Source organism: Phodopus roborovskii, unplaced genomic scaffold (assembly GCF_943737965.1).
Source record: "Phodopus roborovskii unplaced genomic scaffold, PHOROB, whole genome shotgun sequence".
NCBI classification, from domain to species: Eukaryota; Metazoa; Chordata; class Mammalia; order Rodentia; family Cricetidae; genus Phodopus; species Phodopus roborovskii.
Window position 1 is genome coordinate 21,073,677 of NW_026126459.1, and position 107,346 is coordinate 21,181,022.

Below are 107,346 nucleotides of genomic sequence, written 5' to 3' on the forward strand. Positions count from 1 at the left end.
CGACTTATAAGTTATCTTCCCTTAGAGAACACTGACTAATTCAACCCGCTAAAATAAGATCTGCAAATACAGCAGCAAGTATTTACTAAGAAATTCATTGTCGCTACCAAACGTTGACATAATGTGCTGCTATTTTCTAAAAGGCCAGCAGGCGGCAGTAATGCCCATGAAATGCCAATGGCCAGCCAGAGTGCTCCAGCTGCTGTCTCTGCATTCTCATGAAGGTCATTTTGTTACCCAGTGAAACAGAAGAAAGAACATACATATCTAAATCATAGTAGCCTCTGCTCGACCCCCAGGACAACCAGTCCCCCGTACCCTTTTCTGAGATGATACGCAAAGCCCCGTGTACAAGCCCCAGGTACAGAGCCTAACAGTTAGGGTCTGTATAATGCTGCCACTAAGCCAATTTGAAGTGCTATAACCCACAAAAGAGAGTTTGACTGAGAAACTAAATGCAAGTCCTGTTCTTTCTTACTGACTCAGCGTTCAAATCACGTGTGAGGGGAGCAGCTCTCTAAACACGGTCTTATAAAAGAGAATTGGACTAATATCCATTAATGATGAGAAGGGTCTTTAATGTTCAGAGAAGGGTTTTGAGTAAGTTCAAAGGCTCTCCACCTGGAGACCTCATTCTCATTCTGTAGCATTTGAATTCATTCGTTGTTCATTTATTTCACAAATAGCTAACTTTAGATGACAGCACCTTGCTCTATGGAGGCCACCTTTATATAACCACAGAGAGTAGCTTCACCCCAGTTCTCACTTGCCTTAGCTTGGGTTTGCTTTAAAATACATAAATAAACCACTTAAGAAGCAAACATTTCGTCCTGTTCTAGGAACTAGAAGAAAAGATCAGGATGCTGCAGGCCGTGCCTGATGAAGGTCTGGTTACAGATGCTGTGGTCCCTGTGCCTAGCAACGGTCCCTCTGGTTACAGATGCCATGGACCCTATGCCTGGTGAAGGTCTCTCTGATTACAGACAACCATCTCACTGCATCCCCACAGTGTAGAGGAGAGAGTGAACACAAGAATGAGAGGAAAGAGGAAGATGTCGCCTATCCTCGTGGCAGGTTGCCTCCCAAAGGCCCCATCTCCAAATGCCATGTTGGGGCTTTTTGGTTTCAACATACAGATCTGAGGTGTGTAAGGATTCAGGCATTATGCTGGCCTGCCCCTGTCACCTGGCAGAATGCACTCAGGCAGTACCCTCCCTGGTCAGCCCAGGTGCAAGGACTCCTTTAAAAGAAAGACACACCCACCCACACCCCCCAATCCCTACACCCTGGCCCTCCACATTCGGGGACCATGAGACTTGTCTAAGGAGCCTATGTAAGCCCATACATATGTTAGTTTGACTTGTCCGGTCACAGCCTGTCAAACACATTCTGGCAGGAGCCTAGAGGTTCTATATGGAGTGAGGAGTCAGTAGTAGCTGTGGTCCCAGTGACTGGCTCTGGGTAGACCCAGCAAAGAAGCTGGGCTGTGTGTCAAGGGCTCGTGGAGGAGGGTTGTTGACAGATGGGTGTGGAGATGGCCTCTAGGAACACACAGAAGAGGTGGCTGACAAGGACAGCTAGGATCTGGGTAGGTGGGGAAAGGGGCCCCTTCTGTCTTTCGTGATGAATCCTAACTGTGGTGAGGTCACATGGGTGGCAAAATGGGGGAATGAACATCACCCTAGCAGCAGTTTGCCAACGGCACATGCAAGGCTCAGGGATGTCCACTCAGGAGACATCTTGGGGAGAAAACTGTACTACTATAGTGGTCATTTGGTTTGTCTCCTGGAGGATTAAAAAAAAAATATTATGGCTATGTGTGCCTGCACAGTGTGTGTGTGTGTGTGTGTGTGTGTGTGTGTGTGTGTGTGTGTGTGTGTGTAAGGGGTTTTGAAGGTGCCACAGTGTGAGTGTGGCAGTCAGAGGATAACTTTGTGGATTTGACTCTCTCCTTCCACCTAAGTGTGGATTCTAGGGGTGGAACTCGGTGGCCAGGCTGGCCCGGGAAGTGTTTTTACTGAGTTACCTCACCAGCCCCGTTGGAGGATACTTCAGCATTTTAGCTTCCTGTTTTAGAAATAGCAAACAGAGGGGTTGGAGTGGGGGATTAAGGGAGAAGACACTTGTGCAGCTAAGATAGATAAAGGTTGTGATATGCATCGTCAGTTTTATGGTCTCTCTGGGAATGGGTGTGTGTACCTAAGTTCCAGGCCTGTTTTAGTCTGCTGCTTCTGTCTGTTCTGCTAACTGGCATTTAAAATCACCCAGGGCACAGAACATACTAATGAGTGATCACCCTGAGGCTGATGGAAAATGTTATTTTATGAAATTTGTGCCAATTCTTGGGCTGAGGAAGAAGATAAAATCAGGGGGAAAATTAGATTAATAATGGTTGGGTAAGGCTTTAAGAAAAATGGGAGAGCATGTGGAAATGTCATCAATAATAAAAGGTTCTCTGCTGTTACTGAAATATATTAAATGTGTCTCTAAGCCCTGGCCTGCCTGCCCTTTGTATGGAGTCTCACCTCTCCGCCTCAGCATGGAGCCTCAGCTGCCCAGGCTGAGCCATAGGGAGCTGTCTGACCTTGCTGACCAGTGAGAAATGCTTACCACAGCCATCACTGGGCTTTGGATCCTAAATTAGTTGGCACTTAATAGAAAGTAGAGTAAAACAAAACAAACAACTCCAATTCCCACCATTCTGTAGCCAGATGTAGAAGTCTCCATTGCTACTATGATCACGTAGAGGGAAATTACAAATTCCCCAGAATTTGTCCCAGAGAATCAGGCCACAGCACAAGAGTTTGGACTGCAGTCACACGCTGGTTGCTGGAGAGTGAGAACAGACAAACAGACAAACTCAGACTGTGGCACTGTATTTTATTAGCCTCTTGCAACTGTGCAGTGAAACACTGGCAAAAGTTGTCATTTGCACAGGAAACAGATCCAGCAAAGTTAAACTGTTGCTCGAAGTCACATAACTTTAGTTTCTGTTTCCATGCTTTGCAAATCTCCATCCTGTGGACTCCAAGAACATTGACATTACACACAATTAGAGCATGATAAGCACATACATAGGAAGTGAACATTTATTAAACACATTAACCACAGGCTTTTTTGAGGGGAGAGGGGCTTAGTTTTAACTGTTCTCACCAACTCTTAATTCTTAGAATATAAAGAAATGGGCTTTCACATAGATATATCATTTATGGTTACACTGTTCCCATCTGCCTCTACTGCCTGTCATCATGTCCTCCCCTCCACTTTCCGTTAGTCCCTTCCACACTCCTGATAGCTCTCTCTCCGCTTTCATTGCCCTCTCTTGTCCACTCCCTCTCCCTCCCTTTCAACCTCTTTCCCCTTCTCATAGCCCCTCCCTGACTTCTGTGTGTGAATTTAAATCTAGACTCAGTATGAGAGAAAACACACAGTATTTGTCTTTCTGAGTCTGGCTTATTTCACTTACAATAATGAACTACAGCTCTATGTGGTCACTGTGAATTCCACAACTTCATCCTTTACTGATGAATAAAATCCCCATCGTGCATGTGTACTGTAAGACCCTCAGAATGAGGAGTCTTCCAGGTTCGGTCGATACCCCAAGAACTCAATGTCCAGTCCAGTTGCTGCAAAAAACGCAAGAGGCTTTAATGAACAGGAAATGTTTGTGCAAATGGGCTCCTCCAGCACGCAGGCTAGGGAGAAGCCCCCTCCCCTGGGCCCAGGTATTTTTAAAGGCAAACCCACAAGCTTAGGGAGGGAGTGGGACCCTCTGTCCATTGAGTACCTACGTGACTCTTGGAGGCCCGATGGTCTGCTTTTAGGGTCAACAGACATTAGGGCCTCAGGGTGTGCTAATTAATCTTGTCTGGGCAAACCAGAGTTACAGCTATCTCTTTGTTTCCTAAGGACCCTATTCACCACCTGCTGACTCACAGGAAAGGAGGGGCAGTGTGAATTCTTGTCATCTCAGGGCCTGGTGAGAGGAAGCTAGCAAATTCCAATTCTGTATCTGTTCACCTGGTGAACACCTAAGCCGGTTCCATGTCTTGGCTATTGAAGACAGGGTTTAAATAAGTCCACAGACCCAAGATAAATAATAAACAGGTATTTATTAGGGAAGCACTTACACAAATAATAGTAAATAACCACCTCGGTCTTCCTGCTTCTGAAGATGCAGTCTCTGCCTTTCCGATGCTCTGACCACAACCCAAGAGAGTGAGCCAGCCCCTCTTCTTCCTTACAAGGGGTCACATCTGAACACCTGAAGCCACACCCCTAGGCTGTGGCCACCACCTCAAGTTCACTGGCAAAGCAAGATGCCTACAGGCTATGAGAATAGAGAAACAATGACGGTGGCTGGGCAGCCTCGCTGTGGTTTGAGAGTCCTTTAGTGTATTCTAGGGAGTGAAATAGCCGAATCACGACTGCTAGTTTCTTCACCTTGCTGAGCTCCATAGCAGCTGCACCCGTTTACACTCTACCAGCAGTGAACAGGGGTTTCTTCCTCCAAAGCCTCACCAACATTTGTTATCACGTGTTTCTTAATACTAGACATTTGGACCAGGACGATATGGGATCTCAAAGTAGTGTGAATATGAATTTCTGTGATGGCAAAGCATGTTGAGTGCTTTTTCAAATATTTGCTAGCTAAGTGTATGACTTGTTTTGGGAACTGTCTGTTTAATTTGTTATTCTCTTGGTGATTGGGGGGGTTGGGGCTTTTTGATTACAGATCTAATTATAGATTCTAGTATTGCTCCCCTGTTGGAGGTACAGTTGGTGGAGTTTATTCCATTCTGGAGACTGTCTCTCTAGAGTTGGTTTTCATGCAATCCCTCCTCTTAGGTGACTCTAGCTTGTGTCAAGCGGACATAAAACTCGCCAGTATAACTGACCCCTTGTCAAGTTGATACACAAATTCGTCACTGTTAAGCCACAACCCTCCCTTTCTTATTCCTCCTCTAAGTTTTAAAGTTTGTAAGTTTTAAAAACTTACAAAGTCCCACAGTCTATAAATCTTCATTTGTAAAGACTTTACATTTCAGTCTTTTTAACTTTCAAAGTCTCTTTTAAAATTCACTCTCTCCATTGTGGGCGCCTATAAAAACAACGTTAAATTAAATGCATCCTTACTTCAAGAGGGGAGAACCAGGGCCCAGTCACAATCTGAACAAAGCAAACCAAACTCCAAAAGTATACGTCACTCAATGTCTAATTATCTGGGATTCATTCGTGATCTTCTGGGCTCCTCCAAGGAGCTTGGGTCACTTCTCCAGCTCTGCCCTCTGCAGCACACACAGCTTCTCTTCTAGGCTCCTGCTGGCTCCACTCCATTGCTGCTGTTCCTGGTGGTCATCCCAGGGTACTGCCATCTCCAAAATGCTGGGGTCTTCTGCTGCAACCGGGCTGCACTTTCATCAATAGCCTCTCATAGGCTCTCCTCATGTCGTGCCAAGCCACAGCTTCTCTGCATGACCCCTTTAACTGCTACCAAGGCTGCATTTTCACCAATGGCCAGCCCTGGCCTCTCACAGAACCAAGCCTCGGCTGTTCTCCATGACCCCTTCGTGCCTTCAAAACCAGCACCACCTGGTGACCCTTAGGCATTACCAAGTCCTGCTGCCAGCACGAGGTACAACCATGGCGGCCTCTGGAACACAGCTTCTCTGTGCTGACTCTCAGGAAACACTTCCCAGCAGATTTCACCTCAGTGATGCTGGTCTCTTAATCATGGATAATTTTTTTATCCCGCCCATGAATGGACCAACATCCATTCATAGAAGGAAAACAAAGGTAGAGTCTTTGCTTCCCTTTGAAACTTCACAAGCCAGGCCTCCATCTTGTGTCCTGCTCTCCACATTCTTATCTTCCAACTTCCTACAGAACATCCCACTGAGCTATCAACACTCAATGGCTTTTTTAGCCTCAAGTTACAAAGTCCTTCCACAATCTGCCCCAAAACATGATCAGATCTGTCATAGTAATATCCTACTATGTTGGTACCAACTTAGGGTTTCTACTGCTGTGATGAAATACAATACCAAAAGCAAGCTGCAGAGGAAAGGGTTTATTTGGATTACACTTCTTCATCATAATCCATCATTGAAGGAAGCCAGGACATGAACTCAGACAGGGCTGGAACCCAGAGGCAGGAACTGATGCAGAGACCTTGAAGGAGTGTTCCTTACGGACTTGCTCCCCCATGACTTGCTCAACCTGCTTTCTTATAGAACCCAGGACCAAGAGCCCAGGGATGGCCTCACCCACAATGAGCTGGGCCCTCTCCCATCCATCACCAATTAAGAAAATGCCCTACAGCTGGATCTTATGAAGGCATTTTCTCAATTGAAGTTCCTTCCTCTCTGATGACTCTTGCTTGTGTGAAGTGTGCCCTACAGCCTGAGTGTGACCCTCATACCAGGGCTTCTCCATGTTCACTGACAGGGACCAGCCACAATGGGGTTCTGAACAGAGTCATGTGGGGAAGGGTGGGATAAAAAAGAGAGAGAGAGAGAGATAACAAAAGCAATGAGTCAAAAGCTAGGAGAGCTGAAGGGCTGATGACCCAGGCCAGCAAATGTGTTAATGCCACAGTTTTGTTTTGTTTTGTTTCTTTAGACTCCTCAAATGGGGAAGCTAAATACATGTCAGTAAAGAGTGTCAGATAGTAGGATTACAGAGGATTTAGACTATCCCAAGGTCCCCCTTAGCAAGGTGCATTATGGGAAGGCACCCAAAGCATTTCACATCACCTTGTCTGGAACATTTAACCACTTACATATGAGGAAAATGTCAAGTGCCAGTTCCCTGACTACTGCCTCCACCCTCCAGGCCCTAGCATCAGTACACAGCCTGCATCACTCTGGTTAGGCCAGGGGCAAGACACCCACATCCCATCACTGGGGCCTCTGGACAGTCTCCAATCTAGTCTAGCCTTCCCCACCATTTACCAGCCCTAGCTACTTTCCTAATATTCTGTCAGAAACAACTTAGAAAAGAAAGTTCTTCGCCTCACAGTTCAAGGTCAGACTACATCTGCTCCTTGAGTTCTCTTTCTCCATGCCTGCAGTCCAGGGAGGTGTAACCAACAGTGCCTGAGGCTTCCCACTTCAAATAATTTAATCAAGATAATCCCCCTTGGGCATGCTAAGAGGCCAGCCCATCTCCCAGATAATGCCAAGCTTCAAATTGAAAACTAAGAAGACCATGCAATCTTCAAAGATCATTATGAGGACCTGGCCAGTAAGACCAAGAAGATCTATGATTTCCTATTTTTTTTTTATTTTATGTTTCTTATTTTGTGTGTGTGTGTGTGTGTGTGTGTGTGTGTGTGTGTGTGTGTGTTTGTGTGTGTGTGTGTGTGTGTGTAGCATACATGTGGAGGTTATCCTGTTCTGGGCACTGAACTCAGGTCATCAGGCTTAGCAAGTACCTTTACCCACAGAGGCATCTTGCCAGCCCTTGTAACCTAGGTATTGCCTTGAAGAGACATGTGGATCCAGAACATTAAGGACTGAGGTCTGAGGTCTTCCCACCAACCAGTGGCTTGAAGCTCTTTTTGCTCTACTTGGAGAGATACTGTAGGCAGACAAGAAACTCTTCAAATATTCATTTCTAGCACCTATTGAGTCCACTGCTGTTTGACAACAGTGAGGGACAGCAGTGGGCAAGCAGATGTAGTAACAAGCAGTGACCTCTGATATAGCAGCCCCCATGAAGGCCTTCAGCATCAGGACCCGTGGACCTACATGTATTGTATTAAAGTCCCTATGCAGGACTCAGTGCCGGAACTCTTGGGTACTGGAAACCTGAAATAGACCTCAGTCTCAAAGATGTGCAGTTCTTTGGATTCTTCTGGCAAGAAGGGTTGTAGGTTCTCTGGCTCCTCAGTCTACTTTCTCTCTTGTAGTCTTCCATCTTCTCTTCATCCTTCCATGCTCTCTTCTCCATCCCTGGCCTCTCTTACAGTCTTCAAATACTGTCCAGTTGTCAATGGCCACTGCCAAGACTTACCAGTACTTGCCTCTGTGGAGACAGCATAGGAAAAGCAGGGTGGAGCTGGGGCATCTCCCTCTACTCAGGATCTGAGGCATCTAGAGGGCCATTCAGGAACTGGATGCTAGGTCTGGCTAGGATCAGCCAGGTATCCTCTGCCGCAATGAGCAGGAACCTAAGGGGCAGGTGGGGTTCTGGGGCAGAATCAGAGAGAGCAGTATGAGGCAGCAACAGCACACCGGTGCCATGGATGGATTTGAGCCCAGGGATATTTCTAGTGCTAAGGCTTCTGGTGGCAGATGCTTCCTCAGCTGTCCCACGGCACATGTCCACAGACCTCCAAGGATCACGTCCCACTGCACCTTCAGCACTTAAACAGCAGTCGTCAGTCCTTTGTGCTGGAGAGCCAGATCTGAGGCTCCTGAGCTGGGCAGCATCAAGTCCCAGTGCTGGGTAGTTATGGTTAACTCTGCACAATGTTCAGCTGTCAAGCTGTGAGCTGGTGCGTGTGATATCTATGCTGTTAGGGTCACAGTGGCACCTGCAGGACCCTCAGCTGTCGAGCCATGTCCCAAGGCAGGAGCTTTTCCAACCATCAAGCAGCTAGCTACCTGAAAGCAGTGCCAAGGCTGGCACTTAATCCTACTGTCAAATCATGCCTGCTGCCACCGTCTCCATGGCAGCCATCCTCTGCTGGCCCAACTATTTCTTTTTTGTTACCAGCTCTACCTGCACTCCCAAAAGTAAGCAAAGAAAGGCTACTCCAGAGAAGTCTTTATTAGACCTGATGTTGCAACATGAAGGGAGATGGTACAGGAGAGTCCTCAGACAACTCTGATAGAGCCTAAGCTGCCTACTGACATAGGCCAAGAAGGGGTGCCTAGACTAGTCACAGCCTTGACCCCATTGCCGTAGTCCCTCCCCCAGGGGAAGGGCTCCCTCTCTGGACAAGGCAAAGTAGTTATCTAGGCTGGTGATGGCAGAAAGTCTGGAGCATGCCAAGAGCTAACCGTCTTGGCAAATGCTGTGCCTTCAATAGCCAAGACAATTTGGTACATTGTAATCTTTTGCATAGTTGTGTCCAAGGACTATTCCAGATGGTCAGTGCTGGCATAAGGGGAGTCAGGTGACTTACAGTCCTTTTGTTCAAGCCATTTCAGGCTGCACAGGAGTACTAAAACTATTCATTAGACAGTCAAATTACCTCATTTCCAATGCTGGTGCTCATTTATAGGAAAACAAACCTAAGGAGAGCTTATAAACATCAATGAAAACTTAATACCAGTAGTGATGTTTTTAGATTTCAATTGTGATTTAACAGTGCTTTAGATGTGTTTGTTGAGTGTCCAGATAGGTCCCCAGTCTGTCTTAGCCAAACCTTGGGCAAGCACACCGCATGCAACTTAGCAACCACAGTTGACTGAGAAGTGGGGTTTCCATCTCCTATGGCACCATAGTCTTAGTCCCAAAGACCTGTCAGCAGGTGAGGGCCCTGCCCAGCTACAGCATGGCATGAATGAGAATGCTCCCCATAGGCTCTGATGTTTGAATACTTGGTCCCAGTAGGTGGCGCTGTTTGGGTAGGAGGTGTGTTACTAGGGAACGGTCAAAGACACTCATACTTTGGTTTATACTCAGCTTCCTGCTTGTGGTACCACATGCAAGCTCTCAGCTTCTGTTCCTACCACAGTTCCCTGGCATGGCATACTCTAACCCTCTGGAACTGCATGCCCAAATAAATGCCTCCTTCTTAAAGTTACCTGGTCATGGTGTTTTATCACAGCCACAGAAAAGTAACTACGACATTGCCTCATTAAGGAATTCTGCCACCAGCTAGGTGGAAGAGCCCAACTTCTGCCAGTTATGAGCCAGGTGTGTGGTGGGAGTGGCAGGCAAGTGAAAAGCATTGATAATATGAGCCATTAGTGACTGTAGCTTTGGCCCCTCCCTCTCCCGCTGTCTTCCCTGCTCCCTGGCCACCCCATTCTCCTCTTCCCCATGCTTGTCTCTGAAATTTGCCCTCTCAGTGAGGAAACACTGAGGTCCATGAAGTGGCATATGGCTCTACCTCGTTTAGACACACGGTGTTGGGCCTCTACGTGGACAATGCTGTTTACAGAAACCCACTCACACATTCACACGTGTACACGAGAAGCAGCAGTTCACACAAGCCTCTCCAGCTTTGTGAATGGATGAGTGGTCAGGGAATTATAGTTTTTGTATTGTCTTCCTTCTTCAGGGTTAAGAGTATTAAAATCAAGACTACCTCTCTGTAATATAGGAAAGGGGTCTATTATCTCCCATTCCTGCCTCTACCCCTGACGCCCAACTCCCTCCCTTGAAGCACAGACTTCACCTCCTCTCCACCCTTGCCTGAGGGTGAGGTGAGCAGGTTTTTGCTGCTCCCAGCAGTGTCTGATAAATCCTGGGAGTTGATTATCTTGGGATCTGTCTTTCAGGAGCTATTTATTCTGGTGCCAAAAAGAATTTGAAATGTTTTGCTTTCTATAAATAAAAATGTGCAATAAAAGGTCAATCAAATCCACAGAAAATGGCAAAATCAATGTGCAGTGAACCAGAGTTAACAATCAGTGAGGGTAAATGTAGAGATTATAGACAAATGAGATATGGGAGTCGGTAGGTGGTGATGAATACCTTTAGTCCCAGCACTTGGGAGAAGGCAGAGGCAGTTGGATCTCTACGAGTTCAAGGCCAGCCTGGTCTACAGAGCAAGTTCCAGGACAGTCAGAGCCATTACACAGAGAAACCCTGTCTAAAAAAACCAAAATGAAAGAAATGAAATGAATGGGAGAAGTAGAATGTTATGAAAGAGAAAAGAGCAAAGAGGTTAGGAAAACTTAAATTAGAAAACAAAACTCACAATGAGAACACTGGCAATCAGATAATCAGATAAACAAAGGGGAATAACAGGTCAAAACATAGAGCCTTTTAAAAAACAAGAACCAAACAAGATAGCCAAACCAATTCTAACCAGTTCTAAAAGCATTTAAAAAAAAAAAAAAAAAAAATGGAGAAATGGAAGGAAGAAATATAGGTTGGGGGACAATGGCTGCTCAACAATTTAAGTGTAAACTTGTCAAATGATGCATGAAGAGAAGTGAAAGATAAAAAGTACTTTTAACTCAGTAAGTAAAAACACTACCAAAAGTAGAGCTGTTTTCAAGGAACATATACACCAGCTAAAGTAACTGGAGACTGTCCATTCTGTTCATGAGAGGACCAGCTGAACCGTCGTCCCTGACTTATGTTGGTGCTGAGTCTGGGTCAGTGTCTCCTGTCTGCCCAGGCTGTCTTCATTTTAGGAGAGTCCCTTGCTGTGTATCAGGGACCCCTACTGGTAACACTAAGCTTTGTGTTGTGAGCTGAGCAGGCTCTTCTACTGGGGGGTGCCTTCCAAGTGTTAGAAGTGTGGGAAGCAAGCACATCACTAGAATAGTCACACTTGAACCCCAGAACCTCACACACGGAAAAGGTTTGCAAATAGGCAAGGGTTACAGAATGTAAGGGCTTGCTCTAGGACTCACTACCCTCATCTCTGCTCAACAGAATCAGATTCCACAGTGCTAGCTGAACTGGAACTGCCAAGTCTAGTAAGCCATGAGCATCACTGATAGCCTCTCCAAGGGGCTGAGGACCTGTCTTTGGCTCTACAGCTGGTTTTCACTTAGCTGTAAAGGAACAGAGGGAGACAATTCTGGTATCTCTTCAATACCCTCTCCACAGAAATCACTTTATTCACATGGTATAAAGTAGCTTTGTGTGTGGTTACAAACATTCATGAAACTACAAAAATGTTACAATTATGAGACACTGAGGAATGTAACTAAATATAACATCTCAAGTTATTTATAAAATAAAATACTGACCCTTACATTTTTATTTTCATAAAAACAGTTTATTTGAAGCATTTATCACTAGCTAGGTCACAGTACACTTTACATAAATTAACACCATTGAGACAAGAATTCTCTCAGGTATGATTTCATTTTCTTAAAAAGACAAACAAAACACTTGATTTCAATGAGAAAAATAATGTACATGTAGAAGACAAAATAACCTCATCAACCATGGTCAGCCACCATATCTTTTCTTGAGTTCTTCAACAGAATCCTCCTTCAATTCTGATTTTTCTAAGTGACTGAATAATATATTTGTGACTGAAAAAGAAAACAGATTGTATGTCACTCTCATTTTTAAAAACTATGCATGCCAAATATAAATTCAAGAAATTTGACCTGTCAAATAAAAGAAATAATTACCATTTTTCATAAATTGTAGTTTGTATATTTAAAAAGCAAACTTGAAAAGAAAAAAGTTACATAGTGATCCAGCAATATTGCTTTCCAGAGTATCTTTCTACTAGTATAAATTTCCCCTACATTCTCAATGACATTAATCTAAGCAGTCCACACTCAACACTTGGCAAACACTGTGACAGCTCATGCTCCTCAAGTCTAAACTGGAACAAACTGTCACTGACAGCGGCAATCAAGCATGTCACTAGAGCTAACATTCTGAATGCTTTGTTACAGAAGAATGACTCCACAGCTCCCATATTTCATGCAGGAGACAGTAGAGACCCTGCTGGTAGGGTAACTTGAAGAACCAGCTCATGTCCTCAGAGTATACCCTGGACTTAAGCTACTGGAGGAAGAGACACTCATTTGCTATGTACCAGCATTAAGGCCTTGGGAAGAAGGCAGAATTCCTGCTCTCATGGAACTTTCATTCTGTCTGAGAAAAAAAGTAAAAGTGCCATAACTGTGTATTAGAAAGAAAAATCAAAGCAGGAAAAAAATGACAGAGAAGGGGACAGATAGTCAGAGGCAGGAAGTTATTCTAACCAGAGTTGATGGCAATAAAGTGACAACAGAATGAAATGAAGATATGGTTAACATAAGGGAATAGGCGTTCAAGACTGGAGAAACAAAGGCTCTGAGGGAAAAGCAGTCTGGCAAGATAGCTCAGCAGATGAAGTAATTGCCATGCTAAACTGATGACCTGAGTTCAATTCCCAGGACCCACTTCAAGATGGAAGGCAAGAACATACTCCCAAAAGCTGTCTTCTGACACCACACACACACACACACACAAAGATGATAATTTTTAAAATGAAAAGCTATTGTGATTTTTTTTAAAATGACAGAGATGAAGTCATAATAATAATAATAATAATAGCAATACTGGTTAGGAGTTTGAGAGAAATGATTTGATGAGTGTTAAGGATGTGTTTCAGCTGGTAGAGGGCCCCATACTCATGAAGCCGTGGGTTCAACATCTAGATAAGAGATCCAACACTCCCAGATAGTGACAGGAGGATCAGAAGTTCAAGGTCATCCTTAGCTACTAGGGAATTAAAGGCCAGCCTGCAAAACAAAGGAAAAATAACAATAAAACCCAAAGCCAGCCAGTGCATGGTCCTTGGCTCCATGATGCATGGCTCTTTAGAGAATTTATGTCACTATTTACTAGGCAACATGAAGCTGTAAGGCCAGTTTGGTTTTGACAAACTTTCTCTTCACATAAATCCAGAATGACTGTTTATACCTAGGTGAGTTTTGAATTCCCCAAAGGTTGTTCTGTTTCCTACCCAAATATACATATGATAAAGCAGAGTCTGAGGAGACAGTTCAGTGGATAAAGCACTTGCCAGATCTGCCCGAGGACTGGATCCCTAGATCTCACCTAAAGCTGGATTCTGTAATGAACATGGGATGGCAGAGCAAGAGAATCCCCTGCAGTCCAAGGGCTGGCTAGTCTAGAGTATGCAGCATCAAACCAGAGAGCTCGCCTCAAGCGAGATGGAAGGTAAGAACTGATATCAGAGGTTGTCCTTAGACAACCCACATTCATACAAATATCAACGCACACACAGCACACACTCTTACACTAACATGAAAATATTTTTAATTATTTAAAATTCTTTTAAAAAGATAAAACAGAAACTTTTGTTTTTAAAGATTTTTTTTTTTTTAAGATTCATTTTATGTGCATCAGTGCTTTACCTATATGTACATATGTACACCATGTGTGTGCCTGGTATCCAGAGTCAGAAGAGGGCATCAAGCCTATTAACTGGAGTTACAGATGGTTGCGAGTCACCAAGTGGGTGCTGGGAACTGAAACCATGTCTTCAAGAGCAATAAGTGCCCTTAACCACTGAACCACCTCTCCAGCCCTAATTATTTTTTAAGCCCTGCTTGTCTACTTCCTCATGTCTTTCTCTTGCTGCTGTTTCGTATTTTATTTGGTTATTCAAAAACAAGGTTTCCGGCAGAGCAGTGGTGGTGCACGCCTTTAATCCCAGCACTTGGGAGGCAGAGGCAGGCGGATCTCTGTGAGTTTGAGGGCAGCCTGGTATCCTCAGTGAGTTCCAGGACAGCCAAGGCTACACAGAGAAATCCTGTCTTAAAAAAAAAAAAAAATGCATTCTTTTAATTGAATAATTTACTTTTGCCTAAAAGCAAGAGACCCCCAAACTCTGAAAAACTGAAATCTTTACAGCATTTGATTGTTATGCCACACTGCAGTATAAATAAGGGCTAGAATTCAGGCTCATCATGTGCCACACCTGACCCCAACCTAGAATCCAGCTGCGCAACTGGCAATGCACTCAACACCATGGTGTGAGTGTCCAGCACCTCCATCCAGCACATGCTGAGCTACAGTCTTCTGCCCCCACCCCCTTTGTCTAACTAACTTCGGCAGCACTTGAGAATTCAGCTCAAATTAAATACGCAGGGGGGAGCCCCTCAGAGGTCTGACACACCCTATACCCAGCTCTATGGCAGGAGCTGCTGCATGCTCCAGCACAGTGGGATTCAATCTGTATACCACTCAGTACTACATTCCAAGAAGGGCCCACACCACAACTGGACAGCCCAGGCTCAGAGCTCGAGTATGGTTTCCTAACCTGGTGACCCTCACCCTCCCCATGCCTTGGTTTCCTCCTGTTAGAGAATAACACTACCCACACTTGAAAATACTTCCAAGAGCTACTATACAATTTTAACTGTGTGCACATCAATTAACTTAACTAGAAGTGATTTATACTTGACAGTATGTAGTAACAAATCAGCAGAGGAAGATGAGGAGCTGTGAGAAAGCTTGCCTTCTCTCAGAACTTACTCTTTTTCTCAGGTCCTGACATGAACATCACTGCCATGTCAAACCTTCTCAGTTGAGAAAGCCTCTGTAAGATTTCAAAGATAAGAGCTGGCTTTTCTTTCCTGAAATAGTCCAAACATAAACACAAATGATCATTATTGGCAGCCACGTTTTTTTCCTAGTAACAAGTTCTCACTTTCCCCTGAGGTGCGTCTATATTTTAATAGAATAAAGAAATATGCCCAGTCAACTGAAGACATTACAGTGTCTTAAAGGGGGGCCCACTCTGGTGCTGTTGCTGTCTCTCACACAGGTACTTTATACACTACTTCTCTCTAAAAAGAGGTCTTTCCCCATGTAGACTGTCCCTTCTTCATGGTTTGTTCTTGCCACCATTTCATTTTGGTAACAGTAAATCTTACTAGGGACCGAATGTTGTTATGTACAAGATACATACACACACCAAGATATTATGATCAAAGAGAATGAATTTTCCAAATCACTGGACACAACATTACCAAAGTGAGAAGACAACTAAAAAATCCAACTTACTCAATGTAAAAGTCATGTAAAATTTTAATGATTTGATTGAATACATCTGGATCTAGGTTCTTCTGAAACAACTTCGGATACAAAGATGGTTCAATTTTCTTGGAAAGATAGAAAGTTGGATTGTGACAACATGCACATTACATGTATTATCTAATAACTGCTCAGGTAAAAATAATATGAATAATTACTAAATATTTAATGAGAAACAGTGAAAGAAGGATGGACATGATAGGGACATATAGTCCCGATTCTTAGCTGGAGAGACGCTCACAGTTAAGAGTGCTTCCTGCTCATACAGAGGACTTGGGTTCAATTCCCAGTATGGCATCTCACAACTGCCTATGAATCCAGCTCTAGGGGATCTGACACACACACCAAGTAATTTAAATAGTCAGAAAAATACATGAACAGAAAAGACAGACCCCCCTACAAGGAAGTTCCCAAACTACAACCACAAGTAGAAGTAAAGGCAAACTTGCTTAAGATATTACTTGAAGTACCCACTCACTATAAAAGTGTAAGGCGGTGTTTATTACACTAATTTATGATTTGCTAAATCCATGTGATCTAACTTATTTTCTTGAGGCACAGAAAAGCTCCCTTTCAGGAAAATAAGTGCCCAGATACTGCAAGCACTGCCTGGCACACAAAAGACACTCAAGGATTTCAGTTTCCTTCCTCCCTCTTGGAAGATGAACTATTAAATAAAGCTTAGGCTATAAAATATGAAATCAGACTTAAGTCATTTTAGGCCCTAGAATCTCACACACAGCTCATTTCCACGATTACAACATGTCCATCAGTCTGTCCAGGACAAAGCACACCAGGGAAGGGAGAAACATCTTCTGCAGTTTCATTACACAAAAGGCAAATGCAGCATTGCTATAGCAACCAGAAGACAGCCTCAGACCTACTTCTAGGGGCACTGCTGGGTCCCTCCTACTTACCTTTAAATACTCATACAACATATCTGGGCAACTTCTCAGCTGTCGGAAGTCAGACTCAAGCTGGAAGGAGTTGGCAGGGACTGGAGGCAGAACAGCAGTGGCAAACTGATCCGGCATCTGCTCCACCTTCACAGGGATCTTCTCACTGGAAGACTGGCCCATGTCCTGCTTTGAATCTACCTGTGGTCTAGAGTATTATAGAGCATTAGGCAACCAGCTTAAGCAGCAGCAGCCAAACTCCAATGAAGGAGAACAACAGGAAATTTCTAACTTCTGATTTTGTTAATATTATGCTTCCTATCTGCATTCTGACAGTGTTCAATTCTTTCAATGTGTGTTTGTGTGTATGAGTGTGCACGTTCGTGTGAGTGTGTGCCTATATACAACATGTATCTTTACAACGTGTGTGTCCGTGTGTGTGTGTGTCGTGTGTGAGTGTGTACCCTTGCAAATCTTCACATTCTGGCTATGCAATGGCTATAGTCCCTGCTGGGTGGTGAGCTAGGCCACTCTTTGAGAACATCATCTTTATCTAGTACAAGTCAGCCTTTCAGAAATTTGAGTTATCAAAGCTTCAAGACATTTCAAGGAAGAAATACTTCACTTTAAAGCCACCTAGTCAGCATTACACAACCTTAAATGAAACTACTAATAAAGTTCAATGTTTAAAGTACACAAACTTTGTGTGTTTACTGAGTGGCAGTATAAGATTAACCAGTAGCCCAAGCCAACCCAGTGATTTTTGTGTCTTTTCTATGATTGTAAGTAAGAAAATGCTGTGAAATTAATTTTAAGTTAGAATACAAATGGGACTACTTCATTACAACATTTTCATACACAGACATCATTAGACTGTGTTCTAATTCATCCCACTCCCATAATCACCCTGTCCCTGTTGATAAGGCCTCTCCTCCCTGAAACAGTCTCTTATTTGTTTTTGGCTCTCAATTCTAAACTATATTTAATATAACAATTTAAATATAACATTTAAAGTCTTTTTATGTTTTTTTCCAGACAGGGTTTCTCTGTGCAGCCCTGGCTGTGCTGGAACTCACAATGTTGACAAGACCAGCCTCAAACTCTGAGACCAACTCTTCATTTTTTAATGATGTTTACTTCTATCAAATATTCATTGTCAGTCTCTCAACAGTAAAATTGATATATATACTAAGTTCTACAGAAGAAAATAAGCAAAATCAAGAATCAAGTCAGGCAGTGGTAGTAAACGCCTTTATTCCCAGCACTCAGGAGGCAGAGGCAGGTGGGTATCTGTGAGGTTGAGGCCAGCCTGGTCTACATAGAACCTTTTTTGATAAAACACACATACACATTCACACACACACACACACACACACACACACACACACACACACACACACACAAATATGCTCTGTTCACCTCTAAATCACCTGTATTCCCTTTGGTAAAGGAATAATGATTATTTCCTAAGCAAAACCTCACAATGCAGACAGAAAAGCAAACTAGAGCCTGCTGACAGTCAGCTGCTCATCAGTGATGAGAACGAATGAGAACTCTTCTCTGGAATACCAACTGCTTGTGGAATTACTGCCATTACAGAGACTGTCACAACAGTAGCTACTCACTGTAGGGCCAAAGTGTCACTGACTTCTTCTATTTTCAACACTTTGGCTCTTGGAGTATCACCTGCGGGCAAGTTGTCCCCATGGCTTGAATTCTTCTTGCTTTCGGGGCCCTCAGCGGCTGTTGCCTTTGCTCGATGACTCTGGGGAGCATCGGCAGTGCCATCTGAAGCATCAACAGTCTCCACCAACTTGCCAGTTTCTTCAATAAAAATCTTCTTAAGTGCTTTCTAAAATAATTAATATCGATTCTTTAAATCAATATATTAAAAGCTTTCCCATCCTAAGGGCACAAGTCTAAAAAGCTAACATCCCAGTTAAAAGTAAATTCAATTTGTTGGCTAGACAGGTTTAGGAACATAATATGTCTGAGAATACAAACAATAAAAAGCTACTTGCCTACCCCAGGCACCTAAATGGGAAGCACGGGATGTACGTAATACCAGTTACAAAGGTGAAAGCTCAGGCTGCCAAGAGCAGGGATGGCAAAGTGGAAAGAAGGCTGCAAGGCAGTCCATGGGGAGGCAGGCGGAGCGGTGCAGACAGCTTGGGGAGGGTCCGAGGACAGCCAGGAACCTCTGCGCACACCAGAGTCTGGACTACCCAGGACCACACTAACAGCAATGCTGTGGGCTGAGGGAGTAGCACAGAACACACAGGAGCAGCACTGCGTATGAGAGTCTAACTCGAAACCCTAAGGACACTCCAGTGTGTGACAGCTGGGTAAACCCAGTCTGGGATACATATCTGCCAAACATTTGCAAGGTTGGTAGGGGTTATCCAAAATGACTTTCCAGTGTAATAATATTTACTATTGATCAAGAAAGAACCAAACAGGCAGAGTTGCTCTTGCTTCTGCTGCTACGCTGGACTCTCCAGACCAGCTGTCCAGGAGCTTCTGACCAATTTGTCAGAGTGCTAGGACCACAAGATGTGCATCCCCAAATCCAGCTTTTCATGTGGAGCCCAGGGACTAAACAGGGACTGAACCCGAGTCAATAAGCCTGCACAGATACTGCTTTTTCCTGCCTAGCCATCTCCTTGGTTCCTTTTTTGTTTGTTGTATTTTATATATATTATCTATTGGAGGAATCTTGTGGAGGTCAAAAGACAACTGAAAAGTCAGTTCTCCTTTCCCACTTTGTGAATCCCAAAGATCAAACTGAGGGTGTCAGGCTTGGTGACAAGTGCTCTACCCACTCGACCATCTCATTGGCGTTTTATTAGTTTTTAAAATTTTCCCCTTTTTTAGTATTTATAAATTTGTAATGTCAGTTGTGATGTATCTTGTGCCTCACTGGAAAAGGTATGTATGTCTGTCCTTGCTCTAACCCTAATAAACAGTATTTTCTCGACAGCTTTCCATACCTCCAACACTCCTCCTCCTCGTTCTTCATCCCTCTTTTCTTCTTTCTTACCCCCCTCACTCATTACTTAAATGCTGATACCCTTCACTCTGAAACAAAAATGTCATAAACTACATTTTCTCCAACCAATACCCTAGTGGTCTCTCTGACTCTAAACACAGTGAAATGCCAACTATGTCAACTTTCTCCTGAATGTAGCTTCAAGCAAAGACAATCCATCAGGACAAACAAAACCAACTGGGGGAAACTAAAACTGGAAGAAAACATACATCCCAAATAACACACAAACACAATAAAGAAATACCAAAAACCATGAAAGCATTCCACTATGGCATACCCTACCAAGCTGACACCTTCTGGATAAGAGAAACAAAGATAATGAGACGCCTTAAGTGCCAGGAAAAAACTTGAGTTCTACCACAAAAAAAGACCAATAACCATATAAGGGACCCAAATAAACAGATAAGGAAATCAATTCAGGACACTGACAAGAAGTTACCAAAGTGAATGAAATTATCCATAACTTAAAGAGAAAATTCGGCAAGGAAGCTGACGTTAAAAAAGAACCAAACAGAAATTTCAGAAATGGATCAATCATATCAGAAAGCATCATCACTGGTTGATACCAAACAAAATTTCAGAGACAAAGGACAAAGTTGAGCCAATAACAAAATATAAAACTGACTCAAATTCCTTTATATAAGAAAAATATATAGGGAGCTGGAGAGATGGCTCAGAGGTTAAGAGCACTGACTACTCTTCCACAGGTCTTGATTTCAATTCCCAGCAACCACATGATGGCTCACAACCATCTATAGTGAGATTTGGTGCCCTCTTCTGGACTGCAGGAATACATGGAGGCAAAATTTTGTACAAATAAATAAATACACCTTAAAAAAAAAAAAGAAAAACATGTTAAAAATGTATAAATGAAACATTAAGTTACTCTAGAATGAATGCTCCCTAATTCTGTCAATAAATTCTATGAGGCATTTATTAATTGAGTACTGATTAGGTACATCAAGAGTTTTCAATATTTAAGTTTACTAGTTCAAAGTTTGTCTCCAATTCTAATAACAGTGATATTCTAGAGCAGGGAGAAAAAAAGTACTTTACTTACAGGTGACCCACGATGAGGCGGATTATCTACAGGTTTTATCACGTTGTGTCTTTGTGTGGAGTCAAGAAAGACATCATCCCAATGTCCTTTCTCAATTAATTCCTTGAAAATAAATTTGTAATAGCTATCAAAACATTCTTAAGTTAATTATGTAACTAACAAACTTATGTAGCAGATGGTATGATGATATTCTGGTGAAGAAATGCATTACCTTTTTAATTTTGGAAAGCTCAGTAACTGCCTGCGTATTTCCAGGTTCCAGAAGTAACACAGTTTCAAAATCTAGTGAGAATTAAATAACAGCAAAATAGTGAAATTATTTTTATGACATTTAAGACATGACCTCTTTACTTACTCCCTTTATTTTATTTATTCATTTCTTTATTAATTTGGCTTTTTGCAACAGGCTCTTGTACAGCCCAGGTTGTCCTTGAACCAGCTACACAGTCAAAGATAACCTGAACCCCTAATCATCCTACCTCTACCACCCAAGTGCTGGGATTATACACATACCACCACAGTCAACAGAAATTTACTCAGTGAGCTCTACTTTGGACACTCAGAAACAGGTGAGCAATAGTAAGGCAAGTGTTTGTTAAGCTGTTCTAGCTGTTTCACATGGATTTTCAGGGAACTCTTATCACAATCCTGATTTATATACAGATGATACAGAGAGCACTGAATAGATGATAAAGCGACTCCCCTGACAGAGCACTGGATTTAACCACAGTTCATACTGAATAGATGATGGAGTAATTCCCCTAAGAGAATATCATACCCTAGTACATTACTCAGTGTTTAAAAGACAACGAAGCACACACCTGTAATCCCAGTACTTGGGAGGCAGAGGCAGGGGGACTGCTATGAGCTCACACCTATTCTGGTCTACAGATCAAATGCTAGGTCAGCCAAGGCTAACACAGCAATACTCTCTCTCAAACACTGAAGAAAAAGTTCAGTAAAATCCTGGGCAGGTAAAGGCACTTGCCACAAGCCTGGTTGGTCTGAGCTCTACCCCAGACCCCACATGACAGAGAAAAAGAAGTGACCCTCTGCAAGCTGGCCTCTGACTCCAAATGTGTGTCTGTGGTACATGCACATGTTCAATAAAATAAAATACGAAAAAGAAATTTTTGAAAAAACTTTAAAAAGGGGAATGAAATTCTGATGACACCTCAGCACATGCTAAACTTAGGAAAATGCTAAGTTAAACAGACCAGACATAACAATATGGCCATGAGCCCACCTATGTGGCATATCTAACATGATCAAATTTAAGTTCAATGTGGTAGCATATGCCTGTAATCTCAGCACTCAAAAGGCTGCAAAGTTCAAGTCCAACCTGGCTTTGAGACAGTAAGACCCTGTCTCAAAAAATAAATAAAAATAGTAATAACAGTAAAATAGTCAGGTTAATAAACACGGGAAAACAGTATTACTAGGGACTAGCAAAGGGAAGAGTAAAATGAACAATTAATATCTGACACACAAAGTTTAGAGTGAATGCAGACAGAAGGCTGTACAACACTGACAATGTAATTTTACTGAAAATATGCACCTCAAATAATAAAAATAGCAAATTAAGTGTTGTACAATCTTAATTCAACTTAATAAAACAGAAAGCAATGGGCTGCAGCTAAAGCCTGGCTTGAAAAGCAATTGCCAATTTAAATATACATATCAGAAAAGGCCTGAAAATTTGATTCTACAGTGACATCAAAAAGTTGGAAGAGCCAAGTGGTGGTGGCACACACCTTTAATCCCAGCTCTTGGGAGGCAGAGGCAGGCAGATATCTGTGAGTTTGAGGACAGCCTGGTCTACAAAGTGAGTTCCAGAGCAGCCAGGACTGTTACAGAGAAATCCTGTCTCAAAAAAAAAAAAAAAAAAAAAAAAAAATGGAAGAAACAATAGGACAGGATCTTGATTTAATGCCCAGGACTCTGTCTTAGAGTTTCTATTGCGTGATAAAACACCATGATCAGGGCTGGAGAGATGGCTCAAAGGTTAAGAGCACTGACTGCTCTTCCAGAGGTCTTAAGTTCAATTCCCAGCACCCACATGGTGGTCATAATCATCCGTAATGTCGGGATACATGTAGACAGAACACTGTATACATAATAAATAAATCTTTAAAAAAAAAACAACAATAACAAAAAGAAAACACCATGGTTAAATGCAAATTGGGGGAGAAAGGGCTTACTTCAGCTTAAAATTCTCAAGTCACACGCCATCAATGACAGAAGCCAGGGCAGAAATTCCAACAGGCTTAACCTGGAAGCAGGAGCTGATGCTGAGGCCATGGAGGAGTGCTGTTTATCGGCTTGCTCCCCATAGCTTGCTAAACTTGCTTTCTTATAGAACCCAGGACCAGCAGGGGTGGTATTGCCCACAGTAAGCTGGGCCCTCACACATCAATCAACAATCAAGAAAACGTACCACTGGTTTGCCTATTAGCCAATGTGGTAGAGGGCATTTTCTCAATTGGAGTTTCCTCTCCAAAAATGACTCTGGCTTGTGTCAAGTTGAGATAAAACTAGCCAGTACAGACTTCAAAGGAAACAAAAAGTGAGAAATAAGTGAAATCCAAAGACGAAGGAACAAAGGGCAAACAAAAGAAAACACAAGAGAACAAAGTTAGTGTTCTGAAGAAAGATGAAAAAAAATCCTCAGGGCAGGACCACAAAGGAAACAAGGAATGCTTGTAAGACTGAGAAAGGAGAGCACAGTATGGAGGCACACGTCTTTGATCCCAGCACTCAGGAAACAGAGGCAGGAGGGTATCTGTGGTTCCAGGACAGCCAGGGCTACATAAGAGACCCTGTCTCAAACAAAGCAAAACAAAGAGGAAGAAAGGATCACTATAGCCCTCCTGTTATTCTCTATAGCAACTACTGACTCCTTCTCCCTCATTTTTGACTATTTCTCACTTTTCCTGTTCATCTATAATTCACATTTTCCTTCCTTTCAGTTGGTGATTGACCAGAGTATGTTATAAATAATCAAACACACTATGGAAGATGCAGTTTTCAAACTCATCTTGGGTTTCGTGACATTCAGTATCCTTGACTGTGGGAAGCTACAGAAATCTAGGGGTCTTATCAGGGTGAGTGTGAGGTATTAGAGCCTTACCTTGCTTGGCCTCATTGATCTTTCCCAAAAATGTTCTTGCAGTTCCTCTCCTGGCAAAAGCCTTTGCATAGGAGCCGTCAAGTAAGATAGCTTGTGTGCAGTCCCTTTCAGCCTCTTCATATCTATTGAATACAATAAACATACTAACTGGAAAACGTACAGCTTATAGAAAACATAATACTGGGACTGGTGAGATGGCCCTGAGGGTAATGGTACTTGTTGCCAAGCCAGAGGACCCGAATTCATCATCTGGGGTCCACATGGTAGAAGGAATCAGCTTTCACAAGTTGTCCTCTGGTCTCCGTGCCACAACTCATGCACATACAGGCATGCATGCAGGCATACAATAGATAGATGACAGGTAGATTGATACATGAGAGGCAGATGAACAGATACAAAGAAAATCAAGAAAACAAAATACAAGCTAAGTTTTTGTTGTTTTGTTAGAGACTAAAGTCTTACTATGTATCCCAGGCTGCCTTAGAATTTGCTATCCTTCCTCCTCAGCCTAGCATGTATAATTTCAATTAACAATTCCCAAAACTCTGCATTTGAGGGGAAAGACTATTTTCAAAATTTCTCATTCCCACTAAATCTCTGAACCATCTGGAAAGGAAGAGTCTCAGACTAGGAAGTCAGGAAAGGATGGAGCCCACGACAGCAGAGCAGTCTAAAGAACAGCACTGGTGCACAGCTTTCCAGTCTCAGTGCACAATGGGCTACATGACTATCACAGTTGGCACCACCGGCTTCCTAATAAAGCATCAATCCTAGAGCAGCTAACTTGGGGGAAACCCATTCAAAATTAAAAGCTTGTTATGTATGTGAGTGATGGCACATAGCCTGATATCTGAATACTAGTCAGTCATGCAACCAACTAGTAGTCTAGGCTGGTAGGCAGTAGTCTACAATTAACAGAAGAACAGCTTCACACACACACACACACACACACACACACACACACACACACACACTCTTACACTCATTCATACACTGGAAAACCTTCAGGCCCTCCCATGACAAGAATAAATGACTGCTGATTTATTAGTATTATATCTATGTATGGAACATTCTTTTCTTTAGGAATGCAATGCTACAGAATCTATGAACTGTTTCATTAAAAATAAATAAATAAATAAATAAAAAGGACAGCTACCTAGACTTACTGTATTCTTTCCTGAGTTTGAAATCCTACAGAATTCTTTTTTCCAATATTCAGTGACTACATTTTCTCCAAACAACTGTCATCCAAAATCTCTGGCTTTTTTTTTTTTGTTGTTGTTTTTGTTGTTTTGTTTTGTTTTTCTTTCTTCTTCTTTTAAAGGCAGGCTCTCATGTAACCTAGAGTGACCTTGAACTTCTGAGCCTCCACCAAATGCTGGGATGACACCCACATTTTCTTATTTCCTTACTTCACTTTTAGTACAATGAGTATGTCTGTGCCAAAGCTCCCATCAACAGATTTTCTGTGTGTGACTTTAAGATGCTTGCACAGGCCCTACACTTTTGAGGATGCCAACCCTTTACAGAGCACACAGAGGGACTTTGGCCTTCTCTGTAAACTTTCCGTACAAACCATGGACTTTTCCACTCTTACCCATGTCTTTGACCCTGAACATCCCTTCAGGCCACAACCTCTAGCCCATGGGTTCTCAACCTTCCTAACGCTGCAACCCTTTAATATAGCTCTTTGTATTGTGACGGCCCCTTCACACCATAAAATTATTTCATTGCTGCTTTGTAAGTGTAATTGTGCTACTGTTATGAATCATAATGTAAATATCTGATGTGCAGGCTATCCAACATGTGACTGCTATGTAGGTCGTGACCTACAGATTGAGAACCTCTGCTCAGACTCATTCCATTTCACTTTACTGGCTCATGCTCCTTTACTGGCTGAACTCCTCAATCAGCTTTCCCTAAGTCCTCACACCTGTGCTCAGTCTCCACACGGCACTGTCTCCCCACTTGTGTGCCCTTATGCCTGCCCCTCAGCATCATCATTGTGTACTTTAACTATTATTGTCTTTGCTGTCTCTCCCTCCTTTAAGAAACTTCATGTTTATTAAAAGCAACTGTACATTTACTTACCTCCCATGGTGCCTACCAGGACACCTGACACACTTTAGCTTAATAAATGTTTGCTGGATATATAAACCAGAAAACCATATAATAATTCAAAGAAAATTCAGAAGATAGCTGTTTAGGAAGACAAAAAAACAAACAAACACCTAACAATCAGTCAAAAAATCTAAAATCTCTAAAGACAGATGGTTTTTGTTTGTCAATGGAAATGTTTAAAAACATTATATTTCATATGTACGACCAAGTATAAGCTGGATTTAGAAAAATTCAATTTATAAGACCTTTAAGGTGATGGGAAAGACCAACTAATAAAAAATAAAGACAGTTCAGAGAATGGCAAAGTCCCTGCCTAGCCCTCCAGACATCCTACAGCACAAGGGTCCAACCATCCTAGTCAGTATTACTGACCCCTTTGCTGAACAAATCACAGCTGGCTTCCGGTTCTAACAACCAAGAGTCTACCTTTTGTGGGCACCAAGTCTTAACTCTGTTTCCTATATCTACTGAGTTGCAGGGGTTTTTTTGTTTGGTTGGTTTGTTTTTCAAGACAGGGTTTCTCTGTGTAGCCCTGGCTGTCCTGGAACTTGCTCTGTAAACCAGGCTGGCCTCAAACTCACAGAGACCAGCCTAAAGCTGTATGCCAACCACACCTAGCATACTACCGAGTTCTTTTCGTGTCTTATCTCAATCTGGCACATCAAAAATAGGACCCAGACGAAGGTCTTCCTCAAATATCTGGCCTTATTTAGATCTCATACCTCAACAGCTGTTCTGAATTTAACTATTCACCAGCCTACTTCCAGAGTTTGCCTGCTTGCAGATTTCCTGTCACTGTAACTCAAGTTTGCCTTGCTCATCTCCCTGAAACAGGGAGATGATACAGACTGATATAGACTACCACTTCAAGGAACAGTGTTTCTTAATATACGTTAGCTAGCCTAACAACTTGAATTTCTTTTTTTCTTTCTCTTTCCTTCTGTGGTGGTATATGTGCTCCATTGTGCACATGTGGAAGCCGGTTGTCAGCATCAAGTGTCTTTGATGACTCTCCTTTGTGAACCTGGAGCTGACCAACTGACCAGACTACAGCCTGGCAAGCCCATGATCCTCCTGGAACTCACCAACTGACCAGACTGTAGCCTGGCAAATGAGAGCCTGGATTCTAGCTCTAGCACTAAGAAGAAAGAAGAAACTAGAAAGAGGGGGAGAAAGAATCAAAGACAGATGACAAAAATACTAAGTCAACTCAACTTTATTAATTGGTTAATTAAAAATGCACTCTATAGTAAATTTTTATCACGAAAGCAAAATCTAAGCAACACTTACTTCTGAATCTTAAGGTAGGCCATGGCTCTGTTAGCTGGAAGGAGGGCATTGGTACCATCGGCAGCTATCCCTCTAGTGTAACATTCAATTGCTCTCTCATATTTTCCCTCTTTGAAAAATCCATTCCCCTATTTTTGGAGAAAGATATGAAAACCAAAACATGTTGAAAAATTCAAATCTTAAGGAAACATACCAATACCAATATTAAATCAGTAATTATATTCTCATTGTTGATAATCTAGGGGGGAGACAGCCCCGTGAATAAGGTGCTTGCTGAATAGGCATGAGGACCTAAGCTCTGATCTCTAGATCCACAGACAAGTATGGCACAAGCTTACAGTCCCTACTATGGGACATCAAAAAGGAGCTCAGGGGGCTTTCCTACCCAGGCGGTCTAGTCAATTTAAGCTCCAAGTTCAGAAAAGACCAAGTCTCAAGAATAATAGTAAGATGAAGAGTGACAGAGAAAGATGACCTGTGGCCTGCACTACATAATCATACCCCTTCACACACATGTACACACACACACAATACAAAAATAAAAATCTAGTTCATGAGACATGTAGAATTTATTAACATGATTTTTTTAATGACACTATTCTCTTTTCAGCACAAAAAATCGTTATCTACTAATTAAAGAGTAAAGGCCCAAACATTACACTAAGTTTTTCCCTACATTAGGAACTGATCAAAAATGGGTTGAGGGTATGGCATAACGATGGAGAACTTGGCCCTGGTTTTGATTCCCAGCACTGAAAAGCCAGAGGGGAAAAGAGAAGAGGGCAGAGGAAAGAAAAAAGAGTAAGAAAGAAGCAAGGAACAGAGAAGAGAAGGGAAACTACAAAAGAAGTGCAAATGTTTGAGACACGATCTTTCAGAACTGGACCATCTCAAAACTCAGGTATCTGAAGATGGCCTTGAGCTCCTGATCCTCTAACCTCCACCTCCTAAGAGCTGAGAACTAACACTCCCAGCTCCTAAGTCAATGTTTGTGAACGAACACAGTACTAGAATTACACAGCCCGCTCTTAAATAATATTAATATATCGAAATATAAAGCAGATTTTTAATTCTTTGAATTTATTTTTATGTTATGCATACAGGTATTTTGCTGTGTGCTTGTCTACTCATCATGTATATGCCTCATGCCCAGAAGGCCAGAAAAGGGTGTCAGATCCCCTGGAACTGGAGCTACAAATGGCTGCCAGCCATAAGTAAGTGCTGGGAATTGAACCCAAGTCATCTAGAAAAGCAGTCAGTGCTCTTAACCAGTGAGCCACCTCCCTAGCCCCAATATAAGTTAAACTATACTGAAATAGAGTTCAAAGCAATGACAAGCACTGTCCATCAGTACTTTTTAGTACTGCATGGACCCACAGGTTATAAATCCATTCGATTAGGGGCTGGAGAGATGCTGCAGTTAAGCTGGCTGCTCTTGTGACTCACAACTATCTGTGACTCCACTTGTAAAAGTTATAATTTCTTCTTCTGAGTTCCGAGAGCACCACACGTATATGGTGCACATATATTCATGTAAACAAATGTGTACTTTATGTTTATGAACATATACATAAAATAAAAATACATCTTTAAACATTAAATTCTTTTTTTCTTTTCTCTTTTCCAAGACAGGGCTTCTCTGTGTAGCCCTAGCTGTCCTGAGCTCACTCAGTAAACCAGGGCTGGCCTCAGAGATCCAATCCCAGCCTCCAGAGTGCTGGTATTAAAGGTGTATGCCACCATGCCTGGCTATTAAATTAAATTTTAACTAAAATACAATTATATAGCTTTCTCCCTAAAAAATTCATTAAATCTTCTCAACAGAAGATAAATTTCAATAAGAAAGTTTTGTATGACTTATAAGCACAGTAAGAATGAACTGTAGATGGGTGGTGGTGGTGCATGCCTTTAATCCCAGCACACGGGAGGCAGAGGCAGGCAGATCTCTGTAGTTCAAGACCAGCATGGCTACAAGAGCAAGTTCCAGGACAGCCTCCAAAGCCACAGAGAAACCTTATTTCAAAAAAAAAAAAAAAAAAAAAAAAAAAAAATTAAATCTGTAACTGTCTACATATAAATATATGTAATTTGCTCCCTAAATCTAAATGCCCTTATTATTTTCATGGTTATTCTTATGTAAGTCATCAATAACTTAATTTTGATTTAGTAGCCACCAGAGGTTTTAGTGTATTTAATTTCAACTTCCTATTCACATCTTTTTTAATGTTAGAGAGAAATTTAACTGACATACAGGAACCTAGGAGTAACATCCTGCTAAGCACACTTGTTACATATCAGAACCCCACTGGATTACCAGATCTTTCTCTGAAATGGCCTTCTGCTTGTTCTGCTGTTCCTCGATTTGCTTTTTCTCCCCTTCAGTTGGTTTAATCACTGTAGCAACTTCTTTGGGATGTGAGTTTTCTTTGGATGTTAAAGCCTAGGAGACACAGCACTCAACTAAAATAAAACAAGTAATGCAAGATGCATCTGTATTAGACTCAAAATGCAAACTACTGAAATACAGTAAAATGTCTGCTACACTCAGATAACTGGCGTACTTTCTACTCTGATTCACTCTACTTACTAAAAAAAAAAAAGCAATATATGTGTAAATATGTAAAACAAATTGAATATGCAGCATGTTTTGGTTAAAATAAGCAATATCCAGCAAATAAGTTGGTCATTTACTTAAACTACAAATATTTGCCAGGCACTATTCTAGGTGCTGTGCTGTTTTTCAAACATAAAATAATTGAGAGCACATCACTAAATTTCCCAGATTTATTATTCAGTCTTTATTTGACCTTAATACATAAGAAAATATACTTTGCAACTATAATGAAAGTGATATATTTTGTGTGCAATAAATAATATTTAAAACCAGATTTCCTCAATGACTGTCACACTTTTCACAATGTGCCAAGAAAAAACTACAGCTTTAATTCAAAGGCACAGAGACAGGAGTTTGCAACTGCTCTCTGTCACCAGACCACCAATTTCACATTTAAATAATTACTACTTTTTTTTTTGAGGGGGAGGGTCTCATTTTGAGACTCAGTCTATGTCTAGCCTCAGACTCATTATGTAGCACAAGCTGGCCTCAAGCCTCAAATTTGGGCTCTCCCATCTCTTGTCCCAAATGCTAGGATTAATGGAGTGAGACACCACATCTATTCTCTACTGTTAGATTTTTACATTTATACAGCTTATGCAGCAGAGAATCATAATATGCAAACATTTATCACAGAAATATGAACACACAGAAATGATCAGTGAAGTAATTTTAAAACTGGGCTGATTAAAAGTGATTGCTGTCTTTGCAGAGAACCCACCACCCACATCAGGTGGCTTACAACCACCTATAACTCCAGCTCCAAAGAATCTAGTGTCCTCTTCTGGGCACACATGTGCTCATAATTAAAAAGAAATATTTGAAAATTATTTGTAAGTATTTTCAATTAAAAACTATGTTTTAAAAAAGAAAACATTTAAAAGCTGTTATGGGAGGGGGAAGAGGCAATAGTTCTAGAAATTTCAGCCAACTTTTTTCTTTAAACCATACTTTTTAAATACAGCAATACAACTTACATATAACGAAATGATTTGATGGAGTTTTAAACAGACTTCAAGAAAATGGAATTATTAAGAATCATTATTCCTAAGTGAGCCAATGTTAGGCAACTTATAAAAAAAAAAGCTTATCAGTTAGGGGTTACATCTCTATAGTACCTATGCCTTACCAGTTTGATTAAGCTGCAGAGTACAAGAAATAAAATTACAAAATTTCTGTGTAATTCCAGCACTTGGGAGGCTGAACTTTGTTTGGAATTTGAAGTTAGCCTGAGCTACATATTAAGATCCTGAAAAAGAATCTATTGGCCATGGGAGGCTGATGAAATAGTTCAGCAGTTAGAAGCACTGTCTATTCTTCCAAGTTCAAATGGCAGCTCATAAACATCTATAACTCTAGTTCTAGGAGATTCAATGCTCTTCTGACCACCACAGGCACCAGGCAAGCACATGGTAAATATATACATATAGGTAAAACTCTCAGACACATAAAAATAATAAATGTGCTTGTTTTTAAATCTACAGTATATATAAAACCTAAGAAAAAAGTTTCACCTTCATAATATAAAAGTCAAACCAAAGGCACTTAAATATTTATAATTTACCTTATCAATTTTCTTGAGTTCATTTGTTGCTTCAAAGTTACCTGGTTCCAGTTCTAATACTTTTTCATAATCTAAATAAAACAGAAGATAGAGAATTTTTTAAAAGGTGGATAGTTTTACAACTTGTACAAAACCACAGTCATTTGCTTCATGTGACACAGAAGCAATTATTCTATGGTAAAACCAACAACTATTAGGCTACCAAGCATTTTTATTCTCTACCAGGCAGACAGAACCCTGAGAAAACCCTTTAGCAAACCATCTCCCACCAGCTCCGGGTAGTGATATCATCATGAAGGGTACACCACCAAACCACACAGAGCAAAATCCACTAAACATCAGTTTTATTCATACTTCATAGTTATTACACAGGGCTTGTTATAGAACAGGACAGAATTTACTGATGAATAAAAACACTTTGTTCTTGCATCCTGCCTCAAAACACCAACATGATGTCACCTTTATTTTGCATTTGAGAACTAAAGGTCAGAAGACATGAGTCACACCTGCTGCTGCAGTGTTCAATTAGGTAGAGTCTGAAACAGTCTGATTCTGGCAAACAATGCATTCTTCCCAGAATAAAAGATACCTTTTAAACTACCCAAAGGAGTGGTAAGATGGGTCAGCAGGTACAGGCACCCACTGACAAGCCTGACAACTTGAGCTTGATCCCTGGTACCCTTCCACAGGTGGAAGAGAACTGACTCCCTCAGGTTATTCTCTGGCTTCTAGTCACACGCTGTGGCATGCACACACATCCAACCACACCTGTATTTTTTTACTAGTAAAACAAAAAATTTTCAATTGTCAAAAAGACAAGCTTTGTTCAAAATGTGACACAGAAAGGGCACCATACTTATTTAGTGTTCTCTGTTATACCATACTTAGTCAGGATTCTATGTATACTGTGTGTTAATGAATGGAGAAATACTTAGATGCCGATCTAAAAAGATGAATACCTTTTCTGGCCTCCTCTAATTTCCACAGAGCAAACCGAGCAGCACCTCGTCTGATGTAAGCCTTGGTGTAACTCCTGCTCAAGGCAATTGCCAAATTACAGTCAGACTCAGCAACGGCAAATCTACAATTCAAAAAAATAAAGTAAATGAAGTTATAAAAATCATTTAATAAACACAACTTCAAATTTATTTCTGAAATTCCTAAGAGATTTACTTCACAATCACAGGTATATCTCCCACCTTCTTTTATTTAATTAAATTTAAAAACAACCCTCTACCCTCACTCCATCCCAATACTGGGAATAAAAACCAGGACCCTGTACATATACTACACACCCAGTCTATAAAAGCAGCCTTTCTTTCTTTCTTTCTTTTTTTTTTTTTCTTTTTTTCTTTTTTTGAGACAAGGTCCTGCTGTGTAACCCTTGGTGGCCTGGCTTGGAACTCAACTTGTAGATGAGGCTTGCCTTGAACACCCAAACTCACAGAGATCTGCTAACTTCTGCATCCTGGGAATGCTGGGATGAAAGGCATATGTCACCATGCCAAGTTATTTCTGGTTTGTGTGGGATTTCAAGAGTTCATAAGGAAAGAAGAAACAAGCTAAGCTACAAAACTGTCAGAAGACAAATGCAAGCTAGTCAAGATAGCGCACAGTGCTCAGGAGGCAGGCAGGTCTCTGAGTTTGAGGCCAGCCTGGGCTGTTACACACACACACACACACACACACACACACACACACACACACACACACGTGTCTTAAAAAAAAAAAAAAAAACAAACAAACAAAAAAAAAAAAAAAACCCAAAGGAAAAGTAGAAAGAAAAATTCAGAGAGCAATATAATTTCTATTTCCAAATAACAGACTCAATGTCTTCCTTCTTAATAGCTGACTTTTAAAACTCCCATGTTACATCAGCCATGTGTATATAACATTCCCTAACATTAAATTTGTACTTAAGAGTCAACAGAATGTAAAGACAAGCAAATACTGGGATATAACTTAAGTTTACAATAAAAAGATCTGCATACTAAATAATAAACATATGGTGTTTCAAATACAAAGAAATTAGCTGCTAAAAACTTTTAATTGTGGGGGCGGGGAGAGGCGCAGTGGGGATGACTGAACCCAGGGGCCTCAAGCATGCCCGAGCAACCAACGTTTTTTTTCTAAATGAATTAAGAACATCATTACTTGACTTTCACAGGAGAAACTCCTTAGCACACCAACTTTGAGCACACAGTCTAAAACCCAAATGTTTACAATGAATTGAACAAATTATTCTATAAGGGAGTAGCCTATAGGGATTTGCAGAGTAAAAGAAATGCGGTGTGTTTTCAATCTCTGCTGAAATTTATTACAAAACTCCTTTGAAAACCAATCTCCAGGCAGGTGTGGTAGCACACACCTTTCATCCACAAAGTCAGGAGGCAGAGACAGGTGGACTCTGGACTACAGTGAGACCCTGTCTCAAAAAAAAAAAAAAAAAGAAAAAAAAAGAAAAAACACATAAACAAAACCAAACAAACAAATTAGAAACCCAATCTCCACACACACACGACCACTCACACATGTGTAGAAAGCCCTTACTTTTTCAATCTAAAGTAAGCTGATGCTCTGTTTGTTGGCAACACAGGATTATATGGGTCAGCATCCATGCCTTTTGTGTAGCATTCAATTGCTTCATCATATTTTCCTTGTTTGAAGTATTTATTGCCCTGAAAGAGAAGCAAGCAAAATGGGTTCAATACAAGAGCTCCGCCAGAAGAGTGAAAACAGTCAGTATGACAGTGCCAGACAAAAGGCAGCACTGTAAACCAACCTGAAAGAGAAACAGAGCCTTCCTTTCAAAGCCATCGAGGATACAGGGCTCAAAAAACATCCAATATTTTTGGACTCTGTTACCAGGTTGGCTCTGTTCTAGGGGGCTTGGGAACAACAGGACACCTCCACATGTCCTAAAGCTCCATACGTCACCTTTCCTCTTGGTCAGAGAGGTTACAAATTTCAGAGTTGGACCCTAAGCAGTTCATCCTACAAAGAGGGTCAACACCAAGAAAAACACCCTCAATGCTTCTAAGAGAAGTCATGCTGTTCACAAGACTTTGACTTATGCCAAAAGATGCCACAAGTGATAAAAAAAAGACTGAGAGTCAAGAGACCTAAGTTAAAGAAAAAAAGATTGATTTCTGGCCATCCATATGGTCTTAAACACCAAACAAGAAGTGTAGTTATAATGTAAAATGACTCGTAATAATTCAAAATAAACAACTTGACTAGACTTTTCAAAGGGACAGACAGTAATTCAGGCCTTATAGATGTCCCCATTAGTCCTAAATGTGGGCTGCTAGCATGGCAAGTAGGACATTCATGGCAACCCTAGCAGTAAAACAATTACACTCCATTTCTAATTCATTGGTGATGACAACCTTATTTTATGTTTTGCTTTGTTTCACTGTTTCTCTTCTAAGCAACAGTGATTATAAAATCTAGCTATTTTCCTTTTATTTCACTTCTTAAAACTGTTCTTATGTTTTGCTATAGTATTGATATGTAACTATCAGTATGTTCTTTTTACAGTCCATGGGCTCTCACACTTAAAAGTTAAGACGATAAAATGAGACGTACTATAAAATCTGATGGCTCTTAATATTCTAAAGAAAGCCTAAGCTATTATTAAAAGACTGTGGTGTGCAGTCACAAAAAGAGAAACACAGTATGTACTCACTCATATATGGATTTTAGAACTAGATCAAATGATCACCAGCCTATAATTCACATCACCAGAGGAACTAGGATACAAGTTGTATTCTAAGAGATTCATATAAAGTCCCTCACAGAACTGGGAAGGGACAAGTCCCCCAGACCTCAGGTAAAGTGGGGGAGGACAGCTAATGGAGAGAGAAGTAGGAGAAAATGAGAGGGAGGAGAGGAAGGCATGTGCGACCAGGAGGATTGAGCCTGGTTAGGAATGGAAAATAGGAAAGAGAGAGAGAGAGAGAGACAGAGAGAGAGAACATAAAAGAGGGAGCCAATATTGGTTTGAAGATAAAGTTGAACACAAAGAAAGGTCGAGGGAACTACAAGACTGACTGCTCCCAACTAACAATCTCAGCTTCCGTGGAAAGGCTATCATAAATGCCCTTCCTGGAGAGTGAGATCAACAACTAACTTCTCCATGGAGTCCTCAACTAATGCCTGTTGAAAACAGGAGCAAACACCCATACATAAACACTGAGTCGAACTAGAACCCAGAAGCAGATAGAGAGGACAAGACCATGCGGTAGAAGTACATAGAGACAGCTTACCTGAACAAGGAGGAGCTAAGGGCCACTAGACTGATAGCTGGGAAGCCAGCAGGGGACTGACTCGGACCCCCCGGAATATGGGTCTCAGCCAGAAGGTCTGAGCAGTCTAAGAGACCTCAGACAGTGGAGCCAGGATGTATCCCTGGTACACAAAAGGACTTTGCAAACACATCCCCCATGGAGGGATAACTGCCTTATTCTAGAGATAAGAGAGAAGCCCTAGTCCCTACTTCACAGGACCTGTCAGATCTACATGACCCCAACTGGATGGCATTCCCCTACATATGGTATTGTGGTGGGGGGGTTGGGAGGGGAGGGTGTTTAGAGTGCATGGGAGAGGGCAGAGAGGGCAAAAGGGAGGGAAGGAGGGAGGGAGGTCTGGAGGGGAGGGAGGGAGGGAGAAGGAACTGGGAGCGACATGTAAAATAATAAACTAAAAAAAAAAAAAAAAAAAAAAAAAAACAAAACGCTTTGACTCCAAAATTTAAGTTGAAGAACAAGTTACTGGGGAAAAGTATTTCTATTTTTGTTTCCACAGAAAATGAAAAGATGTGGATTCTTTCCAGACTAATGTGGTTTGATCACACCAGACCGCCTGAAACAGAGTACAAGCTGATCCTACATTCCAAACAGCTGGACAAAACAGCCCTACAGACTACAGCTAGGATATCTGAATCTTCTTCGAATCCCCCAAGACAGCGCCCCTTACCAGCAGGAAGTAGTTTGGAAAGAACGACGCCCAAATTCTCAAATATTGTGTATAAATGTTTGTTTTCATTTAATTGGACTTTGTTATATAAAATTAAAAAAAAAGCAATAAGGAAAAAAAAAAAAAAAAAAAAAAAAAGACTGTGGTGTGTTCACCACGTAACAACTGGGACAATATGTCCAAGTCCTCTAAGATTTGCATACCCTAATTAAATCTCTTCCAGATTCTGACATTATGCTTTAACAATTTACTAACATCACAGGCCCTGCTATTTTTAGTCCTAACCTTAGGAGCAGCAATCTCTATGTGTTTTATTAGTCATACATAGCTTAATATCTCAAGTAATGACATCCTCTCCTCCAGACTATCTTCAAATAATAACCCCACTAAGCTACATCCCAAGTCCTCCCATGTCCAACTCAGGACAGATTGAGACTTCTGATCCCTGGATGAGAAAGCTCCATTCCCCTGTACAGTATCAGAAACACTGAAGATTAAGGAATCAAAGTCTCACAGGGGCAAACTGAGGCAGAACAGGAAGATAAGGAAAATTACTGAGGCAAGGAAAGGAAAAGGAACCTTTTACTCCAGAGTCTCTCATTAAAGCCTCATGCTAGCTGAGAAGCAAAAATTCTAGACAATATTTGCTGTGAAAGTTACTAACATAAAAATAGTATTCTTTTATGTTAAAATAACAATGCCTGCAAATACAGCCTGTGTGTATGTCCTTGGGGAGGGCCTAATTCCTTCCCTAGACAATCCTGAGACTCTACTAGTAGTCAGGAAACTACTACAGAGTTAGGCAACTACTACTCTGTAGTGGAGATGCCCTACCTCCCAGCATCCCTGTGGTCCAGATTCTTCTACCTCACCAACAGTACTTCTGCCAGGTGCCTCTGGAACCACATTGTCATCTCACTTAAGTGTCTTAGCAATCCTTCAGAGACACCTTCAAAACTCACCCAACCTCACACCTGACTGCTAGCCCACACCCAAGCTATCTTTCCTTCTAAACACTTTCTTCCTTAACTCTTCTGCTTAAGTCTGTGTTAAAATATTTCTATTAAAATCATCCTCTCCAAAAGAGAAATGAGAGATAGTGAATGTTGCAAAAGTAACCAGATGGCCTACTATACACACTACTACCCAACAAGGATATAGCCAATAACAACTTAAAATGGGAAGAGCCACAGAACCATGCTAAGAATTTTAGAATTCACACAGTCTTACACACACCCTTCCTCTAAGGAATCCAAAACTAACCTAAAGTACCTTTTCTTTTAGAACAAGAGCCTTCTGGGAATCTACTCGAACACCATCGTCTTCTGACTCCGATTCCTGGGACACAGAATCGTGGGTGCTATCTTCTTTGTCAAGTTCATCAAGGATACTGTCCTGAAAACAGAAGCAGAGCAGTGCTCATATTACATGGAGTTAAGAAAGCCCTTCAACAGATACATAAATGAAAGCCAAATATCTCCTACAGTTAAGATTACAAGCAGAGGGAGCTGCAGCAACACTCAGCAGCTAAGAGACAGCTCACGAGCGCCTGGAACTGCAGCTCCAGGGGATCTGACACCTCTGGTCTCCAAGGGTACCTGTACTCATGTGCACATACACACTGTTAGTATTCAGGCATCTGTACTGGCCTGTCTTTGGGGTTCTGACAGGATACGCCCTCAGCTGCAACCACCAAGAGCACTACCTGTGCATATTCACTATGTTCCCTTTTAAAAGGGTCCTGTCCACCTCCCATCCTCCTCTCTTTCTTTCTCTCCCTCTCTGTCTGCTCCTCCCTGTTTTTCTTTTGATGCAACTAATGCCTATAAAACATAAACACAAGACTCAGCGCCCACGTGGAGTTTATTGAGAGAAGGGAGAGAAAGAAGGGGTAGCTGGTGGCCAACCGAAAGCAGGAGAGAGGGGGGGGGAGAGCAGGGGGGGGAAGAGCAAGAGGGAGAGCAAGAGAGAGAGGCGCGCTTGCTTAAAAAGGGGGGCTTGCACATGCTTAACTGAGTCCTCTGGCAGCCAGGTAAAGCTTGAGCCGCCAGGTAAGGCTGATAGCGATGACACGGCCATGAGCGTCCCGCCGCCCATCGTCGGGGGAGGGGGTCAGCTGGCTGCTAGTTCCTAACACTCCCCCTTTTCTTTCTCCCCCCACTCTCTCCTGTTGCTCCCACCCCCAGAAGCCAGTCTCCCTCCTCTCCTTTGCCCTTTTTATGATCCCTTTCCCTAATTGAAACAAAACAAAACAAAAACAAACAAAAAAACCTCTGCTTGAACCCTGTCTCATGGCATCCTTCTCTAGCTCACTGCTTTTCTTAAATTACAACACACACATGCAGACATATATACCTACACATATTAAAATAAACACACTCACACAACTCTTGAGCTTTGGTTTCATTAAAAAAAAAATAACAAAACAATTTACTGGGAAAACTGTGACCAGCAAGTCCCCTCTTAGGTGCTTATGTCTTTAAACCTGTGTGAGACTACTCTTAGCATGTTTATACATAATGGCTTCAAACTGGAATCCCATGTGTCTATCAACAAGAAAATGGATACATATTGTAATGAATCCACAAAACAGAATGAAAAACAACAAAAAGCACTGCTATACTGTACTGAAACAAATCAACAGCAAAAAAAGCTAACAAAAAATCAAACACAGGAATGTACACTGTATACTACATTTACATAAACTCTAGAACACAGAACTAAAATCCACAGTATGAGAGGTCAGATGAGCTGTGGCTCTGCGGGGTCATGTCAGGGCACAGGGAGGCTTCTGGGATACTGAAATGTTTTACAACTGGAAAATGATACAGTTTTTCTATGTGTATATAAGGGAAAAATTCAAGAAGCTATTCACTTAAGATTGGGAACTTATGTGTATTACATTTTAGTAAATACATTAAATGGAGAAATACAAAGACAATAAACATAAAATTAATAGCAGTTACTGTCACTACACATGAAATGAAATGGGGAATAGTGCCTCACAGCACTGGAAAAGACTCCTTTAGACTGTGAGCTCATATATTAATTTCATTATTGTACTCTAGGACATATATTCCCAGATACGTTTTTCAAAGGAATAAATATTATATAGTATGTGCTATTTACCCCAAGCTAGATTTGAACTCCTGGCAATCCACCTGCATCAGCCTTCCAAGTACTAGATACAGGTGTGCACCATCACATCTAGCTCTTACATAATACCATTTTTTAAAATTTATTTATTTTAGTATGTGTGTGTGTATACACGTACATATCACAAGTGTGCAGAGACCAACCCCTGGAATTGGAATTACAGGCAGCTGCGAGTCGGCAGTAAGTGCTAGGAACTGAACCCCAAGTCTTCTGCAAGAGCAGCAAGTATCCTTAATGGCTGAGCCATTCTCTAGCCCCACCCCTTAAGTTTTTAAAAGACCATGTTGTGAGTGACTGTCTGCCAAGCCAAGCAACCAACATTTTGGGGAACTGAGCTCCACCCCTGACACATAGAGGATCAACCAGCTTGAGGTTAGTTGATGATTTACACCCTATCATCTCCATTGACTACAGCAGACGATTCTCACCTCAGTGAGTCTGCCCATGGCCTGGGGAAGGAACAAGAGTATGTAGACGTAAGGAAAGACTACAGAGGGGCTCTATGTATATGTAGCTGGGGGGACACCCTCACCCTTGCTGGGTAGGGCTTCCCAGGTGCAGCTGGTTTGAAAAGGAGTATCTATAGTCCTGGAGGTAATTTTTCATCTAGGCTCTGTAAGAAAACCCACCCACTCATGGATCCCCCAGAGCAATCATTGACAGAATTGTCCCTCAGTTTGTCATTTGGACCATAGGAGGAAAAGCAGATATTATTTTATATCTCTTCCAGAGAAGGAATTTTAACAACAGATTAAATAAATCTTTTTAAAAATAAAGACCAAGCACAGTGGTATATGCCTTTAAACCCAGTACTTAGGAGAAAGCAGCAGGCTTTCCTGGTCTAAAAGTCCATTCTGGTCTAAAAGAAATGAAAGAAAAGAGAAAAAATAAAAGGCAAGCAAGAAAGAAAATAAATGGGGATAAAGAGATGGTTCATCCATTAATACATGACCATGTGTGTCATGTATGGAAAAAGGACGCACAGAGCACATAGTAGCTATCTAGGAAAGTAAACCCCAACAATGGCCTATTTGTGCTGGTCAGCTCTGTCAGGTTGATACAGGCTGGGGTCATCTAGACAGAAGGAACTTCATTTAAGAAAATGCCTCCATCAGAATGGACTGTAGGCAAGTCTGTGGGGTAATCTTTTTATAAACGTCAGAGGGCCCAGCCTACCATGGGCAGAACCACTCCTTGACAGGTGGTTCAGGGAGTGTAAGAAAGCAGGCTGAACAAGCTATGCAGTGTTCCTCTAGCTTCAGTTCCTGCCTCCAGGTTCCTGTTTGAGTTTCTGCCCTGGCATCCTTTGATGATGCACTCTAACCTGTAAGATGTAACAAGCCTGTTCCTCCTTGAATAGCTTTTGGTCAGTGTTTCATTAATGGAGAAGCAAATCAGGACACCTACCTGGAGCTGACATAGTAGTATGGACCTGTCTGTGATGTGACTAGGCAGTCCTGAGGCTAAGCCAAGAGAATCACAAGTTCAAAGCTAGCCTGAACTACATATGAACCCCTTTCCCACCACAAGAAAAAAGAGAAAAACATAGGTGATACAGACACTATTATTTTTCACATAATCTGTGACTAGCAGCTATGCCAAGAGATGTTTATCTAATTACTAAGAAGTATACAACTAGATAAACTCACCACATCAAGTTTGGCCCAGGCATCATAATCGAAAGATTTTATCCTGTTTTTTGTATTTTCTTCTTTGGTTTTTTTGGAAGAATCTTTAGCTTTGCCTTTCTTCTTTTTCCTAAAATTCCCATTTCGAATAGGAGGTAAATTCTAGACAGGAGAAAGAAAAAAGTTTTGAGAAAAAAAGCTTTGAGCACTTTTGACACTTCGCTCTGTTACTTTTGCATACTAACAACGTACAAAATTATCACTAAATGATATATTCTTTTTTCCTTTTTGTTTATTGAGACAGGGTTTCTCTGGCTATCATGTAACTCACTCTGTAGACCAGGCTGGCCTCCAACTCAGAGATCTGCCTGCCTCTGCCTCCTGAGTGCTAGCATTAAAGGTATGTATCACTATGCCTGGCACTAAATGATATTTTCAAATAAGAATTTTTTTTTCAATTTAATTTTCAAGTACTTCATTTTATAGTATTAATTATGGGAACTGGAGAAATGGCTCAATGGGTAAGAGCACTAGCCATGCAAGCAAAATGAATCTAAATCCCCAGCACCTAGGTAAGAGAGGTGTGGCCAGGCATGGCTGTAATCCCAGTAGTACAGAGAGACAAGCAGACTCCAGGAGCTCTCAGGCCAGTCAGCCTTGCCACTCTGGCACAGGGTATGTCGGGGTCACTGGAAGACCCTGTCTCCAATACAAAAGTATTAACTTGAAATCCAAATTATTTAAATTTACAAATCTAAACTCAAATGTCAAAAACTCACTGATTTTCAGTTAGTATAGATGATAAATGAGCACAAGTTCAAAAGCAACTGGACATGCCTCTAATTGCTACATACAACATGAAAACCTAGCCAGATTTAAACATATTGCCTTAATACAAATGGCTCAACCTAGCTGGGCTGTGGTGGTAAACACCTTTAGTCACTGCATTCAGGAGGCAGAGCCAGGTGAATCTCTGTGAGTTGGAGACCAGCTTGGCCTAGAGTGAGTGCCAGAACATCCACAGATACAGAGAAACCCTGTCTCTCGAAAAACCAAAATTAAAAAAAAAGAAAAAGAAAAAGAAAAACCAAATAGTTTAACCTAGCTAAATGTGTGTAGTACACACCTTTAGTCCCAGCACTCAGGAGGCAGAGGCAAGCAGGCCTCTGTGAGTTCAAGGCCAGTTTGGTCTATGCAATGAGTTCCAGAACAGCCAGGACAACATGCAATCTCTGCCTCAAAAATACCAAAATAACAACAAAAGTATCACATGACCATCCTTTCAATAAACACCAAGACTTAGAATATCTTATGATAGTTAACACATTATTCAAATTTAGTAAGAAGCCTCTGAAAATGTTAATGGTGACATAAATCCCCAGATCTCAGCATTTTTATGTTTTTGTTAGCAAGATCTCATGTAGCCCAGGCTAGACTCACTCTCTACATAGCCAAGGAGGACCTTGAACTCTTGAGCCTTCTAACTACTGAGTACTAGGATTACAGGCAATTTCAGGCTTTTCACAACACATTCTACAAAGTCACAATTTATTTTAAAATAACTTTCTAGATCAATAACATGTTCAGCAGGTAAAAGTGCTTGTTGTGAGCCTGACAACTCAAGTGATTCCTAAAACCAACAGAGAGAACCAGCTCCAGGGAACTATCCTTTGACTTCTACTCTGTGGCATGCTGACATATGTGCATGCATACATAAAGTGTACACACACTAACCACCAATTAACAGGAACCTTCACTTACCTCTTCAGGAACACCACTTTGTCTTCTCAGTTCCATGTCCTTTTGTTTAATATCATTTTCCCAGTGCTCTAAGTCCCTCATGAAGTCCTGCAATTCCTCTGCATTTTGCTTCACTTGTAGCTGTAATTCTATCGCCTTACTTGTTGAAGTCATTCTGACCTGCAAAATTTTGAGAACACAATCTCAGGTAAGAATTAGAATGACAGGTGCTTAAATTTACAATGGGGACACATTCCCATAAAGCCACCATAAACCATTAAATAGAAAACCCGAATTTAAACCTGATGTGGTGGTACATGCCTGTGAGGCCAACCCTCAGAAGACTGAAGCAGCAGTATCAAAGGTCCAAGGTCAGCCTGAGGTGCTCAGCAAGACCCTGGGAAGAATTAATCATGCCTACCCTTCTAAATGCAGTGCTGTTCACTATGACGATGGCGTGGCATAAATAAAAGTGACTAAGAGGGTAAAATAGGAGACTCAACCAAGTGTTCAAACCTCAGCTGGGCTTCAAAAAGTAGGCCAGCCAAATGAGTAACCAGATGGAAAAGGCAGCAGAGAATGAAGAGGTTAGACGTAGACATAAGACAGAGCCTCAAGTGCCAGGCCATGGGGTGTTACATATATTCTAAAGCCACATAAAGGCATTGATGGGTAAAATAAAAATGATCGATGACTGCTTAGGTTGAGAAGTTGGGAAGTAGAGAAAGATTTAAAATGATATTCTAGATTTCTGATTGGTAGAAAATGGTGATGCCATACTGAGTCAAGAAATGACATTGTGAAGGGACTGGCAAGGTGGCTCAGTGACTGAAATGCTTGCTCAAGCCTGACAACTTACGTCCAATTCCTAGTACCCACATAAAGGTGCAAGGAAAAAACTAACTCCAAAGTTGCGCTCTGACATACATACCATGGCACATGCACTCCCCATCACACACCAAATACACATATAGAAAAAAACAAAGCTTATGCTGAGGGGGAACAAATGAATAATAGAATGATTTTAGTTTGGAATACTGAGTATGAATGCTGAGGGACCATCGGATGATTAGTATGTAGAAAAGGACTAGAGATAAATGTGGGTGACACTAGCATTAGTTTTTATTTGTTTGCTTTTGGAGACTGGGTTTCTCTGTGTAACTGTTTTGGCTGTCCTGGAACTCATTTTGTAAGCCACGCTGGCCTCAAAGTCATGGAGATCCACCTGCGTCTGCCTACCAGTGCTGAGATTAAAGACATGTGCCACCATCCCTGGCAATGCTGGCATTAATAAAAGTAGAAATTCATCATGTGTTTGAACATGCTTAGCTACAGTAACTAATGGAATACTTAACAGGAAGCTGAACAGAGCCTGAAGAACAGTAACACGTAGGGAACAGAAAGAGATGTCAACAACAGAAAAACTAGGCATCAGTGCCTTGGGAGGTAGGAGGATATGAGAACACTGTCACCAAATGCCACAGGAGCGCACACAAAAAGAAAAGAATGAGAATATGCACAGGATTTTTTAAGGGTGGAAATTAAATGTTATATTATATGGAACGGGGGAAATTTTGTATTTAGTAACGTTAAGCCTGGGTCCATTGAAGGCACCTGAAGACTATAGCAGGGCACAGTTGGCCAGTGCTTTTGATTCCAACTCTTCAGGCAGTAGAGGGTGCATCATCACAAACTAAGGTCAACAGGACAACTTAACTAACATGAATAATTTTTAAGCCGAGCGGTGGCGCCTTTGATCCCAGCATTCGAGCGAGAGGCAGAGGCAGGTGGATCTTTGTGAGTTCGAGGCCAGCCTGATCTAAAGAGCAAGTTCCAGGACAGGCTCCAAAGCCACAGAGAAACCCTGTCTCGAAAAACAAAAGAGTAATTTTTAAAGGGTTAGGATATAGCATTTACACAACATGTGAAAAAGATGTTGAGTTCAACCCTGAAAACTGTGAATAGATGATACATTGGTACATACATACATACATACATACATACATACATACATACACACACATACATACATGCACAGACAGGCAGGCAGACAGACAGGAAAAGGGATAAAGTGTAAGACTCTTAAGGTGGAGAAACTATGGGGATGGGAGAGGGTATAACAGCTCCCCCCATCCCGCACTAAAGAGACCGTTTTAGGTGCAAATGGATATTCTGACTCTGCCTACACAACACAGTTTAAGCGTCAAACAGTGTCCATATTTCGTTATGCGCATGCAATTCATTCATAAGCAAATAGTCTTAATGGTTTGCCGGAGACAAGCCAGTACACCGAAAGAAGATCCTGAAAACCCTAGCCGTGTGGTAATGCAGCACGCCTTTAATCCCAGCACTCAGGCAGGGTAGGGGAAGCCGGTTCGAGGCCAGCCTGGTCTACTACATAGAGAATGGCAAAACAGCCGAGGTTACAGAGAAAACCATGAAATGCTGTAGGGTTGAAAGCTCTTCTTCCGCCACCCCCACGCCCCGCGGGTCCTACGGCAGCCAGGGCTACAGACGAGCAACCAGAAACTTCCAGCACCTGGGGAAAAGCCTTCACACCCGGTATCCAAGCAGCAAACCCCGCACACCCCGGCCAACAGGAGGCGGCCGGTGCGCGGCGCTCTCCGCACGGTGGCTCCGCGGCGCCCACCACGCACCGCAGGCCGCCGAGCCGGGACGGAGAGCCAGCCCTCGGCCAGGCGGAACGCGCAGGCCTGGGCGGCGCGCGGAGAGCCGACTCGGGAACCGGCCGCACAGCCCCACGGCCCGGCCACCGCCGCCTACTCCAGGCCAGGCCCAGCCCGGCCCGCGCTCCAGCCCAGCACCCCAGCGCCCCAGCGCTAACAGGAAAGGGTACTCACCCACCCAGCAGTCACCACTCACCGCCGCCAGGGAGACGCGCGGCGTCAGACGCTAAGGCCGGAGCCTTCCCACCAGGACCCGCGCGCCGCCTGCGCGTGCGCAGAAGGTTCAGCCCCCGGGCGGGGCTTGTCCGGCTCCACTTGCTTCGGGAACACTTTTTTTTTTTTTTTTTTTTTTCCTGCCTGCGTGTGTGCCTGCAGGACGGAAGAGGGCACCAGATCTCTTTACAGATGGTTGTGAGCCACTATGTGGCTTGAGCTCTGGAAGAGCTCTTAACTGCTGAGCCATCTCTCCTGCTCCCAGACTGAATCTGTAAAACTAAGCGTGAGAACCCCAAAAGTGCTCCCATCCTGACATATTTCGACCCCCACCAAACAATAAGGCCTTTAACTCCCCTTGATAGTGATCTGAGAGCTGTCTTGATCTTAGCTAAGGAGATGTTTGTGGCCTCAGTATGAGGATCATAGGAGAAAGTTACTGTTACTTCTAAGAACTGTCTACACTGGTAACCCTGCTGTTAAGACTTGCTTGCATTTGGCTGCTTGTCTTCCTTGTACTTTTTGCTGGTAACCTGTTTCCTTTTTTAAGAGTATCTGTGGATCCCAGGTTTATGTCCATCTTTAGATAGACCTTGTCTTATCTAAAACCTGTACCCCTTGCTTTTGCCTCCTTTGTGAGTGAGTGAACTTTTCCTGCTGTAACAATTCTAATGTACAATGAAACACATATAATTTTTAAGAGCCCACAAATACAAACCAGTTTTTCAAATTGAATCTACTTTATCATTCCCAAGTAAGATCAATTAGTTATTCACAAACTTGACAACTTTAGAATCATCCTAGGAGGTGTGTGTGTGTGTGTGTGTGTGTGTGTGTGTGTCCCACACATGCTCACATGCTGATTTATGAATTTTACCCTAGAGGTTTGACCTAATCAGAAATCCAACCTCAACATCAGATGTTTTCAAAGCATGGAATACAGCTGTGCAGTTCAAGCTGAGAGCCACTAACCTAGGCACCAGTCAACGATCTTCCCTCACAAGTTCATATCATTAGAACCTTTCCCCCACTATGTGATTGTTTATTTTAAATCAATTTAAAAATAAATATCAGAGGCTGGAAAGATGTCTCCATGATTAAGAATGCTATCTGGTGGCTGGAGAGATGACTCAGTGGTTAAGAGTCCTGTCTGCTCTTCAAGAGGACCTTTGTTCAATCCCAGCATCCACCTGACAGCTCACACCTCTCTAACTCCAGTTCCAGGGATGTACTCTTCTGGCCTCCATCGGCATATCCTACTGTGTGCACAACGCCACAAGCACCAGGAGCTACCCCATTGTGGAATATTAGCTTAAGATGTGTTACATTTGTTTATGCTGTGGAACATTTGTTTAGTGATGCGAAGATGTGTTGCATTCTTTTATGCTGCATTTGTTTAACTCTGTGAAGCTATATCACTTTGTCTGCCTAAAACACCTGATTGGTCTAATAAAGAGCAAAGCAGAACAGAGAGGATAGGCAGGGCTGGCATACAGAGATAATAAATAGGAGAGAAGAAAAGGGGAGAAATGAGAAAAGGAGGAGAGGAAGACACCAGGAGCCAGCCACCCAGCAACACAGCCAGCCACAGAGTAAGAAGTAAAGAACGGAATATAGAATAAAGAAAGGTAAAAGTCCAGAGGCAAAAGGTAGACTGGGTAATTTAAGTTAGCAAAGCTGGCTAGAAACAAGCTAAGCTAAGGCTGGGCATTCATAAGTAAGAATAAGTCTCTGTGTACTTATTTGGGGTGTGTGGTGGGCCCCAAAAGAGTAAAAAATAAATCAACACCTTCCCATGTGTGTGCTGAATACAGTCAAAAGGAGAAAAACTAATTGTAACTGAATGATCCCCATGGTCATTGCTTCCTAATTTTGAGACACATTGCCCACTATGATAGCCCCTGTGAGCTCAGACATGACCAGTTTCTCTTCAGAAGGCATGCCCCTCCATTTCTGTCCACTGTCTTTAAATGAGCTTTTATAAAACTGGCAAACTGTGTCTTTATTTTTTTTTTTTTTTTTTGTGAATAGACTCTAGTGATCTCAATTGAGCTTATTATTAATCTTTAGTTATTCTCAAAGAAACAATCTCTATATGTGCTTTATATGTTGAAATTGTAATGGTCAGTGGGAAATTAGCACACATTTATTACTGCAAAGGTGAAATGCTACAATGACTACTGCAAATGTTATTCATTTCATGTCCCAATAATTGAGCTCTTTCAGTTAAGCATGGAAGGATTCTACAACCATTATGAGTCGTCAGAAAGGGGTTATTAAGCCAGTCAGTGGTGGCACATGCCCTTAATCCCAGCACTCGGGAGGCAGAGGCAGGCAGATTTCTATGAATTTAAGATCAGCCTGGTCTATAGAGTGAGTTCCAGAACAGCCAGTTCTGTTACACAAAGAAACTCTGTCTTGAAAAACAAAACAAAAGTTGTTATTCTTTGTTTGTTGGGTTTATTATTTTTATTGTTGTTGTTGTTATTTTCATTTGTTTTTTAGAACAATAAATAGCCCAGGCTTGCCTGAAACTTAATCTGTATCCAGACAAATCTTAAACTCAGGATCTTCCTACCTCATTGATGCGCACACATGGCATTCACTCACACAGACTCTGGCCTCCCAAGGACCCATGTTTACAAAGACGTTCGAGCCTTGGGTCTCTGTATACCATTCAGTTGTGTGTGAAAGAAACCCTGAAGTCAAAAGTACCTTCATCATGACAGGAGCTATTTCTCTCTTACTTTTTAAAGATTATTGTCCAATGTCTGTGTGAGTGTCTGTGTGTATATATGTGTACCATATGAATGCCTGGTGCCTGTGGAGGCCAGAAGAGGATATCAGTTTCCCTTGGAACTTGAGTTACAGGTGGTTATGAGTTATCTGGTATGGGTGCTGAACCCAGGTCCTCTCCAAGAGCAGCAAGTGTTCTTGACTGATGAGCCAACTCTTCAGCTTTACTATTTCTGTCTTATAGAAGACCAAGTATAAACAATCCAAGACTGGTATGACAACCAGTGTAAGATACAGAGTCCTACTAAATCCCTGCTCTCTAGTGAACACATAGCTTTCACTCACAGCACAATCTCAAGCTCCACAATCTTGTCTAAAATCAAGCAAGCAGGAAGGGACAGAAATAATAATACAACCCTCTGCTTTTTAACAGTACTTCCCATAGGGGATGGGCAGATGGCTTAATGGCTAAGAATGTTTACTGCTTGTTGTGGCTTGAAAGAAAATGCCCCCCCAAAGGGAGTGGCACTACTAGGAGGTGTGGCCTTGTTGGAGTAGGTGTGGCCCTTTGGAGGAAGTGTGCCACTGTGGAGGTGGGCTTTAAGGTCTCCTATGCTCAAGCCACACCCAGTGTCACAGTTCACTTCCTGTTACCTGTGGATCAGGATATAGAACTGTTAGCTACTTCTCCAGCATCATGTCTGCCTGTATTCCACTATGTCCCGCCATGATGATAATGTAGTAATGTTTTCCTTTATAAGAGTTTCCATGTTCATAGTGTCTCTTCACAACAATAAAAACCCTAAGACACTGCTCTCTGAGAGAACCAGAGTTCTGTTCCAAGCACCCACATCCATACTGATGTTGTGAGCAACTCACAACTATTTGTAATTCCAACTCCTTTGCACACAAATGGTATTCACTCACACAGATACAAACACATACACACAAACAAAAATATTACCATCTTTTTTTTTAAATCTCTTCCAAATGGGACATTGTCTATTTAAAAAAAATACTGTTTAGTACAACCTGAGACACGCTAAGATCTTAATAAATGCTACTTCACCCCTGCCTCCTGAAAAGCTTAGATTTAGACACTGGAATACACTAGCTTCTAGTATCTCTGTCTCCTTGGTGTCTACCAAGAAGACTTTTAAAGAGAGAAATAAGAATCGGAAGTATTAGGGGTCACTGGGTGGAAGTTAAAGTTAATCTGGGGAAGGTGAACTGCCTCTCCCAGTGCAAAGTAAAATGTGTTTAAGTCAGACAAACAGGAATAGTAAACATGGGCTGGAGAGATGGCTCAGCAGTTGAGAGTTCTTGCTGCTTTTGAAGATGACCTGGATTTAGTTCCTGGACCTGCATAACAGTGGCGCTCACAACCGCCTGTGATTCCTATTCCAAGGGATCAAACACACTCCTCTGGTCTCCAAAGGGACCCAAGCAGGCATATATGCAGGAAAAACATTTACATATAAAATAACGTTTTGAAAACTGTGGTGGCATACATCTTTAATTCCAGCATTGGGAAAGCAGAAGCTGGTAGATCATAGTCAGTCCCAGGACAGCCAGGGCTACAGATACCCCAAAAAGACAGACAGACAGACAGACAGAGGGGGGCTAAGGAAAAAATGAAAAATGGCATTTGTTTTTATAGTGCTAATTTCACAGTGATAATTAGCAGTGTCCTCTTGTTAAAGACACTGATATAAACAAAAAATTGACGCTAGACAACATGCAACTTGACTTCAGTATTTATACCTTGACCACTGTGTCCTGCTAACACTTCTCTTGCCTGCTGGACCAGTAACACTCCTGGGGAGGGCAGGACAAAGCCCTGTTTCATCCATCTAGGCGCTGTACCTCCCAGGAGTTAGTCCTGCCTGATATCTTCCTCAAATTGTGACCTAAATAATCTGTGAGAAGTCTCTCAGGCACCTCCTCTTCCTTCAGCCTCTGTAGTCACAAGAGCTGTTTCCCAGCATCCTTCTGCTCCTTGTGTGTGATCAAGGGGGCTGGTGCTAAGGCTGAAGCCACCAGCCTCCATTCCTTCCTCACACCCAACACGTGATGCTCTTTATTATGCTATAGGTGTACCAGGAAGAACTCTTCCTTCCTCCTGGTTACAGAGACTTGCTGACTCTCAGGGGCTTCACCCAGACCCCATATTCTGTGAGCCAGGCTGCGAAGGCCTCCATTCCTGCTCCAGGGAGGAGGCCAGGAGCCTGACTGACAGAGTCAATGTGTACAAGCATGAAACACATTTCAGGTTTTCTCCAGTGGCTTTAATTGGAAACTCGATGCCTCTAAGCTGTGGTACAAGCCTGGCTCTTTGGGGCCACATCTGGCTTCTGAGCATCAGGAGGGAATAAATACATCATGGAGATTGAAATAGGAACCCCGGGTCCCTCTTCTACCAGCCTTGAATGTTTTGAATTTTGGCAGCTGGATAAACATTAGTATAATTGTCAGTGACACCAAGTTATAGTTTCCTTTCTTCCTTTGATGTTCAGTCTTCCTCCTATGAGGGGTATTCTTTCAGAACAAAACAAAGCACTATGTGGGACCAAACACATGTCTGTAACTGCACTAAAACATCTGCAAGCGGGGAACTTCTAGAAGCAGATGCTGAGATGGCCACACAGACATCTAGGATGGAGGAGGCCACCTGCCATAGCCCACTCACCACCCAACGCCTGACTGCACTGTCACAGATTTGATTCTTCAAGACTCTCCTGCTTGGGTCTAAGGTCTGCTTCCTTGAGGCCCAGCACAAGGCTGAGTCACAGCTGCAGAGCTGTGAGAAGTGACAGCCATTTGGAAACCCCAAATTTCTACCCCCTGTTCTTCCTATGAACAACCAAAGACACTGTCACAGTCATAATACTGTCCAAGTCACCCTCTCCCCAAGCCCCAAGCAGAAAGGGGAAAGACCCCTCCCCTTCACATTAAAGGGAAATGTGAGGCCAAGGACTTGCTCATGGCCCCGCTACACTTTAAAGAGCTCTCGAGGGCTGCTACCTTTTCCAGACTGAGAGAAGCTCTATTTCCTAGTTCCATGTTGCTAAAATATAAGAAGACAAAGATTTTGGCTAATTTTCTACATGTTTTTTCTCTCCAATTTCTAGATTTGAGGTCTCTTTTATAAAACTGGACTGTGGGGTTTCTCCCAGCTTCCTTCCTCCCCTCCCCAGTACAGAGCAAATAGCACCTGGAACCGGCTTAGCCCTCTGCCCTCATAACCCATCTGGACGCAAGTTCTATTGGGTAGAAGACACTACATAGGCTGTGGCAATGTACTTCTTGCCATTTCCATAGGTGGTCTTATCCCAGGTGTAGGTCTGGATGGACAAAGGATAACCACCCAGGCTCAAGTGGCACCTGTAGAGAAAGACCATATGGAATCAGCAGAGCCCACCACTTCACCCACCCCTGTTCCAGATGGGAAAGACCTAACCATTTCCAGCATAAGGGTTTCATCCTCCCAGGCAGACTCTACCCCAAGCCCCTGTCTTAGAAAGCTTTCCCAATCTGAACCTTGGTGTCTCTCTGCCTATGGGACAATGATCCTCATCCTTCCAAGAGAAAAACTCTGAACACCTCGAGCCAAATGCTTCAGAAATTAGGTGTTACAAGTAACTCCAAAAGTCCCCTTTTAACAAAATTCTGCTTGCCATAGTTTGTTAAGAACTTTTTACAGGAACCGGGATCAGACGAGCCTCGGCGGCTAGGCGCTATTTGGTGACACACCTCCAGGCGTAGCCACCACAAGCTGAGATATACAACTAAAAGCATCAAAGTTCCAGGACAGCATAATTACGCCAGCCGGTTGTGGTGGCGCACGCCGGTAGGATTTGCTGAAGGAGGCAGAGGCAGGAGGATCACAACTTCGAGGCCAGCCTGGGCTACACTTTCCATAATGAATCGAAGCACACCATAACAGGCCCTTCGCACAGCAAGTCCTCCTAGGAGTTTGTAACGTAGAGACTCTGCCTGAGCGATGGCACACAGACCTCTTGTGGCCACCTTTTCTGCATAAAGCTCTATAATTAGGTGTTTGCTTTCTGCTTCTAAAGCAATTGGACCAGAGCAAGGAACTTGGCATGTGTCCACAAATCCGGCAGCACTCAAGAGGCTGTGAGGCAAGAGAATCTGTAACTCTGGCTACATAGTGAGACAGAGCCCCCATCCCCCAAAAAAGTAAAAACAAAAATATTAGGACCCAAACAAATTCTCAAGTGATAGAGACCAGTTATTATCGACTGCTCTCTTTGGGACTCTATGGGTCTCCCAAACAGCCAATGGGGGGAGGAGGACGCTCAGGGATCCAGGACAACTGTACTGCTGACTTTTTGGTAGATTATCATCCTGAATGCTTCACTTAAGGAAGTAAGGGAGATAGATGGTTCTGCTGCTTGGACGAAGACTGGAAGCTACCAATCTAATCTAACCACTTCACCGTCGAAGGTAAGAACAATAATTTCTCTCACCTTCCCACCCAGAATGACAGACTCAAGTTCTCCTGACATCATCCTGGATGACAATAGTTGGAGACTCCCCTAGTGCCTGAGTCCCTTGGTCACCCCAGTACTCACTTTCTGCCTGGCCTGGTGATGAAGCACAGAGAGTAGAGGGCAAACTCAAACTCGGGGCTGCTGCCAATGAAAGCTGAGCCTACTTCCTTGTAGTAGCCATCCCAACTGAACTGCATAGCTAGGACATCGGGGTAGGAATCCCACTGCAGAAGAAAGAACAGCAAAGTCACATGATAGAACACAGGCACCAACTGTCTGCTAGTATTTATGAGGGTCTTTGAGGAGCCTTCTGGAGATACTGACTTCTTTAAACAGACAGAAGGGACAACCTACTGTGCAGTGTCTCAGTTCCACCCTCTGTCTGAAGCTACCAGTGGCAATGAGGCCAGAGTGACATCCACATGATCAACCCAGAATGCAGGGACACAGCAGTCCCCTATGGCCCTCCACATGCAAGAGGCCAGTTTATTGCCCCAAGTCATTTCCCAGTAAGGGGCGGCAAAAGTTTCTCACAAGACATGTGGAGTTGAGCTCAGTTAGCCAGGGTGGACATTCCGGCCACCCTCTCAGGATGTTCAGGCAGGGGGAAATGTATGCCTTGTTCTCTGGTCTGAGAATTGGGCCTTGGCCTCCCACCTGGATGTGGTACCCTCTGTCTCCTGTTTCAGAGGCTTCACTGTTGGGACTTGGGGTAGAAACCTGCTCCTTAGGAGATGAGGGCATGGTATCTATCCATAGTCCCTGTTGGGTGGTTGTGGACAGCCAGAATGAGAAGCAAGACTGACTGCTTGGAAGCCAGAGGAAGAGCAGGAAACCTGGGCCCCTCCCGCCCAGGTACTCACAGGCCCATCATAGTTGTGACTATAATAGTCAAGCAGACCTTCCTTCTCCTGCAAGTAGAAGCGAATCCAGTTGTGGAAGCCAGTGACCTTGCCCTTTTTCACTTCACCTGTAATGAAGAGTCCAAAGTGGGTGGTCTGGGCGATCTTCCCATCCCTCCCCCCTCCATTCCATGCCACCCCTGTCTCCCATCTCCAGGTCTGACTTCTGGACTATTCAGCTGCTTACTCAGCCCCTTGCCTGACACCTTCATATGTCCGTTCTCTCTTTTTGGCTCAAGACTTCAGGAGACTCCATTCTCCTAGACAATCCTCTGCTCTGGCATACTCCTCTGTTTCCACAGGATCAAGCCAGGCTCAGTGGGAACCTTAAGGGTGAGGAGACACAATAGCCTCTGTAGGGAGCCCCTAACCAAGTCGTGGAAGCAGAGGATTACTCAGAGGCAGACAGGCCTCTTAGATATTCTAGAGACTGCCATCCCTTTCCCTGGGAGTCCTTCCCTGCCAAGTGGCTTAAGTGCCTGTAACCAATGCTCAGGGCTGTCCCGCCTCTAAGCAGTACTGTTCTTCATCATTGTCCTTCCCACTCTTCTCTGCTAAACAGAGTGAACCTACCTGAGAAGACATGTTCAAAGCCACTCGAATCCCCTTCTTCACTGCCTCTTGAGTAGAGCCCAAACCACATGTTCTTCAAATCATCCACGAACTCTTGTTCGGAGCTGTAGCGGTCTGTGGAGATAAAAACAAAGGACTCCAGCAGTGGGTCAATCCTGGGACACAAGGAAGGGTAGGTACCTGCTCCAGCACACCAGGAGAGATGGAGATTCAACAAATGTGACCAAATGCCCCTTCTACATGGTCAAGGGCCTGAGGAGTACACACGTACACGCACACACACACACACACACATTCATATACACATACATACATACACGCATACACACACACACACACACACTCATATACACATACATACATACACGCATACACACACACACACACACACATTCATATACACATACATACATACACGCATACACACACACAGTCTTTCTCTAAAGTTTGCACTTCAGGGAAAGACACGAACCATAAACCAAAATAATACATAATATCTCAGATAAGTACAAAGATTACCCCAAAACAACTAGAGGAGGAGATGAGAGTCAGGAGGACTATGTGTTTTGGGTTTGGGGGCATTGTTGTTTTTAGACAAGCTCACTAAGTAGCCCTAGCTGTTCCAGAATGCAATATATAAACCAGAGTAGCCTTAAACTCACAGAGCTCTGCCTACTTCTGCCTCCCAAGTGCTGGGATTAAAGGTGTGTGCCATCACACCTGTCAGAAGTACTTTGTCATGAATGTGCCTCCCAAAAACCCATTAGAAACTTGATACCTCCTATAATGAAATTAAGGTGTAAGACTTCCACAGGCAATTAGGGAGCTGGGAATGGTGGCACACACCTTTAATCCCAGCACTCAGGAGGCAAAACGTAGCCTGGTCTATATAGTGAGTTCCAGTATAGCCAGAGCTATATAGAAAGAACCTGTCTCAAAAAAAAGTGATTGGGCTATGAGGGTCTGTCCAATGAGCCAGGTAATGCCATTCTGTGGGGGTCCTCACTGTGTGGATGATTTCTTTTAAATTTTAAAGTTTAAAAAGATGAGTTTAGAGCTGGGCGTGATAGTAAAAGCCTGTAGTCACTTGGAAGTTGCAGGTCACTCTCAGTATAAAGTGAGTTCGGGGTTAGCATGGGTTACAACATAAGCAACAACAAAAATAAACTCTCTTTTGCCTTTCTCACTCAGTTGCTCTCTGCATTCCTGCACAGGATGTCACAGCATGAAGGCCCTCATGAGATCCGCCCCACAGAATATTTCTACTCGTTATAAATTCCCAGGACTGAAACTCTGTTATATCAACATAATATACCCTAAGGCATAGGACCTAGAGGGGAAGGTCAGAAAGGCCTCTGTGAGAAGGTGGCACCAGACAGGGGTGCTAACACACACCTGTAAACCTAGTACTCAGGAAGTAGAGGCAGAGGGCCATGAGTTCAAGATCCCAAGGCAAAATCTTGGGGTGGGGGGGGCAGTGACCGGACACCTGAAGGACAAGGACTTCTCTACACAGGATCTGAGGAGACATTTCCAAAGCATAGTGGGCAGGAGGGAGAAAGTCTGAGAAGGAGGCAATACCGAGAGCCTTGCAATGAGGCCAGACCTAATCAGATTAACAATAATATGGAAGACTGAAGCTCTGTGGAGCACTGGCTTTATTCTCAGGACTGTCTCAAATGTTTCTGTGTGCTGATGCTCAATCTTCACACAACTAATGTCATTAATCAACCTGAACTCAGAGACGAGAAAACCGAGTCAGACAAAAGTTACAAAGTTCCTGCAAGAGGACACACACTGTTAGCCACTGTGCTTAGGTCTATGCAGCGAAGCTCTAAAGATGGACCTGTTACAGCTTGATGGCCTCTTGTGGTAGACAATGGCCTGGTTCACATATATATATATATATATATATATATATATATATATATATATATCTTCACATAAGTTATAGAGTCAGTTGAGAAGAAGGATGTCAACTGAGAAAATACCTCTGTCAGATTGGCAAGCCTGTGGGGCATTTTCTATTTGTTTGTTTGCTTGAGACAGGGTTTCTCTGTGTAGTCCTGGCTGTCCTGGAACTCCCTTTATAGACCAGGCTGGCCTTGAACTCACAGAGATTTGCCTTCCTCTGCCTCTCAAGTGGGATTAAAGGTGTGCGCCACCACCTGGCTGCATTTACTTAATTCATGATTGGTGTGAAAAGGTCCAGCCCACAGTGGACAGGGCTACCCCTGGGAGATGGCCTGGGGTGTACTGAAAAAGCATATACAGTAAGTAAGTAGTGGTCCTCCATGGCTCCATGGTTTTTTTTTCCCCAAATCCTGCCTCCAGGTTCCTGCCCTGACTTCCTTCAAGGATGAGTTGTTACTTGAAGCTCTAAAGAAGGACCAAGTTGTTTTTGGTTATGGTGTTCTATCACAGCAATAGAAACCTAAGACAACGAACATGCAGAGATTTTTTTGGGGGGGTGCAGGGCAATTGTGCGACATGAACTTTGCTTAAAGGGTCACCCTGGCTGTGTATGTAAAAACGTTAATGGCTGTCATAAAGGCAAAAGCAGAGAGAGCAGTTTTGAAGCTAATGGTTTGTCTGTAGGAAGCTGCTGGGAGCTTCCACTAACAGCAGCAGAGAAGAAGGGGAAGAAGCAAGCAGATCTGGAATATGTTCTGAAAGTAGAAGTGACAGACATTACTGATGGGGAAATAGGGGTGGGGGCAGTGGGGTAAAGAGAAAAATCAAATCAATGTCCGGGGCTGGGGCTGCAAACTCAGTGGTAAACTAACTGCCCAGCATGCAGAAGCTAAGCTGTGTCTAATCTCCAGACAGACAGACAGACACACACACACACACACACACACACACACACAAAACACACATACGCAGCACACTCATGCGCGCGCACACACACATACATACATATACACACAGGCACAGACACACACACATGCACACGCACACGCACGCACGCACGCACGCACACATGCATGCCCCTAACTCCTCGGCTTTTTGCATGAGAACTGGATGCATTGTGGTGATGATTAGGAGATGAGACAATCTAGAGAGGTGCAGGTTTGGAAATAGGAGGAACAGTGAGTTCTCTTTACACTGTGTTATGTAAACAACAGATAGTGGAGTGGAGCTGTTGGAAAGGCCACTGGGCCCCAAGGGAAAGGTCAGAGCTGAAGTTTTAAATCAGAGACTTCCAGAATTGTGCGGAGGATCCAAAGCAGGATACCAGGAATACTCTCTCCTTTCAAGGACTTAAAACAGTGTTGGGAAACAAGTCCAAGTGGACATGAACAGAAGGGTTTCACAGACCAAATAGTTACCCTTATTAGTACTTGCTTGGGTGTCCCCTTTTGATGCTTTCCAAGCATCAATCTTCAAAGACCTTAAGTCACAGATAAGACCAGGAGAGGTCACAACAGCACTGCTCAGCTGTTTAGCCTGCCTCGTGTTGCTAAACCCTGATCCCTGCAACCACATAATTTATACTGAATAGAAGTTTGGCTACCTTGTGTTCTGGAGTCGGGAAAATCAAGCATCAAGTGCTGGCATGTGGAAAGGGCCAGGCAAAGCGAGCATACTAAGGAGAGCCAGGTTCTCTAACAGAATACTCTTGATGAGCCATGAATCCACAGTTGGAGTCACCTCCTAAAGTTCCCACCTCTCGGTACCATTAACACATGGTGCTAGGGATCACATTTTTAATATGTGAAATCTGGAAGATGCCCTTAAACTATAACATCAGAATCACACTAGTGGTAACAGAACCAGGAGTCAACCCAAGACTTTCTGGCTGAGCTATTTTGGGGTATATTCTGATCTCTCTAATTCTAAAGAGATGCAGAATAAGCCATTGGGGCCTTCCTAAATGGAGCAGGTTAGTGGAGTCTGGGGTTAGGGAGAGGGATGAGTGCTGGGAAGCCTGCTCTGGGTACTGGATGGCTACTCCCAGCTCCTTGCTGACTTAGGTCTTCCAGCCTAGACTTCTGGTTCTCTTGTTGAAAACCCAAGGTTTTACTTAATCCAGTGGTTCTCAACTGTGGGTTTCAACCCCTTTGGCAAGCCTCTATTTCTAAAAATATTTACATTATGATTCATAATAGTAGCAAAATTACAATTATAAAGTAGCAATGAAAATAATTCTATGGTTGGGGGTCACCACCACATGAGGAACTGTATTAAAGGGCCACAGCATCAGGAAGGCTGAGCACAACTTGGCACGCCTGTCTCTCCTGTGTTTGCCACAGAGCAGACACCAGAGGGCAACACAGGGTTGCATGAATCTTAGAGACTCCCTCGCGTGTTTCACCTCTAACAACAGACTTAGTAACTCTGTAACAACAGAATTAGAACTCTGTTGTCTAAGGTTGCACGTGGAAAGTGGGAAAGTAGCAGGTCTGCCTGGATGGGGTCCCCAGGGACAGAAAGGGAGATCTATACAGATCCACCTCTGAGACCAAGTCCAGCTTGCCAGAGTTCAGGAAAGGAATCTGGAGGACACTAACAAACAGAATCCAGAGCCAAGAAGTCCTAAAGCCAAAACCTTTTTTGGTCTGATTTTCATGTATCTGTGTCTGGAGGTGGTCCAGCCAGACCACTTTCTAACAGAATGATGCTCCATGAGCCTGTGCCAATTCTCTGCTGCCATCTGTGCTGAGTAGGAGGTGTGGAGAATTCCACTTACCCAAATGTACAGCTTCTGACATGACTCTGGGATCAGTGAGGGGGCTAAAAAGTGCCCATAGTGGGAGCAGAAATGGGGTGTGGGGTTCATTCCCTTCAGAAAGTAGGAAACTTACAAGATAACTGATAGTCAAAAGATAGATGATCTAAGCAAGCAAGCAAGCCAGGTCATTCCGTTCCTGCTAGGGTCCCCAATCTCTGTAGCTTCCTTCTAGCCGTGTCTTTGACATTTTCTGGATGTTACTGGTCTTCATGTAGTGTCCTGCTCCATTATCTGCTCTCACACCACCCCACCCCCACCCCTACCACCACCAGAGACCCAGTGGTGTTTGGCTCTCCTGGAGACACACCTCATTACATAGCTTTGTACATCTGGGAAGGCTTACTCACTTTGGTGATGGAGAAAGCCATAGAGCTCCTTCATGACAGCTGTCTTCATGACCTCCCTGAGGAAGACAGCCTGCTCCTCCAGCTGTTGGGCGCTGAAGTGCTCCCCATGGCCCGTGGCCCGCTGGTAATTATTGAGTAGGTTGATAAAAGCTGCATAGGTAGGCTTGGAGAACAGCTGCTCATTGACATAAGTGAAGAGCCTGCAGCAAATGGATGGAGACTCATTAGGAGGCTGGAACATGCAGTAGAAACTCTCCCAGATCCTTCCAGACAGGCCAGAGGCAGCACATAAAGATGGGCTCATGGATCTGGAGCAAAGGCAACTTGTGGTACTTTTGAAAGCTAACTCTGAGGTCTGTCTTTTTCCTCCTCACACCTCCTGGAAGATCAGCATTATCCTTAACCTAACCAGCAACAAAAACCTCCTGGTTATGCACACACCTACCCTCAAGGTGATTTCCTTGTTTCTGGACATTAATTTTTCCCCCTCTCCTTTGGGCTTGCTTGACTTGAGGAACAAAATCTGAGGCATCAGCGAAGTGAGGGTATTGGAGAGATAGGGAGGGTGAAGGGTTGGAAGGAATGAGGGGCACTCACGGCTCTGGGCAGTGATCCACTTGGTTTCCTGTCTCTGATGGGGAGACCCAGTTTTGACTGTTGAGGACAATGTCTTCCTTGTGGGCTTTATTGGTATCTACCTTGTAGATCGTCTCAGAAATACTCTGAAGTTCCTCATTGGTTACAGCATCGCTGCTGTGGGAGAAGCCCTCTAAGAAGAATTGGGAGAGGGAGCATCTGAGAGCTCAGTGGCAGTGTGCCAACTATCTGAAGATCAATAGCACCCCCCATTTGGGCCCCTTCTGGAAGCTTGCTCCAGCAGTTAGAGGACAGGACAGTAAAAGACCTTACTGTCAGCATGTGTCATTGCCATGGTATACAGAGAAAGCCCACTTTGCCCTTTTGTACTAAGAAAGGTCCCAAACTGAGGAGGCATCAGAATCCCCCGCAGGTTTAATCAGAACAGCAACCCCAGTCCAGAGATTCTGAGCAGTAGGTCCAGGGCACAGCCTAGGGCTGGTTGCCTCTCCCAAGGATTCTCCGATACTCTTGATGTTGCTGTCCAGAACCACACTGGGAGAACTCTAGAGAGTTACCATGTGTCTGGGGCTATGCTGACAGAGGGAGCAGACTGACCATGGTCACCACACAGGCTATCAAAATCTTCACAGCAGTCCCCAAACTTTCGGCATCGGTCATTGCAGTGGCAAGGGTAGTGCTTGTCATAGGCTTCCCGGCAGCGGCCCTGGCAGGAGTTTGGTGCAGAGTACAGGTCTAAGAGGACAAAGAAGAGAGAGAGTGTGTGTGTGTGTCCCTGGCAACCCCTAGAGGGTGTGCTAGGAGCCTAAGGACCAGCCCTTCTACCCACGCCCATCCATAGCTGTGCTCCTTGCTAAAGGTCTCCTGGGATTGGACAAACTTAATTCCTTGCACACTCAACAGTCAGGAAGCCCTCTGCTTTCTGATGCAGGACTCTACTCTCTGGCCTGTTTTTATAATTTTCCCACTTCAAAAATACAACCTCTTCCACGTCCCTCCTCAGGCCTCAGATGTTATCCTGGCTCCCTCTTGGCTCCTTGGATCACACCAGTGTTTCTCCTGGGCAAATCCAGTCTCATTCTTCTGGCTTGGGCCTGGGTCCTTGCCTCTGTTGTGGCACCCTCTCCCCTTGTCACCCTGGTGTCTACCCTATGTGGGGTTCAGGCTTACGGTTGACTGGAATCTCATCCTCTGGATCGAGGAAGGCCTTTGGCTCTGGGAGCCCTTCTTCAGCTGTAAGGTAGGAAAATAAAGTCACCAACCATCCAGCAATTTCCCTCCAGCTTTGGCTCTGGTTCTAGGTTCCCAGCCTCGAGGCAAGTATGATTATGGAAAGGGTACATGGACAATCCCCTGACACTGAAGGACTGGAAATGGAAGGAATTTCCAGGATCAGATTACTGAAAATTTAGGGAAAACAAAAAAAAAATTCCCCCAGGTGACAAATGTCCTCCCACTTTGGCATTTGGTGCCCACTGTGCTCAAAAGAACAAAACAGAAAAGTCTATGAAAAGTGGCGGGCGAGTCCCTTCAGGGCTGAAAACCAATTTGAGTTACCACGTATGAATAGAACATTTTAGCATTCTCCAAATGACAAGGCTCTCATTTCAGAACATCCTGTTCCTATTAAGAGAGTTGGGGGTGGAGGGGCACCTCTCCCTGGGGGTGGGCTGGGCAGGTGTTAAGTATTGTTGGAGCACTGTTCAAATATGTTCGCAATCACTGTTAATAGTAGGGATGCGTTCTTCTAGTTCTTACTGTAAGTAAGAACTCCTTCGGGTGTTTTCCTGTAAGCCAGCAGCGGGGGAGGAGGGTAATGGGCAGTTTGACTCCCTAACTGGCAGCTAGTGGACTCTCTTGCTGCCTTAGATGTTCAAGTTAAAGGACTGTGCCTGAAACAGCTAGGCATTCTAGCCGTGTGCCAGCTCCGGTGCATGGAGGAAGCTACTTAATAATGGCAGCTGCTTACTCTAGATCCCGAAGGCACAGTCCCAGACGCGAACATTTCAAAGACTTTCCACCAAACTTTGTGCAATCACAAGCGTCTGTGAACTCTAGCTGACTCCACAATTTCTACTCAAGCCAGAGGCAGAGCATTTCCCCTGCTGGCCTAACCTAGCTTACCAGTGGGTTGCAGCCTCATAAGGGGGTCATGTAAGCGAATGTCGGGTCATGAAGAGTTTGCCAACATTTCTGAACTGGCCATGGCTGAAAATTAAACCTCAGAATCAAACATGTAATGAACCTGAGGTGTTTCTGGCAGGATTGTATCATGTGATGGCTCTCCGTCTTTGATTCTGAACACTCATTATACTTGTCATCAAACCACTCAAGGCTAACAATCACTGCTGGAAGAGGTCTGCTCTGGTACAGGACTGAGTGGGTATGTTATGAGCTGCAGCGTCCTTTGTTCATTTGTTTTAATGTTGTGTGAGACAGGCCCTCAGGTAGCCCAGGCTGGCTCTGACCTCACTATGTAGCTGAGGATGGCCTTGAACTCCAGGCCTCCTGTTTCTACTTTCCAAATGCTAGGGGTTACAGCATGTACCACCATACATGACTATCATAGTAAATGCTTGCTATGTATGCCTGTTTTATATAACTATGTACCCAGAGTCACACAGAGGTCTCTCAGGCATAAAGGAGTCCCAAGCAGAGGAGGGAAAGGCCCTCAAAGGGACGATGCCATGACTAGAATAAATGCCAAACATTAGCTACATGGGAGGTTTGCTGTGATTGGAGCCAACACCTCTTTTGCTCTAGCTATAACATCAAGCTTCATGAGCTTTGGGGAGACACCCACCCATCCTGGTGTCTGACATTAAACCCAATAAAATGTCTCTCCTGAGCATTTTCATCTCCAATTTCAGGAGAGTGTGCTGAGCTGAACCCAAATTAAAAGCCAGCAGCAGCAACTGGGCTGGGAAAGGAAACAAGCTGCAGCAGCGACAGCAAGAGAGCAGGCAAACTGCAGAATGGGTGGCAGAAGGGACCTTTGAGACCGCATTAGCTCCTGCAGGGAAGTAAGGGGAGGGCCCATTTGCATCATGAGACTTGTGACCACTCCCTCGATTGGACCATTAACATGATTACCTTTCCTGTTGGGTCAAAGAACGATGCATAAGATCTGTGCACCTCTCACTGGCTAGCCCTGCCATGTGCTCAGAGTTTCCAGTCTCAATAAGAATGATCAAAATTCCAAGCTAGTTCCCGCCCTAAGTCTCATAAAAGAACACCAATAGGGTAGCAAGGCAACATGGTAGTATCCTTGATCCTCGGAACCCCTCCCACTTTCTAGAGTCTTAATTTAATAAGTCCACATTAATTGAATTTAACTTAGTAAGTCCACATTTTAATTTAATTTAATAAGTCCACATTAATTTATAGTATTCTTCTTAGATGGGAAAGAATGAACTAAACAGGGAGTCTATTAAAAAAATGATTTTTCAAGGTCTAGAGAGATGGCTCAACAGTTAAGAGCAGTTGAATATCCAGCACAAGCATCAGGGGGCTTGCAACTGCCATAACTCCAGGGGACCCAATGCATTCTTCTGGCCATCTTAGCTATATATATACACACACACACACAAATAAAAATAAATATTTAAAAATGATTTGTCATGAAGTATTCACTTAGCTGGACCTGGGCATCAGAGCCTGCAATTCAAGCTACTTGGTAGGCTGAAGGAGGAGGATCACAAGTTCAAGACCAGTTTGCACTATGTAGTGAATTCAAAGCTGGCCTTGGAAACTTGTTACATCCTGTCTCAAAATAAACAGTAGAAAATGAACTGAGAATGTAGCTCAGTGGGCAAGTGCTTGCCTTGTACATCTGAGACCTGTGGTGCAATCCCTAGTACAGCAGGGGAAAATGCAATTAAATTTGTGCCCATAGAGAAGCAAATGGCTGTTTGAGGAAGGTTAGCCTTGTGTTTTGTTTTGTTTTGTTGTTATTTTGAGACAGGCTCTTACTACAAAGCCCTAGCTGTCCTAGAACTCACTCTGTAGAGCAGGCTGGCCTCCAATCACAGAGGTCCACCTGCTTCTGCCTCCTGAGTGCTGGGATTAGAGTGTGCCACCACATCCTGCAGGGGAAGGACAGTTTAAAGCAATAGCTGCTCATTTCATTCCCTGGAGAAGCATGGTCTATACTATAACAGTCAGTGAGGACAAACAGTTTCCCCATATCATCCAGATTGTGAGTGCTGTCTAGCATTTGTGTGTGTGCTGTGAGTGTGACTAACAGCAAATAATAATATCATATATACTAAAATATCATTTTGTTACTTAAACTTTCAAGATACTGACTTTTGTTTTGAAGATGTATTTATTTATTATGTATACAGTGTTCTACCTGCATATATGCCTGCTCACCAGAGCAAGGCACCAGCTCTCGTTATAGATGGTTGTGAGCCACCATGTGGTTGCTGGGAATTGAACTCAGGACCTCTGGAAGAGCAGCCAGTGCTCTTAACCTCTGAACTGTCTCTCCAACCCTCCTCAAGATATTGTTAATCCTGATTGTCCCCTGAGATCCTCCAGGTCAATAGCATCTGCCCTACTTTAATTTAGGAACTTCCTAGAAAACCTGAGAGTAGTGATGACCAAATCCTTGACCCTGGTCTCTGCCCTCCACACTCTCTTCCTGAGTCCTGGAACACACTCCTCTGACTCCAGCCTTATTCTGGACTTCTGGACAGCAGTCCAGACTTGCACACAGCCTGGCCTGCTGTGTCTCCCAATTCTTCATCCCACATGTTGCCTCACCAGTGCACAGATGTCCATAGTCATCACAGCAATCCGCATGCTGGGGACACCGACGATCACACTGGCAGGCCGCATCCCGGTTAAATTTCTCATTACAGCGAGATGCACACGATTCTAGGTTTCCTATGACAGTCAAGATCACAAGTTCAGTACTTCGGGGATCCGATGCTATTCCTAAATTGCCCCTGCAGGAGGTCTCAGGGAGGGACAGGGAAGGCCATTGCTGCCTACAGGACATGCATGCTTACAGCCTCCAAGCTCAGTATGGGACTATCTCACTCTTAGCCTGCCTGGCATGACCTAGGCTCAGGTGCCTGTTGGAGGGACCAGCGACAGAAACAAGCAAAAAAAAAAAGCAGTGTGTGAGAAGTAAGAAGATTGTCACAAACTCAGTAGGGACAGCCTGACTGCTGTCCACAGCCTCTTCCTAGTCATAGGCGATGAAGCCAGAGCCTCTAAACTGCCAAAAGAAACCTTCATTTGGGGGTGGAAAATTCCTCAGATTGTAAACTTGCAACAGGCTGGAGAAAGAGGTCAGTGGCCAGGACAAGTTTCCTTGCTCTGTTCTTAGTGGCACCTCCTGCCACTCCTCTAAGCCACCCCTCGCTGTACTCCTACCCCCTTTCTGTTCTTTGTTCTCCCCTCCCTCACCCTGCCTTCTGCATCCTATCTCCCCGTGCCTCATCTTTGCTCCTTCCAGCCTCTGGAATGCATTCTGTGCTTGGGTGGGGAACAAGGCCGATGTGGGTGAGAACTGGGCTTTGGGACAGGATTCTGTTGTGCAACCACAGACCACATCCCTTGCTCCAGACAAACCGTTTACAGAAGCAAACTTTTGGTCACAAGGGGATATGACCAGATCTTTTGTTTTGTTTTGGTTTGGTTTCGTTTCGTTTCATTTTTCAAGTCGGGGTTTCTCTTTGTAGCCCTGGCTGTCCTGGGACTTGCTCTATTAACCAGGCTGGCCTCAAACTCAGAGATCTGTCTGCCTCTGCCACCTGAGTGCTGGGATTAGAGGGGTATGCCACCATGCCTGACAATAAGCAGAACTTTTGCAAAGAACAATACCAGCACACTGCTACTCTAAAAGAGAAACTGGGCCCCACCAGGCCCACAGCAGCAAAGAGAGTACAGGGCAGAAGGTGGAGAGAGGGGTCTTCCCATTCTAGACTTAGGGGTGTTTTCGTGGTGGCTCCTAAGACCTGGTGTTAAGAGCACTGGGTTTAGGGGTCAGGCCGAGGACTGCACAGAAGTCGGGGATCAAACTCAGAAGCCAGGTACATTTGCAATGCTAAGACTTGTGAGATAGAAGCAGGAGTTCAAAGCCAGCCTTGGTAGCAAAGCAAAGTCAGTCTGGGCTACATCAAATTTTGTCTCAAAGAAACTAAAACAAAACAGCCAGAAGAAGCCAGGCAGTGGCAGCACACACCTTTATTTGCAGAAGAAAGAGGCAGGCAGATCGCTGTGTTTGAGGCCAGCCTGGTCTACAGACTGAGTTCTAGGAAAGCCAGGGCTACACAGAGAATCCCTGACTGAAAAAAAAAAAAAACAAAAAAACAAAAAACCCAAGAGTCAGAACTGTCATGAGTATCTGGATTGGGCCAATGAGGAATTATAAACCTAACTTAGACCAGGGAAAGTACTGGTCTTGAATTTAGAGCTATAGTGAGGAGGAGCTTGCACTAAGTTTATGGATAAAGTAACAATTTTGTATTGCTATTGGGTAAGGGATGGAATAAGATTAAATTTGATGTAGGGCTGAGCATGTACCAGCTCTAGAAAAGGAGATATAATCTGAGTTTTGTCTCAGGTTAGACTTGGAATTGGGTTTATGTCATGCCTAGTGAGGGATTCACAGCAGAGTGAAGCTGGACTTTGGTACCCAGCTGCCTGAGTTGGAACCCTGGCTATGATGTTTCCCAGCTGTGTGATCTTGGGCAAGTTATTTCATTTCTGTGCCTCTGTTCCCTTATCTGTAAAAATAGGGAAAAAATTAGAGTTTATCTCATAGAACATGCAGAAGTAAATGAGTTAACCTTGGCAAATTGCATCCTGTGGTGTGTGACACAGAACAGAGGCATTTCAGTCTTTGTTATATAAATAAACAGAGGCCACATTCCATGTCTATACTGGCTTCAGCAGTCATCCCTAGTTAAGGAAACTGCCCACAAACTACGTTGCCTGACTCCCTCCCCAGTTCAGCTGGGCCATGTTGTGAGCCGGGTTGTAGCAGGTGTGCATGTTGGGATGGTTTACCAACTGATGTCATTGTCATTATGAGTCATCAGAAAGGTGCATCAGAAAGGTGTCAGGTCAAGGTTAAACTAGGTCCTAGGCCATTGCATATTGTGCGCAGGGCCTCCAACACATTCAAGAAGGCAGGGCATTGGTCCAGTAGATTGTCCTAAAAGAGGCCAAACCCAAGGCCACTTCTCCATCCCAGCACACAGGGAACCTTTCATGAATCTTAAGTCATCTCACTTGGCACCTAAATGCTACGGTCTTAAGAAAAAGTGTTCAGGGCAGGAGGAAGGCTGGGTCAGCTGCTTGCCCCCCCCAGCCTGGCAGAACACCCAGAGTCCAGAGGGAAAGAATGCTAGCGAGTGGGGGCCTGATCTTAATGGGACCCCGAGACAGAGTCCAAGGATGAAATCCCCTCTGTTCTAGGGCTGGCAGGAGTTGAGAAGGGCAGAAGAGTGAATAGTTGGCTGTGGGGTTCAGTAGAGCACTCCCACTGGCCCACGCTGTGTGGATTTGTCATCTCTGCCTAGGAGCTTTGTCCCCAGTAAGAGCCCGATGCTAACAGGTCACACATTCCTCTGTGAGTTTGTTTTGCTTCAAGGTAACTTTGGGACATGGGGGTGGCAGGAGCAGGTGGGAATTTTCCCTACAGGAACATCACTGTGCTGTCCTGGGGACACTAGGTGACTCCTCATCCTGACTCCAGGTCCCCACCAGTACCTCCCTTTGACACAGCGCCTTTGTGGAAGCCTTACTCACCAAGCTAGGGCGGTATCATTACTCCAGCAAGCTCTGCTCCTCACTCCCCTACCCCGTCTCTCCCTTTCCCATGCTTTTCTTCATTTTGCCTTTCCTCTCAGCCTCAGATTTTCCTACCACTCTCATCCGGACCTCTGATTCCTTCCCCGGTGAAAGGCCAGGTTTCTCTGCATCTTCTCAGAACCTAACATGCTACAATCTTCACACTCTTTCCCCACTGGCTGTCAAGAAAGGTCGGCACCAAGCCTGAATGGACACAGGGTCCCTATGTATCAGCCCTCAGACCCTTTGTCAACAGAAGCATCCTCACACATTTGCCTCTCAGGGAAGCCCAGATATTATTTCCATGGAAACCTAGTGAACCGAAAACCTTCATCTCCAAGACCAACTTCCTGCCTCTGTTCACGTGAAACAGCCAAGGCCTTGGAAGTCACCTGGCTTATAGACCGTGGCCTGTGCCTGGCCATGACTCCTAGTATGGCTCACTTGGGTATCCAAGTCTGAAGGTGCTAGACGCTAGGATAGAACTAAAAGAACTAAAAGGAGTGTTGTTTTTCAGTTGTTCAATTTTACCAAAAAGGCTCAGGAGCCAGATGCTGGAGTGAAAACCAGAGAGGCAGAGAAAGTCCCCAGCTGACCTTCCTCCTCCCTTTTCTTCTACACTGTCCCAAACAAGTCTCCTCACACTGATCTGACTCGAGTCTTTACTGGTAAAACCGAATGATTGACATTTGGTTAAGAACAACACAGGAGCAGAGATTAGCCCCTACCTTCTGGTGTATCTCCACTCTACCCTTACTTCCTATCAATCTACAGCAGAGGTTAACCAACGCTTTTACCCCCAGTAGCCCAGGGCTGCCCACACCTCTGAAACCACTACAGCCATGCATGCCCTCGGGGACTTCCTCCGAGGACCAGATGTCTCCCGTGCAATCATCTCCTGGTACTGGCATATCTCAAGCCCTCTGACCATCCTTCTATACTGGTTAGTCCTAAGTGCCTCCTTAACCCCTCCAATGAGAAGACCTGCCTATCCTTCTCTCTCCTCTTCCTCTCCAGCCCCAGGAGTCCTCAAAGAGGTACAAGCAGTGTGGGGAGTCATGGGAACAGCTTTTTTCCTCCATGGCTTTTCTGCATAGGAATCACACTTAGGGTCTCCCTGTACACAGCCTGATGGGGAATGGCACCAAAAGTCAGCTCCTCCTAGAATATTCATGCTAAAACCTTGACAAGTTCCAATGGGCTGAGCTTGGTCCTCCTTCTCTAACTAATCTGATCCTTTCAACAGTCCGAGGCAGGAACACCCTGGGAGGGTGGAACTGCAGGAATTCTGACTCTCCTGGGGCAGAGGAGGATGCTGCCCACACCCCTCAGCTCAGCCCCCTCCCTTGGCCCTCCTCCCTACCACCCACTAATCACTAATTAGCACAGCAGCAGCAGCTTTTTGCATGCAGTTACCCAACAGGAAAGTGTTCCTTTCCTTTTCCAGCATCCACCTGCTTTCCCCCCACTACCTGCAAGTATGGGGCACATCCCTTCTCTCTCCTATTTATCTCCCCTAACCTGGAACAAAACCCATCCCTTTAACCATTGTCCCAAATGGGACAGGGTTCACCTTTAAGCCAGGGATTTTGGTTTCCTCCCAAGCCCCCTACCTCTGAACCTATCATCCGGCAGCAGAGGAGAGTGGTCAAGGGCAATCAGGGAATCCCAACTCAGCAACACCCTTCCCTTTTACACCATGCAGTGACCCTTGGAAAAGAAAACCTTGGCCAAATGTGGAGTCTGGTTATTCTAGTGATGGTAGAGCTGACCACCACCCCCCCAAGACTTCAGCTCTGCAATTCTTCTACATCACATCACAAGCCAACTTCAGAGACACAGGTCCTGCAACTTCAACCAAGGATAGGTCAAAGCGTGTAATCTCTGTCAAGCACCCCAATTCTGTTCTTTAAGCAACCCCTCCTCTCCCACCATTTCCCCCCAGAGAATAACTTACCAGCCCAAGCCAGGCCACAGAGCATGGCCACTATCAGGGAGACACAGACCTGCATGGTGCCAGCTGCAGCAGACTGGCCGATGGAATGACTTCCTACTACAATCAAGATGAATGTCACAGTACTCAGGTGAGCCTTATTCCCCAGGCAGATCCTTTTAAAGACATCTGGACTTGTGGATCTGGTGTGTCTAGATCCTTCCAGGAAGGAAAGGGGGAGGGAATGGATCACAGATGGATGGGAGGTGGACAGGAGGTGGGGCCCCACAGCTGTTTGAAGCCAGAGAGAAGGTGACTAAACAGGCAGGTCATGCCAGATGTTTAAAACAGGTAATGCTAGCTATTTGTAGCTAGAAAATAGGCCACACTAGCAGACGCAGCAAGATGGGCCTAGTTTGGCAGGTTCTTTATTTAAGTTAGGGACAAGGATGTGCTGCTCATCTTCGGATGACCTACACCCACCTACCTCCAGTCACAGACCTGGCCTGCCAGGAACTAGATTCAGATTCGTTGGTATTTAAGGAACTACCGTGGTCATGTAGTCCCACTTCACATACAGTGTAGAAACCCCTTCCATGATCTCAAGTACTTGTTAGTCTTACACATGGATGCCTTCACCGCTGGGGAGGTTGGGGTACCTCCTCTCTGGGCAGCTCATAGCCTCTCACATTCCCAACCCTTAGGACTTTACAACGTAAGATGTGCTGGTATAGATAAAAGTTGATAAGGGGCATGGCTGGGGGTGAGTATCAAGTCACTAAACAAGCAGTCATCAACTCATTCATGGAGAGATGACTAGTCAAGGAACTTAGATTCTGTGTTGGCTAGTTTTTATGTCTACTTGACACAGCCAGGGACATCTGGAAAGAAGGAATCTTAATTAGAAAATGATCAGCTTGTAGGCAAGTCTGTAGGGCATTTTCTTGGTTGATAATGATGTGGGAGGGTCCTGCCCACTGTGAGCAGTGCCATGCTTGGGCAAGTGGTCCTGGGTTGTATGAGAAAGTGGACTGAGAAAGGCATGGAGAGCAAGCCAGAGAGGAGCACTCCTCCAAGGTGTCTGCTTTAGCTCCTACCTTCAGGTTCCTGACTCAAGTTCCTGTCCTGACTTCCCCAAGGATGAATTATAACCTGAGGATTTTCAGGTGAAATAAACCCTTTCCTCTTCAAATTGCTTTTTTTTTTTTTTATCATAGTCATATACCCTAACTAAGACAGATGCCCATATAATCATATACAAGCACACAGAAAAAATAGGACGCATCTCCAACAGGTTTTCCTGTCTGCTGCCCATCTAGACAGGAACCCGGCTGCTCCTCGTTCTTGGTTCTCCTTCAGCTAGATGCTAACACAGGCTTCCATCTTGACAAGTTCTTTCCAGGAAGCCACCATGGAAACTCCGGAAGATTGGGACCCGAGTGTGGGCAGATACACGAGGAAGGATGATGGGAAAAGAATGACAACAGAGATGCTGAAGTGGGAGATGGCAGCGTGTGGCCTTTGTGGTGGTGTGGGAGAAGGGGAAGAGGCTGAGTCTGCTAGGGACAGTGCCAGGGGCCAGTCGGCTGTCAGAGATGCGGGAAGTGGGTGTTCTGTCAGGTGATTTTTAAAATATATTTATTTTTATTTTATGTGCATTGGAGTTTTGCCATGGGTGTCGAGCCCCCTAGTACTGGAGTTACAAAGAGTTGTGAGCTACCATGTGAGTGCTGAGAATTGAACCCAGGTCCTTTGGAAAAGCAATCAGTGCCCTTAACTGCTGAGCCATTGCTCTAGCCCCAGGTCAGGTGATATTTATTAAACTGTCACTTTATGCTAAGTGCTATGCTGTAATTGTGTTTAGGCCTTAAAATATGTTGTCATCCATCCATCCATCCATCTCTCTCTCTGACTCTCTGTATATACGTGTGTATATTTTTATGTATGAGTACAGGCACATGCATGCCACAGTACATGTGTGGAGGTCAGGTTGGTTTTCATCTAAGACAAGATCTGTATTGTTTTCCCACGTGTTTGCCCGGATGATCAGCCTATGAGCATCCAGGGGGTTTCTGTCTGTACCACCTCCCATTATCCCCAGAGGAATTCTGGAACTGCAAATTCAGATAATACTGGGTTTGACCTTTATATGCATTCTGGGGATCCTAAGGTTCTCATGTTTCGACAGCAAGCCATCTCCCCAATCCATGAGTTTGGGCCTTCCTGAAATTATAGACTTCTGCTGGTACAGAGGACACATGATCCCAGAAGTAGTTCACTCATCACTGGGCTCATTGAGCTACCATGGGGAGCCACGGCCAAGCAGGATCAGAGGGTTGAGAAAGAAGACTGGCCCCAGGAATATAAAAGGGGATATATGCCCCCAGATAGCCCACTCTACTATGGCAGTCCTGTGAGACAAAGACCAATTAATGTCAACAGGAAGCAGAGCCTGGAAGAACTTGTGGCTGGGCCATCAGGGCACCCCAGATTCATCTTCCAAAGGGACCTAAATACCTAAAGATGCTAGCTGTCTAGGCTGCAGCTCAAGAGTGCCCTAACCCAAGGAGGAAGGCCCAGCATAGCCATCCACATCTGATCTCGATATGGCTCTCAACTGCACACATGTGGTTTCTTTTCTACAGCAATTTGAATGCTACACAGCACACTCTGCTTTCTACTTTCTCCTTTGAAGTTTGCGGGCAGCCTGACTTTGGGCACCACACTTACTGCTGGGTACACTCATCTCAGAGTTCTGGGCTATGCATATGATTCAGCCAGCTACAACCACACTGACCTCTGCCTAAAACGCCCTCTGCTCACTGGCTGTCCATCTATCACTCATCCTCCAGTCCCCAAGAACTCTCTTGTCACAGACTCTGTTCCAGATATCATCTCATGCCTTTGACACATCACAATCACCTCTTCCAGGTACCAGTTAACTTCTTTTACCTATCCAGCTGTTGTGTATCTCATCTCTGAAATTCCTTGAGATGAGGATCCCAAGTCTCCTTGGATGCCTGGTATTAGATAACTGTCAATATGTATCCATATGAATGCATGAGGGAATGGAAAGACTTCCACCTTGTTCCTCATCACTAAGGATTTGAGGGAAGACATTAATTAGCAAGTAGAGGCAGCAGATGGATGTACTGAGCCATGAAGATTAAAGAGTTTACACTGAAAGGAACTGGGTAGAAGTGGGGCCCAGGAATCCATACTGAAGTTGTATTTTTATTTAAAAAAAAAACAAAAACAAAAAGCTGGCTTTAGCTATTGTGTGTACATTTGTGTCTTTGTGTGTATGTGTGTGTTTGACACAGGGTCTCCTGGAGCCCAGGCTGACCCTGAACTCACTATGACTTCCATCTCCCAAGTGCTAGGATATATTGTCAGGTGAGAGCCTGCTGGCATCTACATTTGTGGCCAATGGAAATTGTGGGTGGAACCTAAATGCTCAAGCACACACATAACCTTCTCCATGGCTGGGTTGTGGCGTGACCCTCGAGGGTTCAAGGGTTGGTTGGTTTGGAGGTTTCTTCCTGGTGTGTTGATGAAGAGGTGGTGGGCCTTTGAGAAGTAGAGCATGTAGGTCACCAGAAGGGTCAGCTGTCAGTAGCAGGGATTAAGGGAGTTCCCAGAGGACCCTCATGGTTAGTTCTCCCTAGGGGGCTGTGTTGTGTCAAGCAAGCCTGGCCTCTCCTCCTTGTCTAGAGCAGGGCTGGTTCCTACAGGAACTTCCTTGGGATCCCATGCACCACTGTGCTGGTTCCCATGCACCACTGGGTCCAAAGACTGAAACAACAAACCCCTCCATCCTATACTGCTGGCCTCCAGCCTCTTTTCTAAGCTGGACATAGGGACACAGCATGTCTAAAGTCCCAGAACTCTAGAGGTTAAGGCAAGAAAATATAAGTATCAAGATAAATGTTTGAGTCAGGTGGCACACACCTTTAATCCAGGCACTTGGGAGGCAGAGACAGGTGGATCTCTGTGAGTTTGAGACTAGTCTGACCTACAGGGAGAATTCTAGAACAGGCTCCAAAGCTACAGATTTATCTTGTCTTGGAAAAGAAAAATTTTTTTAAAGATAAATGTTTGGTAAAGGATTCATAGGGAAACCTGGTCTCAAAACAATCAAAAACAACAAAAATTTACACTTCTTTTCTTTATAAACTTACCCATTGTCCAGTGCTTTGCTAGAGCAACATCAAACTGAAACACATCATTAGTGTATTAGTATTAGTTTTAACACTACAACTTGAAAGAACAGTCAACATAGACAGAATCCAGGATTCTATCAGCTTCTAAACTTATGACATAACTTCATACTTTTTGGTTCCAGAGTAATGACTCGCCTACTTGAAACACTTGCAGAATGCCAGGCAATTGTGCCAATGTTTGTTTTCTACTCTTCAACAGTGATGATGAAGTAAAATTACAATTACAAAGGTCCTCCACCCTTTGGAAAGCGTCTAGGCTCAGCACACACACAAAGACGTGGATGGGCCTGGCAGACAAAGATAAGGAGCCTCCAGGAGCCAGCAAGGCTGTGAGCAAATGAGACAAAGAGACGTGCCCTGGGCTGACCAGGAGCCAGGTGCTGGTAGGAGGTACCTTACCAACGTCTTGTCCAGGGGTGTTGGCACAGTAGAACCATCCTGGCTTCTTAAAGATGGTAATGGTACACTGGACTGGCAGGAGTGGTTCCTGATCCATGCATGAAGATCTACTCTGTCAAAACTAGCATGGTTATTATGCTAGGGAGTCAGACCATGAGGAATTTCCTTTCTCATGTATTCACTTGTCCACCCATGCACCTCGCAGGTGGTAAGAACGAAGTGCCACTGTGCCAGACATGTCCACATAGCAGATGCAAGGTGCGCTAGTTAGCATCTGAGAGACGGGAGACACTGGGTTAATTGTATTTGAAGCTCTGATTTGGTCCACCAGGACACAGTAAGAGGACACTGATCCTGTGGCTAGGTCACCTCTGCAATGCCAACTCTGCCACCTTTCACCACCCTGGGCAACTTTCCTGACCTTCCAGTCCTCAGTTTCCCTTATAGGTACAAAATAAAGGAAGCAATATCCTGGCAAGGCTGCCATAAGAACAGAGTGATGTCATACTTGACCCTGTAGAGCAGTGCCTAGTATGTAACAAAACTAGAAAAGTAATTCTTAAAGAATGGGAGGGGCAGATAATGTAACTCAGTAGGCACACGAATCCTAAAGCCTGTCCTAAGCACTTCATAAACTGAGCATGAGGGGAATGCCCATGAGCCCAGCACTCTGGAGCAGTGGCAGGAGGATTCTAAGTTTAGGAGAAGTGAAAGGGGAACAAAACTTGGTAATGGGTAATTGTGATTTTTAAAGCATTTTATATGAATGAAAATGCCATAATGAAACCAATTGTGTATAATTAATACATGATAAGAAACATGTTAAAAAGAGTGCTTGATGCTCTTGCAAAGGACCTGGGCTTGGTTCCTGGTACCACATGGTAGTTCACACCTGCCTGCTAGTTCCAGTTCCAGGGTATCTGATACCCTCATTCAAGAGCTCCTCTGTGCACACATATACAAATAATAAACACACAAACAAATCAGTGCTTAAAAGAAAATTGAAATTATCCTCTGCTACATATCAAGTTCAAGGCCAGGCTAGAATATATGAGACCTAGTGTCAAGTGAGAGGGGGGCTCGATTTAGACAAGATGATGAGGGAAAGCCTCTGAGAGAGAGAGAGAGAGAGAGAGAGAGAGAGAGAGAGAGAGAGAGAGAGAGAGGGAGGGAGAGGGAGGGAGGGAGGGAGGGAGGGGAGAAGAGAGATTAAAAATAGAGATATAAGCCGGGCAGTGGTGGCACATGCTTTTAGTCCCAGCACTTGGGAGGCAGAGGCAGTCATATCTCTGTGAGTTCAAAGGCAGCCTGGTCTACAGAGTGAGTTCCAGAATAGCCAACGCTACACATAGAAACCCTGTCAAAACAAAAAAACCTAATTAATAATTAGAGACAAAAATTATGATATATATTAAAAAATAAATGTAAATTTTATTTCAATGTAAAACTGAAGACTCTGTTTTGGTGTTGGGGTCCAAAGAGTCATAGTGCCTACCTCACCTGGTTAGAGTCTTACTTCTGACTTCTGAGGTGCAGCTTGCAGCCTTTGCTTGCTCCCTGGAAGGCTAATGTCCCTAACACTGCTGTGGCACAGCATTAGCTGTGGTCACCAGCAGGTGCTTGCTGTGAAGATGCAAGAGAAAAGGGACACTAGGGGCCTTTCCATTCATGGGCTCTCCGAGCGGGACCCTGGGCGCATCTCAGGTCTTCCTGGCAGAGTGATTCCCCAGAGCTGCTGCAGAACTCCATTTCTCCAAGCAACACCCTGGGCCTTGCCCTGAGGACTCATCTACTGCTATTGTCTAGGAGCTATTCTGTTTGTCCCCAAATGACCACTATTCATTAGAATGTTCCTACAACATACATTACACAATAAGGCTTTCTCTAGATTACCTAGATCACAGAGTAGAAAAGCAAGCAGTCACACACCCACACACTCACACAGGCAGACTTGGGGACACACCCACAAATGCAGGCTTTAGAGAATGACAATAGCTAAGAGGTAGCAAAGGTTGAATGCTTTTTAAAAACATATATTGCAGAAGATGAATGACATTTATCAACTGCATCACTTTTAGGTTAGCAGGTCATGTAAGAATGTGAGGCTGGGGGCTGGAGAGACAGCTCAGTGGTTAAGAGCACTTGGCTGCCCTTCCAGTGGCTCTGAGTTCAATTCCCAGCACACATGTTGGTTCACAACCATCTGTAATGAGATCTGGTGCCCTCTTCTGGCCTGTAGACAAACATGCAGGCAAAACACCGTATACATAATAAATAAAATAAATCTAAAATAATAATAAGTATTGGCTTTAAGAAAAAAGAACGTGAGGCTGAGCTCTGAGCTCTCACAGTAAGGTGCAGGACATGTATGGAAATGAAAGAAAACTCAGCAAGACTCCCACTTGGCGTACTCTCGTGCCTGACCTGGGGCTGTGCACCCTTCTGAACAAGGATACTGTTTTTCACTTTGCCAAACTGCTCTGGATTATGTGGCCACTGTCCTGAGACCACCAATCCATTTCTAAGCACTGATCTGAGGGCCACACTGGGCAGCCACCTCCATCTGCACAGCAACCAAAATTCATAGCACCTAGCACACCCAGCTCAAACTTTCTTCCTACTTCCAGGGGTTCCAAAGCTCTGTCCTTCATGTTTCAACCACCCCTTCTGCCCTATCAAAGCTCCAGATCCTGCAAGAAAGTCTGTCCCCTCAGGCCTAGGTCAGAAAACATCCCTAGGGCAGCTGTGGCTTCCCATCTTAGTCCTGTTTTATCGCCAATAGGAGGGATACAATACCTGCCCTGGGCTGCAAGCCCTTCACCCTCAGATGCCACCAAGCTAGGCTAGGGAAGGACTTCAGCTCAGGGGGATGGTCCAGGATCTGAAAGAGGGATCCCTGAATCAATGGGGGTAAGTAGACAGGCCTGGGCAAGCAGGCTCATGGCCCCAGCAAACATGTAAGAAGACCAATTCTTCATCTGTGGGGTAAAGATTTGAAACACATATGTACTTTCTGGTCTACGGACTTGTGGAAGGGGAAAAACATGAACCTCAAGATCAGAGTTGGCTCCAGTCTCAAGAAGCAGTGCTCTGCAGGCTGATGGAGGGAGGAGCCCTGTGAGTGTGCATTTTGATGTGAGGGCAGCTCTGGGCCTCACTCAAGTCTTCTGGTGAGAGATGAACTCTGCAGCCCAGGGCTTTTATTACCCTCTAACTTCCTCTTCTGATGGGTTTGGTATCTTGATCCATGAAAGGTGAGAGCAGCTGATCTCACTACTTGAAGAGCCTTCACTCCATGTTTAAAGATCAGATCCCAACATTAGAGATCAGGGACTGTACACCTGGGCTATTCCTACAGAAGAAAATGGGATCCAGGGAGGTGGCACTGGACACACCAGGGGCATGACTGATACTTACGTAGTTATTTCACACTGTCACCCTGTCATTAAGCCGTTAGGTGACCTTAGGCAAATCTCTCCGTGCCTTAGTTCCTCTGACTATGAAACAAGGTAAAAAAATAACCTGTAGTTCCCATTCTGTCGCCAGGATAAAAATAAGATCGTAGATGTGAAAGTGTGACAGAGAGAGACCAGAGGCACTATTCAAATCTCAGACTATTATTACCCTGACAAAATCTCATGAATAACAGCAACATCAGAATGTCTAATTTTTGCAACTTGGGAAGCAGAGTGTAATCTGGTCCAGGGCTGTTGGGGACTCAGAGCCAAAAAGACTGAAAGCAGGCCTATTTCCAGCCAGCTGAACTCTGAGCTGACGGTCACTGCTTTGTGCCGACCCTATGACAGATGATAAAGTTTGAAGGACAAGGGATGGGCTGGCTCCAACCTCTACCCTTTCACCAGGCACTGCACTGCTTGAGAAGCATAACCTCCCCTGGTGAAGACCAAGCCTGGCCTGGCCTAGCCTGTGGCTATAATCTTTATAGGGACCACAGGGAGAGGGGGAGGGTCACAGACATGTGCAATGACCATTCCATGCTGCTTTCTCTCACAAGATAGACACGTGCCTCCATTCTACATCCTTTAGGTAGCAAGATTTTAAAATCTAGCTCTCGGGCCCTCCTCCCCTGTTCAGCCTCTTTAAAACAGGCCTGCGATCTTCCCCTCTTATTTTGACTTCAGGAGCCTTCACCACCCGCATATAGACATAGCCTGGGAATCTAGAGAGTAGGAGCACCCTCCCTGTCCTCTGCCTGAACATCTGGAGACTGCTACCTACCAGAAGCCTGGACTCTTGCTCTGTCCCTTGTCCCCTAGGCAGTGACCTCGCTCATACATCCACACCCCAGCCTGTGTCACCTATGTGTCCAGGGCATTGTTCTCCTGCCAGAATCTGTTCCAACAGGCTCAAAGAGGTCCAGGCAGGGGTAGAAAGAGAGGCTGGAAAGTTGCAGCTTGTCTAACCTGGAAGACCCATAAGGAGCCCAGAATGTTGGGCAGAAGGTAAGAGTGACCATGGAGAAGAAATGAAAGCAGGTGAAGGACAAAGTCTGTCTCATCGCTGGGTTGGTTTCATCCTGGAGTCTGCGAAGATGGCAAAGAACTGAGTGCCTGGCATGGCCTCAACTGAAACAGTGCCAATGGGCTTAGAAGGCAAGAAAGCTTCAGGGACTCCTGACTCACTGAGGCTTGGGCCTGAACTCATGATTGCTCAGTTCTGGATGCTTCCCTCAGATCCTCCCTCCCTGCCCACAGGCAACAGGACCGGTTTGGTCATCCCACCAGTTGATTCCATCCTGAGAGTTGTCTCAGACTCCACTGCAGGAGATGCGGCTCATCCTCCAGGTCACGGACACAGGACTGTGACAGTCACTCTGGAGGAGGAAAGACCTGCTGCCTTGTTTGTCACCAACAACCTTATATCACACCCACTTTACAGCTGGACAAATGAAGGCAAAGCACACACACTGGTGTGCTCAGGCTCATTTTAGACCAGAGGTGTAATGTCTGTGTGCTGTCTTCTTGCCAAGAGCTTATATCTTCCTGGGAGCAGCTGCCACAGTGTCTATAACCCCAGGCTGAGGAGTCTGCCAGTGTGGAGGTGTGTGTATGTCTGTGTATGGGGGGGGCAGAGTATGTCAAGTCTGATCTAGCTACTACACCTGCAGGACAAGTACAGGACCACCCTGCTGCTGTGGGCATGCCTCCTCCAGATGCCTGAGAGTGCAGCTGCCCTGGAGTTTACTCAGGGTCATGGTGGAGGCTGTGGGGTTTCTTTCAGATCAGCCTAGCACTGCCAAGGACAGCAGAGAGGGTAGCATCCTGGCATAGAGTTTCTAGGCATGACTCTGCCCAGGCAGGTGCTGAAGAGGCAAGAAAAAAAGGTCCTTAACCAACACAGACTATGTGCCGGTGGGGTGAGGGACACTCAACTCATAAATTCCTGTTTCTCAGGAATCAGTTATGCTTCTGTGTCCTCTGCCTGTCTTTTCCCTCACCCCCTTGAGGCCTCTGCTCAGCATAACACACCACCCACCAGGATCAAGGGCAGATAGAGGAAGCAGGGCTGGGAAGGAGACCATAGAGAACGCTAGCTGCATCTGGACTTTCATTATCTTTTTTTTTTCATTTTGCAGAGCTGATGGTCCTCAGAGTGCCTGGGATAGCACTGTAACCCATCTGGGCAGCAGTCAGCTTTTCTGGAGGCCAGCCCGAGGTGCTGGGCCTGCTCTCTGCACCCAGAAAACCCCCTCCTCCTCCACCGGCCATTCCCTGCCACACACCCAGGCTGTAGAACACACATATCTTTGTTAATTTATGGGAACAATGTAGCGCCACAGGGACCACCACTCTAGGCAACAGCCCTGCCTACACCCAGCTGCTTATCTCAGATGTGTGGAGAGAAACGCAGAGCTCCCCACCCTTTCCCAGGCAAGGCCCCACCCTGTGCACTCACATCGTTCAGATGTGAGCTCTCTGACCCCTATGAAAAACAAGGGCCTGGCGACCATGGGGCGGCACAGCTGGTGCAGATGGTGCAAAAAGCCTGGGAGAAAGAGCTCTCTGTTGAGCCTCGGAGTCCTGTACCTCCTAGCTCTCCTACACACTCCTGGGCCTCCATGTCCCCTTTTCCTTGGCCTTGTGGCCGGCTCAGTTCCACATCAAAGGTCTCCTTAGCCAACAGTCATCACAGGGGACAGCTGCCTCTACACTGCCCACTCCAGGGCCTTGAGTCCTCTCCACGGAGAGCCCTGCCCAGCTGTGGCTGGCCTCTGAACCTCTTGGGCCCCACAGGCTCTGGCTTTCTCTGAGAGAAGTGCCTGCTCCGCCCAGTCCCTCCTCACGGCTCCAGCTCCCGGGAGAGGCGGGACAGTTCCCGCTGGTTGTCGATGACCTTCAGCTGCTGGACATAGGCCCAGGTGCTAGCTGGACTCCGGGTGCTCAGGGACTGCTCAGAGCCTGGAGGGAAAGAGAGCCATCAGCAGCCACCATTGCCACTTCACCAAACACACCCTTGCCCTCTCCGAGGAGCAGCCTCAACTCTTGGGCCTCCACTCCACACCCTGCACCCTCTTAACACTAGCGTCCTCCCCCACTATCGTCCTTGCGTCTTTCCCCACCAGATTCAGGAGGACAGCAGTTGCAAAGTCTGAAGAAAAAAGGCCAGAAAGAGCTCAGCATAGTATCTCCTCTCTAAGTTCAAAAGGACCTGAAGCTGGACTGATGTCGTGGTGTCTGTTTATAACCCTGGAGCTTCAGAAACCAAGGCAGGAGGATGGAGAGTTCCAGGCCCTGCTTTCAGAAAAAAAAATAAACATGGCCAAGAACAGTGGCGCACGCCTTTACTCCAGAACCCACAGGGCAGAGGCAAGGGGATCTTTGTGACTTTGAAGCAGGGCTAGGCTACATAGCAAGTTCTAGGCCAGCAACAACTTTGGCTCAAAAAAGTCAAACAAATAACCCAATAAAGGCAAGAAGGCTAGCTCAGGGTGTGAACTGTTTGTCTTGTAAGCATGAAGACCTGAGGCCAAACCCTAGAACCGGCAGGCGCCTATGATTCCCATGCTGGTGAGGTAAAAGCATGCAGATCTCTGGGGCCAGTCAGCCAGTCTAGACTACTCGCTAAGTTCCAAGCCAGTGAGCACCTGGCTCACAAAAAAGGAAAGGGTAGGTGCCTGAGGACCAACACCCAAGGCTGTTCTGATCCCTACACACATGTACAACACATATACGAGTGTGTGTGCGCATCTATTCCCACACAGTGTACATGTGCATACACACATAAATAAAACAAAAATAAATCCTGAAAAAAGTATTATAATATGTATGAAGCATGTGGGTTTGAGATAAGACTATTTAAAAACAAAAACAAAAAGCATATAAAATGGCTCAGGCTTGGAATCCTGGCCTGGGCTAAAAGGTAAAACTATCTCAAATACCAATCAATCAGCAAAATACAAAAGAAAAGACAGAGCAGATAACTCAAAAGTCATCATAGTGGCTACTGGGAGAGAGTAGACAGTGGAGAACCACATTATCATCTGTGTTCTCCTACTTGGACTGAGCCAAAAGCTCAATTTATTATCAGCATGGATGTATGTGTGAACACAGGATGGGCATGGTGATACAAACCGTATGTCATGACTATTCATTCCTTAACCACATACAACTCATCAGATAAATACATAGGCTGGAGTTGGCATGAGAACTCCTCCTCCATCACTACCTTCTTTAATTTGGGCTAGAATTGGCATCTGTCTCACACAGATGCCAAGGGACTGTACATAAGCTCCCAGTTCTGTCCCTGGCTATGCCAACTCCTGCCAGTACCCCTGTCCCATCACTTACATGTGGAAATCCTTGATGCCTGGCTGTCCTCGTGGATGTGGGACACTCGGCTTCTGAGTGGTGACAGAGGCACTGGGCAGGGTGAAAGGGGCGAATCAGGGAGATGGCCATGCTGAGCTTCCTTGGGAGCACTAAGGGAGTCTTACCAAGGGTGGGGGGAGGGGGGTCACCTCTTACCAATGCTGTGACTCCGGCAGTGGTGGAGCATTCGCATGGCTCTGGCCATCATTCGCTGTGGGTGACACAAAAACATAAGATCTGGTCTGTGAGCCCAGAGCCTGGCCTGCATATGGGAAGCCAGGAGTCAAACCCCCTTTTAAACCATGTTCCTAGAGACTAGGGATCTATAAAAGATGATTAAGGCTGCCTCAACCCAGCACACCCAGGTGATCTACAGGAACTTAGCAGCAGTGTTGGAGAATATTATTTTAAGGTGTGTGACTTTTGTTTACGCTGTGGAACATTTAAACAAATGATGTAAAGGTGTGTGACTTTTGTTTAATGCTGCATTTGTTTAACTCAGCAAAGCTGTGATTCTTTGCCTGTCTAAAACACCTGATGGTCCTAATAAAGAGCTGAACAGCCAATAGCAAGGCAGGAGCATGGGTAGGCAGGGCTGTCAGGCAGAGAGTATAAATAGAGGGAGAAATGAGGAAGGGGGGGAGGGAACAAGGAGGGAGGTCAGGGATCAGCCATGAAATAAGGAAGATAAGAAGCCCAGAGGGAGGAGGTAGATAAGTTAGTTTTTTATAAAGCTAGCTATTCTTGGGAGAGGGAAGGGGGTAGGCAGCAAGAAGAATGGACAAAAAACACAAAAACTTTGTATATGACTTAAAACGAGAACAACAGAGTATTTTTCAAAACTGTACATAGTGCATATGCATGGACAAAGTAAGTATGACAAGTGTTTGCATAATGTTTAATTACAAAAATATTCTTTAAAAAAGCTGGTTAGCAATAAGTCAAGCTAAGGCTTGGCACTCAAAACTAAGAATAAGCCTTCATGTGTGAGTTACTTGGGAGCTGGGTGGTGGGCCCCTCAAAAAAGAGCAAAAAAAAAAAGTCACAACACAGCAGTTTGAAGACAGATTAGGGAAGGCTAAGAGATAAGGGAGAGTTAGAAGGGGGCTCTTATTGAACAGTGAGATGTTTGAGGTTGTCATCCTAGTAGCTCCAATAGAAGGCAGACCCCCTTCCCGTGCACACTGCAATAATGGAGGAGATTTAACAAATATTCTGTCCTACTTTTTTGAGCCAAGATTTTTCTCTCTCCTCTCTCTCTCTCATCTATCTCCCAGGCTGTTCTTAAACTCGGCAGAATCTTCCTGCCTCAGCCTCCTGTGTACTGAGATCACTTGAACACTATCAGCTGACACCCACCCCTGACTCTTCCAAGGCAATTGTCACACTGCCTCAGCCCTGACCCCTCCCCATGTTATACTGACAACCCACACCAAAGGTGAAGCCCACGTTCCTCAAACTTACCATCTTCTCAAAGTTGATGAGGTTCTCTACGAGCGTGTGGTTTCCCTCGTGGATGAAGGTCATGTCTACAAAGGGATGACTTAACTTATAGGTCCCCAAACTCCTTCCTCTCCTGCATCCCAGGAAAGGTGAGGGGCCAACCACAGGGATCACAGGGCCTGTCCACCCTCAGCCTCTAGCAGCCTCTGAGCCATTGCAACTCCCAGTCATCTATCTCTTGGACTTGTATCACAGCCCTCAGCGCAGCCCTACTATGTTCCAGTCCTAACTCTTCCTTTGGCTCGTCAACTCCCTGTGTGTCAGCCCTTCCGTCGTCATCACCAGCGAGTGTTGAGGGGACATGAAAATGAGCTCAGGGATGGAGGCACCAGTCCTACCTTTGAGTAGCAGGGGCATGAAGGGGATGACAGGAGGGGAGAGTTTGGTGAGTGCTAGTCGATACACTCGGTGGTTCCATGAGGGGTCCTGTGAGGAGAAAAGGCTGCCCTGAGGGAGTCCAGCACATGATGGCACAGACCCATCCCCTCCTGGGTCCCAGGCCACAATGGAGAGACTCCAAGCCAGTCCCCCCTCCCTACAGCATCTCACTGAGGTGGGGTATGTAGTAGACCTAAGTGGGGCAAGGACTGGCTTTCTAAGCTCCAAATACCCTCAGGGAAACTGCACGGTGATTAGTCACAGAGGCCTGAAGGTTTCTGGGAAACTCTCTCAGCCTCTCTGGGTGTGCTCCCTGAACCCCTTGGATCCTAAGAGGTGATCAATTCTCCTGAGAACTCCCAAGGCTGAAAACACCTTGGTGCTCTTCTCTCTAGATTTTACAAAACTTTCCAAAGTCCCAGGAGGCTCAACCACTGACTCATTCCTCACTTTTGTCTTACAAGTTCAGTCTGCAAGCCCTTTGAGGGTCTTGGAGGGGACAGTGACACCCTTCTATATGACACAGTGGGCCTCCTGCTCACAACCTCAAGGAGCAGAAGATCTCAGTCTTGTCTTTCCTGCCATGCTTGGCCATCAGCTTGAACCCTTGGGCAGAGCAGCTAGTAGAGCCCGACATCCTGACACCCCACCCCTCGATGAATCTCAAACCTAGGACATCCCTGAGCCTGCTGCGGTCTCATATCCAGGGCAAATGTCCCTACATGAATACCAAGTGGCACAGTACACCACAAGGCCTCAATCACTATGCTGCACACCCTCATCCAGCGTCTACAGCCACAGGCCAGAGAGGGATCCAGGCCCTAGTTAGGCACTGAAAGCTCTGCCAGTGTCCAGAGACGGCAGAAATGGGCCTAGAACTTACCAGCAGCCTCTCCAAGGCAGAGTACAGCTTCCGTACTTTATGGGGTAGACGCTGTAAACATGAGATGGGTGAGGGGCCATGGCCAGGAAGAGGGCCCCTCCCCTCGACATCCCCCAGGAGAACTGAGGCCTGGCTGTGGCATCAGATCCTTCTGGAATCCTACCTCCCAGGTGTGGGCCAGGCGGCTGATGGCAGAGTTGCTGAGGCCAAACATGACCGCAAAGAAGGAGTTGAGATTCTTCTGCTCCTTGAGGCTGTGAGCACAAGACCCAGACACCGTCAGAGGAAACAGTCATGAGCCCAGTGCTGCCTTTGCAGGGTGCATGGGTTAGGAGGCAAAGGCTCTGGGGACCCAGGAACAAAGAGAGGGCATATTGGGCAACACTGGAAGGGGGGTAAGAAGAGGTAGCCACAGGGCTGGCAACACACCCCAGTTTCCACACATCCCATTACCCTCCTATACCCCTTATCCTCCACTGTGCCCACAGGCACTCACTGGGCTGCCAGCTTGATGAACTTCCGGAGCAGCTGAGCCCTGGGGCCGGGAACCGAGCACAGACAGAGCTCAGTGGCCACCCAGTACTGCAGCTCGTTGAAGCGGCGCATGAAGCGCTCCAGGTTTGCAGTGGTGACATCGCGCAGGTGCTGGGGGCCCAGGACATAATGGATCAGCTCCACCTGGATGGGCCACAGGCCAGGTCAGCAGGCTAGGCCTGGTGTCCTACCCATGCCTCCCTCCTCAGCTCTACCTGCTGCACCTGGTGGATCCTATTGAAGAGGTTCCAGTCGTGGTCTGTCAGCTGGCCTGCCAGGTCCTTGGCGCTCACTAGCTCGAGCATGTCAGAAGAACCCAGAGTGGGTCCCAGCTGCTCAGGGTGTGGGGTCTGCAGGGGAAAGAGCACTCAGACATAGAGGAGGACCTGGGACCCTGCCTGTGGCCAGAGGGACAGTGGACAGACAGGGCACTCCAAGTGGAGGGTTTCCTGGGTCTGTGGCCGCTGGAAAATGGGCTCTCTCCTGAGGGATCACTGTACTGACACTCCTTCATGCTGGAAATCCAGCTTGAGCCCCTATGAGTATGGAGCTAGATTAGCCCCTTTCCCCTTGAACTCTCCACAGATGCTGAGGCCATCCCTCCCTCTTCCCTGTAAAGACACAGTAGCAGTCAGAGCTGAACACCTCCCTCTCTTCCCTGTGGCCCTCCCCCAGTCCCCACTCTGCCTCACAGAGCTCCCCAGTCTCTGGCAACCTGCCTGTCCCTACCAGTTCATGCACTTCCTGTGGGTCAACAACAAAGAGCCGCTCGTTGAGCCCCAGGGATGTGGCCACACCGCGGGCATCTGGCTGCAGGCCAACAACATCTGCAAAGGCAACAGGCACAGATGAGGAAAGGTGGTTTGGAGGGAGGCCAGAGACCAGCTGGAGGCCCCTGCCTCTCTGAGAGTTTTCTTCTGGCAGTGGCTGAGTAGATCCTAAGCACACAGGTGCACATGCCCACTCAGGCAGCACAGGAGACTGGTCAATCTTGGTCGAGGCCTCAAATTTCCTGACCCTCAGTTTCTTCCTTCATCAACTGAAGATGGTAGGACTCACCCCAGCTATTTCCTAGGATAGGACACTTTTAGGAGTGTGCCTGTTGCAAGTAAAAGATGTGTATAAAGAAGCACTCTGAAGATTAGGAAACGCCCAATAAACCTGTTGTTACTTTCATCAGCTGTGAACTGGACAAGGCTTTGTGTGTTCAAGTCTCTAAGCCCTTGGCCAGTGGCTTACCAGACTACACGTGTAATGACAAAAGTAGCTCCTCTATTTAATCTATTTTCTCACCTGCTTTGTGTTTCTAGTTTTTGTTTATCTTTATAATCACATGTAGATTATGTGATATTTTTATGTGTAATTTGTAAGCAAATGTATATTTAGGGAGATTGTGACAGAGCACTGGTTACTGGCATAGGTGTTCATCAGTGGTATGAAAATGACTGCCAGGATTTTGGCCAATGTTAACTCACCAGGTAACCACCAGAGGGCAGTGCTTCTCAGAGCTGACACACAGGTGTGCTCTGGTTCCTGCTAGCTCCTGAAGCTGGAGAAGTGGGGGTTTCCTTGCCACAGTTCCCTGATGACCCCAGTTCCTGACTGCTGGGCTCTGGCCATTAGGCCCAGGCTACACTTTTCAATGATAACAATGACTTTTTCAACATATCAGATTCTCTGAAAGTAGGTCCTGATAACCTAGATCATAGTCTAGGCAGAGATGTGCTAGACTCTGGGTTACAAGCCTTAATTGTTATCTGTAGTCTAACAGCTACAGCAGGCTTTCATAACAGTACAGGGATAATGATCACTGGACAGACAAGGAAATGGAGACCAGAGAGGTCCAGGGTGTCCCAGCTGGGTAGAGCTTAAACTGTTATTCTCACATAGCTCTAGGAATTAGTCTATGTTGTCACCATCCAACTGATCTGTCATAGTTTCTATAGTAGTCCTAGCACCTAACTCATTGCTGCTACATAGATGACCCTTAAAATGCTTGCTGTGGGAGCTGAAGAAGGGTTCAGCAGTTAAACACATTGGTTACTCTTCCAGAGACCTGGGTTCAATTCCTAGCATCACTTGGTGACTCATAACTATCTGTACCTTCATCTTCAGGAGATCTAGGGACCAAACACATGTATGGTGGTGCACAGACCTGATATTTAGGCAAAACACCCATACACATAAAATAAAAATATAAAAAAATCTCATTTTAAAAGTGTTTGCTATGCTTGTTGGTTTGTAGCCTTGACACAAGCTAGGCTCATCTTAGAGGAGGGAATCTCATTTGAGAATATGCCTCTGTCAGAGTAGCCTGTAGCAAGTGTATGGGGGTGTTTTCTTGATGAATGATTGATCTGAAATGACTTAGTCTATTGTGGTCAGTGCTACCCTAGGCTGGTGGTCCTGGGTTCTATAGAAAGCAGGCTGAGCAAGCCATGGGGAGCAAGCCAGTGAGCAGCTCCCCTCTGTGGCCTCTACTTTGAGTTCTTTCACTCACCTTCACAATGGGCTGATAAGATGTAAGTTGGAATGTACATTTGCCTCCCTGAATTTCTTTTGATCATGCTTTTTATCACAAAAGAACACATGAGGAAATCTGCTGAGTGACTTAATGAATGAGGGCCACCTAAAACCAAAGGCTAGCCGAGTACTCACTAGCATGTGAGGTGGGAGAATATGCTCAATTCTCTTGAACTCCAGTTTCCATGATTAAAAAATGGGATAAATCTGAGTGGTGGTGGTGCACACCTTTAGTCCCAGCACTTGGGAAGCAGAGGCAGGTGGATCTCTGTGAGTTCAAGGCCAGCCTGGTCTACAGAGTGAGTTCCAAGATAGCCAGGGCTATTACAAAGAGAAACCCTGTCTCTCAAAAAAAAAAAAAAAAAAAACAACCAACCAAACAAACAAAAACCCAGGATAAAATTCCCTCTTGAGAGATTGTGATTAGGATTAGGAATAAATGAGTCTATAAGAGTGACACACTGTTCTAAACATTTTTCTCATTTAATTCTCAAACATCCTCTTGTTATCTGTGCTTTACAGGTGATGAACTCAAACACAGAGCTCACACACACCCTGCCCCGGGACCCACAGCCAGTGAGAGAACCAGATGGGTCTTGAGTATTGCTCCTGAAGCAGGCAGAGGAGATGCGGTAATCCTACCACAAGTGCAAGGCACGAACATGTAACAGTCTGAATTCAAGGGTGTGAATCTGAGGGAAGCCTCCCAGGGTGGAGAGTCCATCCAGAGACAACTCACCGCCTGCAGAATTGACCTTCACCAGAACCTGTCCCTTGGTCCAGTGATCCTCATGGGCCAGAGCTGCCATCACCTCTCTCACAGAGGCTGTCACAGGCAGCTGTAGGGTCAGCACCGAGTGGTCAGGTCTGCAGATGTCGTAGGGAACTGGAGAGGAGGAGGGGCTGAGCTGGACCCTCGGGTGCCTGGTTCTCCCACCCCAGGAGGAGCAGGCCCACAGTTCAGCAGTTGGAAAACTACCATAGGCCGGAAAAGGGGTGTAAGGAGAAGTCTACTAGGCGGGTGCCAAGGCCCGTGGGGCGCCCTGGGCCCAAAGAAGCAGCGCAGGTGGCAGCTATAGCAAAGGTCCCTGAGGAAGACCATATCCTCCCCTGGCCCAGGGCAATAACAGCCAGGCAAGGGAGACAGAGACAGCCATGGGGACACTGGTCCAAGCCTGACTTGCTTAGTCACCCACCTTTGTCCCCAACTCTGATGGCACCAGTGCTGCTTGGGAGGGACTCCTCCTGGCTAGGGAGCCAAACGGGTGCATTCCGGGCCTGAGAGGGGGAAAAGGAAAAGGCTCCAGAATCCAGAGATAACATACAGGGGAGGGACAGGCAGGGCCTTTGTTACCACCAGCAGGGACACCGAAGCATCATACTGCCAAGGGGCTCTGCTGGCTGCATGAATCCAAGTCCAGGGAGGGCAGGGAGCCAGGCTGGGGGAGATGCAGGTCAAATGCAGGGCAGCCATCCGCTGGGGGATGGGGGGAATGGGGTGGGGGGGAGGGAGGTCAGCCACCTCCATAAACAGGGTCAGAGCTGTTCTGGGATAAAAATGCCAGGGCCAAGTTTCTTCTTCTCCCTTTCCCTCGCTAGCATTTGTTACAAAGCGGACATTGTTCTGGGCACTGAAATATGCACAGTAGTCTTTGGAGGGAAAGTACTTTTAATCCTCATTTTATGGATTTGGAAAGTGAAGCTCAGAGATGTTAAGCAATATGCCAAAGGCCACACAGCAACTGCTACAGGGCTAGAAATTTGCTACGCTCCCCTCTGTGTCCTTGTCCTTCAAGAGCTGCCCTGATGGAGTGGGCTGCCAAGGCCAGATAGCCTCCCTGATGAGCTGTCCTAACATGAGCTCATCTGGCCTCAATGCTCTCTCCAAATCTGGCATTTTCTCTCTGCCTCTAAATGGAGCTTCTCCCCGGCTCCCTGCCTTTCCTAGACAGCTTCCTCAGAGTCCCCATGAAAAGTGCTACCTGATCATAGACGATGCTCCAAATGCTACCACCGGCTGGGTTCACCAGGACCCTGACCTTTAAGTTACATCCCCATCCCTGATGCATTGCCCCAGACTGTTTGCACCCAGGGGTCCCCTCACCCTGCCTTCACTCCTTCCTTTCTGCAGTTCTGGGCCCACGCTCCTCCCTACTCCCCAGAGCTTGTTACTTCCTTCTGGGTTCTTCATTTAAATGTGTCCCCAGTGCCCTCTCTCTCAACCGAGATGATCTCTTAACTGTTAAATAGTTCACTACCTCCAAACTCCCCCCACCCCTCAGGTGCAATCACTCACTTCCTCTAACCACCTGAGCAGAGCCACACTGAGCCAGGGACAGAAGTCATCACTGTCTCCTCAACCCCTCAATGGTTCATAGTTGGGACCCCGAGAGGAGACACTCTGGCCCCTGACAGTCTGCCTGGGATCCGCATCTCCTCCAGTGCTGCCCTGGGGCCCTCTTTGTCCCCAGCTCCTAAACCCTCATGGTAAGTCAGTAAGCTGGCTTTTGTCCTCTTGCCTTTTCAGGCTTCACTGACTTTACACACTGGGAGACTATTTCACAGGTCTGGCCCAGGAGTGACTGTGAACCCAGCATCTAGTGTAGCATCTGACATGCTGGGTGACTGACACTGATTCCCTAGTGTCAGCCACATGCAGTGTGTAAAACAAGTAGAGGCCCCCTCATGCTCAACCTGACATCCTGATGGGATATGACAGACAGGAACATACAACACGAGCTCTGGAGTGTGGGGAGGAGTCTGGTCACAGAAGAGCAGAAAGCAGAATAGTAAAGCTCAGGATGAGGGGACCCCTGGGCATAAGAAGTTTGAGGTCAGGGTCCCTTAGCAAACAAAGGAAACAGTTGACAAGGGGGAGAGAGCTTTGAAGAAGCCAGAGAGGACACCTGGGATTTTGCCGTAGGAAATGGGACATATGTTCTTACTGTTCAGAACAAGATGGATCCCGAAAGGTAAAGGGGCAACCCTAAAAGGTTCATGCAAAAGGCTAAATGCAAAGGTCCTGAGGTGAGGCCAGCTTTGACTACAGCAAGAAGGCGCTAGTGAGAGCCTCCGGGCAGTGGGGCTGGCTGAAGTCAGCATGCAGACTTTGAGTTCTCCAATGTATCCCACAACCAAGCCATCCTACCTCCTCCCCAGTCCTTTCTCCCACTGCTCTTCAACCAAATCTTAGCTCCAGTCACAACTTCTCAGCCCTCCCTAGCCCCCTCTTGGAGTGGGCTGGCCACCTGGACCCCTGGGACAGTCTCATCATACCATCTAAGCTCCTACAATACCACCCACTAGAAACCTTTGGGTCTCAGAGGAGAACCCAGCCACCTGTCTCATCTCCCAGCTACAACTGCAGGCATGAATCGTCACCCAAAGGGATAACCCTCCCCCCAAAAGGAATGAAGGTGTCCCCTTAAGCACCCATCACAGGTCGAGGACCCTCTGGGTGTGAGGGTAGGAGGGGCAGAGCGAAGAAACTGGGCCAGCCAGACGGAGAAGCGAGGCAAGGCAGGTACCTTGGTCTGAGGAGATGCATTCCCACAGCCATTCTCCAGCCTGCAGAGAGGAGAGAGAGGAGGTGAGAGGGTCCCTGAGGACCCCTGCAGCAGGATCGATGGACAGGGTGGGTGAAAATCGGTACCATAGTCCACAGTAACTGGCCAAATGGAAGGAGTGAGCATGCAGGTGCATTCATCATATGGGACGATCAAATGAGTAACTGTGTGGGAATGGAATGGGGGCTGACAAGAACACTTGACGTAAGCCGAGTGGCCTAGACTGAGGCCCTGGGTGGACCAGTGCCAGCTGCTCAGCCCGTGCTGCACAAAGAGGACAGATGGGCTTCAGTCAGAGGGTCACCTGTGGTGCCGCCGCCTCTCTGGCCACTGTTCCTTCAACAAGTTGCTAAGTCGGGCATCCCTGCTCACCAGGTCTGAGAGTTTCTGTGAAAGGGTGGGAGTTAGACCCTGGGAAGGATGAGGCTGTGTCTTATGGGCACCCCAGCCAGCCCAGCCAGCCCAGCTGCACTCCCAGGTACCTGGAGGAAGCTGGTGGCCACGGGGTCTGAGTGGAGCATGGGGCCATACAGGGCCACCCACCGGCTGACTAGCCGCAGAATCTGCTGCCTCTTGTTGCAGATATAGGTGCTTCGCTCCTGCTCGCTGCCTCCAGCAGGCTCTGCTGGCTCCACATGGAAGGTGGACACCAGTCAAGGGAACCCACACAATGCCACTGAGGCCACCCGCCACACTTGAGCAGAGGAGCGGCAGGGCCCGACTGGGCCAGGCATGGGCAGGGCACCAGGGAAGGGTCCTAACAGTCACTTTGATAGGGATTCCTTCCCTCAATGCCATACACCATCCCATCCCCTACCCTCACCACCCTGGGGCTCGAAGGATATTGATGCAGGAGGGCAGTGAAGAGCTGGGTGCTGGGCATGAAGACACTGTGGGTCAGCAGGAAGTCACTGAGGAATGTCTCTGTTGGGCAGGGTCAGGGATGGGAAAGGACTTCAGAAGCCAAGTCACCGCACCGCTATATGAGCAGCTACACACATGTTCCCAAGTACAGTGCAAGCAAAGGAAGCAAGGCCCAGCCCCTGTGACAGTGATCTCCACCCAGGCCAAGAGCACTTCCTGCCAACTGCCTGTATGGACCAATCCAGCCCCTGATGAGGTCAGACTGCAGTGACCTCCTGATGACTCCGAGAACAGATAGTGTTTTCTGACTCTACCTGTTGGGTCATGAGCACTGGAATCTGGTCGCATAGCTTCCAACAGGAGTTCTAGGATCTTCTCTGGGGTGCCAGATATTACTGTATACCTAGAGGAAAAGCAGTTGATCCATAGTGCATGCCCTTCCATCATCCATCCATAGATGTCAGTATTGATTCCATCACGCCTCCTTATTTGCTAGTCCTACTCCATCTTGGACAGGGGATGCTGATACATCAACCCAATCCCTCAGTGCCCCCCCCCCAGATGGCCAAAGGACAGGAACATGGGGAAAAGGGCTAAGGCTGGAGGCTGGAGAGGTATGTGAGTAGAGAGCAGCGTGGAGCTGTGAAGGGAGAGAATGGCCAGCTCCTTACCTGTTCCTGCCTGGGGTTGGGGGACGGGAAGGGCCAGTGCCCTGAGAGCACCTCTCCAGAACCAACACAACTCTGCCGTGTTCTTCCAGCCTCATGGTTTTGGCTTCCACGTCCTGGAAAAAGAGCCACACAGGTGCTCAATGCCCTAGGCGCCTCTTCAGACCTCCTGTGTGCCTTCCAAACCTGCACCTACAGGCTCCTAAGTACCCTCAGAGCTTCTCAAGACCCACCTTTATCAGAGCCCCCAGCCTCAGCCCCAAACTCCACCCTCTGCAACCCACCGGTCTTCGGTCTCTCACACCAAACTGAGGGTGTGCACTCCCAGCCAGATCCCACGTCTGCTTAAAGTTCTTTCAGACACCAGTGACTCTGCCCCACACCACAATGTGTCCTCGGCCCCATTTCACCCCCACCCTGTGGCACCTTGATGATGCGGTTGAAGTCTTGCTTGTCCACACGCAGGAAGTGACAGTTATTCTCTCGAAGGATGATGGTGGCTGCCCGAGGGGCATCATTTACCAGAGCCAGCTGTCCAAAGTCATCTCCCTCATGCAATGTGGTCACCAGCCCCTGAAGCCAGGACTCAGTCACAGCCCACCCCTACCACCAGCCCCTGCCAGGGGACAGACTCAGACACGTGTGGGATCAGCAGGTTTGGGACTATCAAAAAGGGAGTGTCCATGTGGACACAAAGCAAAGAGCATTGACAATCTTGGGGACTGTGGTAGGCTGGAGGGAGGACTTACCTTGCCATGGGTCACCACGTTGACAGATCCCTTCCAGATAATGTACCATGAGGTGCCCTTGTCCCCCTGGCTAAACACTGACAGAAGTACAGATCAGCTCAGTCCTCTCTTGTCACCCACCACTGCCCCATGGCTCCTGGCCCTGTCTGTGGCCAACCCGACTTACACACAGTCCCTGCCTTGCTGTGTGGTTCAAAGAGCAGAACAGCAGCTAATTCTCGCTTCACCTAGGGGTAGAAAAAGGAAGGTCAATAGTGTCAATCTGGGGGAAAGACAGACAAGCTGAGAGAGAGGGTAAATCCAAAGACAGATCACTGAAGGACACAGCTGTGGCCAGGCTGGCTATCCCGGCATGTGGCAGACACAAAGAGAAGGAAGGCCAGGAAAGATGGGAATATCCAGACTGAGGGCTAATGATAAGAAATTAGGTAGAGAGGGGCTGAGAGATTGCTCAGAGGCTGAGAGCACTTGGCTGCTTTTCCAGAGGACCCAGGTTCAATTCCCAACACCCACCCTCATAGCAGTTCACAGCTGCCTGTAACACCAGTTCTGAGGGATCCAAAACCCTCATACAGGCAGGCAAACCAATGTACATGAAATAAAAATATAGCATTAAAAAAATTAGGTAGAGAGACTGGAGAGACAGCTCAGTGGTTAAGAGTAGTGGCTGCTCTTCCAGAAGACCTGTTTGATTCCCAGCATCCAGGTGGCAGCTCACAACCATCTGTAACCAGCCAGTTCCAGGGGATCCAATGTCCTTTTCTAGACTCCTCAGGCACCAGGCATGCATGTTGTATACAGACATACATGTGAGCAAAACATACATACACATAAAAAATTTTAAACTAATTTAAGAAAAAGAAACCAGACTGTGTGGGGCATGCCTGTTATCCTAGCACTCCATGAGTTTGAAGCCAGCTTGGTCCACAAAGCAAGTTCCAGGACAGCCAGAGCTGTTACATAAAGAAACCAGTCAGAAAAAGAAAAGAAAAGAAAAGGACGGGAGAAATCTTCAAGCCACAGACAAAAGGGAGGGAACTGCTCTCCCCACCCCTGCACCCCATCCATCAGTAGCCTGAGGGCTCCCGGAGGAAGAGGTCTAGCTAAAGGGCAAGCCTGTGTGTGTACTGACAGAGTTGGAGAGGTGGGCCACCGCCTTGATGTGCAGCAGCTCCTCGAAGATCAGGTCCAGTTCTTCGTCTGTCCGCTGACCTGGGCTGCAGGAGCAGAGGACGCCCTGAGAGGTGGGGCCAGAACCAGCGAGAAGCCACCCCACCTGCCTGCTGGAGCCCAGGGCCTGGAGCCAGATGCCGGATCCACAACCATCAGTCAATCCACTGTTATCAATAACAGGCTTTGTGGGTGAGCCCTGGGTACCAGGCACTGTGCTAAGCACCTTTTCACGCATTATTTCATTCCATGCTCACACTATGACATGGGCACTATTATCCTCACTTGACAGAAGAGGAAGCTGGCTGAAGAGGCCCAAGGTCACCCAGTGAGTAGCTGGTTGGGCTAGAAGAACCCTCACCTGCCTCAGTCCAAAATCCACACCCTCTGTCAGTGTGTGGGGGTTGGTTGTCAGGTTCAACATCCTCAGGAATAGGAGAAAGTCAGGGATGTGGGGGCTGAGGTCACACGGTAACTCCAAGGCAGCATGAAAGCTGAGTTCAGGCTTCTACTTCTGCTTAGGTTCCCCCCCCCCCTCCAACCAATGAATCTGAGAGCCTTTGAGGTCTAATTGAAGGTCATGTGAGAGTGGGGACAAAGGACAAGGCTCTGCACTCACGGCTTCCGGAGCGCCACGGTGAGTAAGGCATCAGGCCCTCGCTGTGAGAGTAGAGCCATTGCCTCAACAAGCTCCTCCTCAACGTCACGAGTTCCTGCAGGCTCTGGCTCTGGTCCGGGGAACCTATAGAATTGGGCATCTCGGTCCTGGAAGGTCCAGTCATGTTTCACTGGGAAGCCAAGGCCCGGGCATGGCAGGGAAGAGAAAATCAGGTCAGGGATTGTACTTCATACTAATTCCATCACAATGCCTGAAGCCCCTTCGGAGCTCCCAACAGAGTCCAGTCCTCAGGTCAGCCCTCCCTCCCTCCCTCCCTCCACCCAGTCCTAGTGCCCAATCAGAGCTCAGCTCACCATGGCAAAGGGCACCCTCATCCAGCAACACCTGGCAGATGCCCACGGCTTGGCTCCGTGAATGGACGCCAAGCCCCAGAGCCAAGATCCCATCCACCAGCTCCCGGCCAGAGCAGCATTGCCTGTGGGAAATGGAAGGAGGCCAGAGAATCAAAGTAGGAGTGAGAGGGATCTCCATCCAAAGTCACCATCCAGGCCCAAGCCCAGTTCTTTCCTACAAAGCAGGGCTTGGTCCCAGTGCCTAGAGGAGAGCAGGAAAGGAAAGCCAACAGGGTAACTGTTAAAGGCAGGCAGGACTGACTCCCACTCACCGATATAGTCGGAGATGGTATTTTCTGTCTCGGATGAGAGTAGGGTAGGTGGCCAGGAGATGGCGATGCAGCAGCTTCCCTGCCTTGAGCACACGCTCTGTGGTGGCCTGGCATGAACGGGGCAAACTTAGGCCCGAAGCCCTGCAGCAGCCTGTTGCCCCCTCCCAGCTCTTCTTTGCTCTGCTCATACCTGCTCCAGACTCACACTGAAGTCCAGGGACTCCTCACTGTTGGTAAGTGGTGTCTGAGGGCAGTAGTGAAAGTTTGCAGATCAGAGAGAGGCCTTCAAACTCAGAGTGAGACCCTTCCCTGCCCTACTCACTACTGCCCGTGCCCGAGTCTTGGCCTCAATGCGTCCATTAAGCCCTTATGCCATAAATAAACAGGTGTCGCTTGCTCAGTGCGCAAGATAACCGCTTGTTCCCCATGCCGCTGCCCCTCTCGGAAGGTTTTCCCCACACCAGTGTGCTGCAGGTGAGATCCCTCCTGGGCTCACCCAGGGTCCACACATGCTTAGGCTACCAGGCAAACAGTCCCTGTGTGTGGTTGGTGGGAGTGGTGCTGGAGGAAGTTGGAAAACATACAAGATTCATGGGAGGCCTGGGAACACCAGCTCCCAGCTGGGACTACAGGCTTGACCCCAAACTCAGGACTGTGCCCAACCACAGGGCCCTCTGTAGGGCTGTGGCTCACTTACTAAAAACACAAACCCTGGAACCAGGCACTGTAGTAATGGTTCCCCCGAACAAAATCTGATTGTACGAAATCTCAAGTGCAAACCAACGCAACACCACAAGCTTTTGGAAGGCCCCATGAGCTTGTTAAACCATTGCCAGGCATATGGTTGCGTATGTTGGCTTTCATTACCCAGAGAGGCACAGGTAGGGCTGCAGCTGGAAGGCATGTTCCTTTCTATGAGATACTGCAAGCCAAAGCCCCATGAAGGTGGATAAGGCCTTGGCAGCCTATAAGACTGGTTTACCATAGAAACATTGGTTAGCAAGACTCTTGATAGCAATGTCGCCACCACCAGGGACTCCAGGGCACCTGTGTCCTGGCAAATCAGCCACAAAGGCTCCTTACAGCCCTCTTTTCCGACCATCAGGAGTTTATGAACAGCTCTGGGCAGGCTGCCTGCTCTCTACAAGCCCTCCCAAGGCACCCTTTACAGCTCACAGAGCATATCCACCTCCCTGCTAGCACCTCATCCTAGGTGTGGTAGGCAGAGCAGAGACTGTGTCTGTTCTTTGTGACTTACGGAGTAACAAGGAGCCTACATGAGGCAGCCATGTACACGCAGGACCACCAGTCAACCGTGGGTAAACTGGAGCTCCCACCCAAATGGTCTCCTAACTAGTCCCATTCTACTCACCCCACCTGCCTGCACTCAAGGTCCTGGAAAAGCATTGATGGGGAGCTGACATCCAAGTCCTGTCCCTGACTGGCAGATCTTAGGCACAGGCATTTTGTCACTGTCCCCAGGCAGAGTCCTAAAGATCTGGCATGGGTACTAGCCCAGCATGGGGAGGAAGCCACTAGGTGTCCCAAGGGTATCCTTGCCCGGGTCATGGGGCCCAGGCCAATGCCAGACACACAGCCCTAGAGACTTAAGGACAGGAAATGAGGAGGAGGAGCCAGGAAGGGAGGAAGGGCAGGAATGTTATCCAGCCAGGCCCTGTGTTGGAACAAACAGTGCCCGAGTGCTAATGACTTCTTGTTATTCAAGTCAAAATGCCCAAGTCACCCTAGTTCCTGCCCCAGCTCCCTCTGGTGCCCTCAGTCCAGGCTCTAGCGTGAGCTCCACTATTATCATTAGATTTGTGTGTGTGTGTGTGTGTGTGTGTGTGTTTGCACATGTGTGCGTGCATGTTCACGTGAATGTGCTCATAGAAAATAGAAAAGGGTGTCAAATTCCCCGGAACTGGAGTTACAGGTAGTTGTGAGCTACCTGACATGGTTGCTTGGGACCAAATTCGGGGCCTCTGCAAGATCAGCAAATGCTGTCATCCAGAGTCATCTCTTTGGTCTCTGGTTTTTGTTGGTTTGTTTTTTAGAGGCAAGATCACATGAAGCCCAGGCTAAAGTCACTAAGTAGCTGAGGATGACCTTGAACTTCTGATCATCTTGCCTCACATCCTCTGTACTAGGATATTAAGAACTGCCACTTCTCAGGGCTCCTGGCATGCTAAGCCAGCACTCTACCCACTAAGCTATATCCCCAGCTCACCCTTCCTGGAATTATCCTGACCTAGCAAGGCCACATGACCACGCTGGTCACTTCCTGCCTTGCCTCAAGGGATGGGCACAGGAGTCTGAGGTGGTAACTTAAGAAAGCAGCCATAAAGCACTTAAATTTGCTAAAGAAAGCTGGGGCCCTGAAGAGTCAAAGCCATGTAGTTGCTCAGAAAGGGAAGAGTCTGTGTCGCCTCCATGTGAAGCAGATGTTTGTATTATTCCACAGTCAGGAAAAGGTTACATAATGCACCCTAACAGGTGGCAAACAGCACTCACACCAGAACCTGTCTCAGCCACAGCCCACGCTTTCAGCCCCACCGTTCCTCCTGAGTTCAGCCCCTGTACTTCCTCAGGGCAGGTTACAGCCACAGAAGCAGCAGAGGCATTCTGCCCTCAGGAACATTCTATAGGCAGAGTAAGGGACACGCTGTTACCACAGCCCTCACATGCCCCTGCAATGCTCCTGTGGATGAAGACCTGGGGAACGAGCTCGGAAAGGACTGTTAATGAGCAGCAGTGGGCATCTGTGTGGCCTTGGGAGCCAGATGCCTAGGTCCAAGTGCTGCTTTCTGATTGGCAGCCAGGGTGTGTGATCTTAGGCTGCTTAAGCTCTCTGTGGACCAGCTTCTCTTGTCCTGGTCTCTGATGAACCCTGATTCAGGTTAACCCACCTTCCCCTGGGCTTTCCAAAGAGGTGGGTGTATCCTGAACAACCCAGCCCTGTCTTCCATGGCTCTGGGCCCACCTTCTTCACCTTGTACACACACATGCCCTGCTTGGACTTGTTCCCTCTGGGGAACACTTCATGAGCCAAAGGAGTCTGGAGACTCAAGAGGTACCAGCCTGGCAGGGAGCCAGAGAGCTCTGAAACACAGGCACGATAGACTGAGCCTACCTCACTTCACCCCTCAAGGATGAACATGGTAGAGAGTTGGTCCTAAAAAAAACCTCAACATTTTAGTCATCAGCCCCCCCCCACTCCCTCCCATGCATGGCAAAGGTGGGCCTTGTTTTTGGACCTTTGACCCCATTTGTATCCCAGCAACCTCCACTTTTATGTTTCCAGCCTCCCATGCAAGCTGGCCCTTCCTTTCTGTGGTCTTAGAGGAGCTAGAGACTGGCCGGCGACTTCCTCCACCTTCTCTCTGACTTTGGATCCCAAGAGATTTCCCAGTGACCTCATTGTCCTGGTAACTGACCTTCTCCCACCTCCTACCTAGCTTCTCTAAGCTGGGAAGGGGACAGGAAATCCACAAATAATTATAGCCTGAAGGGGAAGGCCGGAGGGAGGGTTCCAGTGGCTAGATCCCAGCAGGAACTACCGCAGTGGCCCAGAGCCTGAGTGGGGTGTGGGGTAGAATCAGCCCCCCCCCCAGAAAGACCCAGAGAGAGAAGGACAAGTAGGGACGCAACTCCAGTGCAGAGGGTCTCCTCCTCTAGACCCACCTGGGGCTTTCTCAACCCAGTCCCCTTTATTAGAAATGGAAATAGTGTTTAGACGAGGTAGGAAAGGGAGACAATGGTGATTGTTTTACTCAGACTTGTTTTGATGAGACATGATCCTTTACAAGTTTGTCACCCACTCCTGCCTTCTCTCCACCCTCCAACTCAGTACCCTCTGCCCCCTACACACATGCGCACACGAATGTGGGGGTATACACAGCGTACAGACAGGACCGTCATGCCTGGTGGCTGGGAAGAGGGAAGAGTATCCCTGGGGACTGGCTCCTACACCTCACCCCCACTCCCCTACCCACCCCTTTCCTTCAGTAGTCATTCCCCACTCTGAAACCTCTTCGGTCCCCCAGGGCCAGATGCCAAGCTTAATCCACACAAATGCCTCACCCCAGGAGGGGGGAATAAAACAGAATCAGCTCAGTTCAATTGTTCACTAAAGGAGACCGTTGCCACGGTGATGTGTCAAGAATAGTAGCCAAGCTAATTTCACCCCCACTTGACCTGGCCCCACATTGCCCACTGCCACACAGAGAGAACCCTCAACATATAAGTCAATGCCTGGCACACGGACGTGATATGATAAAGCCTCAGTGGGGGGCACCCTACACCCAGACACAGGCTCCAGTTATGCGATCAGCCACACATACTGCCACCACATTTACTCTGCACCCCTGGAGCAAGCTTGCCAGCCCACCAGCACAGCAATCCGGACTCCTCCAGCCCTGGTCCAGCCTGGCAGATGGAAGATACTCACCCAGCGAAGTCCCTGAATGCAGCTGGGCCTCCTATGCTCGAACACCAGCTGGTAAGAGCAGCACCGAGGACGGTGCATTCTCTTCAGCACCATGTTGAGCAACGTGCCCTCTGGAACCACGTCAGGGAGAATTCCCACCTGCGGTTCTCCCACAGCTGGACTCTCCACCACAGCTGGACCCACCTGCCAGTGGTTGTCACCTGGCCAGCTGACCTGTGAGGAGAACCATTGGCTGGAGGAGCTGAACCTCCCCACAACCACCCCAAGCTTAGCGTCCTCTGGACTTGGACTGGTCAGCCGGAGGTGCGGCAAGCCTGCCAGGAGCCGGGGGAGGGACAGGAAGACCTGCCCCGGGTCCTGCTGGCTTGGCGCACCTAGGGGTCTCCCAGCTGGCTCATGAAGATGGGGCACTTCTCAGTCCCCGCTGGAATTCTGCCCTGCCTCACTGCCCATGTCCTGCAGGCATGTCCACCTCTCCCAGCTTGAGATCTACAGAAGCCGCTTTGCCTCAAACTCTCCACCCCACCACCCTCTCTCACCCAAACTCCCCCACGTGTTGGCTTCCTCTCCCGCCCTTTCCAGCAGCTTTCCTTGGCCCTGACTCGGCCCCACCTTACCCACCTTCATGTTTCTTCTCCAGCTCACACAGCGGTGCACGTTCTAGCAAGAGACTGGAAGATCCCAGGCGCTTTCCAGGGCAGCTCCGCCCGGGAATCCTGAGGGGTGTCGGGGTAGCAAGATGCAGGGCTAGGCTCGTCCTGAGAGGTGTCTGGAGTAGCAAGATGCAGGGCTAGGCTCGTCCTGGCTGCGTAGAGGGCTAGAGGGGGGGGGCGTGGGAGAGCCCCCACCCCTCCCCAAAGACTAAGAACTCCTAGCCTCTGCCTCCGTCCCAGATGTAAGCGCCAGCTGGCACAGGGCGTTCAAGAGAAGCTGCAGCTGGCACTGGCCCGGGCAGGAGCTGTCACACCCCCTGCACTGCCCGCCCCTTCCCCTCCCCGGGACCGTTCAAGGGGGCGGGGAACAGGCACCGGCTAAACGGTAGGGATGGACACAGGGGAAGGGGCAGGACCCACAGCTGATGGAGTCCCTGCCCGGGACTATGTCAGTGGGTTCAGGCTCCGGACCCGAAGCCCCAGAGGGTAATGCCTTAGGGTATATGTCCCAGTCTCAGTCCGGGTGCCGCGTTAGGGGCCGCGAAGTCTGCACCCGCCGCCACGTGGCCAGGAGGAGAAATGCAAACAAGGAAACTAGGGAAGGGGTAGGGAGTGAGTCATGGCTCATGGCGGCCCCACCCGAGAGGGAAATCCGGGCTGGGGCTGCTTCCTGACCAGGGGCGTCCGGCCTCCCGTTTTGGTTCAGGGTCTCCAGCAACCCGGAGTAGGAACTGGGCAGTCTTCCCGTGGGGAATCCCGCTGCCTGGCTTCCCGCCTTTGCCCTCCCAATCGCGAGGGCTGGGAAGTTGAGGCTGGGGGCGGGGAAGGGGGGAGAACCGCATTCCAGATGGAGAGAGGAACGAATGGATGCATATAGATCGTGCCAGGGCTTGGATTTGTGGCAGTTTCGAAGACAGGCTGAACTTTAGAGAGCCACGCCTCTCAAGTACCCTCCCCCAATCCTTGCTCCCCTGAGTCTGGTTAGGTAAAGGCAGAGGCCCCAAGCCTCCCTGTGCCTCATTTCCACAGCCACACAGATACCAGGCAATTGGTTTCACTCACGCCTGCTTCCAAGTGGACAGAGACTGTGTTGTGACCAGGGATGGCGATTTCTGAGGCGCCCTGTAATTGCTCAGGACACTTCATTAATGAAGGTTTAGAAGAAGGCGCAGGTCCCGCCCCCAGCGTTCTAGGATTCTCCCCTTAGTCCTCTTCTTTCCCACTGCCATTAAACCATTTCCACCCAGAACTGATTTCGTGATGAGAGAATTTTAATCGTCATTGGAAACCTGAATTTTAATGCATGTGTGTCTCAATTTTTCTTTCCCTGGGGGAATATGAGTTTGACCGTTTTAGCTCCTCAAATTGATTCCATCTCGCCAGTATGAAATAAAAAATCTGTACCTTGAACAAGCATTCCAGGTCATCCCTGGTCAGAAAGGACCAGACAGGTGATGTGAGAGGCACATCAAATCCACTTGATACAGGCTATCCCTTCACTGAACTTCTGCCAGAATACAGGTCCCCTAGGGCCCTGTCTGTCTCTCAGGTAAATGGTGGCTCTCCTGGAGACTAGGCATGGAGGTAGGATAGCTTGGGGGAGGGGGTAGGCTCTGAGAGCCAGGCTTTGACTCTGGACCATGTCTCTTCCAGCTAGGCCTCTTGGCTGACTTTGCACACACTGAGCCCACAGCTTCCTGCATGTGGGAACTTAAAACTCCACGTGGCCAACACTCCCTTTCTGCCGCAGGGGGCTCCTCCTCCTGGTTTGAGTCTCAGCTCCTGGAGTTCTGCCACTGTCTAAGCAAGAAACCTGTAAGGTGGCTCCCTTCTCCTACAACCAATTAGGCACCTAGGTGGTTGGTTTAACTACAGCCAGGGGTGGTCTGGTAGCAGTTATTGTGGGCAGCGCACTCATCTCAGTGTTCGCTCTCTTGTAAATACCACTTCCTTCTCCTTACAGCTTTTATTTGCAAGTGAGGGTACTGGAGCACAGAGAGGTGAGGTAATTTGTCCAAGGTCTCGCTGGTAGCAAATTGTAGAGCCATACTTAGGAACATGGGCTGTTATTATGTGCCCATCTACTACTTCAGCCAACTCCCCCATCCTTGATTGATACCTCTGCCTCGCCTCCCTTCATCCTTTCAGTGTAGTCCCTCAGCATCATTAATAAAAATCTTGAATTCATTTGACATTTACTGCAGTTGCCAGGATCTGTGCTGTAAAACCAGGTAGCAGATCCCATCCCCAAACTCTGGGACCAGGCTGGTGGGGTAGCCCAGTTGACAGAGTGTTTGCCCAACATGGACAGAGCTCTGAATCCACCACCAGCACCAAATAAATGAGTTATGGCACATGCCTCTATAATCCCAGCACTGGAGAAGCAGAGGCAAGAGAATAAGGGATCCGAAGTTGTCATCAGTTATATAGCAAATTCAAGGCTAGCCTGGACTACAAATGACCCTGCCTCAGAGATGGAGCAAGATAGTGAGACAGAGAGAGAGAGAGAGAGAGAGAGAGAGAGAGAGAGAGAGAGAGAGAGAGAACCAACCAAGGCTTTGGGAACATAAAGCCCAGTGGAGTTATCTTTTCGTCTCCTTCACACACTGATCTGATCAGTCTCCCTCACCAGCATAGTATCTGGACTAAATAGATGCTTGCTTTGAGATTAGGGATGGAGATGAAGTCATGGGGAACCCTGGAAATCAGATGCTGCCTGCTGTGCACCAGCACTCTGCAGATATGGGCCATTGAAAAGGGCTGTTCTCTTGGTTTATTTTCAAGGTGTTTCTTCCCCCCATGCTTCCTTATCACCCCCCCCTCTTGTCCTGTGTTGCTGATGTCACTTGCAAAATTTAGCCTCATCATTTGAGGGTGGAGAAGTTGTCAACGTTTGGCCTTCAATGGGACCACAGAGAAGAGAGGCAGCTTGGAGAGTTGACCCTAAACAACACACTAGAGAAGTTAAGGTCTGATGCCAACCCTCTCCCAGGGTCCCTGAACTTCTACCTTGGCCATAGCTAAGCAATCATGGGGAAAGATTGAGGCAAGCACCCAGCCCCCCCCCCCCTTATCTGGACTCTGCCTCCTGGGTCTGCAAAGTCCTCTAAATCTTTTCCTGGGCTCTTTCTCCCAGTAATGGTTCCAGTTCAGTTACTCATCTCCTCTCCTGCCCATTCCTGGGGTGGGGGCAGAGGAGGTAGGGAACTGGAATGTTGATGGGCACGAAGCCAAACCTCCCTAGAACTAACAGGTCAGAACCAGTCACTCATGAGCCACTTTGGACAGGGATATGAGCAGAAGAAAGCTGGTCCCTGCCTTCCCTAAGTTGGGGAAATGGGCAAGCAGGGTTTAAGGGCAGGTCTGGAGACTGGCAGGGAGCTTGCTGGGGCATGAGGAGCGACATGCTTCTGGTGTTCAAGATCCTAGTAGATGACAGAGGGGCAAGAAAACAATCACTGAAAAGACCTGAGGTGATGACCCAAAGGGTGGAGAAGCTGGTGGGAGAAGACAGGCTCATAGAAGGCACAAGGCTAAGTGCAGAGGTACCTGCAGTAGAGAGCAGGCCAGCCATTCAGAAAACTGTGTTACATGAGCATGCTGTTGCTCCTTTGTTGCAGTTATAAGTTATAGGTTAAAGTTGGAGAAAGGTGGAGAAGGGGCTGGGTGGTGTCCCTCGTTGGGGTCCCAAAGTAAGGGACCTCATGGGAGAGTATAACAAGTTTCCTAACAGGCGAGTGTGACTGAGGCAGAGGAAATAACATGCCAGGCAGACAGAGCTTAAGTGGGAAGTTTATTTAGAAGGGGGAATAAGGGAAGAGGCATAGAGACACTGGAAACAGGAGAGAGAGGCAGAGAGAGAGAGAGAGAGAGAGAGAGAGAGAGAGAGAGAGAGAGAGAGGAGCCTGAAAGACAGCAAGGAGCAAAGAAAACAAAGAGCAAAAGAGATGTGGGGTCTGTCTTTTAAAGGGGTCCTTTGCCCCTGCATGCAGACTACCAAACCATGAAACCCTGGACTGGCCAGGGTACTGCCTGAGTGCATTCTGCCAGGTGACAGGGGCCGGCCAGCATAATGCCTGACTCCTTACACATGCAGAAGATAACACTTGTTATTCCTGGCTTCCACTTCTCAAGAAGGAGGGGAGGAAGGGGCGCGCGCACACACACACACACACACACACACACACACACACACACACACACACACAAAGAGAGAGTGTGTGCCAAATACTGTGGGGACATTGTATCTGACCTTGAATAGTCACTGCTCAGAAATGGCTATTCCAATTGTGCCCACTTTTCCTTAGGCAGAGTTTTCCCTCCTTCAGGTACCTTCTGCCTTCCTCGGCTAACACCACTCCTGTTCTCCCTGCAGCTGACCTCCTGGCCACCTCCTCCCAGGGTCCTTCTTCCAGTGTTCCCAAAGCTTCTTAACCTACTAATCAACTGTTCCCATCCTCACCTATGCTGAGCCTTTGGACTCTGTCCATTCCTCCTTGCTACCTGCTCTTGGATGTTGGCAGGGTAGTGGGAGCAGGAGCCTAGGAGAGAAGTCCTGTTAGGTAGGCCTGGTGACATGTCCAGTCCTGTGTCATAGGCCTGCCTGCTGGTTGCTCCAGTTGTCCCCAGAGTATTGGCTAAGGTGGGGGAGGGAGGCACAGGGGAATGAGTGCAACTTGGCATTTGAGCCAGGAATAGAATCTCTTTCCAGCATCAGACCTGCCCTGATCCTGCCCCCAAATCCTGCTCAGGAAATGCTGGGGCCAGGGAGGAAGTTGCACAGTCTAAGACTTCCTGGCACCAGATCTACTGCCCATTTCCTCCCTTCAGAGGGGCCCTGATCAGAGACAGGGTGGGGGGGGGTGCAAAGATGGAAGCCAGAGAAGGGAGCAGAGTGCCAAAGGGACATCTGTAAATCCAACTGAGGGACCTCCAGGGGTGACTGCCTGGCATGGACAGCAGCCTCAGCTCTGCAGACTTCCCACCTTAGGACGATAGGGCATGCTTCCTGCTTCCCCAGCCTCCTCTTCCTCCAGGTTCTTTACCTTCAGGGGAAGGGGCAAGCCAGCCATGTATGTTCCATGTAGACACATTGCAGGAGTGGCAGAATTCTAGCCTGATCTCTGACTGCCTAGACTCTTCACGCTTTCATGGAAGTGCCCTCCCAAATGGGCCTGGGATCCATTCCAAAATGCAACCACTGGCCAGTTGCCTTCCCTGCAGGTGTCCTACCTGCATGAGACTCTGTACTGGCTGGTTTTGTGTGTCAACTTGACACAAGCTAGAGTCATCAGAGAGGAAGAAGCCTCAGCTGAGGAAATGCCTCCATGAGATTCAGCTGTAAGGCATTTTTCAATTAGTGATCAATTGTGGAGAGTGCAGACCATGGTGGGTGGTGCCATTCCTGGACTGGTAGTCCTGGGTTCTATAAGAAAGCAGGCTGAGGAAGCCAGGGGAAATAAGCCAGTAAGCAGCTCCCCTCCACGGCCTCTGCATCAGCTCCTGCCTCCAGGTTCCTGCCCTGTGTGAGTTCCTGGCCTGACTTCCCTCAGTGATGAACTGCAATTTGGAAGTGGAAGCTGAATAAACCCTTTCCTCCCCAACTTGATTTTGGTCATGGTGTTTCATCACAGAAACAGAAACCCCAACTAAGACAGACTTTCCCTGGAGCTCCATATCCCTTGCCCTGTTC

At 46.2% G+C, this 107,346-nt stretch overlaps 3 protein-coding genes across 8 annotated transcripts; all 3 read right to left on the reverse strand.

Annotated features, from left to right (window-relative positions):
* Positions 1-11,984: 11,984 nt before the first annotated feature.
* Positions 11,985-45,841, reverse strand: Rpap3 (RNA polymerase II associated protein 3). Its single transcript, XM_051189759.1, has 17 exons — positions 45,817-45,841; positions 42,955-43,113; positions 41,215-41,355; positions 37,682-37,804; positions 33,983-34,110; positions 32,392-32,513; positions 31,433-31,503; positions 29,569-29,694; positions 27,255-27,382; positions 23,844-23,965; positions 20,925-20,995; positions 20,714-20,815; positions 18,230-18,456; positions 16,626-16,812; positions 15,679-15,776; positions 15,148-15,248; positions 11,985-12,176 (listed from the first exon to the last, which is right to left on the reverse strand). Exons 2-17 carry the CDS (start codon positions 43,105-43,107, stop codon positions 12,091-12,093), a joined length of 1,986 nt encoding a protein of 661 aa, XP_051045716.1. The 5' UTR covers positions 43,108-43,113; positions 45,817-45,841; the 3' UTR covers positions 11,985-12,090.
* A 5,874-nt stretch (positions 45,842-51,715) lies between these two features.
* Endou (endonuclease, poly(U) specific) lies at positions 51,716-70,367 on the reverse strand. Its single transcript, XM_051189760.1, has 10 exons — positions 70,007-70,367; positions 65,008-65,130; positions 61,411-61,473; positions 60,838-60,975; positions 60,241-60,412; positions 59,644-59,843; positions 54,562-54,675; positions 53,950-54,056; positions 53,168-53,310; positions 51,716-51,953 (listed from the first exon to the last, which is right to left on the reverse strand). The coding sequence occupies exons 1-10, from the start codon at positions 70,059-70,061 to the stop codon at positions 51,833-51,835; spliced, it is 1,236 nt and encodes a 411-aa protein (XP_051045717.1). The 5' UTR covers positions 70,062-70,367; the 3' UTR covers positions 51,716-51,832.
* Positions 70,368-80,353: 9,986 nt separating this feature from the next.
* On the reverse strand, positions 80,354-101,731 carry Rapgef3 (Rap guanine nucleotide exchange factor 3). Of its 6 annotated transcripts, none has more exons than XM_051189764.1 (28): positions 101,623-101,731; positions 101,002-101,214; positions 96,745-96,798; positions 96,555-96,661; positions 96,244-96,365; positions 95,891-96,059; positions 95,234-95,318; positions 94,268-94,328; positions 94,102-94,178; positions 93,779-93,925; positions 93,356-93,468; positions 92,999-93,087; positions 92,666-92,744; positions 92,303-92,462; positions 92,125-92,207; positions 91,782-91,821; positions 89,451-89,532; positions 88,994-89,140; positions 86,461-86,558; positions 85,956-86,081; positions 85,694-85,842; positions 85,361-85,451; positions 85,198-85,248; positions 84,275-84,362; positions 83,898-83,962; positions 82,590-82,644; positions 82,413-82,484; positions 80,354-81,023 (listed from the first exon to the last, which is right to left on the reverse strand). In XM_051189764.1, exons 1-28 carry the CDS (start codon positions 101,626-101,628, stop codon positions 80,905-80,907), a joined length of 2,748 nt encoding a protein of 915 aa, XP_051045721.1. In that variant the 5' UTR covers positions 101,629-101,731; the 3' UTR covers positions 80,354-80,904. The 6 variants fall into 6 exon arrangements, with proteins under 6 accessions (XP_051045721.1, XP_051045719.1, XP_051045720.1 ...); XM_051189762.1 differs by having other exon boundaries at positions 85,694-85,875; XM_051189763.1 differs by having other exon boundaries at positions 85,947-86,081.
* Positions 101,732-107,346: the final 5,615 nt, after the last annotated feature.

Excerpts from the sequence above, each read along its gene's own strand:
- Rpap3 (XM_051189759.1), bottom strand. The coding sequence starts at position 43,107 with ATGACTTCAACAAGTAAGGCGATAGAATTACAGCTACAAGTGAAGCAA. Across the intron at positions 32,514-33,982 it reads GCTTACTTTAGATTGAAAAA|ATTTGCCGTTGCTGAGTCTG; the intron begins GTAAGGGCTTTC and ends TTTGAATTGTAG. Across the intron at positions 23,966-27,254 it reads GCCTACCTTAAGATTCAGAA|ATATGAAGAGGCTGAAAGGG; the intron begins GTAAGTGTTGCT and ends TGTATTCAATAG.
- Endou (XM_051189760.1), bottom strand. The coding sequence starts at position 70,061 with ATGCAGGTCTGTGTCTCCCTGATAGTGGCCATGCTCTGTGGCCTGGCT. Across the intron at positions 61,474-65,007 it reads CTATGGACATCTGTGCACTG|CTGAAGAAGGGCTCCCAGAG; the intron begins GTGAGGCAACAT and ends CCTACCTTACAG. Across the intron at positions 60,413-60,837 it reads TAGCCTGTGTGGTGACCATG|AGGGCTTCTCCCACAGCAGC; the intron begins GTCAGTCTGCTC and ends AATTCTTCTTAG.
- Rapgef3 (XM_051189761.1), bottom strand. Across the intron at positions 92,463-92,665 it reads TTCACTGCCCTCCTGCATCA|CTTCCATGTGGAGCCAGCAG; the intron begins ATATCCTTCGAG and ends ACTGGTGTCCAC. Across the intron at positions 92,208-92,302 it reads TGGCCACCAGCTTCCTCCAG|AAACTCTCAGACCTGGTGAG; the intron begins GTACCTGGGAGT and ends ACCCTTTCACAG.